Here is a 134159-nt window from a genome sequence, read left to right as displayed (position 1 = left end):
ATTTCGTGTAGTTTTTCCTTTTTCTTCCAAAAGTTCTCATTCTTTCAGACTGTTAAGCTAATCTTTCTTCAGTCCGTTCTCTGTCGAGTTTTTTCTTTTCACCTACAGGAACCTTCAATTCAATTTTTTTTTGTATTCTTTACGATCTAGACAGTCTTTTTCTGTAGTGTTAAACTTTTTGATGTTTTCTTTCTTTCATCTATTTAATCTTTGTAGTTACAGAGTTTATTGAAAATTTGTTTATTTAGTTTTCATTGGTTCATTCAGACTATGTGTCCATGAATTTATCATTGTCATTTTGTTATTGTTACTTATGGCTCATTTATGATGAAAAAAAAAAAAAATTTGATAAGAGATCTTTCTGTTTTTGTTCATTATGAATTTTTTTACTGAAATTGAATTATAAATTAATTAATTTTCACACAAATACATTCTTGAACCTTTGTAAACTCTTTTTAATTATGTAATATCTGAATCATTAATATGATAATTTTTTTATAAATCCAGTGTTCAGCCATAATAGAATAAGACTTATAATAAAAAAAAAAAAAAAAAAAAACATTTTTATGTTTGTATCTCGGCCGTTTTATTAACAATATAAAAGATAATACTCTTATGTTGATTATGACTAACCATTGAAATAAATTTCAGTAGCTACTAGTCAGTGAAATGGACTAAAAAAAATGTTAGTTATGAAAATGTTTCTATTACACTTCAGATCAGCTTAAGTAATAAATTTTTAATAATTTCACTTTTAACATAATTTAAGTACACTTTTCTGTTGTCAGAACTTGCTTCTATTAACTATATTGTTTTAGTTTATTATTTAAACAGATGTCAGTTAAATTGAATTTATCGATACCCTCTTATTATTTTTGAATTTAATGTGAGAACTTAATTGTATTTTCAGGTATGTAATACAATTTTTATTTACATTGTAGAAATAAGTCTTGTATACAGAATTTTTTTGAACATAGTCTCAAGATGGTGACCATTACAGTCAATATATTGTAGCAATCACTTACAGAAGGCCTTAAACACATATTCCAATAGAACTTAATATGTGGCCACAACCTCTTAAAGAAATGACTTTTTCCAGTTTGTGCAAAGTCCTCGGAAATCAACTGTGTACTGTATCTTTTAATTATACTGCAGAAACAAATTGGGAATGGAAAGATCAGGTTTACAGAAGAAACACTACACTACATCACCACCTGTGTATAACAAACAAGTTTTTATCTGATGATCGTGCTTTTAAGAGCTTTTTTTTTAATTACAGAGACATTCTCTCTCTGAAAATAAATATTCTTTTGGTTCGACCCCCAAGCTTTCTTATTAAATTCTTGAATTTGCTGTCCCAATACTGCTTAGTTTATAACTTATTAAAAAATAGCAAGTATTAGATTACAGAGTTAAAAAAAAATTAAATTGTATTATAGAAATTTTGGTTTTTAGTTATTCAGTACATCATTCTGTTTTCTAAACTGTGCATTTTAAAAAATGCTTTGTTATTCATAATCTTCTAGCGTCATCTAACCAGAGTTAATGTTTGTTTATCTGAAAGGAAACATTTAAGACAATCTTAGAGGAGAATTAATTTCGGTTTAAGATAAAAGAGTATAATGCTGCTAAAGTCAGTGCTTAATTGTTGATCTGAAGGAAAAGATTTTTTGAATCCTTCATTTGTTTGTGGATATAACTCTGTTCCACAAGTATCTAAGAAATTTTAAGAGTCTTACTTTATATCTTGTTTTAGAGCCAGCTGATACAGACTATTCAAGTGCTTGTTAAATTCAAGAGATAATTTCTTGAGTGTTTCAGGAGCTCTATGTTAAACTAATTTTAGAATGATTTACATTGTGCCCAGATATGTGGAAGCGATGATGTAGTTAACCGTTTCTTTACAATATACTTAGTTTCATTGAAAGAACATTGCAACCCTGGAGTATTGCTATCAGTGTTCTGTTGCTACTGAGGATAACATAATGATGAGATATTTCTGTCCTTAGTCAATCGTTGCCAACTATGTAGCTTCAATTTTCTACTTATAAATGGCTTGTAAGGATGGAATTGAACAAGTATTTTGTATAATCTATACAAAGCTTTTAAGTACGTGCTAAATTTAAAATGAATTTTCTTCTTCATTCATACTATGATACTCCATGTCCTATGTTCAGTAGGTTTTATTGAATCTTGTTAACATTTTTTTCTCATAAATACTTATATTCCGTGTATGCAAATTGATAAAATGTAGAACTATTTTTAGATATTATAATTTCTTTAAGTAAGAAAAATTGTTTTTATCAAATTGCCACTGACTATGACCGGTTAAAAATGTGGTGGTGATGAATTGGTAAATATTCTGTATATTTGGAGGTAATATCTATTACATCTGTTGTTAAGTAAGTTCAGGATTTTTTTGATCACTGTACCTAGTAGTTAACCAGAATTTTATTGTTGATTTAATTGGTAAGGATTATTCAGTTTGTAATTCACTAGAAAAGTTGATTTTAATCCTTAAGTATCTATTTTTTCGGTCCCTCAATCTTAAGATGTACCAATGTTCTCTTACGTAACAGATCAAGTGCACCTCTTTCTGTTAACTCTGGTATTTTCAACTCATAATAATCAACGACTCAGGAGTATTTTGTCCTTATCGACAGATATAGTAGAATGCAATGATTAAATTATTGGTTGGACTTATCTATAATTGTTTTAACCTTGATTAGGAATAAATCTAATAAATCTTGACAATTTAATTAAAATCTGAAACGTAAGTAACTTTTTTTAATGAAAATTTAATACTTTTTTTTAGAAAAAAAAGTGGAATTAAAATAATATTTTTAGCAAAAGTTAACATTTTCATAATAATTGTTTTCTTTATAATGTTCAGTTTTTACCGATATTTTGTTGTGTATATAAATAAACTGCCTAAGAAGTGTTAATATTGTTAGTTAGACTAGTAATAATGATGTCAGTAATATAGACATCATTCTACAGGTAGTAGCTAGGACAATTAATTATTGTTGTTTATAAATAATTAAATAAATATATATAACAAAATATATAAAAAAGGAAAGTTTGTTATTTATAGAAGTTGGTAATCTAAATTTTATTAGTAAAATTGATCATTTTTAAATTATTTTTTATTGTCTGGGGAGAAAGGTATATTAAAATAGAATTACATTGTTTAAAAATAATAATAAAAGAGAGGTTTCCGATTTTTAATTATTTATTATGTTTTTTTCCTTAATAATGCTATTATTATTCTTTGTGAAGGTGGATTGAATTTTTGAAAGACTGCTGTTAATATTATTATTATGTAGTTAAATATTATTATGTAAGTGATTTTTGCTGCTTTCTTTTTCAGAATATTATATGTTTGTTTGTATTCAGTTACATAATAAATGATTCTGTAGGCATTACATAATTTTTCTCCTAAAAATTATTAAGCATATATGTATATGTAAATTGCTATTTAATGAAAGCAGAATAATAATTATTATAGTTATAATTATTTTTTAATTATCATAATGTTATTTACTATTATAATATAAAATTATTGTAAAGTTTAGTTGTAATGATTATTGACTTAAAAAAATTATAGTATATTAAAAAAAAATTAAATCATCTTAAGTTATAAATATGATGAATTATGATTGTTTTTCTTTGTATTTTTGTTTTATTTGTTGTAATAAAATTAAAAAAAGTAAAAAAAAAATAAATATATTATAAAACATTGTTTTTATATATGTGAAAAGAAAAGTATGAATGTGTGTTATTAATTAATATTATTACATTGTTGTATATGAAATGTATGAATGTGTAATATTTTAGCTTAACATAATTACGTATACGTACATTTAATAGATTATTAGCTGACTTTTTTTTTTAATTACTATTATTCATTTTTTTAAGAAACTGTTTGGTGATGTGTATGTCGATTGAAGATGTGATTGATTATATGTATATTGTTTCCGATAAGAGAATTCTATTACTGAAGTTAGTTAATTAAATTAATGGTTATTTTTTTATTTTTATTCCAGTGGAATTTTATTTCTTTTATCAATTGTTTTCATGAATTTTGAATAATTTTTTTATGTTAAATTTATTAAAATTTTGTTCTTTTTACTCATTTTTATATTCTGTTGTCCATGTATGGAATAGAATTCTTATTTACATATATATGGTTCTCTCCAGTGAGTATTGTATTTTCATATTTATGGAATATAAAAATAAATTTAATGACATGCTTTTATTTTGTATGAGTGAATATTCTTAAGAAATATTTATGGCTCTCCGTAATTGTATGTATTTGAAAATGAGTGGGGAGTCTTCATTATTTTATTATATATTAACTATTATTATTGATTACATAATTACTGAAGGTCATTTTTTAATTCATTTCAGTGATAACATTTTTCTTGAATCATAGTGTCTATTTTTTTTTACTTTCTTCCTTTTTTTTGCGTAATGTATTTAAACTTTATGATAATTGTTCATTTTTTGTTAACATCTATCCTTTTACTAATAGAAACTGGTTACTTTCACATCCACTTTGCAAATTTATAGTGAAGCGAAATCTATGTTTAGTTGTCACATCATGTGCTTACTGATATCTAAGAAGACATATGGAGTATTTATTCTGTGCACTGCTACTATTCACATGTTTATTACTAGAAGGAAAGAATATATACATTCTTTAAATGTTTTTTAAATGTCATAAATGCTATTCATAACTGAATTATTTGTTGTTTCAAAGAAATAAAATGAATTATAGTTCTGTTGATAATTTTTTTTTTTTTAGTAAACAAAAATTTCTCTTTTTTTACGGAGTATTTTAATTAGCATTTATTGATAAAGCAATCATTACTCCTCTTGTTTGCCTCTTTACTAAAAGTTTTAATTTTACTGAGGACATACTGGAGATGAAATACTTTACAAGTTTATAAAATTGACCTATTATGATTTATATTAAAAAAATAATCATAATAAGCTAAAATAGATTGTTGAAAAATAAAAGCAGCAATCTAATAATTAACTTATTGCCAGTTTACTTTTCTCCTGATAACTTGATTGTAGTGTTTTTTATGCTGATTTTATTATTTCAGTCAAATTTGTTATGAGGGTAGAGCTCAAAAGTTCTGCCCTTTTTAAAACATTTTGTCATTATTATGACAGAAGTTTTGAGTCCTATCCTCATAACAAATATGATTTGTCAAATTTTAATTTAGTAATATTTATTTGAATTTATGTAATATTTTTCAGTTAACTCACCTGAAACATCCTTTCAGTTGATTTAATGCTCCACTTAGTATCAAGAAATAACATCTCTAAATAAATCGATAATCCTCTAACTACCAACAATAATTGGCAATCGTTGTTGGATTCTGTTTTTCATGTTAGTAACTTTTGTTGTTGATATATATTCTCATAGAACCATTCACTATATTTATTACTTAAAATATAAGGTTTTTAAGTAAATGTATAATTTTTAAAGACATTTTATAACCTGTCGCCTTGTAGCTCCTAATCAATTCATCATAGCTCTACATCTTGTATCTCAGGAAATGTTTTGTACTATATTAAATGACACTCATGTGGCTGTTGTAAACACATTTGACCTCTCAAATTTTATCCCTCATGAAATTTCCATTTCTTGAAGAAAAATCTGTGATGATATGCTTTTTGTTAGTTTATGAGAGGCAGAAAAATTATATTTCTTCCAAAGAATAAATCTCTGGTTAATATTTCTTTTATCTTCCTGCTCCTGTTGCTTTAGTCACATTAAAAGCAAGTAGCTAGTAAATAATGATAATATATCAGTAATGATAATATAGCATGCATTTAGTGTCAAAATTACAATAAGGTATCATATATGTTGTATACAAATTTTTTTCTAGCTTGGGTTTTTCTTTGACATGAATTAATTATTGGGAAATTACTCAAAATGTTTAAAACTAGGAACTGTTCATTGAAAAGACTTAAAAATAATTCACTTTAAAAACTTTACAACTGGTTCTTCTTAGATAAGATATGTTTTTAAAATTGAAGCGATTGGTTAAAAAAAGAACCCTTTGAAGAAAAGATTCTGAGCTCATATTAAGTTCAGCAATAAAAAATAATAAATTAAGATTTATCAGTGCTAGTTGTAATTAACTTGAATTTATTTCATTTGTAAGACCGATATGCTAAATCCATTAAAAGTGCGGACTTGAAACCATTATATGCATCTACATTCACTAACAACTTGAACTCATCCAAGAAAATAACTGGTCTTTAGCCAGAGTGTCATAAAAGTAATTTTTTATTATACGCAATATTAACATTCATTCAAATTACCTAAGTATTTTATATTGTTCAGACTATTATTCTCATGCATCTAGTGTTTAGTTTTTACTTTAAAAATAGGAATGCAGAACGCAGTTCATAAAATTTAAGTATGTGTTTAAATTTTTTTTTGTAATTTAAAACATTTTTAAATAAATTAAAGACTTAATTCTTTTTGCTTTCGACAATTATTTTTTAATAACCTTATAGACCTTGTTTTATAATTTTCTTGGAAATAAAATTGCTTGTTAGTTTCTGAAAATAATCTGAATTTGGAGACATTTTGAGAGATCATTTTTTTACCTCCAAATCCTTGTAAGAATTATGAAAAATGGGAGTTAATTTATCTTAAAAACAAATCATTTGTAATATTTTCCTTCAAAAATCTTAGTTTCGATTGACATTATTTACTTCATTAGAAAATGTTAATACCTCCACTGATTATTTTATTTTTTTAATTTGTTGGGTATACATCTAGGTTTCTTGTGTTAAGAAAATTTTTCCAAATTTATTATCAAGATGTGTGATATAATGTTTTTTAATTTATAAAACTTAAAATGGTTACAGATTTTTTTATTTATATGACCATAAACAGTCCTTAGTGGTACTGATATATTAAATCTGAAGTATTATTATTGTAATAATAATAGATTGATAAATGTTTTTGTGAACAGTTTCATGAGTTTAGTAAAGTATATGTACAACATAAAAGTAATACTCTCTTTCTAATTCAGAGTGTAAAAATAAACTTAAAATAAACAACGCTGGTAAAAGGGTTCATTTTATTAATATATTTTAAAAAAGTAATTTTTTAAGATAAAATCTAATGTGTTGTTAAATATTTCCTATTGATTAATAGGAAGTGTTTAATCTTTTTATTTGATTATTAAACATGCCACTGTTTTTTTAAACGTGTTTGTATAAAATATTTATAATAAAAATATTAAATATTAAAGCAAAGTTTTTTTTAAAAATCATTTTATCTGTTGATTTTTAGTAATTATTTATTTATTAAAGTAAATGTATAAGTTCTCAAGGTTATTTGTCAGTGAGAGAATGTATTTTTTTAATATGCCAAGTAATATTATGTAATCTTTTTATTATAATTATACATTATATCTTCATTAAATTTATAAATTAAATATAATTAATTATGTATTGTAAATTATAATTTAATTATTTATAGTTAATTAATATTAAGAATTTTATGACTGATATATTAAATTTACATTTATTGTGTATTTTTACTATTTTACAATATAACTTATTAATTTATAGTAATTTTGCATCTTAATCGATAAAAAAATATAACTTGCATAGATTGTAACACCCTACCTTTCCTTCTAATTTAATGGATACTATGACCTATTATTATAATTAGTATTATTACTTAAATGCAATATGTTTACCTGCTGTAAATAGTTTGCTTTGTTTTGTATGGTTGAAATATATGCATTCTGGGTTGAAAATGTTCATTATTATATTGAAGATGTAATACTATTTAATATGAAATTTCAAAGTTCCTTTTCATATTTTCATTGTTGTAATTAATTTATTTATTTTAAGAATATGATTTATATTCAAGATTGTTAGTTGTTTTTATTTTACTTTTTTTTTTATAAGGTTCATAAAACTTGTACATTTATAATATTTTAGTAATAATTATTTATGATTATCGTTATTATTGTAAATGTTAGAAATTTAAATTTCACAATTTAAATTAAATATACATATTTTTAAGATATATATTGGTTTAGATTTCTTGTATTCTTGGTTTTACAGGATAATTTTAATAAAAATAAATAAATAATTTGGCAGTTATGAAAATAAATAATTTTACTAAAATGGTCTTTAACCCTTTGAGCTTTGGAAAGTTCTAGTTTGTAATAATTTAGAAAAAGAAAAAGAATCTTTTTGTACTTTCATAATCATTTTTACAAAGTATTTCTGGCTTTCTATAAACTGGAAGATTTCAGTAAGATTTTGTATTTAGATTCCTTTTCTAATGCCAGCTTATTTGATGATTGCATCGATTCGTGATAAATGTTACTTAACTAATTTATGTAACTATATAGGATAAAATGTATTCATGCTTTGACGTAAAAACAAAAAAGTTAAAGTAATAAACAGTTATGCGTTTTGTTTTTTCCATTATTAGTTTTATCAAAATCTGTCTTAAATTATATAGTTTTATACTAAGTTGAAATTTACAGGATTCAGTAATATTTTAAAAATCAATTTTTAAATGCTATCAACTGCTTCGGTTATTAGCCATTTAATTACATGAAAAACAGACTCATTTGTTTTTTAATTTCAGTGATATATGTGAACCAGTTTATTTAAAGTAGCTTTGGTTGGTGGCATTACCTTTTAATTTTCATAATGCTACTCCCTGATAATATTTCAGATATTCAGAACCATCAAATTGTAAAAGATGAAAGTTGTAAAGATCCAACCATCAGATTGTAATTACATGAGATTTATGTTTTATGAGTTCTTATAAGTAAGCCTTTTCTAATAAGTGAGAACTGAAGTTAGGTGAAGGGAGTCAGCTCTGTCTATTATATTAGAAGTATGGTGAATATACTATGTTAGTTGATCTACCAGTAGGAGTTGATTTTTAATATTATGAAAAATGTGAGCACTTAAAATTGAAAATTCAGTGTTGAGCTGTTATTTATTTTAGGTGCTATGATTTGACCAGTTATTATTAAAAGCCAGCAGGATATAGTTATCAGTTCAAAGGAAAGGTACATTAATTTTATGGAAATTGGTTTATTAAATTTGGTTTTGAATGTTGACATTTTAAACCAAATTATTTCAAAACATTAATCTGCTGCTGCACTATTCCCCCTCCCCAAGATATTTTATGGAACTATTGCTTGTAATGGAATCAATTCAAAATCTTGTGTAAGATTCATGAAACAGAAATACAGATACTTTAAAGTAAACTATTAATTGTATTATATTTTTAACTGCGATTCCATGTTTTCTTCATAAAAAATGTCTTATAAATTTATATGATTAAAATTTTCTCTTTTACTGTGATATCTTCACACTTTCTATCGTACAGTTAGAAAATAATTCGTTTGATTGAAATTAAATCTTAATTAATTGTCTTTAGTTGAAATATTCTAAGTACATATTTTATCACAAAATTATATACTTTGGTTTGTGATTAAAAGCAATGATGATTCAGTTTTTATTCATCTTCTATCTACAACTCAGAGATAATGGATATAAAGATGCCCACTGTAGGGAATAAGTTCAAACTATATGCCTGGCTACTTATATTTATATATATATATATATATATATATATATATATATATATGTGTGTATATTTGGCCAACTATGATCAGCAATGATTAACATTAATTATAGTCTCAGTGGGAGTCAACTTTATTTGCAATGTTAAGTTACATAGGCTAATTATAGATAAATTTGTCAGTCTGTAACCAGATACTCATTGAAATTCATTGTCAAAAGAGAGGAAGAACAGCTGTGGATCCAGTAAGGATGTAGTTAGAATTTTCAGTTCATATCTGTAGTTGTAGAAATAAACAGTAAATTCATTATTTACTGACAATTATTATTATTATTATGGCTCTATTCATCTACCAAATGATTTTTATTTTAATTTAACTACTAAGTATTAGAATTTTCATGACAAAGCTAATTAAAACAAAATTAATTATTTAGCCAAAGGGTTAATTAATTTATTTTCTGTATATTGTTTTTATGTATTTTGTTATGTAACTGGTTATAAAGGTAAGGAAATGAAAAATTAGGCTAAGCCCAAGTTGGAATTAAAATCTGGCCTTTCAGTTTTTCAGTTGGTTGCTCTATCAACTGCTCTTCCAGGTCAAATATTAAAAACAAAGATTATTTTGATCATTTTATTTTACTTGTCTAATTTTTTTTTATACTTAGTCTCTGCATTTATTTTTATTGAGATCTATTTATGTTTTGATATTTACAGTTGTAAAGAATATTTAATATTTTTTTTATTTAATGCCAAAAAAATTTATTTTTATCTTTATAATTATATTTACAAATGGAATTATTTCAAAATTATGTTATTTTGGAATAATATTTGCTTTTTTTGTAATTATTAATCATCATCATTATCATTATTATTATTATTATTATAAAAAAATTATGAACCAGACACATTATTGCTCAAATAAAACATTGATTACAAACACTTCACTTAATGTTATACAGTTTTTATTTTGCTGTTATATCTGCAGGTGTACGTTATATATAAATAATTTATATTTTTAATTATTTTTGTGTATTATAATTTCAATATTGTATTCTTTTTGTTACTTTTTACTAATTATTCTTACATTTTCAGATAAATATTTTTGTTAAAATTGGATATAAAGTCGTTTCTAAATTAAAATTATTTTATAGTGAAATTTATATTTGTATATTTTATTAATGTTATGTAGTAGTTATTCAGTTTTAGTTATAAATAATAGTTTTTATTTTTATTTCTTTGTTTTTATAATTATTTATTACTAGAGTGATTGGTATTAAAAGTGGAGAGATGTAGGTAGGCCTATGTTACATTCTTCATTGTTTTATTTATTTTTTTTATACATAACAAAATTACTTTGATGTTTAATAATTTTAATGTAAATTATATTTTTCTCTGGCCTGTGTAATTATTAAAACATTAAATATGTAATTCATATATCAATTGATATCCCTGATAAATAAAAAGTATGGTTGAGTGTATCGGTAACATAAATTGTACACTACTTAAAAAAAAGAAAAGACTTTGAATAAATCTGATCATTCATGTATAATTATATGTAAAGGTTTTTTAACTCCTTGTTCATCTTCTTTCCACAGATTTTAGACTCTTTAGTTCTTTTTCTTTAGACATGTCTTCTTTTTGACCTTTTTATAGTTTCCTTAATTCATATATACTTCTGTATTGTTTTGTTTATTATAATCCAGTTTAAATATCATCCACCTTAAATTTATCTTTTACTAATTTGACCAACATTTTATTCTCCATGACACATTCATATGTCATAATTTCTCATTCTGTTTCTTTTTATCTTCTTAAACTCTTGAAAAAATCTAATTTCTGTAGTTTAAATTTTTGTTTGTATTTCATAATCATTAATAAAGAAATAGTCTAATCTTTCAGAGATCAAGAATAAATAAGGACAATTTATTAGATATGTATCTAATATGTTTTATAGAAGATATGTATTTTTTGTCTCAGTCATTTTACTGGTTTGATGCAGCTCTCCAAGATTCTCTATACAGTGCCAGTCATTTTAGCCTCTACATCCTACATCTCTAACAATTTGTTTTACATATTCCAAACACTGCCTGCCTGCACAATTTTTCCCATTTACCTGCCCCTCCAATATCAAAGCGACTATTCCAGGATGCCCCATAATATGTGGCCTATCAGTCTGTCTCTTCTTTTAACTATATTTTTCCAAATGCTTGTTTCATCATCAATTTATCGCAACGTCTCTTCATTTGTTACTTTATCCACCCATCTGATTTTTAAAATTCTCCTGTAGCACCACATTTCAAACGCTTCTAATCTTTTCTTCTCAGGTACTGCGATCATCCAAGTTTCACTTTGCATATAAAGCTATGCTCCAAACATATAGTTTCAAAAATATTTTCCTGACATTTAAATTAATTTTTGATGTAATAAAATTATTCTTCTGACTGAAACTCGTTTTGTTTGTGCTATTTGGCATTTTATATCGCTCCTGCTTCATCCATCTTTAGTAATTATTCTACTTCCTAAATAACAAAATTCTTCTACCTCCATAATCTATTTTCTTCCTATTTTTACATTCAGTGGTCCATCTACATTATTTGTACTACATTTCATTACTTTCATTTTATTCTTGTTTATTTTCATGTGGTAGTTCTCTTGAAGGACTTCATCCATGCCATTCATTGTTTCTTCCAAATCTTTTTATTCTCAGCTTGAATTACTATATCATCAGCAAACTGCAGCATCATTATCTTTTCACCTTGCACTGTTATGATTCTAAATTGTTCTTTAACATCATTAACTGCTAGTTCTATGTAAAAATTAAAAAGTAATGGAGATAGGGAACATCCATGTCAGACTCCGTTTTTTATTACGGCTTCTTTCATACGTTCTTCAATTATTATTGTTGCAGTTTGGTTCCAGTAAATGTTAACAATTGTTCCTCTATCTCTATACTTGAACTCCAAATTTTTTAAAATGCTGAACATTTTATTCCAGTCTGCATTATCAAATGCCTTTTCTAAGTCTATAAATGTATGTTGGTTTGTTTTTCTTTAATCTTCCTTTTACTATTAATCTGAGCGCTAAAATTTCTTCCCTTGTCCCTATACTTTTCCTGAAACTAAATTGGTCTTCTCCTAACACTTCTTCCACTTCCTCTCAATTCTTCTGTACAGAATTCTAGTTAAGATTTTTGATGCATGAGTAATTAAGCGTATGTATTCTTTCTCTTCTTTGTAGTTGCTCAGTATTCTTCAAATTTATCTGCTCCTGCTTTCTTTGGTATCATGGCAATAACACTCTTTTTGAATTCTGATGGAACTTCCCCGTTTTCGTAAATATCACACTCCAATTGGTATAATCTATCTATCGCTTCCTCACCTGCACTGCCCAGTAATTCTGGAGGTATCCCCTTTATTCCAGGAGCCTTTCTGCCCTTCAAATCTTTTAATGCTCTATTAAATTCAGATTTGTCTCCCTTTTCATCCTCTTTGACTTTCTCTTCTTCCTCTATAACACCAGTTTCTAATTCATTTCCTCCATATAACTCTTCAGTGTATTTCACCCACTTTTCGACCTTTTCTTCCATATTATAAATTGGTGTACCTCTTTGTTTAACACATTATTAGATTTTAATTTAAGTCTTATCTTTCCTATATGCTTCGTCTATTTTACCAATGATTATTTCTCTTTCCACTTCTGAACATTTTTCTTTAATCCACTCTTCTTTCGCTAATTTGCACTTCCTGTTTATAGTATTTCTTAATTGTCGATAGTTTGTTTTACCTTTGTCATCAGTAGCATTCTTATACTTTTCGTTCATCCATCAGTTGCAATATATCCTCTGATATCCAAGGTTTGCTACCAGTTCTCTTTGTTCTGCCTAAGTTTGCTGATTTAAGAATTTTCTTTTTACCATTCTCCTATTCTTCTATATTTTCTACCTTATTGTTTTTACTCAGGCCTCTTGCAATGTCTTAATCAAAAATCTTCTTTACCTCCTCTTCCTCAAGCTTCTCTTAATTCCACTGATTCATCTGACACCTTTTTTTCAGGTTTTTAAACCCCAGTCCACATTTCATTATCACAAATTATTGTCACTATCAATGTCTACTCCAGGATGTGCTTTGCAGTCAAGTTGATTTCTAAATCTTTGTTTAATCATTATATAATCTATCTTATACGTTGCATTATCACCAGGCTTTTTCCCTGTGTGTATTCTTCTATTATGATTTTTAAACTGGGTGTTGGCAATTACTAAATTATACTTTGTGCAAAACTCAGTAAGTTGGTCATCTCTTTTATTCCTTTTGCTAAGCCCTTTATTCACCCACAATATTTACTTCCTTGTCTTTTCCAATGCTTGTATTCCAATATCCAACTATTATTAAATTTTCATCCCCTTATATGTGTTTAATTGCTTTGTCAATTTCTTTGTGTACACACTCTACCTCTTCATCATCATGGCCACTTGTAGGCATATAGATGTTAACAATCGTTGTCAGCTTAGGTTTTGATTTTATCCTTATTACAATGATTCTATCACTAAGCTTTTTAAAATACTCTACTCTTTTCCCTATCTTGTTCATTATGAAATCTACTCCTGCCTGCCATTTATTTGACGTTAATTATTCTAAAATCACCTGACCAAAAGTCGTTTTCCTCTTTCCACTAAACCTCATTAATTCCTACTATATTACATTTAACCTATCCGTTTCCCTCTTTAAATTTTCTAACCTACCAACTGTTTTTAGACTAACATTCCACGCTCTAACTCGTAGAATGTTATTTTTTATTTTCTGGTGACCCCGTCTTTAGTTGTCCCCACCTGGAGATCCAAATGGGGGGACTAGTTTATCTCCGAAATATTTTACCAAGGAAGGTGCCTCCATCTTTACATGAAAATGCAGAGCTACATTTTTTTGGAAAAAAACAGCGTAGTTTCCCATTGCTTTCAGCTCTTCATTAGTCATAAGATTGAGTGATATTAATATGGCCGTTTAAGTCTTCATGACCTACGCCCTTAACAACTACTGAAAGCTGCTGCCCTGTTTCAGGGATCATTCCTTAGTCTGGCTCTCAGCAGATACCTCTCTGATATGGTTGCACATTTGGTCCAGCTACCCTATTACTATACAGTAATAGTAGGTAACAAAAACTGTAAAACAGTGTACAAAATTTATTATGGAAAATAAAATTATAACATCCAAACCCAAACACAACATTGTTATAAGGAATTTATAACTATATGATTTCACAGCAGACAATGCAGTGAAATTTTTTCAATATTGTTTAAATTTTGTGAACTGCAGAAACTGCCTAACTGGTTTTAAGTCATAATAATAGTATTTTATTCTTATTTTCCACATTAAAATGCACAAGGTGCATCTTGTGCACCTTCACGAGACATTCCAGGTACTGCAGAACTATCAGGTTGTTAAGAACTTTAAATTACTGCTAAAGATGAGGCAGGCAGTATGTCATTTTTATTTTCTATAAAGAGGGGAAGTAGTACCTTTTTACCCCCATCTGTCAACTTTTACAATCTCCAAAAAAATGTCATTTAAAGTTCCAACGGTGCTACATTGGAACTTTAAAGTCCTAAAGCTCCAATGAAGCTTCTAGACTTTGAAGTTAATTCTATGTGTTAGTTTAAGTTTTTAAAAGTTAGTAAACGTTTAAACTCAAATTTAATATTAGGATAATTAAGATCCAAATAAAAACTTGATACAAATTTTAGAAAAATATTACCTGAACCAAACCACGTAATAAAATCATCATCTGTAGTTTCAGCAAGCAGAGGACTAGCACGTGTATGGAAAAATGTTTGGACAGCTAAATAAGGAGAAGACAGGTGGTAAACAATAACAAGTGCTAACCACTTACAATGAACACTGCATGCAGTCAATCTTAAACACTTAGCTCTGAATTTTATCAGTATAAACCAAACTTTATTATCATGATTTCCATATTGCATATATATACATAAAAAGAGATATCAAAACTGATTAGTTCTTAGATAAAATTAAGCAGGAAGGGATCTATTTGCAAAATAATTGTGGAGAATGTTAAAGAACCGTAGAAAAGATTGCATAGGCTATACTTAAAAAAAACTTTATAGAGGAAATGATTGCTTTGAGTGAATAGTTTTATCACCTTAAGTTTATTTATTTCAAATAAATGCTAGTATTTGATGAAAAATATATTTTATATGTTACATATCCTTTCTTTCGTACAACATGATAATTTTATGTTTTTAAAACTTTTAGTACTCTGTACAAGTAAATAAATTAATTCACTGTTGTATAGGAGTGTTGTTCTGACCAAGCCATCAAGTCTAGTTTTGACTTCTACTTATCAACATTATCCTTTCTTTTAAGTACAGACTTCTAGAATGAATAGTAAAATAATTTATTAATTGAAAAATGATGCAAATACGGTTACATGTTCAAATATATGTAATTATTAGGTAATTTATTATCTACCAGGAAAAAAAATTAAATATTTTGTATAATACATACAAATATAACAAATGAAATTTTATATAATAGTTTCTATAAAGTTATTAGGTTATAGTTTAGAAGAAATTATTTGTTATAAGTGACCTATGAAGGATGAAAAATCTATTGAAAAGTAAACTATATGACAGGAAATAAAAAAATATTTAGTGTGTCCTACCATTTTGCAACTGCAGAACAGAAAATTGGACTCAATATTGTAGTGGATCAAGTGTTAATACCACTGGTATACAACATTTTGTCCCAGAGCAGGTAGAGGTGTTTTCTATATGCATTTTCCCCTCTGAATTCAAAAATGTTAACAAAATATTTCTATTACCCTTAGTTTTCAAGTTACGCCCTGTTTAGTGTTATATACGTTACAGAAATTATATTATGGTATTATACATTTATAAGTCATAACTCCTGGATGATGAAATTCTAAAATGAGTCAGAAGATGGCTTTTTTATAGACTGTCATTGTTATTTGTCAAAGTGATGTCACAAGCAACATCTGTTTTGATTTTATTGTCTGAGTTACGGTTAAATACAGTTCAGTGTAAACGTTTCTCAGTTACAACGTATTCTAAATTTACAATTCATCTTTTGAATTCAAAACACGCAGTGAATATTTTTTGTAATGTTTATAAATTGAGTGATTTTACAAAATGCCTAGAAACTATATAAACTTCGCAGACAGCTTTTACTGCATTTGTGGTGAGGTAACATTTAAATTTCAGAAACAGTTTTATACTCCTCTCATCAAAAAATATAATGAGCCTTATTTTGGCTGCAAAATTGGTGACCAAGACAAATATTGGGCCCTTCACATTTGTTGTGTTACTTGTGTCAGGCACCTTACAAGCTGGTCAAAGGGTTCTCAGCACAAAGTTTGCTGTTCCAATGATTTGGTGGAGACTAAAAATCATGCCATTGATACTTTTGTCTGACTAATACTGCAGTCATTAGTTCAAAATCAAAGCATACTATTTCATACCATAATTTACCATCTGTCATGAGGCCTGTGGCTCACAATGAAGAACTGCCTGTGCCTAAACCGCCAGAAAATATCATACTTAGTGATGGTCAACCACACCAAGATTTAGCAGAGGATAATGATGATATAAGGGTTGATTCAAACTATGAAGCTTTGTGCCCCTCTGGTGAACCACATTTACTAACACAAGAGGACCTCAATGACCTTGAATGAGATCTGAATCTATCAAAAAAAGGAGGGAGAACTCTTAGGCTTATGATTAAAAAGTTGGAACCTCCTCCACGAAACAAAAGTATGTGTTTTTAGAAGTAGGCATAATGACTTCAAGAATTTCTTTGTATTTGAAAATGGACTTGTTTTATGTAATAATATTTTGTCTGTATTGGAATCACTTGGTTATGAGTACAAAACAGAGTGGTGTTTATCTAAAACTACTCTGAAAGCCATGCTTCTGCACATTGGGAATGAGTTTCCAGAGTGCCACTAGTTTACACTATGGATCTGAAAGAAACTTCTGCTAGATAAAATAAAGTATGAAAAATTTAATTGGAATATTTTGGTGACTTGAAAGTAATTGCTCCGTTGGTAGGTCTTCAACTTGGTTTAACAAATACTATTGATTTCTTTGCAAGTGGGAAAGCAGAAACTGAAAAAAATCATTATGTACAGAAAGAGTGGCCAAACCAAACAGCATTAACTCCAGAAAAGAATAATGTTATTAATGCATTAATTGATTAAAAAAATGTACCTCCAATGCATGTAAAGCTGGGGCTTACGAAAAACTTTGTGAAAGCAATGGATCGAAGTGGGCTTGGATTCGCTTACTTAAAAAATAAGTTTCCAAAGATCAAAGAAGGAATCTTTGTAGGACCTCAAATTATAGATTTATTTAAAAATGACAACTTCAATATTACATCAAATGAGGTGAAGAAAACTGCGGAGCTCTTTTAAGAGCATTTACCAGAACTTCTTAGGAAACCATAAATCCGAAAATTACCAAGAAATAGAGGATGATCTTTTAAAATGTTATAATCATGGAACGCAACATGTCACTGAAAATTCACTTCTTGGACTCACACTTGGAGTTCTTTCCACCAAATCCAGGAGGAGTCAGCGATGAACGGTTCCATTAGGATATTTTGGATATGGAAAAGCAGTACCAGAGCAAGTGGGGTCCGAGCATGATAGCTGACTATTGTTGAACCCTAAAGAGAGATGTTCATGACACAAAATATCATAGAAAATCAAACATTACTACTTTTTAGGTAAATTATGTTATGCTAAGAATGCATTTTACGTTCATAATGTAAATTTAAAATGGTTGTCTCTGAAAATCCTCATGATAGACTTATTCTGAAACCATATTTGAATTCGGCACAAAAAAATGCTATTAGATCACCCATTTTCACTTCTGGGATAAAATATAAATCAAATTTTGTATACCAGTGATAATTAACAGGTAGGTACCTGAAATGTGAATTTACAAAGTTATATTTGCTAAAAAAAAGTCATTCATAAAAAATATACTTCCTCTGTGAAACCATACAACACAACTACAAGTATTTTTACGTGACAGAACAATTCAGATTTCAAGAAAGAGAAATCTGCTTCCATTATCATTCTTTTTTAATAGGGACTACAAAGATTACATAAAATAAAGTGGAATGTTCCACTCAAAGAAGGCTAAATTACTTAATGTCCTAATCAAAGAAAAGATTGATATTTTTATAATGACTGTAGCTTTATAATAATTCTGGAGAAACTTTCATTTCAAGAACTATCAAGTACACCTTCTTAATTGCTAGTGATGTACTAATGCTCATTTGGAAGGACATGGTCAACAAATTCACAAGTTTGTATAAAATAGACCTGGCTAAACTAGTGAGAGCTGATTTGCCTACCTAGGAACAGCATTTCAGTATCTTTGGTCTTCAGAATGTAGTGAATACAGATTTTCTTAATACTTGAAACAAGACTAATTGTTGGTGACTTGAAACTAATTTTTAGAAAACTGGATACATTGAAGAAACAGCTGTACACGATTTGGAAATGAGATTGTGCTAATTTATTCCCCATCAAATTTACCATCATATCTGCATCACAGCAGAACGAACACTGATCCAGATCTAATCATATCTTTCATTATATATGAAGAACCAAAAGAAAGATTATTTATAGCACATCTGCTGGAAACTTGTGATTGTTGGTAAGTAAAACTGAATCACAATACACTTAGTATGTTATGGAACACAGTAAAAGACAGATGAAATTGAAAAAAAAACCAATATGGGTTTCAAAAAAAAGTACAAGAAAAATCTGTGTCAAATAACTTCTGGTTTGAAGAATTATACAGTAAAAGTTCTAAGAAACTTTGGAAAGTAATAAAAGTGCTCAATATGATATTCCCAGGGAAAATATACACACGAACCCTTTTTTTTTGTTTTTGGACAAAACACTCAGAAAAATGGAGGATACAAGAACAAAAATGAATTTGGATTTATTGAATGGACATAGAGGCAAAAAATTATTGTTTTATACAATTTTTAGGTTATCTTTGAGCAGAAAAGTTTTTAAATGTATATCTGCTCTAGATATACCTTAATCCTACAAAGATCAATTAGGATGAAGGGGCAGAATATATACTAAGTAATATCTTAAGCTATTCACTGATGAAAAGTAAAAGAAAATTATATTTAAAAAAAGTTAATTAAAGCCTATAACCAAAATATGGAAATTTTCAATTTGAATTTCTATAGGACTTCCAATTAATTAAAAAACTAAACCCCTGGTTGTGATATGGTTGGCAGAATTAATCAAAATTTTAGATTGGTTGCCCAAGAGATATTGTTTCTATTTTTTAACAAAAAAATGGAATTGTATATGAGTGCAAGAAACGTATCATAGTGCAGATTTTAGAATTAGAAACTTCGGGATATTTTGTTAAAGCTCAGATCTATTTTTGATTTGGCAAAGACCATTCACTAATGGGTTAATAATTGACATCTTCAGTACCAGGGTATTATCTTTCCATAGGCTTTCTTTCATAAGCAACAGTTATGCTTTAGAGAAGAAGTTAATGATATGAAGAGTAAAAGCGAGATAAAGTTGGTGGCAGTTTTAATCAATTCTAAGGGTGATACATTCTGTCTGTTGACTAGAACTATCAGATAAATTACACATCTGTAGCATTATAGAAATGTTAAAACAATTGCTTTAATTTATTCATAAATAGTATTTTGCATTTAAGAATTAACAATATGATGTTCAGCAACAAGCAACTGAAAACTGAGAGTACGTACCCCAAGGTGTTGTTGTTAGTCCAACTTTATTTAACGGCAAAATAAATGTGAATTACAAAAAAATAGACTTTATGTCTGCAATTCTGTCATATGAATCGTACACAAAAAAGGAAAAAGCCAATTTTAAGAAAAAATGAGGCCCTATTTTGGAATTTGTCCAAAGAATATCTAATTATAATCATTGCAGCAAAAGATTTTTATCAATTCTTCTCTTTTGATTCACATAAGTTTCAACACAGAACTATAATATGAAATACTGTGCAATACAAAAAGTAAAAATATTTTAATATCTAATAGAATGTAAAATGATGAAGACAGATGATATTATAAAATGCTGCCATTGCTTTTTCTCTTTATTCTTTCAATAAAAATGTTGGGCAGTTACACTGTTAACCATGGAGTAGGATACTTACTATTCCTGACATGATCAATACAATGAATGCATAATTGTCTGATCTGTATAACGTGGAATATCAGTGCTATACCTATCTTTGTTTATAATTTATTTAATTCTTTGTTTATAATTATACTGCTGTTTTATTTACTTAAAATGCAAAATATTATGCATTGTATAAGTGTGTACGTACATAGGACTTTTGTTGTAAATAGCAGATTTTTTGTCAGAAATATAAAAACACACTTTTGCATAACAGTATTGGAATGCGTGTAATATAGAATATTTCGCCTATGTCAGATAAATCCTTTTGTCGTTTAGTATGAAATTTTGAATTTGTAAAAGTTATTTAAAGCAGGAGAATGAACAAGGTATAAGTCAGCTGTGAAAGTATTAACACAAGAATAAAACAAAAATTGTTGTTCATGGTACAAAATTGAGATCAGTCAGTTTAAGGTTACAAATCTAAAAACATACTTGGATAATTGGATAGATAGATTAAAAACCAACAAAAGATTCCAATGTTAGACAGCTGAGCTGATTATGAGGCAGTCTATTGAAAGAAACAAGATAAAAGTTGAAGACAAATGTCATGAAGTGACAATCAAGAAGGATGTGTTAATAAAGGTAGAAGGACATATGTATTCAAACCAAAAACTTAATTTCATAACTGTTAAATTAGTTTCAACAAACATGACCCAAACTGGATAAAATTATTGTCTTTGTATTCAATGTTTTAAATCAAAGTATTTTTTTATTCTGAAATTAGTTTAATGTACTTTTTAATAGAATCTCTTTGTTGTGAAGAATTTGTGCACAAGAATGGGGTAAAGCAATTTATACTCAGAATAAGTTGAGATACGGTCAGCATTAAAGGGGCAGTTTATACGAATTTCACTTAAAAAGGGATTTCTGAATGTAAAACTGAAAAACCAGAATACATTAAAAAAAGTTTGATAAATCTAGTACAAGTGAGAAAACTGAACCTTTTTTGTTACTAATGAACTGTCTTCCAAAAATGCTGAGAAAATTAACCTTTAGGCTTTTAATGCTTCCTACTACTATAAAAATTGTGAAAAATTAATTTTGTACTTAATGAGTCGTTAATCCAGACAAATTAATTTATTACTATTATTAAAATCTAACAAGGAAATTATTTTGTAAACTTTTTTTATATCAGAGATGGAGTTCAGGCTGCCTAGTATATACGAGGTGCGACAATAAAGTAATGAGACTGATTTTTCTTTGCAAGATGTGGCAACCCTGCAGCTTGCGTCGGCACACCATCTTTGACCTTGGTCTATAAACTACTTCTAGTCCAAGTGGCACATTGATGCAACTGCTCAGTCGTGAGTTGTGCTGTAATAAGTGAACACATGTTTGTGTCTCTCATCACAGAAATAAAACCGCAAAATATTGTGCAAAGTTTCTTTTTCCGTTAAATTGGGTGAAAACACGACAACTTATGGTAAGCTTCAGAAGGCTTTTGGAGAGGAGGTTATGTCAAGAGCTCAAGTTTTTCGGTGGCATAAAATTTTTAGTGAAGGCAGAACAAATGTTGAAGATGAAGACCGCAGTGGACGACCATCAACCTCACGGACAGATGTCAACTTGACCAGGGTGCGTGAAATCGTAGGATCTGATCGAAGATTATCCGTGAAAATGATTGCAGAAGAACTCAACATCAATCGAGAAACGGTTCGTCTAATATTAACTGAAGATCTTGGTACGAGAAAGATTTGTGCAAAAATGGTCCCCAAAAATCTCACACAACAGCGAGAAACACGGAAAAATATGGCAGCCGATCTGTTAGAGCAAATGGAAATCAATCCAGATTTGTGGAGCCGTGTTATCACTGGTGATGAAGGTTGGTTTTTTCAATACGATCCAGACAAAACGCCAAAGTTCGCAATGGTGCTCAAAGGGATCACCCAGACCAAAAAAAGCTCGCATGTCAAAGTCAAAAGTGAAATGCATGCTTGTGTGCTTCTTCGATTCCAAGGGAATTGTTCATAAAGAGTGGGTGCCTCCTGGACAAACAGTTAACCAATATTTCTACAAAGAAATTTTAGAAAGACTTCGTAAACAAGTTCTTCATGTCTGTGCCAACATTGCTGATAATTGGATTCTGCATCACGATAATGCACCATCCCATACTCCTCTGTCAGTACAGCAATTTTTAACCTCAAAACAAATTTCAGTACTACCACAGACACCTTATTCACCAGATATCGCTCCGTGCGACTTTTTTCTATTTCCAAGAGTCAAAATGGCGATCAAGGGACACCATTTTCAAACAACACAAGATGTCCAAAAAGCTGTGACGAGAGTCTTGGAGGATGTTACAGAAGATAAGTTCCAGAAATATTACAATCAATGGTAGAAGCGCTGGAATAAGTGTGTGCAATCAAGAGGGGAACTACTTTGAAGGAGACAACACTAAACATGACTAAAACGGTAAGCAACATTTTTTTTCACATCAGTCTCATTACTTTATTGTCACACCTCGTATATCAGCCACTACTTGGGATTTTTATAAGAAATAGAATCTTTTGAACAAAAAACTGCCACCACTATCTAATAGTGTGGATAAACTAGTGCAGCAGCTTACCTAGAACCAATAATATCTATCTGGAGAAGAAAAGATCAAGGATAATTAAAAAGGAAAGCATGAAGGGAGGAGATAAACAAAGTAGGACTGCAAGCTTCTTAGGTATACCTTGGATTTTCTGTTAAAACTATTGTAGTACAAATTCATAAGTTGTAGATGCAATAATAATTGTATTATTAAACTTTATAAACTTTTTAGAAAGTCTGTGAATAAAATTTCTAAAAACATATTAGTAAATTACCAAGTGATTGATTATATTAGGTGCTTTCTTCGTAAGTACAAAAAAATCCTAGAGATAAAAAACAAGAAAAGACAGTAAACAAATGATAATGCTTACATTTGATAAATCTTCAATCATTTAAAATACTTAAAAATCATGATTATGCAAAAAAAAAAAATCATTAAGTAATTGCTTAGCTTTTTTTTGATGTTACGATAGAACTTTATGAGTAAGATTACTTTTCAAATAAGATAACAAGAGGCACACTACATATTGTTTTAAAATAAATTTGCTAATGTTGCATGCTACATAAGTGATGTAGTGGTTAGCCTAACTCTTTATGACTGTTTCAACTTAGATATATTATTTACAAGTGATTTAATATATTTTAATTGGAATAATTAGCTTCAAGCAGTCAAATAAATTAAAGATATAGTATTCTACTGTTTGAGAATAAGATTTTTAAATTCAAAAATTAAATCACTCAGTTTGAAAATTTTTTCAGATGATTTAAGGATGATTTTTGTGATCATATAGTCATTCTGTAATTTTTGGAAGATTAAAGGCTTCCCTGGCTCTTTGAATTAACCTAGTGGTTTAATTAAAGCACTGAAGGTACGGAAATGTGAAATGAAGAAGGAAAAATGTTAAATAGAATAATGAAAAAGGATATCTAAACAAAAGAGGGGCAAGTGAGAATTGTGGGAGACATGGATACATCACGATTAGTATTGGAACTAGGTTAATAAGGGGTAGATGTAAACAGAGATTCAAATCCTAGTAAAGGCAGTTACTACTTTTATACGGATTTCAATACTAGATTGTTGATACCGGTGTTTTTTGGTGGTTGAGTTTCAATTAACCACACATCTCAGAAATGGTCGACCTGGGACTGTATAAGACTACGCCTCATTTCCATTCATACACATTACCCTCTGAAGTAATGGTTCCAGAGGCTAAACAGAAAAAGAAACAAAAGATGTAAATAGAGAAGCCTGATTTTTATACTGACCAAGTAGATAAATTAAGGCTGAAAACACAAGTTAAATCCTACCTCTGGATTCATAAAGATCACATATATGTGGGAATATTACAATACCCAAATAAGCTTTTACTATTCATTTTATAAATAATAACATCAAGAATAAAAATCAAAGATTTATTTCATCAAAATTAAAATACAATTATTTATAATACAAGAACTCACACTTTTTTGTATTGTCTTCCATAAATATAGAGAAAAAGAGAACAGAATAATATCAGAAAACAGATCACAATACATAATATATTATTATTTTTTTTTTTAAAGTTTCTTCATTAGTTTCTCTTTTGCTCAAAGACAATGGTTTTTTTGTTACAGTACCACAAAACTAATCAACTTAGTTAGTACATAGTTATTTTTAAAATATTGAATAATTACAATCTATGCATCTAAATAAGAATATAATAATTTTATTAAGTGAATTAATTAATAATATTATACAATAATAATTTATTTGAAGGTAGTGCACATACATAACATACGTAAAATGTACGAGGAGATATGTGCAAAGGGAGGTCACGTAAACAGTGAAGCATTTATCTTAAATATTGTTAACAAGTATTCAGTTTTTTGATCCCCAAAATAATATAACTTTATACAAATCAAATAATTACTTTATTATCGTGTAATCTTGGTTTATTACACATATAATGTACATACTATTTAAAGAAATAATATCTCATTTTAACATTTGTTTAAAAGAAAGTTACTTTCTGATCATTATTGCAATGTAATAGTAAATATTATTATTAACAAACAGTTTCTTTACAATTTTATGAATTTCAAAATATTATTACTTAAGCAAATTATTAACTAAGCATTTAAAACATATGAAAATGTTATATTTGAAGAGACAGAACTGCAATGCATCAGTGTTTAAGCATTTAGTCCAAAACAAAAATCTGTAAAAATTAATTAAATTTGTTATAACTAAATTAGTTTAATTAAAATGTACTGCACTACCTAAGCTGTTCATCACATCAGTAATTTAAAAAATATATATATAATTAAACAGTTCAATTTTAAAATGCTTCAAGACACTATTCAAAAGCAAAACTGACACTAGAAAACATAACCAAAGATTTATTTTTATCTAAATACAATTATTATGCTGAGTGCCTACCAACTTTTTTTTTTTTTTTATATGTAGAAGGCATTTGAGACAGACAGGACCAGACCCATTAGAAATTAAGGCCAAGTTCATATTTATTAATATGCTACTGCTGATGTAATGCTTTATTTAACCTTACCCTGCATCATTCAATTTTAGTCCAAAAATAATATTAAAATATTTGTTTTCAGTAGTACTATTCAATTAAATTACATTTTTTGATTAAGTATGAGATCATGTTTGGATCCGGTATAAACTTAATGTAAAAGAGGATATAATAGATTTTAACGATCAGGCTGCTATAAAACATTTCTTTTTTATAAAATACAAGTAACATTTTTAATACTAACTGTATATGAATTTGTGTACTTATATGATTTATCAAAATAAAAAAGTTTTGCTTTTTAATAACATTTAACAGCATTTATTTAATTCTTTAAGTCTTATAGTTTCACTTTTATTTCAAAATTATACTCTCCCATAACAGCTGTAAGCTCTATTTCCGAAGATTGTTATTACTGAACTCTCCATTTAACTAAATTCTGAACCTGGCTCCAGCAGCAACAAAGAAAAGTTTCATATAATGAAGAAATCACTAACCTAATCAATTACATTTAATAGTTCTTAATGTAGACAAGAGCTGCATCAAACCAGTCAAATGGCTGAAGACAAAAAAAAAGAAAGTAGACTAATTAAAAATATTAGTTCATATTTTGAGTATTATAATAAATCTTATAACGCAAACAAATGGGATGTTACTTAAATGGGAAATATATAATTTTTTTTTTATCATAAAAGAAAATTCACGAACAAAAATAATTGAAAAATTTTTTTACGAAGAAACTTAGAACCTTACAAAAAAATTAAATGTCTGTGCCTTCTAATAAATTTGTTAAGATATTTTCAAATAATATCAGTTCTATTTAAACAAAGTTATTAAAGATATTTACACAACTTTCAAAATACAAACGGCAAATAAATTTGGACACTAGCAGTAATAGTCCAGAATAAAATTTAACTTTATCCACAACACTTGACAAGTTACACGATACTAAACTACAATAAAATATATTGCACTGTCAAAAAAAAATCAATTTTAAAATAAAGAGAAAACTTGCAAATAAATATAACATAGAAAAATACACTGTTAATGCTAGATTTCTAGTGAAATATAATTAGTTGTTATTCTACTTGTTTCTTTTTTTAATGTTTTAAAGATTTAAGATAATTTTATCATAACTCCCAAATAATTTTATAAATAAATAATAAAAATAAGGTGGTGAGAAGTAAAAAAATAAAAATAAAACTTATACACAAAAGAAGATAACATTAACTTTAATACAGTAACTAATAATAAAACAAATATATATATATGTTTATATATATAAAATAATTACAAAAAACACTTAATTATATTTTCCATTTATGAAAGAAATAGTATATTTACAAAATTAAAGAAAAGACATTATTTTAATATACAAATAAGTAGTATAAGAAATAAAATAATAAATAAAGATAATTCAAGAAAAAAAGAATATTAAATTATGTTTTTTATTCACACTTTTTTTAACACTAAATATTCCTGGTGATCAAATAAATGAACTAAAAAATATAAAAGATAATAAAAATTAGATTATTGTAATTAGATGCCATGCTATTACACATAATTTCAAATTCACAAAAATACCTATTTTATTCACTATTTAAACTAAAAATTATTATAACTACATAATCTAAGTAATTAAAAGTACAGTATTTTAGAAGTATGTTTTTGAATTAGTTTTTATTTTATAAAAATAGCTTTTCCTTACTGAAATATGAATAGGTGTACAAACACTTCGATTATTATGGGTATACAGTTAATTTTTAAACAACTAATGTGAATTGTAAGAAAATATATTTTTTGGAACTCAACTGAAAATTTTTCATATATTACACATTTGAGTAAATGACTGATTATTTTGATTTTTTTAAGATATCAGGTACTGTAAACTTGCAGTTTTTACAAAAAAAAATTCTACATGTTATCTTCAAAAATTCTTTTCACAAAAAAATATGAGTTCATTGATTTCAGATAAAATTTAGATTTAGACTTCAGATTTCACACTTATAATTAATTAGATTAAGATAAAATAAGCAACGATTTAGATATGTACATAAAATTAATTGAATTATTTATGCACTAACTTTCTATTACACAACAAATACTGTTTCTATTTAATACAGACATGAATCTGATCCTTACAGCTGACAAATAACTGATTACTGTTATAACAAAAAATTGTTCTGGGTTCGTTAAATACAAGCTACTTTATCTTTCTGCAACCTGTTTCTGTACCTTCCTACTCTTTAACTGCTTTAAAATTCTTCTACTAATGTAAAGTATACCTAATTTTATTCAGAAAAGTATGAGATATTCTTATAAAAAGATTACATCACTGCTGGCTTTAGGATAGTTGTTTGTTACGTACTGATTTGTTAAATGTAGTAATATATAAAAGAGATTGTGCATCCATTTTTATCAACAATAAGTATTATCTTTAGGATATACCTTTTTAACCACAAATCTATATTAATGTATTATAGATTAACAAAAAAAAATTAATAACAGTAAGTGTTCAGCAGTTTTAATGTAGTGTTTCTAAGGATTCACTGATATGTGAATCTATATTAAATAGAATTATTCACTAAAATGTCCTTTCTGTACACACATAAAACAATTTTACTCATATTTTATACCAGAGAAGTTTTTATATAAAATATGGTAAGGATGTAAATCAAGAAACCTTACTAAATTTATTATAAAAAATTATGTTAGCTTTCAATCATTATTTTAGTTTTTGAGATCTAATATTATATAATCTGTTTCTAAGTTATTAATTTATAGGAATGAAAATGGTAAAGAAGTGTCCCTGTTAATGAATTAATTTTAATAGATAAGCATTGACTGAATTATTTATTAGAACAGACAGGGGTATAGATATTTAATTAACTGGTTACAGAGTGAATAATAATATACCTTTTACAAGATTACTACAATAGTACGTCAACAGTGAATGCATTTAAAAAATATACTGGTAAATTTTACATGACATCATTTAATTACTTTAATATGAATGTATAAAAAATGAATTACACATAAATCCAGGAAATGTTTAAGCATTAAAAAAAGAAGAAAATATAAAAGAATTAAATATTCATTTACTGCATTAAAACAATGAATGAATACGAAGGACCTAATATGGAAAAAAATTAACTAAATTTTAAATAAATTTAATTAACTATTTAATTAATTAATTGGTCCCCCATGTTTAATTTTATTTATTAAAAATTTGATAATTAGTTACATAATATGTATTCGGAAAATAAAATAATAAAGTCAGCAGTCTGAAGCAATAATTAGCACTTTTATACAATTTCTAACATAAATAAAATAAAAAAGTAACAAAAATAAAAATTTAATCATAAAAATTCTAGTATTTTTTACTCCAATACTGAAAAATTTAATTTGCAAGTTATCTTTTTACAAAATGGGAATAAAAATGTTACAAGTGAAAAAAATTGGAAATTACCATCATAAGCAAAAATTGTTACATGATCAATTAATAAAAATAATAATGTTAACAACTGCAATGTTTTAAACAAATAATAATAAATTTAAGTTGCAAATAAATAAAAAAAAACTGAAAATTAAATCTTATTTTCTTTCCATTGTTCATTTAATTAATTACAGTACATTATACAGATTACATACATATATAATATAATATTTATTACACATTAAAAACAAAGCGGTAATAACATACAGACAAAAAATATCTCTAGAAAATATAAGTATGAGTAAGGCCACATTAATGTTTTTATATTTCTTTAATGTCTTTCTTTACATAATGTTCACTTTCAAATTTTTCTAAAACACGAAGCTGTGAAAAAAGATGTTAATGCATGATTACAACAAAGTATATAGTAAACCTTAAAAAATTAAATGACAGCCAATCATGCAAGATAGCTATAGGCATCTTTTTCCCCTTCTGTCCGTTCTAGATATTCTTTTTCTATCAATATATCGATGCACTTCTTGATAATATGAACGCGCGGTTTAAATCGTGATGATAACTGGTTTAACACTTCTGCAACTAATTGCTGATGCTTTAATACTTTGCGCATTTTCATTATCCGTACAATTGCTGCTTGTATCAATAATTTTCTATCTTCTTCAATATGTTTATGAGTAGTTTCTTGTTCCATTTTTAATTCGGCTTTCATAGGCATATTTATATTTACTCTAAGCTTTTTATTTTTATAGCCGGTGAAAAGAGAGAGTATTGAATTGGAATGTATTTCATTTTCCTCTTCATTACAGTATAAAAGTTTAGATTTTATTAGTATTTGTAAAACTTGTAAAAGGAAGTCTGACTTAATCTGTGTAGATTCCCCGAGTTGCTGAACACTCCAGCTTTCACTAAGATTAAAGTGTAATAAAACAGCCATTTGAAAAGTTGATGCTTGTAAAGTGTATCTATTTCTGAAACAATTTGTAAGGAGTTCACCCTTAGACATATTATATAACCAGTTCAGTTTTCTACCAGAATGACGACCACTATAAAATCTAGTAAATCTATGTACACTACGTTCCAATTCAGTGGGCAATGAAAAGTTAAATGACTGTTGAAAGGGCCAGGAGCCGGAAGACAAAACTTGTATGCTAAAATCTATATCTAAAGGTTCATTTGAATTGACAAGATGCTTACGAAACTGTTCATTGAGATCTTTCGAAACACCAATATCTTGAAACATTCGCTGTAATTTAGAAGTATATTCGAATCCACACGCTTGTTTTAATTTAGAAATCATAGAAGCTTCAGCATCATCACTAGCCGACATGTGTTGTACTAATCTTTTAGCCAACATCTTTGAATAAAATTTTTGAAATACATCTTTATCTTCGATATACTTAAAGACAACCATTACTTGGTTTAATGTATCTTCAAGTTCTGCCTCTTCAGGATTCTTACTTGATTTTTTCAATAATAGATCACAAAATTTGGCAAGCAGCTCAGGAGACTTTGAACTTGAGCTGACAGATTTAGTCACACTATTATTATTTATAAACTTTCCACAAGCTTTATCTAATGCTGCTACAAATCCACTATCATTGCTAAATGCCATAAGGACCAAGGCGTTATATTTTTTATGCACTTCAAGAATTGTGCTAACATAGACCTTAGGGTCATTACTAGCAGCATCACCACATTTTTCAATAGCATTATTCCCTTGATTAGCAATATGGGATTCAAGTAGATTTTTTAGTTCTCCGAGACCATCAGCTATTCTGGCAACAAGGTTATACATGCGCCCCAAATCCTCTTCTTTATCAGCATCCAAAAGATGCTGAAATTCAGAATGGAACATTTCAAGATGTTTTTCAATCAAAACTTTCTCGCATGTTTTTGCTAATCTTTCACCGGTGGTTTCATGTAAATATACCTGAACTCTTTTTTTTTCTTCAATCAGTCTTTGTTCTGCTTTCTTCATATACTCAGTTACTGGATTCTGTCGAAGAAATTCAGCACTTTCTCTTGTATAAAATCGTTCAGTATCTTCTAAGAAAACATTTTCAAAAGATTCTTTATAAATGGTAAGATTTTGCCCTTTAGCAGAAGGATCATCTTCATTAAGACCCAACTCAACATAACAGTTTATAACGCCACTCACTAATCTTGTATTTATAGTTTCACCGTAACGTTCTCTTTCGATTAACTTAAGTACAGCATTTGTCACTTGTCTGTTAAGTTGCCTAAAAAGATGATCACGCCAAGTTACTAAAGCCAGTTGGTATATTTCATAAATACCTTTCCTCCCTTCTTCACACTCTCTTCGAACCCAATGTCTATTAAGATATGCACAAACTCCATTTAGGACTTTAGAACTGAACTGATATTCTTCCCACTGTTTTGTGTAGAACTTGAGAACATCTTCATCCATAAGATCAATACCATCGTGAAGTAATGTAATAAGATAATTACGAAGAAACTCTCTTAATCTTTTATAAAGCTCTAACCCAACAAGTTGAGCACCACCTGATGCCTGCCCCCTTTTTATCTTACTACCTGTACCCTTATTTACCTGCTGATGTACACTAGTACAATAATTGTAGACATGAGTGTACAATTCCATATAACGTTGTTTCGGCATACACTTACGATTATAGACTTGCTCGATTCCTTCTTTTAAATCACCCCATATTTGGTCCAAATCGATCTGTTTTAGACCACCTGGATTCTGGCTCCTGTGGTTTGACATGTTTATATTTCAATGATACAAGTTTTTTTTTTTTTAGACTTTTGGTCACCAATCTACCTAAAAACAAAAACAAAACAAAACCTTATTAATCACAATATAGAACAATAAAAATTACACTAGGATAGATTTCTTGGTGTAAAAATAAACACTGAAACAAACTTATATCAAAATTTAAAAAAAAAAAATTGAATAATTTAATGTCCTTAAAAAATATTTATGATTTAAAATTTTAAGCCGTTCTTCAAGTTCTAATATTACTTTTCTTTTTTAAGAAATTACAAATCATACAAAAATTGAAAAACTTGTTTAAAAAAATCAATCTGGAAATATTTCCTGTGAATAACCATAAATCTGGACTTTTTTGTAGCTATTAAACTGGCAGTTTTTGTTTTAAGTTTTTATTCATCCAAGTGCATTGTTATTGTCTAAATTTATTATACACAACACCTTTTATAAAATCTTATTTATACATATTTAAATATATTTCACACACTTTTGTTTAATTTTATTTGCGTTGTTTTAAATATTTAACTACATAAAATTTAATATCAATGGGCTACTCATTCTAATATAATCTTTCTTTACCTTATTTTAACACTTATAATTTAACTGTTTCTCTTTAACTAAAACTAATAATAAGAATCCAAGGGAAAAAATATTTAAGAATACTATGTTTGATTGAATTAATTATTGCAAAATGTTTACAAATTTATCACCAGGAACTGTAGAATTTTTTATACTGAATAACAAGATACTAAAACTAAATCAAAATAGATTCTCATTTAAATCAAAGTAGGTTATTTAATCCTTCAACATAACTTCAAAATTCACTTACTGTCATAAACATTACTATTTAATAGTCAATTATAACTTAATAATTAGAAGGCTGAAAAAATAAAAAAAACAGGGCGGAAATTAGCAGATGGCATCACAGAAGTATACAAAAACTGGATATTTTCCAAACAAGGAAATGAAGTTAAATTTCATCATATTAAATTTTATGATGAAAAGATCTACTTTTTCGGGGCAGCCCACGAAAAATTCCTACTAACTGAAGGTCAAATTCTGTTCCTAATAAAACAACAAAAAGAAGGAATTATAGATTAACCTAACCTTAAGTAGAAATCAATAGTTTGTAGTTAATTGCATAATGACGTTTGCAAATAGGATATATCTACAAAATTCAGCCTGGTTTCATTTACATATAAAACTAACAAACTTTCCCACCTTACTATTACTTAATTAAAATAATACACGTAACAAACTTACAGTCATCATACACCAAAAAAAAACTTATGTCACAGAAAATTATTTGACCTCTTCAGTTTATTTCTGTAATAATTAAGTGTGTTTTCAGTGATATCCAGTTCACTAACAAATACAAATATGATATAAATGCTACAATACACAACTTCACGATTTTTAAACTAGAAATGGCAAGCCATAAATTTTGTCCTTTTAATCTCGATACAATTTACAGGTTATGTCTTATGTCTAGGAAATAGGAGCCATGTCTGGGAAACGATGACTAACAGCCTAACAAGTCTATTTTTCTTATCGCACTTCCAAGCGTAAGCACACTAATCACAGTAAAATAGGAATTAAAATACTGATTAATTTTAAATTGCATAAACCAGATCTAAAGGAGTCAAATATAACTTCTACAAACGTTAGCAGGAAATAAACACTTAAACACTGAATAACAATCTCTTTGTTCGTTTTCAACTTCACTACTTTCATACATAGAGGAAACTTATACTTTCTCTTAGTAGAAAATTGCAACACAATGCACTCGGTGTAATATACGAATAGGATTTTGTATATCAGTTGAACTGTATCGAGGAAATTATAATACGTTCTTTAGATTTAAAACTGTCTTATATTTTGGTAAGCTTCCAACTCGCTCTACGCTGTAATTTTTTTCTTATGTATTCCGTTAATAGCAAGTCATTGCGTGAATTCTGAAAGATAAAAAGTTAAATTCTGGAATTTCTTTTTTGTACCCAGGTTATTTTTGGAAACTAAATGTGCAGTCATGTATTAAAAAAAAATAAAAAATAAAAAGCAGATAACACTAAAATCATCACTGACCGAATTCATCAGTCATAATGTTAGTTTGCATCAATATCATGTTACATTGATGTCATCTCCGAAATTAATTTTGAAGATTTTAATTTGTGTTTTCGAAATATTAAGTATTTAATGATGACTAGTTTTTAAGGTTCTATTGTAGTTCTTGAAAAAAGTTTACTTTATTACCAAACGTAAATGAGATAATTGTCTTAAAGGAGGGAAAATATTTTATTTAGAATCTACAGAAGTATCCTACCTTAATGAACTTATATTTAGTTAAATAGGCATTTTTTACGTTGAATACAAAGTTCATGTCAAATTGTGAATTATAAACGTTCTAGTGAGTTTAACGTTGAATCATGTTAATACAAATTTATAACTTCAATTCTGTCAATAAACATTGCATAAAAAAAATAACACTTTACCTAAGTAATAAATTAAAAGCATTTTTAAAGGAAATGGATGTTTGAAAAAGTATAACGTTCTTTTTCAGAATCAAGACGTTCTTTTTCAATTTTTTGGGTATTTGCAAAGAAATTATAAACAGAAAACATGCTTGCTAACCCTTTTTTTTATTTCTACTTGTCCATTTTATTCAAACATTTCTTCCAAATTTACCAGAGAGGTCCAATATACGCATTATGTTCACAATTATCTTACCAAACTTAACCTGGCTCACTAACCTTGACTGCTACACTCTAGTTAGCTGGATAGTGGTTCACATATTAGTAAAATAATCCAAGGTAATTTTAATAGTTTATAATTCAAAACAATATTGAATCAGTTAAGACTGCTGTTATTCTTGTACACGGGTGAAGTAGAGAGTAATGGATAGGAATATTCTGTTATCAAGCTATTACTATCAAGAGTTGAATATGTGGTCTCACTGTCACTTTTAATGTAATCTTAGTTAAGCTTCCTTGGACATATTGCTACTGTTAATTCTACACTGCTTCCTTTTGCATAGCCCTATTATGTCCTAATGGATATCGAGGAATTCATTTTTAATTTCAGCCCTCACTCTTTATAAATTTATAATATATTATATATTAGATGGCTTGGTAGTGCGTAAGTTTCATAAAGTACATTATATATTACTAAAACATTTGAGTTGGCTATTTCTAATGCTCCTTAAATTTTAATTACTAAAACAGTTAAATCAAGGAAAAACAATTAGGATTCTTTAAATAAATTACTAGCAAGCTTTAAAAATAATGACTTTGTACATAGAATACTCTGGAATCAAGTGATAAAGAAAAAAGTGGTTGTGTAAATGAAGGTGATAAAAGAAGAATCCTCAACTTATAAAAGAAAATTTATAGAACAATTGTAAACATAAAGAGAATGAACTTTTAATTATCATGCTACAACTTTCACAAGTCAAAAATGAATCATTTTAAAAAACTGCAGTCAGCTACTGATGAAGCTAAAGGCACAATAATTTTGAAGGGAGATGCAAATAGAAAAGCTGACAATTCATATCACAGCTAATCATAAGGAAATTTGAAGAGGAGTTAATAATATTGGATCATTTCTTGTTCTTGGGTGTCTACTCAACCAAAAAGAATTATGACATCATCTCAGATTTTGCTGAAACTTTGTACATTGCATCCTTTTATTTGCAATTATAATCATAGCAAATTTTTTTACCTATCTGCTTAGGTAAAAATTAAATTTTTCTTTATCTGGGGGCTTAGATGCAACCTACTTCTTCCTATAAAAAGGGTGTACATCACTCCTGAACATAAGATTTTTTTTTAAATTAATTTTTGCAACAGAAAATATGAATTTTTACCAACTGAAGGAGGTAAAGTAATAATCAAGTAAATCTTTTTCAAAAGTTTTATACTCCATTCTAAAAAAAAAAATCTGATATCACAACACACAACTTCCTTATACACATATTTTTTTAAAATTAAAACTACATAAAAGTTTCATTAAAAACTTCTGATATTTTTTTCATATTTTTTTTTGTTATTGAATTATTCATTTTTACTATGAAAGATTAATAAATCAATATATTTAAATTAAAAAAAAAATGAGATAAGTCTTATTCAAACTGATGTGCCTTTCCCTAAGATCCAAATATTTTGTTAATTAAACTTTTATTTGGCTATAACTCTGAACCAACGAAAATAAATACCACTTATGATATATCGTTGAAAAGTTCTCAACAAACAGTCCATGTTACAACAGCCCTAAATCCAAAATTTCAACATCTGTACATACAGATATCATGCCGAAACTAGTCAAAATGGATTTAGGGATGGTCAGAATGTATATTTACATTGAAATCTGGAAACTGAAATTCTTCACGATCACAATACTTCCCTTACTTCGTACATGGAAGTAAAAAAATATTGACCTTTTACCTACAGTTACAGAATGTAATTAAAATGTTTTTGTGTATATAATGTGATTTAATTCAAATTACACACACATGTATATATATATATATATATATATATATATATATATGTGTGTGTGTGTGTGTGTGTGTGTGTGTGTGTGTGTGTATATATCCACAGTACTGGACAGCAAAATTTACATGAAAGCTCATAATATTCATAATAAAAACTTAATTTTGAATTATGTGACAAACAATCAAAAAAATATGTATTAATAGATATAGAAATTAAAACAAACTGAAGATGCGGGATGATACTGTGAGAACAAGTCAATGGAAATTAATGTGGTAAGTTTAACTTATGTAATTACTGTATTTTGGTGGTTTATATCTCATTTAATATTAAATTTTATTAGCACAGTACAGAGTTATGTCTCTCATAAGTTACACAGTACTTGCACCCAACATTTTCGTTATTTAACATATAATATACATTAACTCCTGATTAAATAATCTGATTTCGGTTAAATTTAGTTAGGAATAAGGTTAGATTTTCTTAAGGTTACATTGGGAAGTCTTGAATTGTGACTAATCAGATAAATGACTAAGTTTTTGGCAATTTTATAAATTACTTATAAAACAATGCAATTATAAATAATAAGTAATTATTTATAAATTAATTAGTTATAGGTTATTAGGTTAATTACATATAACCACGACCTAAAATCATTCAAATTTCACTTAAACAAGTTATTTACTTTATAAATAATGTATATTGCACATTTACCAAAATCCAAACCTTAACCTAACTTATTTTAGTCTTAAGTGTATCTAATCTCACTTAAAACAAATTATTTGGTCCAAAAATAATGCACATTACATTTGTACAGTGCTGAATTATGAAAATTTTGATGAGGTTACTCTGTGTAATTTACAACGGTTGTAACACAGATGTAAGGGATTTCCAATGAATAACTTAGTCCTAAATAAGGTATACACATTTCATCAAAATCAAGTCGAGTCCCTAATTGTATATATTGTACCAAATGTCCCCCAAAAGAAAGCCTGTTGATATAATGCATTTAAGATATATCTTACATATGACATGACCATCTTAACCACCTACCAGAATCAGCAATCATCTCAATTTTAACAAACCTACAACATAAAACATTAAAAAAATAACATTATAGAATACACTGATATACGTAGTCAAAATTTGAAAAAAAAAAATGAAAATGATAGTATTCCCAGAGGATTTCAACCAGTATGAAGTAAAAATATTCGTCTTCACTAAGGGAGTAGTAATTTAACAAAATTAGGCCTGATTATTAATTTAACAGGCACTAAGCATAAAACAAAAAACTCATTCTACACTCTTATGGCAAAATCTCAAGCTCACAGAACTATACTGATCATCAATTAGTCTTGCATTAATTTCAGTAGGGATTTTTTTGTTTGTTTGATAATTTTACGACATACATTTGAAGCTTGTGTGTGGGATATGGAAATGGAATTTTATAGCATATGAAAAATGCCATGACTAACTGGTATTCAAACCTGAAACCTCTGCATGAAAGACCAAGACATATCACTCTGGCACAGAGATTGGCAATTTCATCATAATTTATGATAAGGCTAAGGATTACTACTGAACTTAGAATCATCCTGTAGTAAGGATGCTGAAGGACAAAAATAACAAGCCATCTTAAATGAGAATGTGATGGATTGGAGGGGAGTAGATAATAATTAGCTTGCAAGGACTCTTCAAAGGGCATATTTCATTTCCAGTTTCACTAAAGTCAATTTCTGAAGACTATAGATTTAAGATCTGTTCTTGAAAATGTTCAAACATTTCCAGAAAAAAAAAACAAAAATAATTCATAATTTTAAAGGTGATTTTTCAGAATGTAGAGGCTAGAAGGACTAATGCCGATCACAAACCTGTTTTAACATATAACTTGAGAATTAATATTCTGCATTTATGTAGCTGTGTGACTGTTTGAAATGTTATGGAATGGTGACTAAGATGATAAAGTTTCTTCACCCTAATGGCCCATCATCATTATTTACTGGGCCAAGGCAAGAAGATTCTTTTGTATCAGTTCCTCATGTGCTTGCTATTGTTGATTCACACATGTAGAAGAATGTATCGCTTCACAATTAACTACAAGATATAAATTCAAAAAATAATGGCTCTTCAATAAGAAATAAACTTGTATAAACAAATTACCAAAATTTTTATGTAATGATAATAAATAGTTTTTTATACCAAATTAACTAAGTTAATTTATATGGAATTATTTACTTCTCAGAAATTACCTTTATGATATTATTTTTACTATACTTATTTTCTTAACCTATAATTGTGTATTATGAAAACTGGTAAATCTATATAATATATTAAAATATAAAACTGTACCTTTATAAAAGAGAACCAATCACTCAGTAGTTATATTAAATGCATATATTGCAGTGATATGGATAAAACAATGAGGAAGATGTTGGTATGACTGAAGCTGTAGTGGGGAGGACTGTTTAATTGCCTATGTATGTGACAAGCATTGGACATTGAACAAGGGTTGCATAATTAGATTGCTGATGTTTGCTAAAATGTGTTAAAAAACAGAAACTTATTTAGAGATAAAATCTAATGTGTGTTTGGGAAAGTTAAGGAGAAATTTGAAAAGTGTTATTCAGAAGTTAGTTAAAGAATTTTGTTAAAAAGATATGGTGTTAGACCAGAAACTTGACTGACACAGGCCAGTTTTAATGATGCAGGTCATATAGCACATTACCAGTGGCAGTTACAAGATCTCCTCATAAATCTTTGTGGAAACATTTCACTAAGTTCAGCCCACTTTGCAGTTAGCAGAATGCTGAAATGTTATCTGCATTGAATGCAGGTCTTCCATGAGCTAACTATTACCGATTATGCTAAAATGATTTACTACTGTCAGTGATTTAAGAACCTCATTAGAGGTAATATTGACATTTTACAATGACGAGGCATGGTTTCACCATGGCAAGTATGTTAATAGTCAGAATTATCGGACCTGGGTACTGAAAACCTGCACATTTTCTTTGAATCTTTCCTACACCCACACAAAAAATAGGTATATGGTGTGTGGTTTCAACGTACTGAATAATAAGACCCTTGTTTTTTTAAAAAAAATGTGGAAGCTGCTGTTTGCTAAGAAATTATTTAAGTTTTAGCCTTACTTGAAGAGGATGAGTGTGACTGTTTGCAACAGGACAGTGCCACTTGCCATACAGCTCGCTCTACTATGTACAGTTTTCTTTCGGTGGAAGAATTATTATTTCTAAAGGGTTTTGGCCACCAAGATACCCTGATCAGAGTAGTCCAGACTTCTTTCTGAGGAGTTACTTAAAAAAAAAATATTTATAGGAGCAATCCACACACTTTGCAGGAACTGCAGACAAGCATTACCAATACCATCCAGGAAGTAAGACAGGGTACAAGTAACAAGAGCAGTCAGGAACATGGCCAAATGTTAAATGACAAGTGCATTTCCAGCTTTTGTAAATTATGTGTCTGCCAAAAAATATTATGTGTGTGATGGGATCCCTCTTTCAAGTTGAACGCTGTATAAGAAAACATGTTTTTTATCTGATAACAGTATGTATGGAGTTCACCATAAGTGATTACTAAGGTTTAAAACATTTATTAATTTTGTACACTCGTATATTTATTAAAAATTAATATGAGATGAAAGTCCTAATTAAATTAAAACTTGTATGATGTATATACATTAAGACGTCTATGTGTATAATATAATAATTATGAATATACTTATACATGTAAAATAATTAAATAATATCAAAACCACCAAATATAGTCAAAAAAAAAAATGGTTAAGAACACTTACCTATTGGACTACTTTTGAAGTTAACTATTTCACCTTCAGCAGTTAAAATTACAGTTGCACATAAAATATCAGCATAATGTCATTAAAATAAAATAAATTCTACTTTGTATATAGTATAATAGCGAGTGATAATTCTTCTTGAAATTAGTGGTTATGATAACTGTACCAATTTAAGTAATCATCGTATTCAGTTTGTAATATCTTTTTAGTACATCTGTTTCAATATTTCTATTTATTATGTACAATGGGTTTATTTTTTACAAGATGATCAGCAACATTTGAAAACTAAATATTACCTCTTTTATAATTATTGAAGTACTGTGAAAAACCTCTTGTTGAAAGATCTGGGGATTTTTTACAAGTATATATACGATCACGATCATTACATTTATTATTATTACCTTTGTTTATGAGAAATGTAATAATAACAACCTTAATAGGTTTACCAGATCTATAAGAAATATATTAATTTTTTAATGTAATTATTCTGATATTTAAAATAACACATTCTTTAAGTTAAACTTATCATTTTATTGTTTGTGATATTTTAAGTCTGGTTTTTCAGATATATTTTTGTTATTTATATATTTTCTAAGTAATTTAGTAATAAAATTATTATTTTAATCATTTACTTGCAGCATTTTTAATGTAATCAATGTCTTTATTCATTTTTATTAATATATATATATATATATATATATATATGCATGAGATCTGTAAATAAAGTAAAGAGAATAGTTTTTTTTTTGGCAGCCAAATTAGCAACACTATAATGTTACTAGTAAATATATGATTATATGAACAGCTGATTTATATTAGGTATTAAGTTTTTGTTACGAGTTACAAAAATGAGCGATACCAATTAAGAACAATGTTGTGCAATCAAGTTTTGTGTTACACTCTGTGAGAATGAAACTTTTTCAAAATTGAAAAGGGCATATAAAGATGAGCTAAGATTTTAGGTGGTTTAAAGCATTTTCAGATGGCCAGGAATCCGTTGTGGACAATCTTATGCTCTGTAAGACTTAACGAAAAAAGTGACAACAATGTTAAGCAAATCAGAAACTTGATACAGTAAAATCAAGCAATTATCTGTCAAAATGGTTGCAGAACAACTGAATTTGAACCATACCACAATCCATCAAATTGGATATGAAAAAAGTTTGTGCTTAGTTCCAAAAAACCTCTCTGTTTAGCAGAAAAACTATGTGGTGGAAGCGTGCTGTGATTTGGGGCAAATTGAAACTGATCCTGATTATCTAAAAAAAATGTTATTACTGGTGATGAATCTTTGATATGAGTGCAACCCAGAAACAAAATGCCAGAGCTAAGAGTGGGACACTTCAAACTCACAATGTCTCAAAAAAGCAAATCAATAATCAAAACCATGCTAATTTGTTTTTTCAATAGTAATGGCATTGTCCATAAGGAGTTTTTGCCTACTGAACAGACTGTAAATCAAACAGAAATTCTTGAAAGACTGTGGAAACACAATTACACTGCACTCTCAATTAGTTTTGGCAAAGAAAAACATTCCTGTAGTTCCTCAACCACCTTATTCACCTGACTTTAGTCCGTGTGACTAAAGTGTTTTTTTGAAAACACTTCAAAGGACACAATTTTGGAACAGCAGAAAACAAAAAAAAAATGTAACCAACCATCTAAAGACATTCCGGTTTCCGAGTTCCAACACTGCAATTAAGAGTGGGAAAACCATTTGAAGTGTTGCGTGGCTTCCCAAGGGAACTATTTCAAAGGCGAGTCCATCTATAATTGGGTTGTAAATTTGGGTTACAACCCAATTTGGGTTGTAAGTTTTTCTGAACCAATCTCATTACTTTATTTATAGACCTTGTACATAATGCTCTATGGATCATGTTTTTGTAAGTGTAATTTGTGCAACCAAGGTGTGTTTGATGATTTGTAAATCGTATATAAATTATTATTAGGTTTCCTATATAATCAGTTATAATTTTAACTATTGCAAATTTTTTACTTACTTTTTTTTATCATATTAAATTAATTTGTACCACTAGGAATCGAAATCATGAGAGCTCCCTACATTTTATTCCTTACCTCCGATCCACAGCAGTTCTTCAAACCTCTCTTTCATTTCATCCTGGGTCTATTGCAATTCCCCTTTCACCTCAATCCTACACTCTGATTCTGTCTTTTCTAACTCATTCAAAGGACATATACTGTCCTTACCTGTTATTTCTAAAGGGGCTAACTATTAATGGGCACTTTTACATTCAGATACTATATGCAGTCTTACCAAACACTTGTGAACTAGCGGTTAACTTGAATTTTTCTTAGATGTTGTCCATTTTTCATCCTAGTAGAGCAGCATCGGAATATTATCTAAGACTGCTATTTTCATTTTTACACTTAAATTCAGAAGTTCATTTTAATAAAGTATAATGGCTTGCCTCCCAATGCTAATCTGTTTTAATTCTTTTTGACATCTTGACTTGTACTACTACCCAGAAAAATAAAGTAATCTGTGCGTACCTTAACAGAGTCAGTATCTTAGGTTCTGTGAAACAAAGTATCATTTATGTTTAATTTAGGCTTACCTTTATAATTTTCTTCCCCAGCTCCTCCTTCCAGATGTTAAAATTATATTTCAGATATCTGAAAGTTCACTATTACCATTACGTCATCTGCAAATGCTCTTGAATGTTATGCAGAGTATTTCTAAATTAGTTAAAAGTAACTTTTAATAATGAAAAAAGTAAATAATTTACAGAAATGTTTGATACAAACACTGAATACAGTATATCTTCAAGTATCATTTACAAATTTTCAATATGGCTACCTTTTGTAATAGATTTCCTTTGAAATCCTATGAAGCATGTCTTGATTGATGGTGGCAACTGTTGGTGTTACCCAGTGGTGCATCTCAATATTTCCTGGAAGCAGAGGAACAAAAACCGTCTTTAACCCTTTACATAGAAGTCCATTGGAGTTAAATCAGGTGATTATAGAGGCCAGGAAATTGTTCCTCCAAGTTGGCACTTTGCTATTGAGATAAGAGACAATTGCACAATGATAATGTGGGGGCGCACTATCTTGCTAAAAAATGAATTCTGTGCCCATATCCTGTTGCAAAGATAGCATTAGAAAATGTTCACAGTTCTGGAAGTTATATACTTTTTCATTATTAAAGGCTAGTTTTGTATAACTAATTAGAAATATTCTACACTGTAATCTCTAGTTTTCTACCTTGAATTTCTTTTCTAAAGCACTACACAGTTTTATTATTTATAAGAATTATGTAAAAATAAGGCAAGTGAATATGTCCTTGTTTTATCCCAGACTTTGTTTTAAACTGCCCAAAGGCTGCTTCCCTATTTTGATATAATTACCACATTCTACATATTTTTGTGGGCTGAAGCCATTCTGGCTTTTTCAGGAACAAAACCTTTTCAGTTTTGTTCCTCACTTGTTGGACCAATTGTGCCAAGTCAATGCACAATCAACAGGGAAATCTTTCTATGGTTTTAACTAACTTATCTTTCTTCAAAGTAGATACAGTACCAATATTTATTAACCTTTTGGATTAACTTTTCTATGGGCTCTACTTACTTTAATATTTCATATTAGAAGTACTGTTGTGTACTAGAGGCTTCCCAGCTTTTTTCTTTTAGAGCTACAATCATCTCTTCTTTCATGATGTCCTGCTGTCATTATCACTTCTGAATGTTACTCCACAAAATTCCTAGACAATAAGTCATAAAAGCACTCAAACTTTGTCTTTCATTTTTTTATTCTCCTTTACATAGTTTCCCATATTTATTCTAATAAATTTTCAAGAACAATTCTTGTCATTAACAGCTTTCTTCAGAATCCTGTAGCAAAGCTTCTGATTTTCAACATAAATTCTCTCTCTGAGTTTCTAGTGTGCAACTTTCATTTTGTTCTTTATATTGAGCATAATCATCAGGGTTTCTAGTAAGGGACCACTTTTTCTTTTCTACAACAAACTTCTTCTGGTGAGCTTATCATGTCATTTTGAAAAGCTTTCCTTCAAATCATTTGACTGCTATCTCAAGCAGCTTTCTAGTTAAAGCTTCCTTTATTAAGGTTCTTCAAGTTATTGATTTTATATTCAGTTTTATCTGTTAAAATTTTTCCTATAACTGTTATTAATGTTCTTTGTTTTTGTATTGTTCATGCAATTATGATGTGATAATCCTAAGCAGCTCTCCTGAGCCCAGCGGGCTGGTCTAGTAGTTAATTTATTGCAAATCAGCTGATTTCAAAGTCGAGAGTTCTAAGGTTCAAATCCTAGTAAAGGCTTTACTTTTATATGGATTTGAATACTAGATCGTGGATACTTATGTTTTTTGGTGGTTGGGTTTCAATTAACCACACTTCACAGGAGTAAAGTGTGGTTAATTGTATGTTATCACCAGAGTATCAATCAAAATACACATTCTGTGACAGGTGCTTAAAAAAATGTAAATAGCATTTGGTATTGACTACTTGTAAAGTATGCCAGTAATCATGATAAAATTAATAATATGCATGCAATTTTATTTTAATATTATATTGTGAATGAGTGTAATGTCAGGATTTGACTTCAGCAACATTGAAAACTAATTTGACTGACCTCAGTGCTGTGATAGTATCTTTGCCTTTCATCTTTAACCCTTTACAGTCCTTTTATAGTAAATGACCAACTAGCCTAGAGTTAATTTTTTTCACTTGATTTCATTGATTTTTATATCTGATATTTCTGTCTTGCCTGAAATTTAATTTCTCTGCAATTCCCAACATTTATTTTATTACATTATAACACTTGGAAGTTTCTTTTTAAATTAATAGATTTTACTAGGTAAAATTTAAAAAATAGTAAAATAATGCAAATCACCATCAATTACATCATATTTTTCCCATAACGCATTATAACAAGTACCACTGAATGGTCCATTTCCTGAAGCTAAGTCAATATTATCAGAATTATTGGTATAACTCACAGAAATATCTTCAATATTGTCACAAAGTGGCAGACCAGTAAGCTCAAATTCACTATCACTTTCTGATTCTGAAGGCAAATCAGGAGTATTTTCATTAACTGCTGGATCTCAGTCACTATCATCACTAAACAGACTTTCAGAATCGTTACTAGAAAACTCATTCATATTTTCCAATTTGAAATTACGAATCTGATTACGAGAATTTCCAGCCATCTTTTGTACATTAACTTGTTTATTTACAAGATGTCACAACACAGCCTACTGTTATGTTATTGTATGTGCGTTCATTTACTGATAACAGATTCAGATTAAACAGCTGATGCTAAAAGAAATAGAATATGACATTGAGTGAGAACTGTCTAAATGTCAAGCGATGCTCAGTTCAAGATTTACTGACATCTAAAAATCATGTTGAACGTTGCGTGATATTGGACTGCTACATGAATTATATAATGTTGAGTGGTTTACGCCACTGAACTTGACGTGAATTTCCGAATATGAGTATCTTACGACAAAAGATTGCAAAGGGTTAAATATTGTGGGTTTGAATTACAGTCGCTAGTCATGTTTCACAGATTGCAAAATTCATATCTCACAAGAAAAAAGTAAGCATAATTGAGTGTAAGCCTGTGATTGCTAGCATAAACTCTGGTGTGGTAAACGTGTATTATTTATTTTGAATAATTAACCAATGCTCATTATTGAGCATTACAATAATGCTCATTATTTTTTTAATTAAAAAATTAAATAACAAAACTAAACTTTTCTTAGTAATCTCTGATATTACCAAAATTTTATGGCGTTGGAATATTATTTAATATACAAACTGTCAAATTCTGGGACTGATTTCAAGGATTTAAGAAGGCTGTTTTATTTATATCATTACAAACTACCTATCTTTTTGTTTTAATTTTCAATGCCCAAAATCTATAATGATAATTCAAATTAATTTAGTAATATTTTAACGAGGATCAACATTTTTATTCTTATACGAGGGTCATTTAAATATAAACTGGAATTTGTTTACATAGGTTTATTGATATTAGATAAAATTACAAATAAATTACCTCCTTATTGTTCTTAGTTTCTTTCAACAGAGGTACATTTTATCTTCTGGAAGGTAGCTTCCGATCACCTCATCAAAAAAACAAGATGACTGCCTCACACTCTTGCACACATAATGCTCTACTGCAGCATTGTCTTTGAATCTTTCCCCTACTAAAGCTTCTTTCAGCAAACCAAACATGTAGAAATCACAGGGTGACAAGTCTGGACTGTACAGTGGGTGTTCAAGAGGTGTCCAATGAACTTTAGCGAGTTGCCAGTGTCAATTTGATGTGATAAGCAGTCCTAACACATTATCTAACTGTGACAGTATTATGTTACATTTACCATCCTTCAATCAGCAGTGCACTTTTTGAGTCCCAAAACACAGCTGCCAGAACTTTTCCAGCTGACAAGTGTTTCTTGGCCTTGATAGGTGTCCCCTCCCCAATTCTTACTTGTTCTCTTGAGTGTGGTAGACCCTTGTTTTGTCACATGTCACAATATGGTCCAAAAATATCTCTCCTTCTTCGTCAAAGCAATTCAGAAGCTGCTGACAGATGTCTTTCTGGATATTTCTCTTTGCCTGGGTGTGGCGGTCACCTTCCACAAGTTCACAAATTGTCTGAATGTTGTCACCTAGAGTAAAGTCAAAATTTCAGAGGATTTGAAGACCTATGTTTGTGAGAAATCAGATTATAATTTGTAACACGATTTGTAATTTATAACTGAGGATGGTACCTTCTACTCAGACATTCTGCTGCTGACATGGAAACATAATGCTCAGGTGTGGCTGATTGGTTGCTCCCCTCCAGAGATATCCAGCTAACTACCTACCTACCCCACCCCACCAAATTTACTGCTCTTACTCAGTCCACATGGCAAAATTCTAGTTTATATTTGAATGACCATTGTACTTTAAGAAAATTCACATAACCTTATGAAAAGTTAACTGAGACAGTTAGATTTTGTTTCACAAATGAAAAACTATTTCAAGATGTGAAAATACTCATCTTTTGTTTTAATGATATTTTTATTCAGAGGTTAATGAAAGAGATTTCACAGTGGTTGTAGCAATTCTATCTGTATGACCTTAAAAACTGGTAACTAAGAGACATTTCAAAGCTTAATGATTTTTTTCATATTCTAAGCTTAAGAATTTCATATTATAGATTATAATATTGTTTAAATTGTCTAATCTGCTATTTCAATTTTCAGTTATAAATATTAGAGGGGAATGTAAACAACAGATCATAAAAATTAAAAAAAAATTTTATTCATTCATTTAAAAAAAGTGATAATAATTAATGAATAATCATGACTATTAAATATAATGAAGAATTAGAAAAGATAACTGTAAAAACTGGATAATGAAATAAGTGTAACTTATTAAAAAAAAAGAAGTTTACAAAACCCTTTTCTGTGCTATTATTAACACTGCTTGTAGAGATAATTACTAGTAATAATCACAAATTACTCAATTCAAGTTTTTATTGTAAAATTATGTTAACACTTAATTCATCAATCCCGAACCTAATATAAATAGATTGTAAATAGACACATAAAAATTATCAACCACCATCTATAATGTAAGAGGTATATGCTCTTATGTAACAAAACAAATTCAGGTATATTACAATTTAAGAGAAAAAAAAGAAAATTTATCAAACTAGAACATACAGAACCGACAACTACAAGAATATAAACAATAATAAAATTTATGCATATATTATAAATTAACAACAAATTTATAGTACTAATTAAAAATACATCACAGTGTAAATATATTTTTATTTTATCTTTCTATAAATAATAAATAATCGAGTATGGTAACGTAATAACAATTAACCACATCTTTTCTGCATTTACAGTAATTTAATTATCACTATTATAAAACAACACGCATTCTTTTTTCACTGTTATTTTTTACTTATTCATTTATTTACTTAGACAGTAATCACCATTATTATCAACATAATGATTCATTTAAAATAATGAATCCTTTAACAATAACAATTAATTAATTAATCTAACTAAATAAGCTTATAACACAATAAGCAAAATTTACAGATATAATAATCATAATAATAATGGAACGTTTCAATACTGTAATAAGCGATTGGGCCTCACTCTTTTTATTTTTTCCATTCAAACTATATCATTATATTACAATATTTTTATTTTTATTACATATGAAAAAGATCAATCATCTTTCTTATCGGCCATGCCTTTTGGTGCACCATTTATGACAGCCACTTGTTTATTAGCTTCTTCTTCCATTTCTCCTGAGTAACCAAACTCATTTACACGTGTAAGATCAGTTTTATAAATCCATCTCTGATAAAGAAATATGAAGAATACAATATCTGTAAAGAAAAAAATAAGGGTAAATAGACTATTTGACAGTGTGAAAAATATTATCATAATTATTGATAACCACACAAATTATGGATTTAAAAAGGAATTTGCATTAAATCTGACTAAAAAATAATGGATTATTTATCAAAAAAAAAAATCAATTTTTTTTAGCTGTTGCCATGTGATCAAGAATGGTCTGGGGATTGGCTGAATCTGTGACAAAGTCACATCAGTAAATATGTCTGTCATTGATTACTGTTCCTTGGTGTCCTGTGACTTTGAAACTATTAATTAATATAATATCGAGTGATATTGTGCTATTTTAGGATAGAATACATTTTTGTATTCTATCCAATCATGGAAAGGGACTTCGTGAAAGCAAACAGCGGAAACCTGCCTAAAGGTTATGCTATTATGGTGGAGTTTTCTTTAAAAATAACCTCAATTTTTATGCTGCTGAGCTTAGAAATGTGAAAACAGCAATGTAAGTACCTTACCAACTTACATAGTAACCTATTATAAACCTGTTAAGGTGAAAAATGCAACTACAGCATAAATTTGGGTTGTTATGATGATGTAAAATATTGTATATTATGTCATTTATAAGGCAATTTCGTGTTTGTAGAAGTTTATTTTCCAGTCATTTTACATATTTTCCATATAAAATATGATCTTGGGTTAAGCTAAGAGCAGTAATGCACCTAAATAATCAGTTGGGCCTGACTCAGGACTCCCCTTAGGTAAGGCAACATTGAATTCTAACCTCAGACTGGTAAAAAGACCATACATAATCTAAATATTCTGTCTTTACAATGAAATACTCATTAATAATAATATGTTTACTTACATCGAAATGGTCTTTACAGAAGAAAACAGTTGAATTATACACTATATCATCAGCATTTCTGCAAGCAAGCTGTAACCACTTTTTGCACATTTTGGAACATATACAAATAGTTTTTCTGGTGTCTTTATTGATGTATTTGGGCACATTGGCATTACACACTATTTGTAACTTATTTTCTTGGGTAAATCATAGTAAAAAATAACACAAACAGCAGAATGCTAACTCAACTTGTGAATTTTGATGTTTATTTACTGACGCGTGATGTCACTGGAGCCACTGTGATGCTATATTGCTCAAGATCGTGTTTTGGCAGCTTTTTTAAATAGTGCATTTTTATTTATTACTTTTTGAAGAAATAAATAAAAGAATTAAGAGTAACTTCTTTTTGTGGGCTCGATAAACACCACTAAATAATCAGAGATGATTTCCAGAAACCAGTCAAATAGCATATTAGTGAAGTAATCAAATAAAATTAGGTAATTTAAAAAAATAAATATTGAATTATAAACAATAACATTAACATGTTTTCTGCATTTATAGTTATTTAACTTCTATTACAAAACAGTATAAGCCACACATTTTGCACTTTACTAAAGGAAAAAATTGAAGAGGAGAAATCCACACAACCAATTCTTAGTGACAATTTTTCCTGGAACTGATACATTTATTCTTTCTAACATGTTTAAAGTGAATTAAAATGGCCACTTGTATAAATCAAAACTTTTTCTCTATGATAAGGATATATCTAATCTTTAACTTACAAATATTTTTTTAAATAAAAAAGAAAAAATCCAAATTTTTATAACTAATGTGATAAAATTCTAAAAAAATCTTTACCATCTCTGAAACATCCAATTCTATACATTGTAGGCATCTTTATAACAAAAGCAAAAATATCATCAATAAAAGTGTTGAGGCACTTGTATGAAAGCATACGCCACGGCAGATGTGCAACTGATTTCAATTTATAATTAATAAATAACTGTGGTGTCATCATAATGAACCCTGCAAAAACAAAAAATCAAGCCAGTTTATGATTCACACACAAACAAATATGAATATAATTTTATTAAATACAGGTTCACAACTGAAAAGAAAAATAATATTAAATAATCAAACCCAAGTTTTAGGGCAGAGACTTATCTTTTTTTAAATTTTGAATGTCTCTGACAGATTTATTTTAGCAAAGCCCAACAAATCCATTTTTATATCAAATACAGGGCTGCACAATGTATGTTCTGTTTTTACGCGAAGAACAACCATTGATTAGTATCAATGAGCTAATTTCAACTTGATGGCTCAAAATCTTTGTAATATTCTGCATTAAAAATGAACAACCTTCCAGCATTAATTTTTTGTGCACGACTTCTTGGCTAAAATGAACCAACAATTTCTGGAAGAAGAATTTTTTTTTATGAAGAATGCTGACCTATTTTAAACTTTGATACTTGTTTTAAGATTGTTTACACACCTTTCTAGCTAGTAATGATCAATCATATCAAAGTAATTAATTTTTGTCCTTTTGTTTTAATTTGAATCTTTCTGCAAATGTACCTTTTTGTTTTCAGTGTCATTCTGGTCAACTGTAAATCTTTTTTGATCAGTTTCATAATGGCAGTGATGTAGTTGGTGGGCAATCATTTTTTCTTCTCTTAAAATGCACTTACCATTGAAAAAATGTTGGGCAAGTAAAGCCTGCATCTCTGTTATCCTCTGGTATATCTTCTACATAGGCGTCCTATGAATAGATTTCTTCTTTTTAAAGTATCCATATTAATTCTATTATATTTGCATTTAATTAATGAAATTGTCAAAGAGAAGATGAACACAGTTAATCATTAAAGAGAGGAATCAGCATGAGGTGTCTGAAATAAAATTCACAAGGCAAAAAAATATTTATATTCTTTTTGAAATGATTTTAGGTAGGTTTCATACGAAAGCTACCTATTGTAATGGGTACCATGATTTGACTTCCAGAAAATTTTGTCATATCTTTGCATTTCACATCTCCCAGACCTCAAAACCACTGTCAGCTCAACTGTTTATATATATATTTCATTTTCTTGTGGTCATGATAACTGCAGTAATTTTGCACCAATCACTCCTTAAAAATAACTCGTCCCAAAATCTCAGTCGAGTTTGTTAACGGCCAAAATCGGACCATGGGGGTGGAAATAAGGTGGCTTTTTCGATAAAACAAAATATTGCTATAACTTTTTTATTAAGTAAAATATTGAATTCGTTTAAAGTTCCTACGACTATTTGGATAAAGGCCTAAAACTTATCTACATAAATCTTTTTTATATCACCAACCATTGGACTTGGAAGTTGAAAAAGCGTGGTTTCAAAGACAAAAAACAATCAACCTCCCTTAATAGGCACAGTATCGAATTGGTTTAAAGTGGTTATCAGTGCGCTAAACATTATCTAAAAGTTTTGTCTGTAACAATTTTTGATATGACCAACCCTTACGGTAAGGGATGACCAAAATGTTGCTGGAATTGTAAGAAGATGGAGCTTGTTGTATGCTAAACACATGAAACCTTTTTCACATGTAACCATTATCGTATTGAGTAAATTTGAATTTTTTTTTAACTTTAAGGTGGAAATCTTTTTTATTCCCTACTTAGCACCGGTGAAATCTACCTCCGCTTTCTGGCATGCCGAAAGGGATTTTTTTATATTGTATTACGTTTTATCATTTTAATGTGACAGTCTAGAAACTTGTATATAAAATGTAATTTTAAAATTTTATGATTAAAGTATGTTAGCCACATTAACATAAATTTTATTACTTAGTTATCACATTAAGACACAATTAGTGTATTATACTTTGGTCTTAAGATTCCAACAGTCTAACTGTATTTATTCTACTATTTCTTATTACTGAAACATTTCAAACGATAAATCAATTACAAACTAAAATTACAATTTCAAAAATATTTTTAGGTAAAAACTCACCAAATGTAAGTAAGAAACCGTAAAGCATATTTAATACCCATGAGTACCATCCTTTGTGTTCTTGGTATAATAATGAATAAACAGCATATCCAATTAACAATGGATACAAAGCCCATGAGAGATATTTAAATGCCAACTGGTCATATTGTTTGGTACTAGATTCAACATATGATCCTTTATCAGTAAATTTAACACGAGGTAAAAATCCGAGAATCTTATTCTCTCTATCCAAGTTGATATCAACCACCTGAATACAAAAAAATATTACATGAAATAAATATAAAATACCATAACATATACCATATACATACCATAAAATTTTAATAATTTTTATTTCAAACTATTTTAATAGCTGTTTAATATAAAAAGATAAAACTGTACTTTTTAAGTATAGAATATAATTAATTATTATTATCAGCTACACATTATAGACTTATATTTCTGCCAATTCTTAAATCTTTTATCACAGTTTACAAACAATATCACTATTGTAAGTAAATAATTCTGCTATTTTAACAAATGCTAACAAATAGTGTACTGAAATAACAAATTGTATTATTTGCATACATTTTATGTTTAATGAATTTTGATTTGGAAAGTTGGCATTAAATTGATTGGTTAGGAACAGAAATAGGGAGGAGCTTTACCTTAGTAGTCATCTCAGCCACTAGCTTGGCTTTGACAGTTCTACAGGCACACAGGTTCACTGCCTCACTACTATAGAAGGAACCAGAGTGGGACTAGGAAAGCAGCACAATTAACCCATATTCAAACTGAAAATTTGAACTGTTCTGAGTATTTCTATCGGAATAAAACAGATTTTTGTAATTAAAAGAATTTTTTTCAAATGAAAGAAAATAATTTTCATAAATAAAACAATACTTTTTTAAAATTATTTTATTTGTCAACTTAAGATTCTTGTTATAACAGGATACAGGAATTTCAATTAAGTTATAAGAAATTTGTTTTCCTACGTTTAATATAGCACCTTATGTTACATGTTGCAAGAATTTATGACTGTTTAATAGAACACAACCTCTCCAGTCTTTGAAAACCCTAAATACAATTCGATTTGTAAGTTTAAATAGGACCAGGTGATCATGAGTACAACTGAGAACACAGCTATAACTGTTATAACTATAAGTAGAGGAAATCTATTAAAAATAAAATATGGGCACTTTTATAGATTGTACAACTAGAAAACAATCTTATAACAAAAGAGATACTATCATGATATTTTTTCCTAATTTAAATTTAATACATAAATACATACCTTATTGATTTTCCAAAGTTCAATAGCTAAACTAAAGAAACAGCTGATTCTAATGAGCATATTAGCATCATTATCCAACACAAACAGCAATATAACAACAGACTGGAATACGTTGAAAAACACCATTCTGACTGATAATCCTTCTAATGACTTTCTGTTATTCCAAAACTGGATATCTGTAAACAAACATTCAATACAGTGATTATATTAAAATTTACAGCAATTCAAAATTTAACTTATAACTAATATGGGATAGTGATATCAGCATGTATTTATAATACAGGACCTGCATGCTAAGTTTTACATACGCAAAAGAAGAAGTTAATTTTACCTCTACACAAGTAAAATGTACACAAATAAAGTAGTCATTCAATGCATTGTAAGAAATGAATATATAATTGTGGGAAAATAAAATGTTTAGTAAGTCACAGTTATAGATCTCAGATGCAACAATTCAAATGAAGCTACCAGGATACTGAATTATGACATTTGTAATAAACTGTGACATTTTAAACATTTTTTTTTCAATCACAGTTCAGTGAACAGTTATCTATTATTGGTATCTGTTCGGTAAACAGTTTGCTATTTTGAACTATAACTGACTAGAAAAAACTGATATGAGCATAAGTTGATGTAAAACCATTTTACTACATATGTATTACACAGCAACATATGTATTTTCTAGATGATGATGATGCTATACTTTAATAATTTAAACTACTTCTTTAAATAGAAGATCTCAAAAAAACCCTCAATCTTGAAAACCTTAAATGTGGTTACTACTTATTTCAACAAAAAATTAAAACCAAAACTTCAGGATGAGCTGACAATGGAGATATATATCACAAGCAGAACACTAGAATAACTTTTTTTAATTTTCAGAATCAAGAAACTGATGATACCACCTGCATTCTGACCACCTGCACCGAAAGTAGGACTGATGTCTTTATTTTTTATTGTTGACTACACAATCTTATTAGTTCAATTTTATCAAGTACTAGGCATGTTAAGTTCTGTTTTGAATAAAGGTGTTCAACATTTGTAAAGCTGAACTTTATAGTCAATAATTATTACATAAAATTATGAAAAAATAAAAATCACAAAGTATTCGCATTATCAACTCATTTTTGGTCAGAAGTTAGATAAATTAATGTTATACATTAAACTGAGTGGAACATTTGTATGTAAGTAAATTTTGATAAACTGCAATATTTTTAGAAAACTAACTTTTGTGCAAGGTAAAAATAAAATTGCATAAAAGCTCCTTGAATATAATCTTTAACAAAAATTTGAAATCGCCTGTAATTGGTTTAAGGTAGAAAGTTTTGTGACTTATCACTAAACTGGTGTACTTAAAAGACTGAAAAACTAAACGTTATAATATACTGTGATCAAATGATAGGAAGAGAATTATCATTAAATATTACACGAACTATTGCTAAAACAAACACAAAATTAATAAAAGAATATGTAGCAAAAAGTAAACAAAAAGAACAGACCACCTTATAACAGAAAGAAAAAAACAACACCAAACTAAAAAATCAATCGGCAGGGATTAATTGGTTTCATCTGTCTGTAATAAAAAACTTGTGTTTTTGACTGTGGAATAAAATTTCACAAATCAGAAATTTACAACTAAATACTGAATGAAAGCATCAAGTGGAAATACAAACCATTTTTAAACGCTAGAAGTTCAAAAACACTATGTAATATTGAAACTATAACAGTAGCTGCAAGAAGGTATGGTGACGTGTCAAGTAATGCTTCCTTAATAGAATCTTGGTCTTCATCCTCAGTGTCCTCTTGGAATAAACCAGATGTCCACTTACTTCTCATTGTTTGTGCTGAATATATCTGCCAACGGAACAGTGATAAAGGCTGATATGTTAACCGCAAGTCCAGTGTTCTGTAAAATAAATTTATACAGGAACCATTTTAATGATACAGAGAAATATTACAAATTTAAAAAAGCGTGAAAAATTAAGTCTTTTCCAAATCATAATGCCCAATTTGCATTAAGGATTTTCATTCTGGGTAGAAAATAGATCCAGTTTTAAAGAAACACCAGATGGATATCTTATATCTCATGTAATACTTTCTCCTAGTGAACCAGAATATTTTTGATATAATTTACTCCATCTGTATCTACAACTGATCTGTGATTGAGATATAGCTGCAGCATAACTGTCAATTCACAATAAATCTTGACAAAGAACTTTTTAATTACAAGTCATCATGTATGAAAATGATCATCCACTTTCTGTTTAACAATATAGAGAGTTGAATATGACAAAACACAACTATTTAATACTTTTCAAGATAAACTAGTCAGTCTAGCATTCTTTAAGGAACCAGATTTTATATTACCTGCATAATTTGCTTTTATTTATTTTTGAAATTTATAAAAGTTTTGGTCAGTTATACTTTCAATTCTGAAGGAGGAAGGTCAGGACTTTAAGGAGGATGAGGAAGGAGCTCCCAAGCCACTTTTCCAATAGTTTCCAGAGTCAGCTGTACTGTATGAGGTTGAATGTTGTCTTAAGAAGCACGCCTTTCCTCATCATTCCAGACATTTCCTCTTCAATGCGGGCTTGACTTTGTTCTCAACTGTGACTGAGTAGTATGGGCTGTTGATAGTGCATTACTCCTAGTAATCACAGAAATTAAGACATTCCAAAAGATGGTTAACATGACAATTACCAGCCAATGGTTGTGTTTTGAATTTCTTAGAGGCGTTTCAGGGTTTCCACTGTATGCTTTGATGCTTGGACTCCGGTTCAAAATAATATATCCAAGTTTCATCACAGGTTGAAATCCTGTCCAAAAATGTGTCGCCTTCGGTATTGAAATGATTTTTGATGTGAAATCTCGGCTTTGTGATAATGTTAAGCTCTCTGGGAACTCACCTTGCACAAGTCTTACAGTAGTTCAGTTTATTTTGAATGATGGAATGAGTTGTGCCAACAATTACTCGACATTTTCAGCTATTTGTTCAACTGTAAGTTATCGGTCGTCTTGGATAAGTGAATCAATATGGGGATCTAACACCGAGGTTGACAGTGTTACTAGACGCTTGGAACGGTGGCTCGTCGATCACTTTTTTATTTTTACTTTCCCCACAGGTAAAACTCACACAATTCATGCAACTATTACCATATTGTTTGTACATACAAGAAAATATTTCTGACGATTGTACACTTTTCAAAAGTAAAAATCAGATAGAATGCTGTTCTTCAAAAGTACTTTTTTCGAGTTGACATGCCATCGAAACTAAGACCTTTAAAGGCTATGTTTACGTAAATATTAATCGAACAGCTGACTAACACTCTTTGCAAGGTGGCCAAATAACAACTACAAAAGTTTCAATTGCCTGCATTAAGCGTTTCTTTCACTAAAAATGTTTGTTTAATTATTGAACGACCCTTTTATGTAGGAAATTCCAAAACTCTATTTTTAATTAAGAGGTGATATCATTTCTTTGGTAAACAAAAGGTATGTTTTTTTATGTAAATACCATTTTGATATACATGCTGCAGTGTGGCTGTCACCATTTCATGGATTTGCACTAACTACATCTATGGCAAGCTACAGACACCATGTGTTTGTTAGGCTTTGTTTACAGTTTTTTGTGCATGTTTAAAATGTCAATGACTACAGATAGTGCCACCTATTGTGAAATACATGCTGTAATTCATCTCTTAAAAGTAAGAGGTACAAAAGCGACCAAAAATTCATCATCAGCTTAGTGAAGTGTGTGGGGATATCCGATGGAATAGTAGAAGAAATGGGTTGGGCATTTAAAGAGGACGTACAAACATACACAATGTAGCATAGAGTGGGTGATTCATCTGCTATTACTAATAACCTGGTGCAAAGAGTTAGTGGAAAGTCCATAAGAAGAATAAACTGTTTATGATTTTATCACTATGTAATGAATTTCCTTTATTTCACGAAAAGCTCTCTATAAAACTGTATCAGTACGCTTAAATTATCCAAAGTTGTGCTAACGCTGGATAAAAACAAAATCAGACCGAATTGAACAAAAACAAATGTTTGGCCAGTGCTTTATATTTTCTCACTAGACACAGCAATGAAGGTGATCCATTTATAAACCCCAAATAAAAAAAAAACAGTCCATGGAATGGAGACATGCAACATCTCTCAACGAAGTGAAGTTCAAGCAAATAATGTCAGCCCAGAAAATCAAATCATTCTGTAACAAAATGGTACTTACAAAAAAAAAAAAAACATTGCCTTGTACTTCAAATGAAGATACAAACATGGTTAAAATTTCAATTTTGTAGCGCTGTTCAATTAATTTAATAACGATATTTATTTAAGTTCCGATAAAATAGATTACACTATTAACAGTAAAACATACACCAAATTGAAAAATTGTACATAAATTAAAATAAAATTATTAAACCAAAATCCCTTAATAAAGGGCTTTTGTAATTTACAATGGAATAATTAAATTTACTACAATCACAATTTATAGATGCAACATTAATATAAATGATAAATTTAGATGATACTTGTGTGAAAAATTAAGTCATCACCTATCTAAAAAATTGTGGTACAATAAAATTCTCAATTAAAATAAAATTCAGTCTTTTTCTAAATTTCATTCATGAGAATCGTGTAACTATTTCTTATAGAATATGATTTAATAATAAATAACACTGTCCAACAAGGAATTTTTTTTTAATGTTTCATTCACTTCACGAGTCAAATCTTACTAATTTTGGGTTGAGAAAAACGAATATGAGAAATTTTTATTAGCTCTAGTTTCTGTGATATACAATTGGTGGAAGTATTTTATTTTAATGGATTAAGAGAACAATACATTTTAATAATATATACAAACAACATAGAAAGTCCATTTCACATTTTTTTAATGACAGTTACATTCTAAGAGCTCTTAATTGATGGAAGAATACCTAGCAGGTGGTTGGGTCTGAAGAGAATCATGTGGTGGCTTCATGAAATTGTTATCTTTTGGCTTTCCTCTTGTGAGTTTCGAAGCATCTGTACACACAGACCAGCAGTAATCTGCAAGCATTGCTTCATCCTAACGACCCTGATATCTTTGTTCCATTACAGGAACATCCTGATGGAATCTTTCTCAGTGTTCATCACTGACAACTCCACAACTAAGGGACATATTGCATCCACGTTAATGGTATCATTGCGGAAGTACAGTCACTGACTGACTGTAGTTTTCATCTCTTTTGTTGCCTAAAAATCCATTAATGACTCCCTTTAAGACATCCTAAGCTTCTTCTCACCCCTCCAAAATTCGGTCAAACACAGGATCCTTTAAAGTTGTTGAATTTGTGGCCCAACAAAAATATAGGAAATTTGTCTCTTAAGTACTTAAATGCTTGTCCTTCTCGGTTTATACTTTTGACAAAATCTTTCATCAATCCAAGCTTTATATGAAGAGGTGGAGAAAGAACATCTTTTGGGTCCACAAGAGGCTTGGCAACGACATTTTTCTCGCTAGAGTTAAGACTTCTTGCAGGCCAGTCTGCTTGAACATAATGTGATTTCCTATCCCTACTGTTCTATATACATAAAAAGCAGCAGTATTTGTGTACCCCAGTTGCATTCCTAAGAGTACAGCGATGATTTTTAGATCTCCACATTTTTAGTTTCCACTTGTGTTCAGCATATTTGATGTCAGTCTATGAGGATTGGCATGTTTGCATAAGTCTCCTTCATGTGAACTGCATGACTAACCAGAATAGAAGGAACAGACAACTGTCTGTTCCTTCTATTCTGGTCGTTGTGAAGTAATACAGCTTTCAAATAAGCTTGGAGGAGTCTCCAAGCCTCCATCAGTTGGATCATGATTTAAATTCAAACATTTCATCAAGCCATTAATGTTGCAGCAAACAACAAGATTGTTTTTATTTGAAAAAAGAAAGCAGATCCCTATGACGATATTTGTATTGTGAGACCCTGACATCACATTGAAAAAGATTCCATTGCTGTAGTCTTGACCCTAGAAGTTCTGCCTTCTCCTTTGATAAATGAAGGTCTCGAATGAGATCACTCAATTCCACCTGATTCATGTCTGTGTGGTTTATCATCTTTTTTGTCAAAATCAGTCATTGGATGAGGAAGACTTATTATTGGGTTCTTCTTCTTCCACACTGTCTTCATTTTCTACTTCAAGCTCATAATTTTGGAGTGGAGTAGGAACTGATAAAACTATCAGAATGTGGTATAGGTCGAATAGCAGATGGAAGATTAGGGTACTGAACTGTTTTTTTTTCTTCATTGAGAATCCTGCCTTTATAGGTGGAGTCAAACATAAATAGTAGTTATCTGTATGGTTTGTAGGCTCCTACCAAACCATAGGCACAGCCAAAGCCAAAGATCTTTTTTTATTTTTCAGCCATTCTCATAGTATAACTGAACAAGAGTTGGAACATATATATGAAGCCCATGACTTATTTTGGTCTCCTACCTTCATAACAAAATAATGCTGATAGGCAGTCTTCATAAGAGGTGTCAGATTGCATTTCTGTGATGAAAATGTTATTTCATCACAAATGTAACAAAAATTATTCACTGAATTTACACATTTTCGTGGCATTTTGATTTAACATATTTTTCACTTAAAAAGCACTCAAAAACCAGAAATTCTGCACTAATTACCACACAAACAATATGAAACTCACAATCACAGCAACAGTAATAATGTTTATAACAGCTGCGGAACATTGTGTTTTGTCATTTAACAGGTATGACAAAATTACTCCTAAACTAAAAATGTAGATTGGGTAAAAAATGACATGTCATTATCTCCAAATCAAGAGCTAATCGGTCATTTTTATAGTGATTTTTGAATTCAGCAGATAGAAATACGCAAGAATAAACCATTTTTGAGCCCAAAAACATTTTCATTATTGAAACTGGTCACTTGAAAATGCAATTATTAGAATAAATTTATACATAAAACCACCTAAAATTTCAATAAAACATTATTAAATGAATCATCTAGATTTATCCAGTTGTTCTTGAATTTTACGTAAACTTACAGTTTACTGCTGTATATATATGTACTGATAAACAAACATAAATATAAAAACTGGATTTATTTAAAAAGATTTCTTACTTGGTAGTTTCATTAATAGGTTGATAATCGCGTATCATATTCCAGAATTCATTGAAATATACAGGTGGCTTATACTGTTCTCCATTAGAAGTAAACTCAAAATCTGAAAAACAAAATACCATAAATTAATTTTATATTAAACTCATTTCAAACATTTTCAGTTGAAAAATAAAAGTATATTTTTATATTAATATATCCTTATGCAAGAGTTATGTAACATATAGCAAAAAAACAGTAAATAATCTTGTCATTATACCTCTATTAATACTGAACTATGCCTATCTGTTCATAGCTTGACTGGAACTGGTCTACAGAAACAAGAGATGTTATTTTATTATGATTAAGACAGCTTTTTCCAGCGTACAGGCCTTGCAATTCACAGAATAAATTGCACTACCTGATTTAAAGTGCCTCCAAAGATTTTGAAAAAGCTGCAATATGTTTAAGAACCTGTCATAATAACAAATTAAAACATGTACTTGTAAAAAATTACAAGGCGATGATGGATGTATATTCTGTATCTGAATGTTGGCCAGCAGCTGATGCTCTCTCAATGTCAGGAAAAGGATTACAATGAGGTGTATATATATATATATATATATATATATATATATATGATCTCATTGTTATGAAAATGAAACCCTTGTTGGCAAAAACTCAATCATTCTAGGCATTATTTTAAGCAAGTTATAATGCAATAAGTCTTTGTGTAAATGTGTAAAATAATGATATCTGTCTTTTAGCCAAAATGCCTAATGGACATTTTATGAAACATTAAAATAAATAAAAAAGTTTTAAGAAGCATATGTACTAAATTTAACACAACTCATTACATATTTTTTGAAAGGTACTGTAATCTTGATAAAAACTAAATAAGAAAAATACAAACAAACTGTAAGAGCCCATTCTCAAGAATGGTTTGTGTATTTCAGGTACATCTGTATATAAAAGAAATAAAGTTTGTATACTCTTTCGGAATACAGAAAAACCAGGAATTAATTATAAAACCAGTCTGTATTAACATTAGTGAACCTAGAGTATTTTGATAAGTTTGATCTACAAATATCCGCTGTTGAGTATCTTATACCCTCATTACATAAATAATTAAACCCGCAAAGCTTAAACTCAGGTGATTTTAGTGATCTGGTTGTACAAGTATAAAGTAGTGGTCAGTAAACTAACAATCGTACCCAAAATTTTCATAGAGCATCTGAGATAAAAGCCAAAATAAAAGTCTGATCTTTCTAAGCATTTGAAAATTTTATGTTAATTCAATATTCTTGAGGAATAACACAAGTGAAAGTGTCTTCTTGCAAGGTGACCTATCATAATAAACCTTGTGCTTTTTCTTCACTAAAATTTATACATCTAGGTAGTAAACTTGAAACATAAAAAACCTCTGTTTTAGAAAGCTATCTTTGCTTTTTATCACAAAAGTTCTCAGGTTTAAATATCAAAGTCTGACCAGTCTTAGTACTTTGTCACATACTACAGAATCCATTTAACATGAAAAGAGGATAGGGTAATCTATAAATTGGGTATGAAACTAGTTTCCAATGTGAATAACTAAAAAGAAATGTGGGGACAATTAAAAATAAATACTTAGAATATTTAGATTTACTGCAAGGGAAAATTTCATTTGCTATAAATAAAATATTACTGTGAAAACAGTCATTGTGTAGGGTATTATCAAAACACAGCAACCGACAGGGACTAATTCTAGAATATGGGTAAAAGTGTTAAGAATGCAAAGCAATATTATGATTTAAAATATATCTTTTCATTTTTAGAAAAATAGGCTTGTAGATTAGCCAATTGAGAGAGAAATTCAAATTTACCACCATGGCAGGGAGCTGGAAGCATATATTATATGCAGCCATCTCCCAACGGTGTCATGCATATGTTAAAAGCATAACTGCATTTGACTACAGAAATGATTGGTTTTTATCCTATTTGTTCTTCTACTTTTCCATGAACCAACATGCTCTATTTTCAGACTACAGTCTTGTTAAACAAAGTTTATGTATTCTAATTTTATACAGAAAAGGAATTTTTACATTGGACACAACTGCAGCAGTAAAATACTTTGCTTAAATATAATTTTGTATAAAAAAAGTATTGTGCTATTGCAAATGAATGATAAAAATTGTTTAATTATTTATGTATAATTAGGACCCATAAACTAAAGTAATACTATTGCAATCATTTTTATTCTGTTTTTAAATTAAGCTTGAAAATCTCGTTAACTAAAATGATTCCATCTGTTTTACCTACACATATTTTTCCATAATTTTAAATGTCTAGAAGTACTAAATTAAAATTAAAAAAGAAAGAAGAATAAATTAAATATACAAACATTCATTAAGAGGAGGTGGAATTGATCCTTGAACCCAGTTGGTCTGATCTGTTACTAAATTGATGGTTAAGTTTGGGTGCCAATGCGATACAATTTCTGTCTGAAGAGTTTCTGCTTTCTAAAAAGAAAAAGAAAAAACAAATATAAAGAAATTTAATAAGTAAATAACTACAACTGACATGATAATTTACGAAAATTTTACCATATGTATTTACTTCTGCAAATAACAAACTACAATAAAAGAATTTAATAAAAATGTACTTAAACTATATTAAAAGACAAAGTTCAATTTAAGGAGTAATTCCACTGAAAATATATTTATCTATTTTCCTTAATCATTAAAAATATCAAAAAGTTACAAAGAAATTTAACAGACCCTTCACGAAGAGTTCCATCAAATAAGGAGAATAAGAATATTATATTCATTTTATTACAACATAAAAAAAAAATATAGTGTGATATTGCATTTTTTATAGCACAATATATTAACTTAAAGAATAGTTATAATCACAGAATCCCTTTAATAGTTGTAAATCACCACCAATTATTTAAATGGAATTAAACGAAAACAGACTACAAAAAATCTGCTTTTCCTATACAAACACTTTATGGAATTTGCTGATTATATTGCTTCATATCTAATAGGTCTCATGGTTAACAAAACAATATATTTGTTGATTCATTACTGCCAACGAAAAATAAGACTACTTACATCAGGAAAAGATAAAGATTATATGAGCATTTTCAGCTCTACAAAGTAATTTTTCCAAAATAATTATTAGTTTTTGTTAATTTTTTTCTATAAAGTTTCATCAAAAAACTAAAAAAAAAAAAATCTATAATGAGTAACCAACAGAGATTGTGATATGAGTTTTTTACTCTGTACACAGTAGGTATGAAAAAATCCCGAACTAAATTTCTGCAGTTGGTACAGGTAGCAGCGCCATTTCTTGAACAACCAAGGAACTATGTAGAACGATGTCTGATGAGTGTGTGTACAAAATTTCATCATGCTTCATCAATCCAGTCTCAAATTATATTCGGCCATGTACATTGTGTTCATGTGACCTTGTGACATGAACAGAGAAGCATGATAGAATTTTGTGTTCAGACTTCAAAAATCTTTCGTTGAAACTTATTCTGTGACAAAGCAAGCAATCAGTGATGAAGCTGTATCTTGTACTACAACATACACATGGTGGAAGCAATTTAGAGACAGCAGAAAGTCATTGGATGACGACAAACAAAGTGGGAGGCTGTCAACAACTGTTCATGACGAAAACGTTGCGAAAGTGCACGCTTCTGCTTAAACAACCTATCTTATACTTCAGGCCATAGCAGAAGAGCTAAACATCAGTAAAGACGCGATATATACAATTCTAACAGAAAAAAGAACCGCCGAAAGCTGTGCTCTTGTTTCGTTCCACACTTCGTGATTGAAGAACAAAAACAGGTGCGTCTTTCTTGTACTCAAGACTTCATTGAAACTGCCAACAGTGACCCAAATTTTTTGGAAACAATTAAAACTGGGGATGAAAGCTGGTGCTTCAAGTATGATCTGCAAACAAAGTGACAATCTGCTGCTTGGTTGAGTCCTGGAGCACAAAGACTGGCAAAAGTCAGGCGGCAAAAATCAAGAGTGAAAACGATGTTGATTGCATTCTTCGACTCAAAGGGCCTGATTCATCATGAATTTGTCACAACTGGTCAAACCATGAATTCTAAATTCTATTTGGAAGTAACGAAATGCCTGATGCGTCACATTCGTTGAATCTGGCTCGAGTACCGGGATCCGAGCAGTTGAACTCTTGCATGACAATGCCCCGGCATACATGTTAACAGTTTTAACACATTACTACACTGCAAATCAAATTACAATCTCATCCTACCTGCCCTATTCACCCAACTTGGCTTCAGTCTATTTTCTGTTCCTGAAACTCATGTTGAAGATGAAAGGTCGCTTTTTTGATGACATTCCGGCCATCCGAAGAATTTGCACCAAACAGTTGAAGGTGATCCCACAAAGTGATTTCTACAGAATGCTTGACAAACTCTACTGGGGTTGCAATGAGTGTACAACTAGAGAATGGTTCTATGTAGAGGGCTGATGTGAGTAAATTTCTTTATCTTTAAATCAGTAATTTTATTTAATTTAGTTTGGGAACTTTTCAGATATGCTGTATTTTGACTGGCCAGTCAGTGAATAGAAATATTTTTGAATAAACTTTTTTGCCTTGATTTCTTTTAATTTAGGATTTGCAGTATGTTTTTCATGATGTGTGGAAAACAAAAGTGACCAAACTTGAAGGATCCCCGCTTTTTAATCGTACAATACAGACTACTGTTAACTAGACTCGATTGCCATTATTTTGTTTAATGTATTTATAATGCTATTCATAGCAATATTTATATTTACTATTTACAGTAATATTTATAAACAGAATGGGGTTTTTTAACAGTTTTATATAAAATGATGACGCAACTGTTGGTGAGTACAAGATACTGAAGTTTGAATTATATATCATACATCTGCAGCAAATCAGGAATACTTTTATTATGCATCAACATGACAGTGAATAGGTTAGGAAAAAACCAGTGGGGTAATGAAAGAACAAAAGTATCAATGTTTTACAACACAATCTATTCTGATAAATACCTGTCGATTGATATTTTTTTCTAAATTCTGATGATAAAAGTTATTGTTTAATATTTATAATAAACTTGTTCATCCTATACACATAAAATAATTGTTAAAGAATTTAAAAAAAAAATTATATTTAAGAAATATGTTGAAGCACAAAAACTCAATTTTATAAAAAAAAGTTAACATAAATTACCATAACTTCTTCAGGTGTTGCAGCAGTTTCACCAGTTAATAAATTCTGTGTTTTTGTAAACCTTAATTTTTTAAAACGATTCAATTGTTTAGTGGCTTTTGTAACGTACTTTCCTGAAAGTTTTAGTTTTTCTGGCTTTTTAGAATTTCCTTCACGCTTTATTATAAAAACATGTAAATAAAGAGATCCATTGTTCCGAACATTCTGAAATGAAAGAAAAGTATGTAAAAATGAAAAATGAGTGACTTCAAACGTCAAACCATTCAATACATAAATGAGATATTTACTGTTTAATTTCTTAATGATAAGTCTTTTCACTTTTACATTTTACATTCACAGGTAATTGTGGAGAATGTTAAATTTGTTAGTTTTCATTGCCCAAACAACTACACATAGTTGGTGCAATCCGAAAACCATAAATTACATAATTCTTCATTACAATTAAACTAAAAATATATATAATTTTGTAAAAAAGTAAATATATTGAATGTAATAGCATTCAAAGACGAACAAATTTAAAAGAGTCTTAAAGAGACCCCAAAATGTAAAACAAGTTGAGAGTAAAATATCTTAATTTAAAATAAAATCAGTGTTACATCTAATCATCTTGTTTAGATATAAACACTGTAATGATCATGGAATTGTAAAAATACGATAAAATACAATTGGTAACTGCTGGTATAGTAATAAAAACTTGTATTCTTAGTGGATTTGTAGATTTTGGTAGACATGTAGTTTTGTGTAGCTTGCAATTTCTGTACAGTACAGTATGTTTGGGAATTAGACTGTTTACTGTAGTCAAATACTAAACAGTTTAAATTAAATTCTTTTTTTTTCATGTTAGGAAAAATATCTCTTTAAACACAACATTTTACACAGACATTATATAAAATAATGACATTACCCCATGGTAGCACTTTTGCTGTTTACAACATCATCTTCAGTCTTCTTATATGTAAAACATATAAATCTATCTCTTTATTGCTACTGAATACCTCTAAAATTTATGTACTCTGTAAGAATTCTTTTTTATTATTAAATTCTCAGCTACATTAGAAAAATTTCAACTTTTATAAACAATATTTATTAGAAGAATTTAATTTTTTCAATGTATTTTCCTTTTTAGTCATAAATCACCAATATATAAAATGTAAAGCACTGTAATATTGACACCACACTAACATTTTATGGGTAATTTTTTATTCCAAAAACTATTTTTTAACTACAATTCACCTGTAAAACTGAAAATTATGATAAAATTAATGTTTTAGACAATAAAATCTTTAAATGCATACATATATGATAAGATTATACACAAAAATCAAAACTCTTATTGACAGAAAGCTCCAACAAAAATATGATCAGATATTTGAATTACCCTTGGTAACATAAGAAGGAATAACATGTTCCATAATATAATAAAAACAGAACTCACAAATACTCAGGAGGAATGAAAACAAAATAAAGAGAAATTAATTTTTCTACTACATAAAACAGCTAAAAACAGATATGAAGAAAAGTACAGATAAAATACATGACAATTACAATAATACATAAATTTACAACCTAACACTGATAAACATTAATTTTTGTTTCCTAATATGTGACATGAATTTAAACTGCTTTTTTATGGTGAAAATGAATATGAACTCAGAATCTTTCTATCTCCCACCATTTTTGAAATCTTTAAATTTTAATTAAAGAATTGTTTTCATTTTTCAACGTATAGTTAGCAATTTAAGCTCCTATAATGAATGCATTTTGTTAGCTCATTTTTTATTGTTAAAAAATTATATCATAGTCACATATTATGACATATCTAATACTGAAGAGTAAGCCTTCATGGACAAGATTAATCATACCTATGCAGGTCAAAACATATAGCTGAAAACAGCTGTGTTGTTTGTATTAAGCACTAGATTTAAAAATTAATTAATTTTGTTCTGTTTTATTGCTGCGTTGTTTGTTCAGTGTAATAATGCCTAGAAATTGTGAAATGATGTGGATGCGTTCTGTTATGTATCTGGCGAGTTTACAAAATCAAATAGAAAAAACATTACATCTTAATTGAAAAAAGACTTATTTGTACTTTCAGTGCAGAATTGGTGATCAGGATAGAACGTGGGCTCCTCATATAGTATGCACTAACTGTTCTGTATATTTAAGAGGATAGCTGAAAAGTACACGGAAGGCTTTTCCATTTGGTGAACCTATTGTTTGGCGTGAACCAAGGGATAATGTAACAGATTGTTACTTTTGTTTAACAACTGTGTCTAAAATTTCTAAAAAAATCTAAACATACTATATAATATCCTTTATTGCAATCTGCAATCAAGCCTGTACCTCACAGTGAAATTATTCCAGTCCTGAGCCATCTGTGAATCTATGTTTCGAAAGCAGCGATGAAGAATCAGGCAGTACTGAAGACGTCAACACAATGATTTTGATTTTGAATTATCTTCCAATAAGCCACATCTTATATCACAAGGTGAATTAAATGACTTGGTTAGGGATCTAAATATATAAAAAAATTAAGCTTAACTGTTAGGATCAAGACTTTAGGGTTGGAATTTACTTAAAAAAAAAAAAATACAAAAATTTTGGGCTTTCAAAGCTGACAAAAAGAACCTTCTCAGTACTTTACTGCACAAATATTGATGAGCTTATGTTGCACTTATGTTGACAAGTTCATAAACCTGAGGACTGGACTGGTGCCTTTTCATAGATTTGTCCAAGTATAGTTTAAAAGTGGTTCTATTATACAATGGTAACAAATGCCCTTCGATACCAATCACTTATGGTATTAATTTGAAAGAGACATATGATGTGATGAAACATGTTCTTGAAAAAATAAATTATAAAAAAGATAGCTGGAACATATGTGTTGATTTGAAAGTTATAGATATTTCATTAGGTATGCAGTTAGGACTAAGTACATCTGTTTTATTTGCAAATGGGACAGCTGAGCTAGGGATAAACATTATGTTACCAAAGAGTGGAAGAAACGAGACAATTTAACTCCAAATGGTTAAAATATTATTCATGAGCCTTTAGTTGAACCCAAAAAAATATTTTTACCTCTTCTCCATATCAAGCTAGAACTAATGAAAAATTCTGTAAAGCAATGAAGAAGGATAGTCCCGGATTTTTGTACATGAGGCAGAAATTTCCGAATGTAAGTGAAGGAAAAATTAAAGAAGGAATATTTGTTGGTTCTCCAATAAGAGAGTTTGTCAAAGATGATGTATTTAACTCAATGTTAAATAATCTAGAAAGTGCAGCTTGGGCTTCATTTAAAGATGTTTGCAAAAATTTCTCAGCAAACAAAAATCCAAAAATTACCACAATATTGTTAATCAACTTTTTACTTCACACAGAGCTATGGGATGTACGAGAGTAAGTCAATTATTATCCGCAATTTAGTTATATTTTTGTTTATGTTGGTAGTACTATCTTATTGTGTAGATGACGCATGCATGGTTTAATTGTTATGCCTGTCCAGGTTTGATGCTGCTAGGTTAGTTCCATTATTGCTGCCTTGCCATTAACCATGGCTGCTCCGCTTTCTGTTTGTACCAAAGAAGAAAAACGTTCAGTGATCCATTTTTTGTGGTCGGAAGGTGTATGAGGGGCCGAAATTCATCAAAGACTTTCGGTACAGTACGGAATAGTGTGTTGCCGCAACGGAGTGTCTACAAATAGATTGAAAAATTCAAAAATGGTCGCAAAAGTGTTATGCACGACAAACAAGCCAGACAACCGTTACCGCCAGAAATGAGGAAAACATTGAGCGTGCACATGACATGGTTTTCTTAGACAGACGACTAACTATTGATGAAGTGACACATCGTCTGCAGCAAATTGACACATCGTCTGTGCAAGATGCTGATTCCAAAACTTGCACAGTTACATAAACAAATGCGCTTGGACATTTGCCAAAAACATTAATGCTATGGTAATGAAAGGAAGATCTTCTTAGACAGAATCATCACTGGTGAAGAAACATGGATCCATCATTACGAGCCGGAGAATAAACGGCAGAGTATGGAATAAAAACATCCAAAATCGCCCTGGAAAAAAAGTTCAAGACCCAACCATCCACAGGAAAACTGATGCTTATGGTTTTTTGGGACTCACAAGGCCCAGTAATGGAACATTATGAGGAAAGGGGCATGACAATAAACAGTGTGCATTATAGTGAGATGCCTACTGCCAAGTTGAAGCCTGCAATTTGAAGTAAGCACTGAGGACTGCTGTCTAAAGGTGTTGTGTTGTTGCACAACAATGCCTGTCCACATACTGCTGCCCACACTGCTGAAACGCTCTAGAAACTTAACTTGGAAGTACTGGCTCATCCTTCGTATAGTCCTGATCTTGCCCCTTCTGACTTCCACTTATTTGGTTCACTCAAAAAGGCATTAAGGGGCCGTCGATTTACCTCGGACGAAACAGTGAAAGAAGCGGTGCATTCCTGGCTTGCAGCTGAACCGAAAACCTTCTTTTATGAGGGCATCAGGAAGCTTGTGCAACGATGGACCAAGTGTATTGAAATGCAAGGGGGCTATGTTGAAAAATGATGTACATGTAAGTTTCCTATTTGTATTGCAATAAAATGTATAACTACATTGCGGATAATAATTGATTAACCCTTGTAATATGTCTTTGAAAATAGATTTCCTCTACTCACATCTGGATTTTTCCCTGGACAACCTCGGAGATGTAAGTGACAAACATGGTGAACATTTCCACAAAGACATTTCGTGATGTAAAGCTGCTATAAAGGGAAATGGAATATTAACATGCTAGCTGATTACTATTGGACATTAACTAGGGATGTGCCTGAGGAAATTTATAAAAGAAAAACATCTAACACAGGTACGACCATGTAAAATTATAAATTTTACAGATTTTAACTATATTTTCTCTTAATTTTTTTTTTGTTGAAGAACAATTTATTTAAAACTAAGGGTAATAGAAAAATTGTATTTACAAATCTGTAATGGACGCAAAAAACAATTCAAGAAATAGTATCACACTTAGAGAAACATTAAAAAAAAGTTTTTTTGTCTATCAGTGTAATAGTTTTAATGTTACAAACTGAAAAGAAAAAAAATTGTAAGTTTATAAATATCAAAATTAAATTAGTAGATATTTATTTACTTTTCTTTATATTTAAACATAACACAGAAAATGTACAAATAATAAGAAAGTTCTAAAAGTGTTACTGTTAATCTATTTATTTTTAGATAAACACTCTGTAAAAGTTTATGAAATTAAGAATAGAAACAGATAAATAAACCATGAATACTTGAAACTGATGATGTGTATAGACTGTTCAAAATGAAAAGAGAGAAGTAACACTTCTTAATACAGAATTAAATCATTCGGTTTTACCATGATTGAGGACAATTATATATAAACTGATCAGGTTTTTATTAAATTTCTTATTAACAAAAAGTGTTGTAAAGATAATTTTTAAACAGTAAAAGTGTTATCATGATGTGAATGTTATAACTTTATGTCTTGTCAGCACTGCTTGTGGTAAATGTATAAAAATATATTCTGTATAGAATGTATTTCTACAATTATATATATATAAAACATTTTTTTCTGTTGAAAATTTAAATAATTCATTAATCATCATATTGATCACTGTGTTAATAAAATGTAATATTAAATGAAATATAAACCACCAAAACACAGCAATTAGCTAAGTTGAACATAGCATTAATTTCCAACAATATATTTTTCCAGGATCCCAGATCTTCAGTTGGTATTGAATTCTATCACTACATTAAAACATATTCATTTTATAATTTGTTAATTTGTGGAATGATCATTCCAATACTGGACAACAGAATTTTACATGTACATTCATAATAAATTTCAAAAATTAAAAAAAAAAACAACAGAAAACAATTTTGACAAATTATAAAATGAATGTTTTAATGTAATACAACTCAATACCAACTGAAGATCTGGGATCCCATAAAAATCAATTATTGGAAATGAATATGGTAAGTTTAACTTGTTTAATTACTGTATTTTGGTGGTTTATATTTCATAGAATATTAAATATATATGTAACAAGATTGGTATAGCGGACCTGAGTAATGGATTCCTACAAATTAAGAAGAAACTAGTAGAAAATATAATAATGAGAGGAATCCAGAGAGGGCCAAAGGAACCCTTTTAGTAAAGCTAACAGCTGTTTAACAATCGTCTTTTGTAACACTGCCCACTGACACACCTAAACAGATGTTCTTCCATGAGAATTACTCAACCCAGGTTAGGAATGCATGGGAACAAAAGGGCTCAGTCGATCGTTCTCACACTCAACACGAGTCTAGTCCTAGTCTGGCAGGTAAAGAAGGCAGGAGTATAAAGACTCCAGGAAAGACCAGTTGAAGTTAATTCTGTGAAATGAGTCTAAGCAAGAAGTTATGATGCGAGTCTGCGAGATGTCTGTCAGCGAGAGTATACAGTGATGAAGTCAAAGAAGAAGTGAATCTCTAGGTGTGCATGTTTAACACGAATAAGGTGACGTCACAGTAATTCCAGCATGGACAGTAAATGTAAACAAGAAATGGTTCAGTGAGTTATTGTACTAAATTTCATTTATAAATTTTTGGGGTAGTTTTATTTGTATACTGAAAGGGTATTTGCAGTGAAAGAAAAGCTTTACTTATCTATTGTTGTTATTACAAGACTGGCGGTCATGCTGATGTCTTGTCAATGGGACTGAATTCTGGATTTATTGTTATTATAGTTTGCTTTTGTTATCATTATTATTCTGATTATTATTGTGGTTGTGATTGCTATTATTATGATTTGTTTTATTATTGTCGTTTACTATTATTATTACTATTGTCAGTATTAGTATTGATTTGATATTTTTAAACTAATAAATTGAAATTACATAAACATTTTCAACTGTCAATCTCTCAATATCCTGACCAAGCCGCAAACATGTGACAATATATATACAGGTGTCCCATGAAAAAATGGAGAAACTTTCAGGGCATGTTCTACTGGTGAAAATAATGAAAAAAGTTCATAAAAACACAGATCTAGAAACGCTTTGTTTTCAAATTATGGCTAGCGAAAGATTTTGCTTGGATTTCAGCTCTTCTAATAAAAAGAAGCCCATTGTAATTTTTGGGACCCAAATTAAGGGGTAAAGGTGGTGTTTCTTATATAATTTGAGCTCAGAAATAGGATAAAACAGGTCCCAGAACTGCAACTCCAGTAATTTTTAAGATATCTAATGTAAAACACATAATTCAGTGTTGAAAAACAAGGTTTTTTTTAGATTTGTAGTACAACGACTAATAAATTCGGAAGATTTAGTAACAAAACAATAAATTCAGTATCAATCAATCTCTTTGAGAAATCATTTTATTTCCAGAAAATACTTTGTCAACTGAATTTATAACTCTTGCAAATGCACCTTCATATTATCCAAATTGTGGTAAATAATAGTGTCTTTTAATCCAAATTTTAATATAATCAGAAGTGACTAGAAATGTATCAAAACTTTTGTTTTGAAGATGAATAATCCAGATAATGAGCTTCTTAATGAAAGCATTAATAAAATATTTTTATCACAAACTTGTTAATTTGCATTCCAGCCGTTTAAATATGAAAATATATCAGCAATATAACAGCAACATATAGTCAATATACTGTAAAAACATTGAGAATGGAGTTTGTTTATCCTGGGAAAATATTATTACTTCATCTTACAATTCCAATAACTGGGTTAACACTTCCTCTTGTGATAACAATCTGACTTCTGTATAGAAAAGAAGAGATTCTTCTCTTTTTGCCCATTTCATCACATAGTTTAGCAACAGTCTGTTCTGTAATAGTCGATTTTTAATAAAATTAACCATTTTTACAGCTTTACAGTGAGTTTGTTTGAGATTTTCCAGCATATTTTTTGTGTTAAGAGCATGTCTGTGAAGGAAACTGTGCATCCATACAGTCCTTTGGAAAGATGATCTTTTAATTTTTTCAGAAATCCACTTCTTCCTGTTACTGCCTTTGCATGATCACTACATACTGTAATACATTTTTTCAATCTATGTTATAGTTTTTAGTAAATTCATAAAACATCAAAAAGACTGTCCTGTTTTCAGGAACAGATATTGATTTGCAAAACATCATATTTTCTTTGACTGATCTGTCCCTATTGCATTCACATCTTACAAAACATAAGAAGTGAGAAATGTTTGCCACATCTCTTGATTTATCAAAATGAATACTAAAAAATTCAAACTCAATTGCTGAATTATATCTGATTGCAAAACAACAGCAGCCATGTTGTCGATTGACAACATGGCTACTGATGTTTGCAATCTGTATCTTCTACTGTATCATTAGAAAGCGGAATCTTTTTCAGTTTTTTTTTATTTTTCCACTCCTATTAAAACAATGACCATATCAATTACACTAGGCAATGTGAGGTATTCATAGTTGCTCTTAATGCTATGAGATATGTTACTTCAAGTGTACTTTTATGAGTATGACTTGATTTACAAATAGAAGCTTGTTGATTTGTCAAACTATGTAATTTTCTTTCAAAAAATTCTAAAGGATTACTTTTATGATCTGGATGTTTAGTTTCAAAGTGTCAAATTAATTTTGATGACTTCATGCTTTTATCAGAGAGGAGTTGAAAGCAAACAATGCACTGAGGCTTTCAATCCAGTGAGGTAAAATCATAATTTAAATAAGTCATTGTGCAATTTTGTCATATTTTATAAACTGATTCACTGGATGTTGATGGGTCACATTGTTTTTTCACAAATTTATCAATTTTGTGACTGCATATTAAAAAACTGAAACCTCTATTACTTTCTATGAAACTATGCTTTTGAAGATTTAAATAAAGGCATCAAACGCACACTTTGGATTTGAAACTAAACTGACATTCTGCAAAATCCTTATGCCTCTTTCAGACTGTTGAGAGTACGACATATCATAAGCATGTTTGAACATGACACTCTCATAGCAAATATTATGCAAGTAGACCAAATTACAAGGAGCAGGTACACATCAAGTTGCAATCTGTAAATTGGTCATATTTGTATACTTCATACAAGCATGTTCATAATATCGCTATCAGCGCACCTAAATAGTTTTAACTAGGTTTCATTGGGTTGGAATTGGGGGGGGGGGGGGGAGTCGCAACATATTCATATCTTTTTTTGCTTTTTGGGGGTTGTAGAGCTAAGAAGGTTGAGAATCACTGCTCTAAAAGGTACTGATGACCACTGATAAAAAAAAACAACAGATGTCTAATTCAAAAATAATAGATAATGGGAAAAACTTTTAAAAAATTTCAAAAAATACTTAAATTTATTGCTAGAAGTGGCAGAAGAAAATAAACAAAACAAAATTAATAAAAATGAAAAATCTATTAAAATCTCATAACTTATGGATAAGTAAAAAACAGAAATGTATCCGAGTGAGTCAGTTAAGGAACAGATAATCCTGGGCATCAAATATTATCTGATTAAGTAATGTAGTTTTCATAACAGCCACCCAAAGATAAAAGCTCTAAAGATGATATCTAAGAGAATGTGGGACCTAATCTTTCAGATGTAATAACAAAATTCAAAGAAAGTTATTCTCATATTTAGCAGCAAGATGATATTTCCCTTGCAGAGGTGTAAATAAAATGTTTGCAGCTTTGAGATCCAATAGAAAATAAAAACATAAAAGACCTAACAAAAAAAATTCATGATTATTTTGTTTGTTTTACAAAAACAGTACAAGCACATTTAGTAAGTAATTAAACATTTCTATTTGCCTGCTAACTCATTCATGGAGTTGATTCTTAGGATATTCCACTTTAATATCATTATAAATCAATAGATAACTCAACTGTCGCTTTATGTTAACTACTTATTACAGCAATGAATGGTAAAAATTGTCTTAGTAACAATTAAATTTAATTCTTTTCATAATTTGGGCCAAACTAACACAAAAATTCATAAGCAAATGAGAATTAAGAAAACTCAGTATTATATTTTATTAATTACATAATTATTTGTTATTCAGAATGAATATTACAATTAATAAATGAAAATCTAAATAATCTTGATATAAAAATAATAATTAGGAACTAGCAATACTGATAACATTATCACATATGATAATAATAAGCTTTTAAATTGCACTTATAAGTATTTAATTACTATACTTTTAAGACATACACTTAAATATTGTTTTTTGTTATATATATATATATTTATTTTATTTTATTAGATCAACCAAAGTACAGAATAGAAGTAGGACGATTTATCTTATTCCACTATATATGGAGGAGCGCTTTCACGATTTACTCGCATCATCAGTTGCATTATATATTGATCTCAAATTATATTACAAACTTCATAAAATATAATAACTTAACATACATTTATTTAAAACCTTAAATCTTTTTATTTTAAGAATTTCAACCTTTATTCAGTTAAATTAAAAATTAAAACAAAATTAAAAATTAATTAAAATTAACATAAAAATTTAATTGTAAAATTTTTTACATAAGCAAAAATCTGACGTCAAGGCATAAAATTGAATTAAAAGAGGTAAATTGAATATGTGAATATGTAATATGATGCAAGTAAATTGCGAAAGCACTCCTGCATATATAGTGAAATAAGATATCATTCTACTTTATTTATTCTGTACTTCAGTTGATCTAATAACATAAAATAAAATATATATTATATATATATTACAATAAAATATAGATATATATACAGCAGCGAACAAATTAATCTGAACAACTGAAATTTTATCTTTAAAAGAAAAAATGTTAATAGTCAAACTTACTTAAATTTAATAATTTATATGTCCTCCTTTGTTTTGGATTATCTAACTAATCCTCTTTGGCACTGATTCCACTAAGGTAGAACAATGATTTTTGATTTCTTCATGTCGAAACCAAACCTGTATCATTGAACTAATAAGGTCAGTTTTTGTGTTACAATTCATTTTTCAAAGTCTTCTTTTTAGTATGACTCATAAATTTTCAATGGGATTCAGTTTGAGGGAGTCCCCCGGCCATGACAGCAGTCAAAGTTTTAGGTTTTTGAAGAACTCTTTTGCTTTCTTTGACTTGTGACATGGTGCAAGGTCCTGTTGAAAAATGAGTTCTGGGTCCTTCTGCATAAATGGGACTATTTTTCTTTGGCATATGTTAATGTATTAGTCCAATTTCATCATCCCATCCACAGGTGTATGTGATTCCTGGCCCTTCATATGTAAAACATCCCCAAAACATATTTTTGGCTGGGTGTTTGGGAGCTAATTGCAGGTGTGCTGGTGAGTAATCTTCTCATCTGGTGACTTACGAATGTAAGCTACCCCCCCCCCCCTTTGACAAAGAAATGAGTCTCAACAGAAAAAATAAATCTTTTCCACATCTCAATAGTCCATTCTTTATTTTCTTTTGCCCATTGAAGTCTTCTTGTCTTCATAAACTGTGTCAGTAACTGCTTCTTTTCAGGTTTCCGAGCAATCCTTCCCACTGCCAACAATTTATGAACTTGCATATCAGAAACATTAGTTCTGCTGGATCTCAAGTCCCTATTAAGGTCAACAGCTACAATTGTGAATTAATTTTGTTTTTTTCTTATTAGTAATCAATCCTGTGTAGGCGTGGTTTTCTTTTTCCCTTCATGTTTTCCTCTTCTCTTTGGAGAGACTGAACCAGTTTCCCTAAATCTTTTCACGATTTCATTTACAGTACCTAACCCCATACTAAATTTACTGGCAATCTGCCTTTGGAACAAAGCAACAATTTTTAACCGCTTTTGTGGGGGTTATATCCATTGTATTAACTGGAAATGAATAACAAACTTATAACAGAAACTCACAAGCTCACCAAAAACTGATTGACAATGAATTATAAAGCATGGACACCACTAATTCTGTTTGTATATGAACTAACAACATAACCTGAAACACCAAACAGCAAGCAGTCTGCCACACAATGAAAATCCCCTATAACAGAACAAAAATTCCCTTTGTTCAGATTAATTTGTTCGCTACTGTGTGTGTGTGTATTATTTCTTTCTAACATTTAAATTTTACAGTTTAAGAAAAAGGAAAACTTTGCTCATTGTTAAAAAAAGCTCTTTTGAAGTTTCTCGAAAAAACTATTCAGATTAGTTTGTTGAAGAAATATAAAACAGGAAGTAATAAAAAATCAATTGTTAACCTAAAAATTAATTTGTTTATAACTTAAAAGTTTAATAATTTATAAATAAAAAGATATTAAAAATTAACTTACCTTTGACGCTTCAATTTTTGTTTCAAAATCATAAGTACCATCATTGTTAGGCCCACCTGTCCAATCGCCATATATGAGACCATCCTTTTGCCATATTAATGTACTGCGATTATTTTTTGAAAAGTTTTCATCTTCTGATAGATATACATACATGTCCTAACAGAAAGGATAGGGTTGTTAGTAAGGATAAAAATTATGTAAATCACAAATCACACAAAAAAAGGTAAACAAAAATAGATTAATATATTAAAATAAAAAAACAAATAAACCTTAAAAAATTTTCATAATTAGCTGAACCACACATGCATTATTACTGCAAATCTAAATATTAGTACTTCGGCAATATACAAGCAACATTACTGTTATTATACAACTGAGGAAAAAAAAGAAAAGAAAAACGATACAGTACATCTGCATAAAGCGAAAACTTATTAAAATGTAATAATACATTTCAATATGTTTTGTAAATCAAAACAAGTTTTGTATACCTTATATTAGATATATTATTTCACTTCTAATGTAGTTAAAAGGAAAAAATAAAGATCAAGGTATCATTCCATACAACTTCATTGGTAGTATCACTTATTTTAAGAAACAAGTAGGATGTTAAAAAAAATGGATATGGACAAGTCCATCTTAACAAATGATCTTAAAAAAATTACGTCTACATATTACACTAAGAATTAATAAAATATTAAATACGAAAGAAATAGAGGAAACCCTGAACAACAGTAGTAAGGATTTTTATTATTTATGTTAAGCCTTACTTATCACTTGGTGATGAAATAAAACCATAAAAATTTATCTTTGAAACAGATTTCAAAGACTTTTTTAATACTGATCAGGAAGATCTGCTGGTGATCATATTGTAATTTTAAACAAATTAAACGGTCTGAATAGATGGAAAAATTTTTCTTTATTTTTTTCACTGATAGTATAAGATTATTGAAGAGTAATGATATAACCTGATGTTATCCTGTAATTCAAATTAATTTTACATGCAAAATTCAAGAAAACTAAGACCAAATTAGGTAAAACATGGGTTCATCTTTAAGACAAAAAAAATACATTCCTGCATTTTAGAACCATGGCTCATTATCAACAAGAGCATGTATACTATTTTTCTGTACACTATTATTTTTATTCTTGCAAAGATTCCTTGTCTTTGTAAAAAAAAAAGGGGGGGGAAGTCACTCAAGATACTCTTTCAATTTTGACTTTCTGAAGTTTGCACAAAATTACGATTAAGTAACCTGTTAAATTAATATATTCTTGCATTCTTGAAGTTTGAGAAAATAATTAATACTATTTTTAGATTATACAGCATAATGTTTTTTTAATTAATATTTTTTTACCAATACTTACACGATTACTTTTACAAAATGAAAAATATTTCTCATGAATATAATATAAATGCTTTCAAACCCTCTTTTCAAGTACTTTTATTTGATGCCTTTAGGCTTAGAACAATTTTGACACTTGGAAAATTTGATTGTTATCACAAAATTAATAATATTTTATTATTATAAATCATTATATAACTTGTAAACCGAGACAAATTGTTTGAGGCAAGTTGTAAATGCACAAACAAATACAGTAAAAAAACACATTATCTTTTTCCTAGATTACTGGTAAAAATGGAATTATATTTTTAAAATCCAAATAAATGCACTGCATTGTGGAGTGGTAGCACTGCCTTTCATCTTAAGGTTCTGGGTTCGAGTCCCATTCAATCATGACATTTTTTACATGTTACAAAATTTATTACATCAATCACAGATACTATTATTGGGCTTAAGCCTGTTATATTTATTTTATTATTCATTCTAACCAACAAATACAACTAAAAGGGGCAGGTAAGTTAGGAGAAAGCTTATCAAAATTAGGTAATGGTCCATTGATTAATTACATAAATTCAAGGTAATAAATATAATTTACCACATATATGATTTAAATGTTTGTTATATGTAGAAATATATACAAATCTAAAAATATATAATTGAACTTCACTTTTGTATGTATGTATGTAATTATTTTATAGAATTATTATATTATTATCATGAGGTTACATAACATTACATGCATTTATTTTTATAACAAATTATTAAAAAAAGATTCTGTAAAAACTGCTTATTCTGAAAATTGATTATTCTGCAACACTCGGAAAATCTCAAGAAGAAACAGTTTGAATTAAAAGGTATGATGTAAGGATAAAAAAAAAAAATTAAAAAACCAGTATCACATAAAAAAACAAACAATGCTAGCTACAATTTTCATAGGTAAAAATTACAAGTTTTTAAAATTATAAAATGTTTAACAATATAAAATGTTTTCTCTTAAAATTCACCCGACTTCATGTAGAAAAAACTCTTTGGTTAGCAGATCAAATGTGAATTTTAACTGCACATCAAAAGTTACCAAATTCTCTTTGATGGTTTGGGCTGACGTTAATAAAATGCATTCAAGTACAGAACAATTTCAAAAGTTTTGAAATGGAGTAATATGCCATAATTCCTGTTACATTTATATGTTAATTTTTTATCTATTTAGACTAATCTTAAAACAGGCTAATATATGGCTTAAAACAGGCTAATATACATAACTAAAAGCAATATTGTTATTAATAATTTAAAATTACTTTTTTTTCAATATTGCAATTATATATGGAGTATCAGGGAATGTCTTATGTCCAATAAGAAACTTTGAATTACTTTCTCGGGTAAAACTGTGAAAAAAGCTGTAATGATATTAGGATACAACATGGCAGGTTAGCTACGAGAGTAAAACCTATCACAAGTGGGTCAAGTGTTTTTTTAAAGTACCTCTTCTTATTTTTTATATTATTAACTCTTGGAAAATTTATAACTTGTGACCTGATTCTATCAATTTTTTCTAGAATCATCATCATTACTATTGATGACTCTTAATATCAATTCAGGTGCTGTTAATTAGTCAAAATTTAGAGATTGAATAATTTATTAAATATGCTAAAATTTAATTAAATAGCATGATAGAATGAAATGGCACTTTAAATCAATAAACAACTCGCTTTTGAAATACACACTTTTGTTTCCATGGGATCTTCTTCCCATGTAAATTTCTTCAGCTTAATTTATAAGACCCCATTGCTTATAACAAGTCTAATAAATATAGTGCAAATTGATGACTTTGTCCAAGTGCTCTCAACTTTGGTTGAAGTGAATATACTATTTATAATCTTCAAAAAGTCCTATTGAAGTGTTTTGAAAGTTTGTTGTTTAACACTTAATATAATTTTAATGTAGGTTCAATTTTTTCTAATGACCTAAAGTAGTAGGCAAGTGATGGGATTTGTTATGCTTAATGACGATAGAACAGGACCACAAGCCAAGCACAAGAGGTGTATAATGTCTGTACTAGAGTATACTGATTTTTATGTGAAAAACTAGTAAGAGTTTGTTGAGATTGTTCACTGATAACTTCCTCTCGTTTAATTAAACGTCATGATAAATCTTAAGAAGTGTATCACACTGCAACATCAACCTGGTCCAAATGCTCACATCTTTGCTTATGGTAAATCACAAATTGAGAAATTGAAAAATTAAAACATCTAATCCATTTATTAAATAATCGTTCTCATGGTTATCAATCTATACATTTCACATAGGCTTAAAGGTATTATACTGATGATTCAATTTAATAAGATATATTGTAAAACAATTTTTAAGAATAAATCTCTCCTTATTACGGCTATAGGAGTAAAGTGATATAAAATTTACTATATACATTATTTCATGAATCTACAAATTTAAAGTTTCATTAATTAATAATGAAGTGCTCATAAGTTTACATTTTATACTGGTATAAATTTACAATTTTACAAGGTGTTCTAATTCACTGTTGCAAATATACTGTTAATTTTCAAAATTAATTTTGACACATGTTTTAATATAATTTTTAATGTTTATTTGGTATTCAATAAAAAAATGTCACTTTCTGTCTTGGTTTATTGATCTTAACATAAATATATATATTTCTAATCAATTTTTAATATAAAAAAAAAAAATTATTCTTACTTGTGATAGGAAAAATTAATACTTAGTAATAAATGAATTTAATGAAGAAATAAAGAAAAAGCCTAAATTTATAATTAAATTTTAATTACAAGTATTATTAAATAAACAAATATTATACACAAGCTGTTTTAAAGTACTATGTATAACAGATGACAGAAAGAAATTAACAAAGTAATTATAAGTAAAACTGTAATATAAAAAGATTATTCAACAAAAACAACCTTTTACATTAAACACATGAAGAGAAAAAAATATTTATGATGAATATGAAATATAGATTTAGAGTGACCAATTATTTAAGAGAATACAAAGTACTTACAAGTAAATAATAATGGTACACAATATTCTATATAAAAGAAAAACAAATTCCATATATAAATAAAAAATATGTAAAATGATTTAATTAAAAGAATTCACCATTAATGTTCCATTTTCAAATATGTTGAACGCTGGAACGCGAGAAGGAATAGTTCCTCCTTGTTGATCAGGCTGAGTAGCTGGGCGACGGAAGAATGATGATATGAAATAAATTACTAATGCTCTGATAATTAATGATTTGGTTATAGCAAAAAATGATTCTAATTTTGTAGGCTGATATTGTTGCCTAGCTGCATCAACCTAAAAAAAAAACCAGTTTTAAAAAGTAAAAGCTAAAACAAAAACACTACTGATGTAAATATACAGATAGTAAAATACTGTTTCCTCCTTTTAAAAATATCATTACAATTACATATACTTGTGAAATATCTGAAAGGTGATACAAATTAATGGTGGACTCAGATAATCTTAACAAGTAAACTTAAACACCTTCCTTTTTATAAATATTGAATATAAAGTATTACTCACTTAAAATCACGCACAAAACTATTTCTATCAATCTTCCTCGGCAAAAGGGGAGAAGTCATAAACGATAAATTCTTTAAGTGGGGATTATTATTGCATTTTAATAATTAATGTTGTCAGAGAGATTAATTTTTCACAATCTGATGACACAATTATCTTTAACCATAGTCCTTAGTGTGATATTTAGTGTTAAGCTATTTATAATTCATTTTATGGTTTGGTAATTTTATACAACTGATTATACTTCTGTTTTCAAAATTTTTTATTCATAAAAAAAAAAATTTCTTGCACGTTTAGATAGATTCAGACAAATATAATATTAGAAATTAATCTTGGAAGTACTGGTGGACTACCACAAGTTCACAATACTAGAACCTTATGATAAACAGTATTATTATTATGTACTAAAAACTTCACTTACAACAAAATTAAATCAGGCAGATAAATGTAATTAAAGACACTTTAAATAACATTTACTCGACTGATTTGTATGATATTTTGGAAGTCTCCAGATAAGTAGTAACAGCTTTCTCAATTCGGGTCTGTAGGCACAGCTGTATTTCCTTTGTGTAATGAGTAAATCTGTAGACTGTTAGGAAAAAATGGTGGCTGAGGATAGTGTCAGATGCTGATAAGACATTAAAATGCAGTTTGTTAAACTAGGTCTAGTAACATCAATTTTCAGCATGAGAAGGCTAGCAAAACCATTTACATCTGACAGATTATATATCTAATGTTATGTTATATTATGTATTTTTCAATACATAAAAAAACATATATTATAGATATTTATTTCATTCTGACAATTACAGTTGTACGATCTGTGTACTTTCTCTTTTTTTACAGATAAAATATGAAATTTATTGTGAATTAAAAGGCCATGTTTGACCAGGATTCTAATACAGAACCTTCTGGACGAAAGGCAGAATTGCTACTCCTTTCTCTGTGGAGGTAGCAGAGTTATCTATAAACTAAAATCAAAAGTTCACATTTTATACATTTCTGAAATTATCAAAAGTCATGTCTTTATTATATGTAAGTACTACACATCCTCTCTGCAGAAACAGTTTAACATTTTCGTGATTAGAAAGCTGATAAACTTTGTCTACTAGCTCACAGCATCAATATATTACTGCAGCATTTCTCAACCTGGGAGTCGTGATAATATGAAAGGGGGTTGCAAAATTAGCCTACAACTTTACATGTAAACAATAATGAAATCATTTTTATGAAGAAAAAATCATTTATTATAAACATTTTGCTTAGATTTATAAGTACACATGTAAAGAAAATAATAAGATGGTGGTGTTTGTTTTTCATTTAAAACTTTCTTCATATGTGGATCTATGTTAGAAACATAAAAAAAGAAAATTATTTTCAAGTGATAAAAGACTATTCCTATATTTAGTTTTTTGCACAACCATTTTCACAGAGGTAAGATGTGCGAACGGGATAATTATTTTCAGTACTTTTGTCAATAAATTTCTATATTTTCTTTGATGGACAAGCCATCAGGATTTGAGAAATTCTTCAGATTTGAACTGTAGTTTTAACATTTTGTAGGTAGATATTTCAGAGCTGGTCGTGAATCACAACTGATAATTTAGCAGCTGTAACAATATTCTCCCTTAATGGATTCAGTACCAATCTCTTCAAGAAATCATTTTTATCTTCTGGGATAAAATCTTTTTATCTTCTGGGATTAACTCAACTTTTTTATGCTTGAACATGATGCTCTCACAGTGAATATTATGCAAGCAGACCAAATTATAATTAGCACATCAAATTGCTCATATTTGTGTACCTCATACATGTATGTTCATACCTGTCTCTATCAATGCGGCTAACCAGTTTTAACTAGATTTCATTGAGTTGGGGTTGTTACAAAATACTTGCTTCCTGGCTAAAAGAATAGAATCTTCTTCAAAAGAATACAAACATATGTATTTATTGCAATCGTCATTCTGAATTTAAAGATATTTTTCTGAAGAAAATGGCTTAGTGGACACTTTGTAATGAACATAACCCAACAGAATGGTGCTTGTTCATTGATACCTCTAAAGTTAGTTTAAAACCTGTGTTTCTGCATAATGGCAATAAATGCCCATCAGTACCTGTGGCTTAATCTATAAGTATGAAAGAAATATATGAAAACTTTAAATTTATATTGGAAAAGCTTCAAAATGCAGTGTATGAATGGAATATTTGAGGTGATTTGAAGGTAATTGCACTTACTCTTGGTCTGCAGCTTGGTTACACAAAGTACTGTTGGTTTTTGTATGAATGGGATAGTAGGGACAGAAAATACAATTTCATTAGAAAAGAATGGCCTAAATGCAAATCACTCATTTCTGAACGGAAAAATGTGAAACATGACCCATTGTGTAATCCTAAAAAATATGTATCTACTGCAGTTACATATCAAACTACGATTAATGAAGAATTTTTTCAAGGCCATGGACAATACTCCTGGTTTCATGTACTTAAACAAAAGTTTTCTAAAATTAGTGATGCAAAAATTAAAGAAGGAATATTTGTGGGTCCACAAATATGATCACTGATGCATGATTAAAAGTTTGAAGAACTATTGAATCCAGTGGAGAAAGCAGCTTGGCAAGCATTCAAAAATATTACTCAAAGAGTTTTTTGGGAAATCCAAAGGCGGAAAATTACTGTGATATTATTAACAATCTTATAAAAATTTCGGTTGTAATATGTCCTTAAAAGTACACTTCCTGCATTCATACCTAGATTTCTTCCCGGAAAATTTTGGCACAGTGAGTGATGAGCATGGGAACCACTCTCATCAGATTTCAGCTATGGAAAAGAGTTATCAAGGGAAATGGAATCCTAATATGCTGGCAGATTATTGTTAGACCATAAAAAGGGATGCTTCACAGGCAAAATATAGCAGAAAATCATCATTTCTTACTTTCTAGGCGAGTCAAATGTTTGAATATTGTATAGTTAAGAATGCAAAAAAGTATTGAAATGTTTAAAATTATAAATGCCTGTCTTTCGAGAACCTTATGTGATGGGGAAAAACCACTATTCATATTTGAATTCAGGAGAAAAAATACTGTCAGAATCATATATTTTCTTCCCGAGACAAAAAAAAAACCTTTATTGTTCCCCAGTATAATCACTCAATGAAAACATGTTTTTTCATTGTTTTTCTTAGTCAAGTGATTACCACAAAAAAAAAACTGCTTATATTTATGTAATTTGAGTTGTAAATGATTGATTATCAATCATCCATTTCACTTATATTATGATTTTAACTATTTTAAAAATATTAAGAAAAACGTTTCAGAAACCAATCCATCCACGATATCTTTTCTATTTTAAAAAGTGTGCTATGAAATAACTAATAAATACTTATTTTATCGATTTATTATTTTTATATCCACTAAATTGATTGTTTTCATTTATCTCATTTTTTTTTTTAAATAACATTTTACCTTTTCTATTTGCATTAAGTATTTTTCTGCCAAAAAATCTAAGTTTTTTGACTCATAAAAAGAAAAAATACATTAATTTATGAAGATGTTTGTTTATTGCATAATGTAATTTTTATGTTTGAAAAACTCATAATTTTTACAGGTAGAACATATTTCATTTAATAACTAAAAAATAAATAAAACATGTAATGTTAATTTATTAAATTTTTAAGCATTTTAGTTTAACTACAAGTGGGTTGTTAAATTTGCAAGGCTACTTTAAAAGACCTCCTCTATGAGGTCTTTTGGTCTATGAGGTCTTTAAAAGACCTCCTCTATGAATCATGAGACCTTGCCGTTGGTGAGGGGGCTTGAGTGCTCAGGGATACAGAGTAGCTGGACCGAAGGTGCAACCATATCGGAGAGGTATCTGTTGAGAGCCAGACTAAGGAATGATTCCTGAAAGAGGGCAGCAGCTCTTTCAGTAGTTGTTAGGGGCGTGAGTCAGGACGACTTAAACGGCCGTATCAACATCACTCAGTCCTCTGAGTACTGTGCAGCTGAAAGCAATGGAAAACTACAGCTGCTTTTTTTCCAAGAAAATAGCAATAATGGAGGCGCCTTCCTTGGTAAAATATTCCGGAGGTAAAATAGTCCCCCGTTCGGATCTCCGGGTGGGGACTACTAAGGAAGGGGTCACCAGAAAATTAAAAAATAACATTCTACGAGTCGGAGCGTGGAATGTTAGAAGCTTGAAAAAGGTTGGTAGGCTAGAAAATTTAAAAAGGGAAATGGGTAGGACAAATGTGGATATAGTAGGAATTAGTGAGGTTCGGTGGGAAGAGGAAGGTGACTTTTGGTCAGGTGATTTTAGATTTTAGACAAAAAAAAAAAAACTTTAAAAGAAAATAACCAAATTTTTGGTGGTGAAAAATAGTTATATAACTTACTTGGACTGATATTTATGTGGCTACTACTACAAAAACTAATTTGATATCAGAGTTCATTTTATTATAAAGTTTTAAAATTCCTTTATGACATCTATTGATTGGATGAAATATCCTTTTAAGGTTAGCGATGTATACTTGAAATTTATGGTTTTTATTTTTATACTTATTTACTATTTTCATATATAATAATTTTATTACTTTTTACTTGTATTTCTTAGTGATTTTATAAATGAATAAATAAATTAATAGAATTAATTAAAATATTACTTAAATGCTAATAACTTTTGAAGTGAAGCATCTTCTTTTTTGTTTAAATGATTATAATATATTATTACTTTTTACTAACAGCGGCTGTTAAGATCTTTGCCTTACTTACAGAAATACCAGTCTACTGGTAAAACAAAAAAAATCTGCATTTTACTTCTCCTCATTGATTACAGTAGAGGGAAATAAAACATTATTTAAGTATATTGTGTTCTTGACAATGTATTGTAGGAAATTTATTCATATAACACTTTTTCTTTTTATAAATGCATCATGTGCAATGAGATTAATTTGTTTGTTTTAATAAAACATATATAAACATTTAATTTTTTTAACAGATTCTCATTAAATCTGTTACTGAAAACCAAAACAAAAATTCTATTGTAATTATTACAGAATTATAGGACACAGTAACTTTAATACATAAGAAAAGTTGAATGCATACAAAGAATGTTTGGGTATGGCTTTTCAATATTGGTGTTTGTGTTAATTTATATGATTTTAATTATAAATACACATAAAAAAAGAAGCAAATAGCCTGTATATATTTTTTCAGCATTATTCTGATGACAATGGTTACAGGAACTTCTGATTCCAAAAAATGACTTCTACTAAAATGTAAGTTAATAAAAAGTAAAAACAGTTGTTTGATAAAAGATTAATACTAGCAATTTTTCTACCACCTTAACCATTTAAATAGTACTCTTTTATATAATAAATTGATTCAACAATTACTTATAAGTGTTTGTTATAGTGGAACAGTAATGCTTTTTGCCATATTGATCTGTTCATGATTGTTATAATGTAAAATGATAATGATCTAAAGTTAGTGTACAAGTTATTAAAAAAATTATTATAAATATAAATTCTTATTGTAGTGATGAAAACTTTTAAAATAAGAATGATTTATTATACTTACAATAAAATTAATAGCACAAGAGTGAATCTAGTTCATCCATTGAAAATATTTAAACAGCTAAGTAGCACTCAGAAAAAGAAATACTGAATTAAATTTGAACATTAATTGGAGGATTTCTTTTTTTAATTCAATAAACAAAATTTGAGAACAATTTTTTAATTTAAAATGCATTGATGATTCCAATAAATTAGAATGATTTTAAGCAAATACGATTTTGAACATATTGAAGCAAATTGAAAGTAAGTTAATTTATATTATTCACAAAAATTATAACTATGTCCTGCTTTCTAAATTTGGCCAAAGGGAATTGAAAGGTGTTAAGTAAAAATTAAGGATTGTTTCCTTAATTTGATGGATCTCTTTTGATGGTTGTAGTTAATTTAAAGAAAGAAATAACTATAAAAGAGTTTTGAACTAAGTGTAACTGTTTAAATAGTCTTATTTTATAATAACCATGCAGATATGACAAACCGTTTGTTAAAATATGTTGTTTAAACACTCACAGATTTTAACACTATCATTTTTTTACTTTTAAAAAATAACATGTTCAGATATACATTCTTAATCAGCTTTTCTTGTCAGGGGCAATAAAGATTAAATTCATCATTCAATAACAAACATCTACATAAATAACATGTTTTTTCTTTACAAGTTTCAAAAAACCTTAGTTACATTTTTTTTGCAAAAAATACTGGATAATACAGCAGCAGAAGTAATGTGTTCCTTTAAAAAATTATGGAAGTTGTGAAAATAAACAATTTATTAATATAAAAAATAATTAAATTGATCAAATGATAAAAACTGTCAGTTTTCATACACTTTTTTAAAACAGAAAACATAATACTGAAGGACTGATTTAATAAATTAAAAAGGAAAATTAGAAATATTACTCTAGAATAAATTAATATTTAAATGTTAATAGTATATAATAGTGAAAACTAACGAACGTATAATTAATTCAGTTAGATACCTAAAACTATTCACTAAAATTCATTAAGGAAAATTAAAAAAAATTAATAAACATACAAAAAACCGAAAATATTAGTGACATATTTTTGCTAAAAAAAAAATAATAATAATAAATAAATTTTGAAAATAATTTACGCAGTGATAACTATCGATAAAGTTTCCAAAAATATCTGGCCTCAATTATTACTAGGAGCAGCAAGTGTGTTGCCTTAAAGTATAACCTGATTCGATAACCTTGAATAGTATCAACGCTCAAATAAAAATTATTTTTAATCTATCATAAAATAAATTATCACCTCAGCATTAACATCTCTTTCTGCAACAGCTCCGTCACTATTATTTTCTTCAGTTCTGTCGCTCGTAGATTCAAATTCTACGTCAGCCATGATTCTTGGACAAAAAGTCTTGAACCCAGACTTGTGAATTAACTGATAAATAAAGACAAGGAAAAATAAGATACCTACAGTAAGAGTTACGCAATACAAACAAATGTACTAAATTATCACTAAATAATTAAATACCACAACTAATTTCTCATCGTCATCTTCATTACATTAACTACACAGAACACACCGAACCCAAACCAGTCAGCTGACTCTACACAAAGGTGTGCAATACGATCAGGAGCAACAACTTATATTACAATTTCTTTAATGAAGTAAATTTAATTTTATAATTTCTGACCGTGATTTTTTCTTTCTTCAGATTAAATATAATATAATATTTTAATATTATTAAAATATATATTTTGTACGGTATATTAAGTGGAGTGTAAGATGTCGAACTCTAAAACTATATTTAAAAAAACAAAAAACGCTTAAATTAGATTAAAAGATGCCCAACATTTTATTACAATATACTCGTATATTCTACAGTAAAATGGGCGAAGTATGTATATGATCTGTAGTATTTTTCACTTTTTGGAGAGTAGTACAGAACATTGTCCTGTAGATTCACAATGCAAATCATTAATTGCACTTGCCCACTAAAACAATAGGGGGCAGCGAACGTAGGTATTTCGTCTTACCTCTAAAAATTATATGATTGTTTGTTTAGGTAGGGAAGTAGAATTTCATCCATTAATGAAACTGATGGAATTGGTTTGCAATCGTCAACGAATCGACTGTTGTAGTAAAAATTTCTATTATACACTATTGTGCTAATACCGGTAGCATAGTATGTGAAGAATACTGTCTAAAGGTACTTGCAGAATATATTTAGATTTTTTAATTTTTTTTTTGGAAACCTCGACAAAAAAAGTATATATTTTTTATAAATTAAAAAATTTCTTACTTTCTAAATTCTTTAAATTTACTGAGAAAGCAGTTGATCAATAACTGTATAAAGATATTCTGGAATCATTTATATATTATCAGAAAGTGCATCATTTTTATTATTTGTATTACTTTTTAACTTTAACCACATTTTGGCGTTTTAATCTACGAATCTAAAAATGGTTGTTTGCCTACTGGAACTAGTTACTAAGTGATAGTAAGTAGTATGTTGCAATAATTAAGATTTGGAGGTAAAGCAACTTCTCCCTGCGTGGGAAGTCAAAATACGGAGTTAAATAATGCACAATAGAAAAATTAATTATTTCTTGCACATGCAAGAAATAATTTATTTAAAATAGTGATTTTGAATTGTGTGCTCTAGATCATGTAAAAACTGCTATTACGTATTTCAGAAGATACAGATCCAACATTTTTTCTCAATAGTTTAATAAAACTGTTAGGATATTTGACAAATTTTTTAATACAAAATTTGATGTTTAATACATTTTGTAAAATAAATTTTAGGCTTGCATGTTATAAGTCGTGAAGAAATGTGAAATTTTGATAGTTAAACACATCTGTGAAACATTTATATAGTTAACTCTTCACCTTAAACTAATTTCGTAAATTAGGTTTGTATTTAAGAGATTAAATATATGAAAACTTTAACAAACTTGTAAAAGTACAAATAATAACATTTACGCGCTCAAAGCTTGTATTTCGGTTGGGCTAATAATTCTTGATTCTGTTGGACGCGTCAGCTGATTGAAAAAAATAGCAGCTGTTTGGAATTGTTGGTATGTGCGGTTGTGTTATGTTCGTTTTGCCAAGTTTTGCGGCTTCCAGAGCTTGCATTAGAAAAAAATATATTTATTTACCAATACTTGTTTATTTAATTTAATTTGTTGTTGAAAATAAAGTAAAAAAGAATACTTTTGAACGGCGAAATGTAACTTAGAAAACAAGTTTAACGTGTTCAAAGGGAGGTAAAACGACATGGCGGGGTTACGGCAGGTTGATCGGCGTATTTTCCCGCTTCAAGATATTTCATCAGTTGTACGAATATTTAGAAAGGAATTGGAAGGAAAATCAGAACCAGATTTAGCTCTGCTTTCAATTATTGCAGGGGCAGTCGAAAATTCAATGACATGCAATAGAACTTTTACAACATCTGATGAAAATGATGTGTTTGGGGAACCGAAAATACCTACAGTGGAGTACAACATAGTGGATGCTTTATATTCTAAATTCCATGCTGTCATTAAAGGAGCAGTTGATTTAACTCTTTATGGTGAAATTAAATATGCAACGAGGGAGTTAGTTAAAAGAGTGTCTGACGTAATATGGAATTCTTTGACAAGAAGTTACTACAAAGACAGAGCCCATTTACAGAGCTTGTATAGCTACCTGACAGGTATGTATTTGTACGTTCACTAGCTATTCCTGTAGTTAATATAAGTTTATATTAAGCACATATTAAATCAGTTTTTTTTGGAATTATTAATTATTAAAATAGTATTATGGTACTGTTTCTGTGTTTTGTTGACCAAGTCTTAGATAAATATTTGAACATAATAAGTTTGTGCTATTGAAGGATATTGCACTTCACAAATATAAATGTATAATTTTTGATTGTGAAAAAATTTAATTTTTGTGTAAAGATTATTTTTTTTATTACAGCTGCTCTACCTCCAGTGTTTTGATATTGATTTTTAGGTTATTTATTAATTATAAAAACCTATTTAAGATTTTGAGAATAATTGTTTAATAAACCAAGTTACATCTAGACTTTTCTCCAAGAAAGCTTGTTTTACCAATAGTTGGGGTAAAAAAATTATACTTGTGAATAATATTGCATTTGTTTTGAGTACTACTCATTCCCATCCATCCAACACAGTTAGGTATTATGCTTGTTATTTATCTATCAATTAATATAATATTTTTGCCAACTATTATCCAGGACTATTATTTAATTCTGAAGTATTAATTGAGAGACGTTATTTGTCTAATTTTAACTTAAATGTTTATCTGGTTGTTATTTAATATTATAAAAAATAGATGGGGAACTGGAAATTCTCTGATTTTTGGATAATATATACAAGAATATGAGTTCTTAATTAACAGTTTATCTGTAAATAAATTCATTATGATGACTTACAATCTGGATAGCTGTAGCTGTATCCTAATCTCCTTTACTGAATCTAGTATACTTGACTTAAGATTAGTCATCTTTCTTGAAACCAAAATTTTTTCTTTATAATGTAAATTCATGCATGCATTTAAGCTCCACTGGCATGTAACCAGGTTATAATTGTTGGAATTATGTTCTTTGAAATCTGTATAACATTCAGATATTTAAAATAGAATAACAACTTGTATACAGACATTTTTGAGCGATTTGTGTATTGAACATGTAGAGAAAAAAATTGTACATTTTTTGTTTCTTAGTCCTTTTGTTGAGGTATTTGTATCTTATAACATGTATGTAGTACGACATGGTGGAAATATTTTATCTAGAAAGCAGCTCCATGCTGTTTTTGTACTTTACAAGTACTTGAATCTGATGTTATTGTGTGCTATTTGTCTGAATACGTTTTTTATTTCTATTACATTGCTTGAAGTAAATCTTTGTAATGATGCCCAAAGACAATGTGGAACAGCCGTCCCATCTGCTTGTAAAATTCAGTAAGTCATGTTCTGTGAGATCTGCCTTTTAATTTTCATGATGGGGTCCCCAAGAACTAGTTAGTTATATTGTCTAATTAGAAACTGGAGAATATTCTTAGTGATTTAGGAGTTGAATTATTTCCTTAAAAAAAGTGTTTCAGCTTATTAGTATAATAATTTATCTATGGCAGAGATTTTTGCATGTCTACTTTTCAGATTGTGGTCAAAATCTTGACCAGTTTTAAAACTGAATGGCATCAGTCTGAAGTTTTTCACTAAATTTAAGAAATCTCAAATGGATTATTTTCTAATGTTGAAATGTATGTAGTTAATTCTCAATCATGTTCAGTTTTTGTGAATGTGAAAGATATATGGAAGCCAAGAAGTGGTCAAAGACTACTCATAAATATATCGGTAGTAAGTGTTATGGTAGTGCTTCTGTGTTTTATTGACCAAGTCAGTTATATTCATGTAAGGAAGTGAAAACTTACCAGACAGATTTTTAAATAAAATCTTTGAAGTTTTTTTTTTGTTGTAATTTTGTTTAGGTCATTGCTTGTTTCACCAAATGAAGTTAACAAATCTCCTAAATGGTATTTAATTTGATGTCTGAAATTGTCAACACTAATGTATACGTAACTGAGATAACAATTGAACATTGTAATAACAATGCCTGATTAGTTCAAAAATGGATGAAATGTCAACAGAATTAATGAAAATGTTTGAACTGATGATGTGTAGAAGTTAGAATGATAGGAGGCACTAGGTAAATTAATAGTGGTTGGTGAGAGTAATAGAAGTTTTATGTAATAAAGAAAATAGTATGAATGGTATTATAATATAATATTTGAAAATAATTTGGTTTTTTCAGTATCTTAGTACAAGTAAAACTTAACTGTGGTTTGTAGTCTTAATTATTTGGGTGTTCCTTAGTATTCTTGATATTATTTTTTATTACTGCATACTGTAATTTTTTGTATTAATAATTGATTAAAATTTGTTTTATTACTTTTTCAGGAAACAAATTAGATTGTTTTGGTGTGGCTTTGGCAGTAGTTGCTGGTTGTCAGGTTTTAGGGTTTTCGGATGTACATCTAGCATTATCAGAAGATCATGCTTGGGTTATATTTGGTGAACATGGTGAACACACTGCTGAAGTAACATGGCATGGTCAGTTTGATTTATGTAATTTCCATTTGTTTACTATTCTATTGAGGCTTAATTTAATTTACATTAATGTTTGATTTCTCTCCTGTAAAGATCATGAAGGGAGTAAGTTGTATGTGTGTATCAAGAGGAAGCAGGATCTTTACACAGTGATTATATCAGCTCAAGTTTGGATGTTTGACATTTTACAGCTTTTTAAGGTAGGAAGGTGTTCTTTGATAGGTCCATAGGCAGGCTATCCTCTACTAAAGCCACTTGCAGATCAAGGTCACAGTAATTCAAACGGATCTCCACATTCTTATTAGCCTAGTTTGAGTTAGCATTGAATATCACCAAAGAGGAAGAACTGAATAAGTAATACTAATAGATTGTGAAAAAGATATGTTATACTTATATCAGGACAACATAAGATATAAAAAAGAGCTTTCTCTATTATAGATGAAACGTTTCAAGGCCTCATGGTAGCAGATGTTGATTCTTCAAAGTCATTTTGGTTTTGCCTCAATTGACATGTATGCTACAAAAGTGACTATCTATTATGTACAGTAAGCTATCCCTCCTCATAAAATGATAAATATTTCTTGTTAAAATTATATTCATGTAAAAAATATTTTACAGATTTGTAGATAAAATCTTTAAAGTTTTTCCTGTGTATTGTAGTATTGCTTAGGTCATGCTTGCTCCACCAAATGAAGATAATGGATCTCTTAAATGGTGTTTAATTGAAGTCTGAAATTGTCGATACTTTTGTTTACATAACTGATACAGAAAACACTTTGAAATAAATAGCTTATAAAAGATCTATCAGCCTTATTTCCTTTAGCGATTGCTAATTGAAATTGGTAATCCAAACAAAAAAAATTTAATATTAGTTAAATTTACTTATATTTAAACTAAACTGAAATGAAAAGACTCCAGTTTTATTATTTAAGTGATTAAACATGGATGTATAATATTTCTTAAATACACAATAATATGTTTTATTATCTAATGTCTGTTATTATTAGATGTTACCTATACAGCATCTATTAGTTAATGATGGAGTAACATAAAAGATTGTTGTCAGAACTCCATTGAATAAGGAAGAAAGTAAATCTTATTTATTGTTGATAATGTGTTTGAAATTTTACTTGAGGAACTTTGTTTTTATTTTTGTTAGTCCTTTTTTTTATTTAATTACCTAAAACTTTGCTAGTGTATTGTCAAAATTTATTTTTAATATATATGTATGAGTAGGCCTTTGATCCTGAAACAAGGAGTCTTTTTGTAGTTAACTGTCCAAATAGAAGTGGTGATATAAAATCATGTATTGGTAGCTACGTGATCAGTGAAAAACAGGTGTTCATCCAATATTTTTAGAAACATTACTCTTTAACAATGGCAAGCTCTCTTAAAAAACTCAGGCTTTGAAAGAATACTCAGTGATATTTGGGCTTCCGGGTAGAGCCATCAGAAATTTACTTTTATTTGTTCCATCATTATGTTAATAGTTGTATTGATTTTCTAGAATTTTATGATTGAGTAAATCATTTAAAACATCCTAAATATTACTGATGTACAGTGTGTGCAATGTCTCTTCAGTTCCTGACTTTAGATTTTGAATCTGCTTTATGGAACAAGATTGTTGAAAGTTATAATGTAAGAATTGTTTTATTTCTCGCTCTTTGTATCAGAACAATCTTAAAACTTGCTGTAGGTGGATTCTAAGACCCTTTGCGGACAAGTACAAAAAAGTGGACTTTAGTTACATGGAGAGAAATGTAATTTGAATTATAGAGATTCATTTTTAAAGAATAGTGTCTTTTGGTTGCTGGAATCTTAGTGTAGTATTGATTGGGAACATTCCAGCTATTCAAGAAAGAAAATACTTCATGATCCAACTGTTAACTGGTAAATTGAAGTTTACAGATTTTTTGGGCCTTAAATACCCAATTTCTTTTGTAATCTATATTAGATTATTAGTTTAACTTAATACATCACATTTTACATAATATTTGGTTGTTGCTGGTAATTATTAGTATAATGTAGTTATAATTGTTATACAATAAATTGCTTGATAATGAGGAAAAGATAAGTAAATGTTAAGAAATACAAATTTTGTAATAAAAAACAAATGGTTGCTAATATTTAGCAAAAAAACTCATGAAATCAAAGAAAAAATTTAATTGGAAGTTTGTCACCTCTGTGGTCAACAGAGCTAGACTAGATTGTCTACTTCATTAAGGATTGGATGGAATTTAGTTTACTTACAAGGAAGAGAGAAAAATTATGTTTGTGCAGTCCAGGCTGAGATTTCAAAACGATTTCTCTGCTGCCAAAAAAAAAAAAAAGCTTATATAACACCAATTGTAATAAATTTTTGTGTAATGATTATGCTGGAAAATATTGTAATTAATTGTTATACTAATTGAATAACCATTTAAAATTTTTGTACATCCATTCTTGTTGATCATGAATTTAACCTTATATGCAAGAACACGATGAATTTTTTTTATTAAAGAAATTAGTTTTGTTTTTAATAGTTAACAACATATTTAAAAATTCTAAGATTCATATTCTAGAAATTTGTGAAATAATTGAGTAGCACTCTGTTCTGCATTCCACTTATATTACCGTACCCTGCAGTTTAAATTTCCAACATGTAATAGTAAAAGTTATTTTTAAATCTTTCATTATGTAAAAATTACTGTACATTTATCAAAGGATGAACAGTTTCTCTTATTTATGTCTATGAAATATCAAAGAAATTATGCATGATATTCATTCAATATTCTTTTAAAAAAACATGAAAGTACTGCTTACTGAAATTTTATGTTGTACATGTGAAACAATCTCCCCTGCTTTAGCAATAGTTAACTGTCTGGATAGGATTAGAAATATGGTATTGTATATTCATAATATACTATTGTTCTTTTATATGGAAGTGAACATAACATTCATATATTGTGAGTATTGTTACATGTTCATTATCTAACAATAAAATTGAAGTTCTTTCCCAGTGTTTCTAGGAAAATAATTTTTGTCATTTTTATGTTAATAAATGATTTAAAAAGTGAGTGTTTGTTTTTTCGTTATAAAATCACTGTATTTAACAATTTAAACTACATATTATAGTTATTTATTAGATTAAAAAAGCTATAAAAAATGCTTAAATTTATTACAAGAAAATAACACTATTGTCGTTATTTAAAAAAAAAAGAAAATAAATTGAAGTGGCGATGAACAAGAATTTGGAAGGTAGCAACTAAAATAAAGCACTTTTATGAGAGAATATTTTGTAGAGGTTTGGAAGGAAACCAATGCTGTTGAATTCAGATGGAAAAAATCCACTATATTACAAAATTACACGATGCTCCTCTTGCATGTGTTAGTTATTTTAATGTTTGTAATTTGTCTCACTTAATTAGGTAAAGGTAATGAAGACAAAAGAGGTCAGGAGATCAATCCTGGTGTGAATTCTAGATCGTGGTTGTATGTTAATGGATATCCAGTAATCTGCTCAAGACATATGGAAGTTGCAGCTCTTGTATCTGCTATTAATCCTTCACTTAACATGACTAATGATGCTATAGAAGTAGCATTATTGCAACAGGAACTTCTTTGGTTGTTGTATGACTTAGGTCACCTCTCTAGGTACCCGATGGCTATAGGTGAGTTTTGAAAATATTGTCTGTTTCTCTTATTGACGTACATGTAATGACTGTAGTAATGTCCACTTTTATATTATAATTTTCAAAATATTTAGTTAATTGTTAGTGATTTTTTTTTTATTGTTCATGGTTATTTTATGGGCTGTAGAGTAATTGAAGGTTGCAGTTGAATAAAAAAAATTAGTGATTAGCTCAATGATTATACTTTTCTTTACTGCTATTTATACATTTCTTTGCTAATAAACTGAGTACTTCGAGAGAATGATGAAGTCTTGTGCTTAGGGTGAAGTCGGACTTAATTGTTATCTCAGTTGCTATGTTCATTTTAGAAGCATGACTCAAACTGGTTGTGCTTGGTGGTACTTTGTAACTGCTGAAGATGATGTAATAAAAAAAATTTATAGATTACCAAAAATATAAAGGTTATTAGGGGGAAAAAGAAAAGAAAAAAGCTGTTTTTGATATCAGAAACTGCCTCATTTTGTACTTGTTGTGCTTCAGTTTCCTTCAGTGTTTGAAATATGCCATTTTTTATTTGATATAAATCTTCTGTTGCAGAGTGCTTTAAATAAATTCACAATGACAACCAGCAGTTTACTTTTAAATATAATTTAATAGAACCAAAAATAACTCTCATACAGGATGTAGTACTCTCATTGCTTTCTTTCTCTTTATTTTTATGTTGTGCTTACTATTGATTGATATACCAAAATGATGGTTTAGTAATCAACATTTCAATTGTATCACAACAGCCTCTTTCAATCGAAATGTTTACAACAAAAGTAATACATACAATATAATGACAACCTTACAAACATAACATTATCACATTATATATGTACCTTAACATAACATGCTAAGAACAGAACACAAAGAACTTTAAAAATATCAACAAAAATAAAAAGAAACATAATTCTTAGATTTCATTTAACATTAATTTTCTTAATTTTTCAAATGACACTTTACAAAGAGGTTTGATGAGTGTGTCAGCTACTTGAACATCTGATTTACACGACATACTTTTGTCAGTGTGTTTTAACCGTTTAGACTGCTTGCAAGATTTACTAATTTGTGTAGCAGATAAATCTTCCTCAAATAAAAGTACATCTAAATCACTTGAATTTCCCATGTAATTCAATTAAAATATTTTGAAACCAACAAGCCTCACTGACACATTGATTTAAGGGCTACATATTCTGCTTCAGTGGAAGACAAGAACTACACAAGATTGTTTCTTTGAACACCAAGACACAGTACAATTAAAAATTTTAAAACAATATCCACTGGTGGACTTTCTGTCAGTGGTGTCACCAGCCCAATAAGCATTTACAAAACCTTTGATAATATCAGTAGTAAAATTTTTACTGTAAACTAATTTCATATCTAGTTCCTTTAATGTAATAATCACAACTTTGGTATCTGCTTGCTATTAATACTTGCACACAAATCTGGTCTGCTGCCTAACATCACATATATACAACGTATTATTCTTCATTACTTATTTTTTATCACAATATTTCATGATTTTTCTATTGGTAAATAATTATAATCAAAATTATTATCCATTGGAGGAGAGACAGTTTTACAATCAAACATATTAAAAGGTTTTACTACGTTTTCTAGATAATTACTGTGATTCAAAGTCATCACATCATCTTTTAAACTTTGTTCTACAGTAATACCTAAATAGTATGAAATTTGACACAGATCTTTCGTTTTAAATTTGCTCGTCAATTCATTCTTAAAAATATTAATATCTTTCTTATTTGAGCCCATGATAATTAAGTCATCAATATAAATTAGTACATAAATTTTCAAAACATTAGATAATCTGAAATAGTAAATGTAATCGTTCTTTGACCTTATCAAATTTTGAGATATGTATTCACAAAATTTTTCATACCAGTATTTGAGAGAATTTTTTTAAAAAACATAAATTGCTTTCTTAAGTTTGCACACTATATTATTTAGTAAATTGCAATTCTCAGGTAAACACATAAATACATTTTCTTTCAGTTTGCCATGCAAAAAGGGATTACAGACATCCATTTGCATAGATCTGTCAAAATTTACACTAATAACTAAATTAATCTAACCATATTTTATTTGGCAACAGTAGAATAAACATCATATATATTGACCCATTTTACATGAGCCCTCTGCCAACTAACCTAGATTTAAATTGAATTATCTTACCTTGATTATCTCATCTAATTCTATACCCATTTGCTGTCAGTTTCACATATTTCTGGCTTATCAATAACATCCCATGTGTCATTTTCAACTGACTTCAACTCAACCTCCATAGTGTCCTGCCTTAGCAAAACTTGACTATTTAGCTTTTTCATATGATGTTCTTCAGTATTAGTCATACTAGCAAAGACAGTTTTTCATAATCATTCTATATAATTGGAAGCTGCAGCTTATCTCCAGGATGAAGCTGTCTTCTATCAGAAGGACTATGTATGTTCATGTTGGGGGAACTTCTTTCTAAACTTTCATCTGCAGCCACATCCTTAATTAGTTTTCAACTTCAGATGTAGGTTCTTCTTCATGTTGACATTACAGTCAAAAAACGAGAAATTATTCAGTTTAGATGGAACAAAAATAACATCTCTTCTTAATGTTACTGCATTCTTATCTGGAAAATAAACTCAGTCCTTTTGTATTTTCACCATAACCTACAAAGATTCCCTTTCTACTTTTAAGATCAAGCGTCTTTCTCTTCTCCTTGGTATATGCTTCCATACTTCTGTACCAAATGGTGGTTTTATTTTTTTTTTAAATCCAAACTTTGCCTATTATTCCATAATTCATTAGGTATTTTACCTTTTACTGTACTTGTCCCAGTTCTAATAATCACATATACTGCCAAAGTTGGTGCTTCAGTTCAAAACAGCTTGCTTAAATGTTTTGCTGCCATCATCATTTTAGCCATCTCAATGATTATATATATTTCTCGTTCAAAATGACCATTCTGTTCAGGATTTTAAGGAGCAGTAGTTTAATGTTCTATTCCTTGCTGAGTTAGATTTTTCTCACATTGTTAGTAACAAAGTTGTTTCCATTATCTGTTCTTAAGATTTTAATTTTCTGATCCATTTGATTTTCACACAGTTCACAAAAAGTTCAAGCTTACCATAAACTTCATGTTTTTGTTTTAAAAAATACACTTGTCTGATGTAATGTGAATAGTCACCTTTCAATAAAAACATGTAATGAGAGCCACCTACTGAGTTAACTTCCATAAGACCACAGACATCAGCTTGGATTATGTCTCCAACTTTAGTTGACTGTGAATTATACTTTCTTCCATACAGGCTTTGTAGAACAAAGTTTCAATTTTATTGTTACACATAACACAATCTTGATTCAAAAACTTTTCACTTGATTAAAATTTTTGTGCCATATTTTCATGCCATCAGATTAAAAATTTTTATTTGAGTTCTCTATAGCATCATTAGCCATACAATAATCATATTGGTCTACAAAATACTGGTTATTCAAGCAAAACATGCAAAACAATTTATTTGACCGTCTAGCCAATGCATAAACTTGATTTGTTTGTAAATTGATCATGCTTCATAGGCATCTGACTTCAAACAAAAATCATTATCCAGAGCTTTTTCCTGTGAAAAAAGATTGATCTTTAAATCAGGTACATATAGCACATTTTTCATCTTCATATTTATGAACTTTTGTCCATCATACAATTTAATAAAAACTACAACACCAATTGCAGTGATTACTAAACCATTACTTATTGCTACTTGTTTCAGTACATTAAGCTGTAGATACTTTCCAAACATCTTTAGATCGTGACACATATACTCCTGATGCTTCACTAACAATATACCATTCTGTGTCCAAATTCACCTCAGAAACTCCAATTTAGGCCATTCTTTCATTTGAATCATTTACATTTTGTTCATTTGCCTTTGACAATTTCTTTGCCTATGAAAACAACAATATTTTAATATATGGTCCTTCTTAAGAAAAAAATGACAAATATGAGTTCTTTCATTTCTATTTTTCATAAAACTTGTATAATTCTTGCATTGATTCTTTTTATTTCCAACCTTTCCATAGGAAAAACATTTGAGACTAAACTTATTTACACGTTCAGCAGTTAACGCCGCAGTATCTTCACTAGATTTCAAACACTCTTCTTCAATCAATAATCTAGCTATTAAATCGCTTTGTTGGTTTTCAGCCACCAGTTCCCAAGCAGACAAATGTTTATACTGGTTTGGCAAAGGTATAATTGTTTTTGTAATAACAATTTTTTCAGGTATTTCTTCCTTCTGCTGTTTAATAGTTAGAAATTAAATTTTTAATTTTTGTTACTAAGTCCATAACACTGTTTTTAAACTCCAAATTAAGAAATTGCTGCTGTATAAATGAATACTCTCACTTGATTGATGCTCATATTTTGTTTTCAGTTTAGTCCGTTTTTATTTGCAGTCTTTCATATTAAAACATGCGACAAAGGTCCAGTTTCCATGTGCTTTACTATCACTTACTGTGCATGTGCGTCATAAATTTCATACTTTTTCAAGCTTTTGAAGCATCTGGATTCTGTATATCTCTGTTGGTAATATCGAAGAGATCTTTAGCTATTAATACTACTACTTTCATCTGGAATTTCCAAATGTTGTAGTTATTTTCATTCTACTTTGTAAACTGCTATGATTCCATATTGAGGTTATCCATACGGCCACAATTCAGACAACAACCCAAAAAAATTCTCACGATCTTCATTCAGTTATATTCCTGGTCCTATAACCTGCAGCAGAGTGGTTTAAATTAATACACAATGACGACCAGCAATTTACTTTTAAATATAATTTAATAAAACAAAAAAGAACTCTCATAATTATCATGTACTCTTCATTGTTGTTTTTCACTTTTTTTTTTTTTTACGCTATGCACACTATCGATGCTTGTTCACTGTTGACACTTTACTAGCAATCGGTATAAACCAAAACTATCAGTAACCTACATTTCAATTCTATCACATCATTACAATTTGTGATTTCTCTGTCTTTCATTCACTTGAGATGTTTTTGCTGCACTTCATTTACTTAAATTTTTTTTTTTTTTTTTGGTGGTAATGACAGCTATGGTCAACTATTATCTTCTGTTTATTTTCAGCCGGAGGAAGTTTCAATGTTGTCCATTCTTTGTTGATCCATATAAATAATGGAAGACATTGCTAACTGTTGAAGGATAAGAAAGATGCATGCATTGGGTTCTTGTTACTTTCTGTCTCCATATTTGGGAGCTGGTGTTCAGAGCTGTCCTTAAGTTATAAATAATCTTGCTTCATAACTTTTGATATGGAAGTTACATACTACTGCTAAGGAAGTACAAGCTTAATTTTATTTCAGTGTCCTCATACAGTTATATTTCATAGAAATCCAGCTGTTTACTATGACACCTAAACACATGTCTATGTGCTATTGTAGTGCCAGCAATGTTAATGGTAGTTAATCGTTGGTATTCATTCTAACAGCAGTTAATTGCAACCCTTGTTTCTTGATCCACAAGAGGTATATTAATCCTAGATGTTTAAAAAAAATTTGATTACTTGTATTACTTTATTTTAACAGTAATTACTTTTTTATGTATTAGTGAGATGAAATTGTAATTATATCTCTGCAGTCTTATATGGAGAGAAGGTTAAAATTGTGATGACTATGAGTAAAGGTTTTACGGACAAATATAGAAAATATAGCTTATTTAATGTTTTCATAATTGTGTAACTTTGAATACTTCCCCATCAGATTATTTTAAGCCTTTAAAACATGTACTTATAGTGCATGTTTTTTTTATGGAAATAATTATAAAATCTTTCCTTTTAAATTTTTTATTTTGGTTTAAAATGATATATTAGAAGACTTTTGCCTCATTGTGCCTCAGTTTTTTCAACCTTTGTTAATGGGAGCAGGAGGGAATGAGTTGGTCTTTTTAATTAATCACAAACTTTTACATCATATAAAATATCTAACTTTTTGTTTAATTTTAATTGTAAAATAATAGCACAGATTATTGTGTAATATAATTTAATAATTCCACACACCTCATACGAAATACCTCTTATAGACTTACTATGAACAAAACATCAATAAGTATAATATCAATAACTATAATTTCGATAAGTTTCAAATGGTAGACCAGAAAATTTATAAAAAACTGAATTGAAATGAACTGATTTATACAGACTAGAGGGACTACATTATAACAAAATTCATAACGCAACAAAACATTCATGAATGAGCATTAAATCTGAAGTTTATTGAGTGAGCTTGTGCCATATATTCAGTTACTGTTAAAAGATAATGACTGTTCTTATGCATATACTACTTAGGAAGGCTTAATGTGCATTTTGATGTTTTATTGTGCAACAGATCTTTTTATGTGGAGGATTGTGTACAAGGTAAAAGAGTGCATTATCAACCTTACATTGTATTTTTGGTTTGTAAATAATTACTTTGTGGAGCTGGTAAGTTTCTTGAATCTGTTATTTGTTGAACGTTATGTTTTGCTGTGTACTGTACATTTACGATTTAATAATGGTTTGTAGCTTTGTGTAATATTTTATTTTTGTCTTTTTATTATAGGTAACTTGGCGGATCTGGAGGAAATTAGCCCATCACCAGGTAGGCCTCCTTGTTCAACACTGTTTCAAGAAGCAATTCTTTGTGCTCGTAAACATTATAATAATCAACATGTTTATCCTTACACTTATCAGGCCGGTTACTTCTACAGACATAATATGTACAAGGAAGCCTTTGAGAGTTGGGCCAATGCCAGTGATGTTATTAGACAGTTAGTATTTTTTAATTTATTATTTACACTTGTTTATTTTAGTTATGATTGTGTGGTATTTATTGTAAGTTTTTATTGTTAAAATATTTTGATTTTTTTTTTAATTTGTTTAAATTGAATACACTATTATGAAATGCAAATTTTCTACAAGTTCTGGTCCTTAATTTACATCAGTGAAATAAAACATTACCTATTTGTATTTCTTATATAACCATTCTAAATTTTGTTGGTTACGAACAACATATATTATGTCATAAAGAAAAAAAGTTTCAATATTTTAAAAGTAGTTAATATTCATTTGGCTTAGTTAATACTAAAAACAGAAAATAGGCAAGATAGTATTATATTATTTTAATAGTTAAATAAACGTAATTAGTTTGATAAGAAATTGTATTACAAAACTTTGTGTTTTGATGTCTGACATGGTCTGGATAGCCAGACGGTGATGTCATTGTGGGCTGATGAGAGCATATACATTCTCAGAAAAAAGTGTGTATGTATATAAATATGAACGGGCGTCTGGTGGGGGAAGCCAGACTGACATTCTTTGTTTCGGGGCTAGTGTGAATTTAGCAGTCATGGAATGGAGACATGTTTTGAGTTGGATCGCACGGAAGTGGTGATGGGTTCTTTGTTTGATGAGACAGGACAGTTAGACTGCGTATATAGGTGTATTCGATGCGAGGTCATCATTATTTTTATATGTGCAGGAAAGTATCCTTATGTATCTGAAGAGAAAAATTAATGATAAGATATTTTTTTTAAATATGACAGATGAGTAGTGTGGAAATATGTTTTCTATGATTCCATGTATATATGATTCAAAATATATGATTCCATATAATTCTGATATAAATAATATGTTAAAAAAAAATAATGTTAAAAAAAAAAATATTTTCTTGTATTGTTAATGTTAATTATTTTATTTTTTTTAAATATGAAAGACGAGTAGTGTGGAAATGTGTTTTCTATGACTCCATATATACGATTCAAAATATATGATTCCATATAATTTTGATATGCATAATATGTTCAATTAATGTTAAAAAAAAATTATTTTTCGTATTGTAAATGTTAATTATTTTTTTATTTTTAATAATATACATGTAATCAGACTACAAGAAGATAGTGAAGAGGGCATATTTCAAAACACATAGCGATAGAATCATTGTAATAAGGATAAAATCAAAACCTAAACCGACAACGATTGTTAACGTCTATATGCCTACAAGCGCCCATGATGATGATGAGGTAGAGTGTGTATACGAAGAGATTGATGAAGCAATTAAACACGTAAAAGGAGATGAAAATTTAATAATAGTTGGAGATTGGAATGCAAGCATTGGAAAAGGCAAGGAAGGAAATATAGTGGCTGAATACGAGCTGGGCAGAAGGAATGAAAGAGGGGACCGACTTATAGAATTTTGCACGAAGTATAATTTAGTAATTGCCAACACCCAATCTAAAAATCATAATAGAAGAATATACACTTGGAAAAAGCCAGGCGATACTGCAAGGTATCAGATAGATTTTGTCATGGTTAAGCAAAGATTTAGAAATCAACTCGTTGACTGCAAAACTTACCCTGGAGCAAACATTGATAGCGACCATAATTTTGTGATAATGAAATGTAGATTGGGGTTTAAAAACTGAAGAAAAGGTGTCAGATGAATTGGTGGAATTTAGATAAGCTTGAGGAAGAGGAGGTAAAGAAGATTTTTGAGGAGGACATCGCAAGAGGTCTGAGTAAAAAAGATAAGGTAGAAAATGGGAGAATGTTAAAAAGGAAATTCTTAAATCAGCAGAAGCAAACTTAGGCGGAATAAAGAGAACTGGTAGAAAACCTTGGGTTTCAGATGATATATTGCAGCTGATGGATGAACGTAGAAAATATAAGAATGCTAGTGATGAAGAAAGTAAAAGGAACTATCGGCAATTAAGAAATGCTATAAACAGGAAGTGCAAACTGGCGAAAGAAGAGTGGATTAAAGAAAAGTGTTCAGAAGTGGAAAGAGAAATGAACATTGGTAAAATAGACGGAGCACACAGGAAAGTTAAGAAAAATTTTGGGGTACATAAATTAAAATCTAATAATGTGTTAAACAAAGATGGTACACCAATTTAAGAGAGTATTAAAAGATTTAAATGGCAGAAAGACTCCTGGAATAGACGGAATACCTGTAGAATTACTGCGCAGTGCAGGTGAGGAAGCGATTGATAGATTATACAAACTGGTGTTTAATATTTATGAAAAAGGGGAATTTCCGTCAGACTTCAAAAAAAGTGTTATAGTCATGATACCAAAGAAAGCAGGGGCAGATAAATGTTGAGAATACAGAACAATTAGTTTAACTAGTCATGCATCAAAAATCTTAACTAGAATTCTATACAGAAGAATTGAGAGGAGAGTGGAAGAAGTGTTAGGAGAAGAAGACCAATTTGGTTTCAGGAAAAGTATAGGGACAAGGGAAGCAATTTTAGGCCTCAGATTAATAGTAGAAGGAAGAAAAAAATTGTGTAGGCAGGCCACGTTTGGAATATGTAAAACAAATTGTTAGGGATGTAGGATGTAGAGGGTATACTGAAATGAAACGACTAGCACTAGATAGGGAATCTTGGAGAGCTGCATCAAACCAGTCAAATGACTGAAGACAAAAAATAAAACAGACTACATAGCCCTAGTACATTTTTTCGTTGTTCCCCCCTTAATTTGAATTGTTTTGTGATAGAGCTTTTATTTTATATTGATTCACTTGAGCTATCCAAATTTAAATTTTTTTTCTTTTTTCATTGGTAGTAAGCTCGCACTTAAAACCAGTTTTAATATTTTTCAATTCTTCTACTCCGATGCCTTTTTATATCCGAATTTTTATATTTGGTAAGGTAGAATGGGTGTTTGGTATTTGTTTTAACTTATTCTTTGTAAAATTCATTTTATCTTTTGCTGTCCATGACTATTCATTCACTTTGCTTTAGGGTTTAGTGTTCTGTTAAAATGTGCAATGCTTTGTCAGCGATGTGAAAAAACTTCATTTTTTCTTCCATGAGATTTTTCTTCCTTGGAAAATAAGTCCTCATTTTTTAATTTCTAGGTATAAAAACGTGAAATATCTTTAGTTTTTATAGTAGTTAAATTTGAAATTGTCTATGTAACTAAAAAAATCAACAAAAAAAAATCACCACTATAACTTTTGTTAATTACTGTATCCTATTAAAGCCATAAACCTTAAATTCTAATTTTAAATATTTTGCTTTAATTTGACCATGTTTTTGTGTTAAAAAATTTTTTACGCCTTCAAAATTTTAACATTTAAATTTTTAAAGAAAAAAGAAAAGCATTAAGAAATAGTAAAATATTTAAAATATTCACCCCAATTCTTATTCATTTACTAAACCAGATCTAAATATAACAATATTTCCTGCATAAATATTAGATATCTCAATATCAATTCTTTCCATTATCATTGTGGTGTTTGTGTGACTTCTTTTTTGTTTATTTTACTTATTTTTTTTTTTTACAAATGTGTCATTACTAAACTGAAGGAAACTGATTTCAATTTTTAATAAATTTGAAGGCTTATTCTAGCTGCAATAAGGACCCTTTCTTCTTTTAATGATGAACTTATACTTGGTGTGTTTATTATACTATATTATTAATATTTAAAAATGAAAAATGTATATAAGCTTGTGCATGCATAACACACATACATACATACATACATACACACACACACACACACACACACACACACACACATATTTTATGTGTATGTATATATATATATATATATATATATATATATATATGCATGCACACATAAACACACCCATACATGCACACACACACACACACACACAAATTGGTTCAGTTTATATATATATATATATATACATATAAAACAGTTAGAATGTTTGTTTCATTATCAGCTTATACTCTTTTTTAAATTGTATCCTGTAAATGTTAATGAAATCTGTTTGTACTTTTATCAGATTGCATTTACACATATTTAATCAGATCATAGTTTGTGACAAATTTTAAGTTTGTGATTTGTATTATTTATTTATTTATAAACAAGCAGGTGAGTATTCAGATCAGCTTTTTTATGATATAAAACATGATAAAAAAAGTCAGAACTTATAAGGAGTGGAGTCTTAATTATGAAACTGGGTTGAGTGCAAAACTAATATTATTCAAACTGACCAACTTGATTATGAGCCATCCATAAATCAAGATGATTTATGATTTGAAATTTTTTGCTATTTTTTTGCAATTAATTAATTGCAAAATTAATAAATAAATAAATTAAGTACTACTTAATTCTTAAGTAGTATTTATTATTATCTTTAAGTATATAAACTTTCTTCATTTCTGTGGAATTTTGCTTGATAGTAGATAGTTTATAAACAAAATTGTTTTTCTTTTTAGGTATAACTATTCAAGAGATGATGAAGAAATATATAAAGAACTTATGGAGATAGCTAATGAGCTAATCCCACATATAATGAAGGTTGTTAGTTCAGGCCACAGTGCTAGATCTATACTAAAAGATCCTGAATGTTTTGCCCATTTACTGAGATTTTACGATGGTATCTGTCAGTGGGAAGAAGGTAGTCAAACTCCTGTTCTTCATATTGGTTGGGCTAAGCCGCTTGTCAACACTATATCAAAATTTGATGCTGAGGTATAATTGCTCTTTTTATGATGTTTTTATTTAATTTGTATGTATTCTGCTATGTTGTTATATATTAAAAGCAGTTACTAGTAATATTTTTTGTAATTATGTATACATTAATTTAAAGATTGCTTTGGTTTGGTTCCATTGATCACAGTTGTCATTGTATAGATATATTGTAAATGTAAAAACTGCATTGTGCATGGAGCGCTTATCATTGTCAGTAGTTTTCTTAACAGTGGTTTGTTAGAGTATTTTTTTAATAATTTTTTTTAATGTAAAAATTGTGTATACGAGGTCTGTTCAGAAAATAACATTTTTAATTATGCACCAACAATCAAAAATGTTCAGTTTATTTTCTTAACAGACCCTGTATATACAGTTTTTTACATTTACATTTTTCAACATTTACATCTTTTTCAAAGTAGTTTGCCTTAAGGTGCAACATAACATCTTCCAGCACTTGTTGACCCTCGGATTTGAAATCCAGGCCATCTTTTGAAAGTACTTGACATTTTAAGAAGTGCCATGTCTTTTATTACTTCTAGATTCATCTCAAATTTTCTTTCACCCTTTCAGGAGCTTGTTCGCCTCAAACAGCCAGAGTTGCATGGACCTAGACCTGGGCTGTATGGTAGGTCAAGAACCGTTTAATTATTTTTCCCAATCAAAGAATTGCAGACTATCTGAGCAATGTGGGGCCTGCATTATCAAGATGCAGCAGAAGTTCTGTCATTTTTTCCTGGGGTATTTTTTTTTTTTTTTTAAGGAAAAATACATGAATGTCCAACATGATGGTAAATAAATCCTTCATGATCACAATAGATGTTTATCATGGCTTTAGCTGTGCAGCATGCAGCTTTTACTTTTTTCAGAGTTTGTGAAGAAGTTAATTTTCATGGAGAGCTTTGTTGTTTCATCTCAGGGTCATAATGGAATATCCAAGATTCATAGTAATGGTTGTCACATTATGCAAAAAGTGTGTTTCTTCCTTCCTGTAGCAAGCCAACAGTTCTCTTCATAAACGAATGTGCATTACTCTATTTGGTGGTGTTAACAGCTGCGGAACCCAATGACATACAACGTATTTCATATGCATCCATTTGGTCAGAAAATTGTGTGCACTGCTTTTTGAGATGAGCTTTTTCCCCCCTGACTGCCATATACCAATACAATGGTTTTCTGAAATTATAATGTTCACTGTGTTTCCCATAATGTCATTAACGACATGTTCAGTCAACCTCCTCTGGCTACGTCTTCTGCATTATTCACTAAATACATTTTTCAGCATTTTGTACGCTTTGGAAGCTGATTTTTTTCAAACGGATATAAGATTGAATCTTGTAATATCAATATTTTTCAATATTTTTTCTCATAGTAGGCGATTATGCAACACACTGGGTGCCAATGGTCACTGACATTCGGTGGCTACAATAATCTACTTGAAATTGACGTGGGAAGTAGACAACTTGTTTGAGTATTTATATTCTTGCAGGACTGCCACTTTGTGCCTTTCAAATTTCCCTGTGAAAATCAGTTTCATTACTTTTTTTGACCACCCTTATATATAAAAATTTGTTACATTTAGCTTTTTCTCTTAAAAATATCATAAATTTTCTATTACTTCAGTGATAATAAGCTTTTTGATTTCATTGCTGTGAGAAAAAAGTTGTATTGTAAAATAAATTCTGAAAATCTTATATTATGTTAAGGATTTCTCTTATTTTTATATCTATTATGCAGCTTTTTTATGTATGTGTAGTTGTAATGATGTATTTCTGTTTCAGGTGAGGACACAGGTAGTAATATTAGGGAGAGGACTGATAGAAAGTGAAGATAATAAAGATGATATGAAAGAGGTAGGTGGTGATCTACTAAATAATAACAATGATTGTTGTAAAACTCGTGAAGGTGATTTAATATCAAGTCTTGAATCAAAAGTTAAAGACTGTAAACAAGTAGGATTACATCCGAGTATTGAAGCATTAACTGCTGCTTGCAGTGAACGAATCCTTAATAGAGATTTCCTCCTTCAAGGTGGTGGTGAACCATTTGTTGGTGGATCCGAGTTTGCTGGTACATCATCTGGTGCTGAAGTATTGAAAATAGAAACGGCTTTACAGCCGAAACTGATTTTACACAGTCAGAAAATGAGAGGTCTTAAAGATCTTTTGTTGGCTGAAAAATTAAATACCCATGCTATATCGTTGCAACTTACTGCACAATCTCAAGTTCAAGTCGGTAAAAAAACTAGAGAAGATCAAGGTTTAGGTACCAGACCAAAACGTACACGTAGAGAATAATCATGAAATAAATGTAAAAATTGTATTAATAGCTTATATTGATAAAGTTATGTATAAAATGGCTAATGAATTGATGGTTTTAATTTGTAATGTAAATAGGGTATATCAAATACCTATCTACAGTTTACATAAAAATTTTAACTGAAATTATCTCATGTTTGCATAAATTTTTGCAGAATTTTGTCATATAATTATTACTAAAAAAAAACAACTATGTATTGATTTCTTATGGAAAAGATTGTTTTCTTATAAGTGTACTGTAAAAAACATTTTTATTCAAAACAGTTTTATTTCTTTTTGAATTACTATTTTAATTCTGTTTAAAATTTGTTTGATAATTTAAAAGATTATGAGTGCAAAGAGTTCTGGTACTTCAAACTATTACGATAAATATCAGTTTAAAGTTTTAGAAATTGTCATATTTTGATCAGTAATAGAGCCTGGATGTATAAAAAAGGAGAAAGGTCTGCTTTTTTGTTCTTTCTCTGACAAAGTTAGGTGTTAGTGTGCTGTGGTCTCAAGAAGTAAACTTTATATTATTTGTTTCCTCAAACATTTTGCTGAGTAATATTTTTTGACTGTCTTTCAGAAAATAGCTTCTTATCACATTTTCCCCATGTTTACAGCACTTTTACCTTTCTTTGGTTGGTTCATTAGTAGATTGGCATTTAAGTCGCTTGTTAATATAGAATTCCTCAATCGATCTCCCAAGTTATACCTTGATAACAGCTTTAAAAAATGTAATCTATTTGTCTTGAGATGTGTCTTTTTCATTGGCTGACTCTAAAAAAAAATTGTAGATGTGGTCATAGTATGATTAGTTTAATTTATATGTTTTTTGATAAAGCTATAACGTACAGTACTGATATGGTTAAAACTGGTTAAATGTAATTTCAATATTAATCATACTTATAGCTTATATCCTGGTAGCTGAAGGACCTAATCTATTCTAAATCAGTCGATAATTTTTTTAAGTGAATAAATATTTTTCATTTTTAGTGTCATATTTTTTGGTTAAAAGGTGTAGTTAATGAAAATATTTCTGCATGTGATCTTAAGAAGTATATATTATTTTTTTATTTGTATGTGAGTACAAATAATAATGTATTTAGAGAAATTGTCAAGATTCATTGTGTGTCTTGTTTCAACCTGTTTTTCCACTACTTTATTTCTTTCAAGTTTATGTCAAATAATATAACAATATACTACATCTTTGTAACATACTCTGATTGACAGATATTTCCTGTGACATCTTTTTTATTTTTATGTTTTGTAAATATTTCTCAGTTACTTAAAAGTTCTATTTCTCAGGATATTGTCTTATCCTTTTTAATGAATATTATAAATCTTAAACGTTAAATTATTGAGTTCGTCTGTTATCAAAAGATTGTATTTTCAAGTGTATTTATTTGGCTTAACAGTATAAGAACATCCTCCTTTTGTATATTTTTTGAAATTACATTATTTAAGTCTCTGATTTTGTTTGAGCTTAATATCTGTGGTCCAGTCGGTTAATATAATTAACCGACTATAGTTTATGATGTTGAAGATTATCAGGTTGTTGGAGCGTTTAAAATATTTTACTACATCCTTGCATTATTAAAAATAGCACTAATGTGTACACCTCTCAGTGTATTTACCCTCGCTCCCCCGGATTGGACCGAACTGGAGGTTATAACTCAATCCAGGGCAGTGTCTTATAACTCAATCAATGGAGGCTCGTTAGAGCCTCCCCACCTACTGGCTGTATGTCCAGCATGGCAGGTTGGTTCGCTTATCAGCTCATTTGAGGGTGTTATTTGCCCATTCAAATGAGGGATGCCGAGATGCCCTCATCGGTTTGGGTCTTTTCAAAGTACACTAACCTTCTGGAGTTCCCAATTGTTCATTGAGACTGACACATCGGAGCATGCCAGCTCTCATGGTTGGGGCTATCCACTCTGATTAATAACCCCTCAACCTCCCCTCTTTGTCCTTTTGTTTAATCATGTTTGCTGCAAAAAGTTCAACTGCCTTCAACAGTTGACCAAGTTCGACTGTTCGACAGAATTCAACATATAGTCTATGAGGGTTTCTGGTGTTAGCCTTGATATACCGGCCCAGCGAATCTTTTAATCTCCCACCTTGGTAATATGAAAATGGTATGTTTGATTGTATCTGGTTGTTCATGGAACATACATCTCGAGGATTCCCTTCTCCTGAACCTCCTCAAATACTCTTCTAAATTACTGTTAATTGTAAGGATTTGTGTCAAATAGTAATTGGTGTCATCATAGATTCTTCCAAGCCAAGTGTGCAAGTCATATATTAGTCTCTTGGTCCATGCGGCAACACCTTCACCTGCTTTCCACTTCTCCTTCCAGTCATCTAGTGTTCTATTTCTTGCCTTTCCTTTGGAAACACCATTATAGATATCTATTCTTTCCCGAACTTGAAGCTTAATTGGTGGTACAGAGGCAAATCACGCATAGCGGCTTGTATGATATAGTACAGTAAGAAGATGCCACTCTAAACAACAATCTTCTGTGAACCTTCCGCATTCTATTTAAATTCTGCTTTATGGCTGTCGATGCACTCCATACTAGTGCAGCATATAGCATTGAGGTAATCACTCTAACCTTTGCTTTGACATTTTGGACACTCTTTGTATTGACAGGAGGATATTCAATTTCTTAATTGTACTTTCGGCCTTCATGCAGCTCTGCAAGATATGTTCTGTGAATTTACAATTCTTATCCAATTGACACCCAGATAATTTATGTGTGGCCTGTATTGAATTGGCTATCATCAAGCTTCAGCTCAATAGGAGCAATCACTCTCCTGCCGGTCATCAAAGTATATACGCTCTTATCTGGCGCAAGCTTTAAATCATGTGTCTTTAACCAGTCATTGTCCATCACTAATGAAGCATTTCCCCTCACTGCAACCTTTTTTTCAATCTTGCCTTGAATTAAAAGAGCAAGGTCATCAGCATAGGCTATTGCAGCTGAACCTTCTGGAAGCCTCAAACAGGGAACACTATCGTAAGCTAGGAGCTAAAGCAGGGGCCCAAATGACTGAAATTTGATCCTGCCCTCCTGAGGCTCGATGATATTCCATCGCTTAGATAAATAATCTGTGATTTGACAACAGAAATATTGACTTGTGCCTTTCTCCCATGTGGCAGCCATAATTACCTGCCATGACACTGAGCCAAACGCTTTCTTAATATCTAAGGATATAAACAGAGTGTTGTATATATTGAAAGGTAAGATAAGACTCATGTGATAAGTTTAGTTTAAGATAATAATTACGCATGTAAGTTTAATAAAGATTTAATAAACATAACAGACGCATTAAAATCATTATATAAAAGTTTAGTATATGAAGTCTGGTTTAATAACATTTATATTACAGAAACACCTACAAGCTTGACCTGCTGGGAAGTGACTTTCCATTTATCGTCAATCGTCGCTCTCCCCTCCACTGTCTGGGATAATCTCCAACACAGAGGAATAATATGTGTATGCCAAGTACCATCTCTTACCTGTGTGGCCCAACTCATAACTTTCACAACCGCCTGTATGGCCGAATGGCCCTTCCAAAACCCAAATTGCCTTTCGCTAATGCCTTCACCATCGTTGAGCTCTCTAATGATGTGTACTGCTAAAATCTTCTCTACCACCTTGCCCATGGTGTTTATTAGACCCAAGGGTCTATGGCTACTCTGTCTTCATTTAACATGTTTTTTTGGAAGAAAAACAACTCTAGATTGTTTCCAGCATCATGGGAAACACCTACTCTCAATGCTATAACTATCTACTTTGACTAGCTTCCATGGTATCTTCTCTACTAATCCTTTCAGGATGGCAGCTGGTATGACATATGGTCGTGGGCTCATCTTATTCCTTAGTATTTTTATTTTATTATCCATACATTTTATTCTCTGCTGCCTAGTCAGCACTGGTAACTACCTACCGAAACGTGTAATCGTAATTTTGTAGGCCTGGCCCCATGGATCATTATTTAGTTCCTCACGCAACTGGTATCAGCATTCATGCTTTGATCATTTGATCTCAATGTGTAAATGCCTTCTACTTACGACATAATTTTGCACCTCCTCCTCATAAGGATTACCACCAGTTCGTCGCACCCATTGCTTGTGCCGCCTACTAGCATGCATTTCATCATGTAGCCCAGCAATCTGTGGTGACTACCAGTACACAGTACATCTTATGAGATTCTCCTATTGTCATGACCAGAGTAATCGCTTGCTGTATGACTGTCTGCATCGTCTCTGGAGTCAGTGGCACACCTGCCTCGATTCTGTTGATAAATTTAGTCGCAATTCCCTCTAATTGCTGCCAACCACTACCATTTATTTGGGAGATGTTGTTTTATCCCGTATAGCATGACCATGAATGCCTTGAATGTAGCAAACTTGGTATTTGGTGAAACATATGCTCTGATGACAACTGCATTTGCCAGTTCCAATACCATGAGTCCTTTGTCGTGACAGAAGGATCCACGCCAACCTGCCACTGACTTAGAAGATAGCGACATCTCCTTCGCTATCAGTGCACCAACCAGCCCTTGCTAAAACATATTTGTTTGGTTCGGTAGCTACTATTAGGTTAGGTTAGGTTAGGTTTGTAGGTAAAATGTATGGTTACAAAAATACAATAAAAAAAATTATGGGGGGCGGGGATGGGTAGTCTGGTATATGTATCCCCCCAAAATTGAAGTCAAATATTGGAGTGGAGGGTGTTAGGGTATAGGGAAGACCTCAGTTCGGATAGAACTGAGTGGGTTTGGGTCTGGGATGTAAGGATGAGGAGTTATAGGAAATTTGCTTATCAATGAATAGCAGAAAAAATTTCAAAGTCCATGTTACATGTTTACATGTAAAACTAACTTGTACTGTCTTACAAAGCAAATAAACAATAGTAGACCTTATTGTCTATGGCAATAAGGTTGATGTAACAAAAACACTTATAAAAAATGAGTCTGATGTCCAATATTCAAATCAATCACTTTATATCATACACCACCAATATTTCATCCATCAAAGCCAATTGTCCAATCCAAAAAATCACCAAAAATACAACGAAAACTAGCAATAACACAGAGCAGATCGGCAACACGTCTTCCCTGAACCAGAGTTCTTATTCAAAACTAATTCTATGATGTGATATATGTATAATATTTACCATATTGACAATCTTTGTGGGTGTGCTAATGAAATTGTTTTTTTTTTTCAAAAGTGGGTATATATTGCTAGTATATATATATATATTTTTTTTTTTTGCCAAACCAATATGAATTGAAAAAATACAAATTTTTGTCAAATGTGATTTGAGTATTTTGATACAGACTCAACTTTACTGTGCTCATAATTTTTCATTGATAAATATGCTGTTTTTTTTTTTTTTATAAATATGGTTAATTTTTTGTATGTTGATCAATATAAGCTATTAAAAATTCACGTACATTTTGTGAAATTATGTTTTGATGTATTTTTCTTGGTGGTAGTGGTTAAAAAATTTTTGACACTAGTCTTTATTTTTATAAAAAAGTGTATTTATTTTTCAATTTTATTATTTAAAACAAAAAAAAATAAAAGATAATATATATTTTTATAATATAATACTGTAAGAAATCAGTCTTATCATTTAATTATTTATTAAAATTTTTTTCTTTTGTTAATTTTTGTTGTTCTCTGTAAGAGATTAATGTTTAATTATAATATCTATGAAGTTGGTACTTCTTCAATGCAATCTTTTTTTTTTTTTTTTAAAATGGGTAGGAATTTTTAATGTTTATTTAATTCTCACTTAATATGCTGGCATATTATTTGTAAATTACCCATTGAAGCATTTTTATCAGCTATTTAAAAATCATAATTTGCTGATTTGAAATGTGTTTATCTTAACCGTAAAGTGCTAGTCATTTTTTTTTTATTGTTGATATTAATTTTCAAAATTATTTCACACATTTGTTATATTTAATTTATAAACTTTTTTCTTTATATCAGACGAATTAGAAATAAATTTGTTATTGTTACTATAAGAATAATATTTACAATAACAATATTGTCGTATTATGAGAGTAGATCTTTTATGAAAGGGTTTTTTTTGGAGGATTGTTGAGAAAGCAAGGTCTGATGAACTATTAGAAGGAAATCGATGTTGTATTTGTTTTAGTTAGATTAAATTATAAGAGAAGTAGAAAATCTACTACCTGACAGGACCTAATTGGCTAATTGGGTATTTGTTTACCTGCCCAGGGCAGAAGGTGCCAGCATGATAAGAGATTGAACTAGCTGCCTCAAGCTCCATTGTCACAAGCTGCATTGTCAGTTGACCAATGGTTTTGGTAATTTGTCAACTATAATAAATCATTTAAGGTTAAGGAATGTGCTGTCAGATTTTGTTTGCATAGTATATTGTAAATTTTATCACAATACCTGTACAGAAGTTAAGTGTGAGAGGTATCTTGTTTTACCTTGCTTTCTGGGTAATCATTGTATTGTTACTTTTTATTTTTAATTAATTAGATTTTTAATGAATGTACTAATATTTTTATGATAATGGTTTCATTATTTTAACCCATTCAATGCATACTTAATAATTATGAATCTATCCCAGTGAATTTATTTTTATTTTTTTACTTGTAGTATTTTTAGCCCTGTTATTGTATCTTAAGTACTCGTATTGTTATTGTTATTTTTTTTAATTTTAATTATTAAATAGTTTTCATTGGTAATGGTTTAATAATGCATAATATTTTTGTTATTTAAAATTTTAATAATATTAAAATTAAACTTTAAATATTTAAAATTAAGTTTTTAATTAAAATTGAAACAACTTTTAATACATAACTGTAAAGCATAATTCATCAAATCATTCAAAATGTTTTTATTTAGGTTTTCTTTGATATTGGGAATCTTGATTATCTAAAAATTACTTTTGAAACAGTTAATCTGATAATATTGTGGAAGTAAGTTTTGTTACAAAATTGGGGTTTTTATATTAAAATGTAACTCATATATATCACTCTTAAACTTGCATATAGAATCAGTTCATAGTGATTGGACAAGATGCATACAGAATCTGTTTGTAATGATTGGACAAGAGATGTTGAACATTTACTTAGAACTTATTAAAATTACATCAGATCTAATGTTTGTTGTGGGATTATATGTAAATATTGTTGCTTTCTTGAATTTACCTCTTAACTGGTTAATTTTTGCTTGTAATTTTTTTAATATATTTTTGAAAAATTTTTTTAAATTTAAAAATAAATACATAACCCCCATTTTATTATGATTACAGACAACCTTTAAAACTATTTTAGCAAATTCAATATTTTGTTCCACAATCTATATAATGCAAAAAAAAAAAACAATGTATAACTTAATGACTCGCTTACTTTACAACAATGGCTCATAAATACAGTATCAAGTAATCATTGACAGTAATAGATATGTTTTGTATTGAAAACTAGTTGAGCTTTCTGGTTATTTATGAGTGCGTTTTTTTGACTTTTTAACTTTGTGTACATAGTTATATAATAAATTCATTATAAGATCCCTGTGTTTTAGTTTTGTAATGTTTAATATTATCTAGGGTTTTACAAAAAATATATATTTTATGAAATTCAGAAATTAATTAAAATGTAAGTTAAAAAAAGCCAACATATGTGATTCAGTATAGCTGTATTTCAGATAATTATTCCTGCAGTGAGATGGGTTTTGTTTCAGTCTGCTTTGAAGAATTAAAAATAAAGAAAATATTAAATTTTTAAACTGAAAAATTTTGAAGTTTTTGTATCAAAAAATGAGATGTAAAAATAAATATAGATTGTATTACTTATTATGTCAAAAACTATTAGCTATGGCTTAGATCATTAAATTATTCTAAACAACTAACAGGTGTAAATTCATTCTTAAATGTCAGTGAATTAAAAATATAAAATGCTGTTCAGATTGCGTGGGATGTTCCGTGACATTCTGTAGTGTTGAATGGGTTAACTCGTTATTGATTTATTAACTATTTATTGTTATAATTATCCATTTATTACTTTTCTTGCTTATAATTGTTTACACTATAGTTGTTAAATGAAATTTTATTGTTTTTTTTTGTACTGTTAATCATTTTAAATCACTTCGAAAAGAAAACAAATATTTTCTTGTTATTGTAAGTTACTTATTTAAGTAGTTGTTGTTAATATTAGCACAGTAGTTATAAAAACAAAATTGGTAGAAATCTGTTAACAAAAAATTTTTCTTTTTTCTGTTTTGAATTATAACTTGTGTATTTGGAGTTGTTAAGTTTTTTTGTTTAATTATATTTCATGTTACAATAGTGAGAAAGCTATTTCATCTAAATTTTGCTGATTGATCTGTGGAAATTGACAAACTTTGTAAAAATGATGCATTGTGATTTAATTAATATTGTTTGTTTAAGTAAAGTATATTTTTGATCATTTTAAGGGGTATATCTGTTTTATCATATTTGTTAGTTTTACACTTGTAACTTGTGATTTTGTCACTTCTGAGATCATTTTAAAACTACATTTTTTCTACTGTTGTTTACTTTCTACTGTTTGAAGATTAGTTCTAGAAAAAAGAAATTTATTTCTTAGTATGAACTCATCAATTTTTGTATTTATGTCTTAATAGAGTTTATTAATTTTTTTCTTATTACCTTTGAATTGATATTAATAGTATATTTTTATTAATTTTTCAAAATATATGGATTTATTTTAACAGTACAGTTTTGGTAAAAGTACAGCAGAAACTCATATGTTATGTCACATTTACAAGGAAGGAAAAGTGGGGATCACTTAATTAAGATTCATATTACTGTTAGTAAAATATGGTCAAATTTTTTTTTCTTGTATGAAATAATGATATTTTTCTGACATTTTTAGTACCTTAGTTATCACATGCACACGCGCGTGCGCACACAAACACATGCACACACACTTATGTACGTATTGTCTTAGTTTTTATGTACTTACTTAACTGTTATGAAGTTCTTTATTGGCAGATATTTATATGCATGAATTCTGTTAACTGAAGAGTGATAAAATTAATATATTTTTGATTTTTATTATGATATATTGCTAATCCATGTCTATGATACAGACATCTGTTGTGTGATGTTTGTTTGGGATCTTAAAAAAAATAGCCAAAAAAATGTGTCTAAATTGGAAAAACTTAGTGGCCAAAACCAAAACAAATGGTAATAAAGTGGTTTCAGAAATTAGAACATAGATATGTTGTAAGTTGATCAGTGTTCTGAATACGCACTTCAGGTGGGAGTGTCAAAACCAATAGAAAAGTTTTGGGAGAGGCACTACTTTAGCGACTTGGATACATTTTCTTATAAGTTTTAAGACATCTAAGCTCCAATCATTAAATTGATTTTTACTCTGTTATGATTTTTCTGTTTTGTTTCTTCTGATAGTTTTGTGTATATGATACATTATTTAGAAATTTTCATATTTTTATCCTGCAGTATTTTTTTTTAACTGATTAAATTAAACCGATACTTAAGTTTGATAGGTTTTTTTATTTTGTCTTAATACTTAATAACATGTCATTTTTCTTTGTTATCATTTGTGATGAGTTGAGGTTTCTTGAACACTTTTGCAATATTAATAAATTCTGTGAGCTTGGTAAGTTTCTAATAACATCTTTATATTCATCAGACCTTGATTAAAATACATTATATGTGCTGTATAATAATTCAGTTATTATATAATTGGTTTATATTAAATTACAATGAAGCTTACCTTACTTTATAAATTGTAGGTTGAGGTACATTATCAGATTTTATATTTTTTTTATCATGTGTAGCTTTTGTGAGAAAATTTTTGATGAATACAGGAATCCCTTGGTAGTGCAGATAATCGATTCTTCAAAATCACCATGATAAATTATAGAAAATAATTTACTTTATATATATTAAGGAAACGTAGACGTATGTACAGTTCAAGATATTTGTTTACTAATATTTACATTTGAAATCCTTATAAATAAATAAATCTTTATTCTGATCGGAACATGAAAGTACATTATACTTGTGTGTAGATTATGTTAATGTAAGATAAAAGGAAAATATAAGAAAGAATTAGATAAAAAAATAGATTTGTTTTAAATTCATATTAATTATTTAAATACAAACATATGAAATAATTTATAATAAAATATTATTTCATGCGGTATAATAATAATTTTAAATAATATACCGTAATTATTTCATGTGCATAATAATAGATTATTTCATCAAGGTAAAAGCAGTAAGTATAAAAGATTGCCGTAAAATAATTCACAATTCAGAAGCGGTTATTGAAATTATTTTGAGCATTCATTTTTTTATGTGCATGATGAACGGGATGTAGATAAATTGTGATTTTTTATTTTTAATTAGTATTATTTAAAAATTCATCAACAGAGTAATATTGTTAACATGAAAGAAATTTTTTTAATTTTATTTTTAATAAATTGGCGGGAAGATTTTTAAGATTAACAATTTATTAAAAATGACAATGGAAGCATAATAAGGCTGTTTATCATAAGCTGAAGTATTGTGTTGAGTTGTACAAAAACAAGTCGTGTTGTCCAATTTAGTAAAGGAGATACTGCTATTTTTATAAGAATAAAATGACCTTTCATTTTAGCAAAGTTTGCACGATCATAAATATAAACACAAACATAAGTTAACATATTTAATCTTATAAATAAATATAGGTCTACATGATTTGGATGCCTGATAATTGATAGCCCATTTTTATATTTTAAAAATACGTTTTGACTTTTAATGGAGCCCCAAGAGATGATGTTAAACTTTATACAAGAATATATGTATAAATACTACTTATAATTTCTGATTACAAAAAAAAAACAAATTAAATTTCTTTTGAGTTAAAGAAACTTTTAAATAATATGAAAAAACACCTGCTCATTATACAGTTCATGTTTCCCCTGGGGCGTCTATTACTCATGAGTTTATTTAAGAGTGGTATTTGGTCATTTTTACAGAAATATAGAGCCGAATTAATTATTTTACAAACAGATTTTGCATTCAGTTTTGGTTCATGACGTCACCATTATCTTTCAGTAAATTATTTAATTTCATTTATTCTAATATTCTTTGTATTATTTTTATCATCATTGTAAATGTATTGAACTGTTTTTCATATCTGTAGTTGTTGTGGGGTTTCTACTGTTGTTGAATTCGCAATACTGGACTGTGACCTTGAAATAATAACTATCCATTTAGTAGCAGTAACGAAAAACATGCCTGTGAGCACATGTAGGGAAGGGCAGCTTAAAAAAAGTTCAAAAAATTTATAATTTATTCTAATAATCATTTCATTTACAGTTTGCATTCTGAGCAATTCTGGAATACTGGTATTATTATATGGTAAATTTTCTTGGTATTTAGGATAATTTTGATAATTTAAGATAATTTTTTTCATCGAACAGTTGTCACCATTGGTCCTTGCTGAGTATAATCCAAATCTAAACTTAAATGAACTGCACAGTTAAGAAGGATTTCTGTAATTTCAAAAAGAAATGAAAGCTAACTAAATGAATACAGCACATTATAAACAATTTAAAGTCTCCATCAGATTGCATGAATATTTTCTAAAAAATTATTTAAAAATATATAAATATTTGTATTTAACAAAAAAAATAAAATTCTTATGAGTAGTTATTTTATAATATTTTTAATTTTCTTAGTTAAACTTTTTCAGGGGATAGTAAGCTCTCTAATTTGTTAATTTATATATGGTATTTATTTATTAATTCTAAATTAGTGTTGTATAAAATTGACATTTATTTTAGAATTGTAAATAATTTTTTTAATTGCTTTTTTTTAGAGTTATAGTTATTTTAGTTAAGTTATTTTTAAGTTAGATTAGTTTTGTATTAAATATTTATTTACTTTTTAGTATATTTATTTATGGTTTTGCTTTATTATATTGTTATTATATCATTATTGGAATAAGTTATTTTACTACATTGATTTAAATTTAAGTTTTTATTTTATAATTTTCTGGCTTTAATCACTTCTGAGTTAAAGTATCTCTTAATTTATTTAAATATTTTTATGTTTATTATTTTCATGTGTCTTGTTTCAGTTTCATAAAATCATATGACGTTTACACTATTAAAAGTAGTCCATTCTCTGATATGGTTTAAGCATTTATTGTACTTGATAAATTCTTCATTTTTAATACCAGTTTTTCTTTTACAGTTTAAGATACTATAATGGTGAACAAAACATCTTGTTCATGTCAGGTGTTTGACCAAGATAGTAGTTTTACAGATCAGATGTATATCCCACATATATTTTTTCTACTCACTGGACTGGACGTTCATTATTTTATGTTTATTAAAATCATAATTATTATATTTTCCTCTTTATAAATATATTTTTTTTTAATTGTGTATTTTTTTAGGGTTAATTCTTATAATATTATTGAAATCTCATTCTTGTTTAATCCGGCATATGACTTTCAGGTTAAAAATATTCAATGATGATAGCAATTAGATTGTAATTGATATTTACACTTGTAATTGATATTTACACTCACAGATAATCTTGGTTTCCTGTGATTTATGTATTAAGAACTTTGTAGGGTATATAATAATTTTGGCTGTTTTGTTGAAGAAATTAATACCATTACATTTTATGTTAAAACCATTCTTTTCATTACACCTAACATTTAACTGCCTTTAAATTCGTGTGTTTTTATGAAAAGGGTCATAATTATTTATATCAAACTGCTGCCTGTCTCCCTGTTTTATTTGCTTTTTTGAGTGTCATGTATAAAATGAAATATTTCAGAATTATAAGAATTTTATTGAAATATATCATTATAAAAATATACTGTAATTAATATTAGTCTGTTAGAAGTTTGAAAAATTTTACATTTTACCCATTATTTCTTGAGTACTGAATCTTGAAAATTTGATTGGACGGTGTTTTATTCAAAGAAATATCATCTGACCTATTGGAAAATTATATATATTTATTTTCACATTAGTTTGTCAAAGGCTATTTTTGGGCAAGAGAGAAATTAGAATAATTCAAGAAGTTAAGACATATCAAATTGAATAATATAATATTGAAGTAAGTCAAGGTATTCTCTTCTAGGTTTTTTAATCGCTAACTATTTTATAGTTTTGAGTGGTTAGAAACCATGGTATTGCTTAGAAATCCTGTTTAATTATTAAGTATACATTTTTATACCTATTTTTGTATTTCATTATTTAATTTTAAATCTAGTCTTTCTAAAGATACACCTTTGTTTTGGTTGCACCAATGACATTAAAAATATTGCTGGAATATTGTGTTAAGAGATTTTTCTTACACAAAATTTTCTAATGTTTTGTTATTTGTTATTAAAAAATAATAAAACTACACATAATGCTAAAAACAAATAGTCACAGGAAAAATATCTTAATTATGGTAATTTATATTATTAGTTTGATTTTTATTTAGTTAAATATTTAAGATCAGGTATTATTCAGTTTTTATTTTTTTTTTAATAGGTTTTTTGTTATATTTCGTATTTTTAATCTCTCTTTGCACTGATGAGTTATAACACCAAAGCGTCTGAGTACAACTATTTAAATTGTTAAATTTATTCTGTGTAATTTCTACAAAAAGATGGTTTTCTAATTATTATAGTACTTAAAGTCTATATATTTATCAACTCAGTATGTTATATGCAACTAGAGCCTGTTTAAATATTCATCTTATGCATATTTGGTAAATTTGATTAATAATAATTGCAATTTATTAAAAACCATTGTATGTGCATCATCATTCTAGTAACCATCATTTTTGGTTTTGATGTTAACATAAAAATTTATTAGCTTTTTTAAGTTAAATATAAACTCTATTTTGTATCTTAATAATAATTATTTTATTGTATAATAATTTTTTTAATATTTTATAGTATTTCTATATTTTGCATAATTATTATTCTAATTCGCCATTAGTACAAATTACACCATTTCATTTATATTTTCAGGTGACATGTTTTTTATAATATTATTAGCTTCATTGAATGACAAAATAGCTGTTAAAAAGATTTATGTTATTGTACTTAGTGAATTATTGTAACAGGCTATGTTATCAATGATAACATATTTGTTGTGAGTGTTTTTGTGTTTTTTTTTTTTAAATGAATTATTTGTTATTATTATGACTTTATTATTCTAATTATTTTTCTTTTAGTGTGGTTGTTCAATATTATTAGAAATATTTTATAAATTAATTATATATTATAAAATTATGGATTACGTAGAATTGTGGAAATTTTCGTATTTGTTATTCTATTGCTTAATGTTGGCCACATTTAAAAAAAATGTAGTTAGTGCATTAGTTTTTATATTTATATATATATATATATATGTATGTGTGTGCGCGCGCACACTTTTATAGAATTTATAGTATTAATTGTAAGAAAATAGTATGTATGTATTTTAGCACATTTCATTCTTCATGTAAGTATTACTTTTATTTATTATTGTTAATTACTTATTATATTTACAGTTACTTTGGTATTTATTCAATTTTTTGTATATATAGTGTGGTATTTTTTGGATTTATTATTCATACAAACAATTTTTAAAAGTCTGTTTAATTTTGTTATATTTTTTGAAGAGAAAAATTATGATTTACAAAGGTAACCTTTAAATTTTTTTTATTAAGTAACTATGTTCCTGTACGTTACATCTTTTTAGCCACTGACTGATGCTATCAGTATATGTCTAGGTGCATTAACTGATGTTATTGCACTGATTTTTCTGTTCTTAGAAAACCTTTATGTTTAGTACAAAAGTAATCATAGTAAACAATTGATTTGAATATTGTGTTTCCCATTTACATGTTATAAATCTATAATGCTGGTTAAGGAAGTATATTCAATTATGTCTAAAAAAAATTGAATCCCTTGTCATTAATATCAGTGATGGTATTTCAATCTTAGTTTAGCTTTCTGGGAAAATTTTTTAATTCCCAATAAGCAGTTAATCAAGTGAATGTTATCATATTTTATTTTAAAGGTATTGATTACAAGCTGTTTTGTTTTATTAATCTAAAATAGAATGTGTCAGTTGTAAACTAAAATGATTTAATGACTAAAACTAAAATTAATTTAATGAATTAAATTATATTACTAAAAAATTATAAAATTATATTACAATATTAAAAAAATATTAATATTTTTTTATATTATAAAAAATTATTATATAAAAATTATAATTTTTACATTCTTTATTATAATTTTTCACTACAACTTAGCAAATAATTTTTTTATTGTTTAGATATTTTACTGTTAGATTGTAATAGTGTACGTCTTAATAAAATAAAATGTAATTAAATATTTTCAGTGTTAGAATGTATGTGTAATGGTTATAACAATAATTTATCAGTAATAGTTAATAATATATTAAGTGTAATATGTATTTAATTATAATAATATTCTGTGTAACAATAATTTAATTATCATAATTAATATTACTATTACTCAATGAAAACTATGAGACTGGGAATATTTACTTAACGATCTGAAATGATTACATTATAAGAAATAAAGTATCTTTTAATGTAAGTTGTTCATGATTATATTTATTCAATATTTATTATATTATTATAAATTTAAATATTTATACGTGTTTTATGTTGTTTTATTATAATTATTATTATTAGTACTATTATGAATGTTGTTATTATTGTAAGAGGCTGTTTAAATCAGTATTATATTTAAATTTGGGTAACACCAAAAGAGATTAATTTTTTAAATTATTTCTACAATTTCCTTATTATGGATTTTTATGTAAATTTAAGTCAGGTTTTAAAAATCAGTTTGATTTCTTAATACCATAACATATTACAGAAAATTTTAATTACAGTAGTGTCAGTGTTTGGGTTATATATAAAATTACTACATTTTGTTAAATTTAAGATTTGTTCAGAGTAGGTTAAATATGGCAGTTTAATTTAGGAACTGTACAGTGCCGCCAGTGTGTGGTTGAATGGCATGTATATGGGTGTGTGTGTGTGTTGTATTTGTTTATACACATCTGCACATTTAGTTATGCACATACAATCCCATATGTGTGCAAAACTACTGTTTGTTGCTTTCTTTTGTAATTCTTAACTTCTTTAGTCGCTTAAATTTGTTAAATGTTATCATATAGTAATCATATGATTAAATATTAAAATTAATTGATAGAATTTTTAAAAACTATGAGTAAATAATTTTTTGTTATTTTATTTTTCTATTTTATTAAAGGGAAAAAGAAAATTGAATTATATGATCTGTTATGTTGTGAATACCAATTCATTAACATATGAGTATTTTTGTGTCTTTTGGTGTACTCCATTAATTCTGTGATTATTCCTACATATGTTTACAAACTGTATTGCATTAATAGATTACAATATTTATTACTATTTTTAAAGTTAATTTATAACCTGATCAGGAAATATTGTATAGTTATATATTAAAATTGTCATAACATTATATATCATTATTATTTGTTATGTAAAATGTATCTAACAAAAGAAAATTGTGCTTTATTATTACACAGTAATTTTAATTGAAATTATATAAACTGGAAAGAATATTTGAAAAAAATCCTTGATGTAATATTTTAATTAGGTTTCCTTTACTAATAATTAAAGTATTGCATATTTTGTTTAAATTATTCTAAAATCTATACAATGTATGTACAAATCTGTTGTCTGTTTTACTGTTTTTAAGATGCTGCAATCAATTCTCATGACTAAAAACATTGATTTAGTATGATTAAATATTGAATGGTAAAATAAAATTCTCTTTAAGTTTTATTTAAAAAAATGTGACTTGTGTACATATGTATTTGTAAATAAACTAAAAAATACGCTTTAGATATCAATATTTATTGGTTTTAGATTTATATATGTTTGCTTAATTGACATGAAGCATTATTAATGTGGCAGAGGTTTTGGCACAAATTATTTTATGAAATAGTTGGAATAAATTTTCATTCTTTCTTTAAGTAATAATTGACTGAACACTAGTTTATACCAGTAGTTTTGAGGTAATCTTTTGTCTTTCATTATTAAAAATTATCATAAAGAATTTTTTCTTTTCTGTTGGTAGTATTTACAGTTTCAGTTATTGGGTAGTATTACAATTTTTCTATAGTTCTCTGTTCATGATTTTGAACTTTATTAGTTTTTCTATAAATATCTTTTACAATCTATTGTATTGTTATTTTTCATTATTCCAGTGATTACATTCATTAATTAGGTGATGTGACAGATGTCTAATGTAGTTAAAGATTTTTTTTTATTAAAATGGCATAATATTCTTTGTCATTCAGAGTAATTAGTACTAAAGTAGGAAAGTATTATAACTATATAAGTAAATGATTATTATGTATTATAGAAAAAATATTTTATTTGTAATCATATTAGGTTAGGTGAAACATTGGTGCTGGTTCGCTAATTAGGCTAGTATAATTTTTAATACTATTACTTGTACAAGTATGTAGGACATTTTCTAAAATTTTTTAATCAAAATTAAATTATTCAAACTTTTTAGTAAGTAATTTGTTTGCTTGTAATCTTTGGAATTCTGTATATTAGTTTATTATTTAAAACAAATCTTATATGAGTTTAATCTTTTTAAAAATATTTATCTAGTTAGATATGTTTGTATTCTGTATAAACCAGCAAAACTGGTTTTTCTAGTTTATACATTATAATTACTTGATATTCTTTTATATTAATGATTTCCTACTCCATGAGTTAGTAGAGTGTACATCTGGTTGTTAGAAGATTGTAGTGTTTTGTTTTGGTTAGAGCTGTATCATTGATTGTTGATATTTGTAATAAATATTTTGAAAATGAGTAATTTTTCTTTAGCTTTCACATTAGCTTGATATTTTTTTATAACAGAACTGATTACTATGGCTGTTTGCAGATATTTGTGCCAAGAATATAGTGACTACACTATATTCTAAGGGAAACTGTGACTACATAGCTAGGGCAGCTTTAAATAAATATTGTTATAATGATTGAATATGGCAGAAAGTAATTGTGCTATGCTGGGACAGCTAGTGTTGACAAACAACTTAACTGTTTCATTTCTTCTAATGCATGGCTCAATTGTAAATAATTTATTTACTGACATGATCCTAAAGAAAGTAGTTATCCTTTCTGTTTTCTTATGGAAGCTACATTTTTTCTATTTACCAGTGGAGTGTTTACTTTTTTTATATTTGTAGTAGTAAATGAAATTACAAGAAATTGTATTAGAATGCATCTATTATTATTTTTTTAAAAATAGAAACATTTATTATATATCTGGTGGCTGAAAACTAACTTGCACCTCTCTCTAACTTTTTTTATAATTGAGATAACTAGATGCAGTTCTTCCTTATAATCAGTGTTTGTGAATGTATATTTCACTGTTCTTGATTTTTGTGATGCGGGGGGGGGGGCAACTCAAAGATTTGGAACGGGACCATTGGTCATTTAATATATAATTTTAAATAGCTCAAGGAGATGAGAAAAATTATACAATTAAAACTAAATTCTGATTACGCAATTTAAAATGGCAGCTAACAATGTGTTTGTTTTAGTTAGCTACAATTATGGTTGCATACTCTAATTTTTCTGTTATTTGAGGCATCCAGATTCTGTCTTTGGAAATATTCTCCGATGAGAGAGGCTAACTAAGTAAGTCCCAAGTTTGAGTATTCAGCCTTTGAGAAAGGCAGGGGCACCTCAAAAATTTTAAATGGAACATTTGGTTATGTGATAGTTTGTTTTAAAGGTGTTTGTGAGAAAAAGCAAAACTGTATCAAAAAAATTAAATTCTGATTTTTAAACCGAATGATGATCATAAATGTCATTAAATTAATTAGAAATTGAAAAAACTAATTATTATAAATTTTCAAATACTTTTAAAACTTACTATCAGAAGAATTTTATTTAAGTAAATAACAGTTTGCAATTAATTCTTATTGTTTATTTAAAAAAAAGGAATATAATCTTATAAATTAAAAATTACCACCAAATAAAATTATTTCAATTAAAAAATGTTATTGCTTCTCACTTCATATTGAATGTTCAAACTGCCCTCCCTGTTCTTCCACTCAGTAATACAGACACTGCTTGAAAGCTTCTTTCACCTTGTGCAAAGTTTCTGGTGAAATCTTCCTACATTCTATTTCAATACATGTTTTTAATTCTTCAAGAGAGGTTGGCTGTGAGGTAAACACATCTTCTCTCATGAATAAAGGTTGTTCGTTTGGTCTACGAACTAATCACTCAAATTGCTGAGAGCTAGAATTATCTGATTGTAAAGTAAAGCATAGTACATATCAACATATAAGTTGCCATTAATGACAGATGATTCAAGAAGTGTGACAGCTGTTATTCCAGCCAATACATTTTATTTAACTGCTCTGAATGCTGAGGTTGACGATACCAGTGAGGGTTTTCTTAGGACCATTACATACTATTATGTCTCATAACAGCCCCATATAAAGTAAATGAAGCTTTGTCAGTGAATAATATATGGAAGCAAGAAATAGTTTTTGCTGTTAATCTCTGTACCAAAGTTTCACTGAATTCAACCCTATCAAAATCATCTTCAATAAGTTCTTGTACTAATTGAATCTTGTATGGATGGTATTTATATTTTTTGAATACTTTTTACACCTACCACCTAGATAAATTGTTATTTTGTATAATCAGACTTGCTGATTGTTGATTATTAATAAAAATGTCTTCTCCAGTAACTTCATCTGTACTGGATCGGCTAGGCTTTTTATTATCTAAAACGCTACCAGTGTATTGAAATTTTTCTATTAAATTTCTGTCAGCAATCCTGGAAATTGTACGATTAGAATGCATTAAATGCATTACCTGTTCCTTTGTATGTTTTTATATTCCCAATAAAAATACTATTTCTACACTTTCTTGAATTGAAACAAATATTGTTTTTTGTGCGAGTTTTTTTTTGTATATTATGGTTTTTAGCTAATTTAGAAAACAAAACCAGGTTTCTAAAGGTTAAACTTTTTTAATATAAATTAAGTTTTTTTGTAAATGTTGATTTCTTTAATCCTTTTTTATCTTTCTAATTTAAATTTAAAAAAAAATAATAACACTAATGTAGTTACACTTAAACATATGTTAGCTGCTTATCACAAAATCAACAGTGAATATAAATTTTGCAAAATGTAGCTTACTTTTCGTTAATTGTTGATCAATTGTTAAGGTTGTGAAATTATGAAATAAAAATTACTTTCTTTAAGTCAAATTTTAATGATAAAATGTGTAAATTATTATTTGAAAAATTCTAATAATTTTTTCAGTTTTTGTTTGATCAGGTCACCATTTTTGTTTAATTAGTCAAAATTTAATTTTTTTTGATATCGTTTTGCTGTTTTGATATGTCCCCTTGAAAAAGTTGAGCCTTTCCGCCCTCCCATGTAGGCTGAATAGTGAAACTATGTTCATTGAATGTTGCAAACATTGATCACAAGGAACAGTGCTGCAAACTGCATCAAATTTTCTGAATTAAAAAAAAAAGTTAGAGGAGGGTGTAAGTTACTTTTAAGCCATCCGGTAATATATTTATTAACTATATATATATAAAATTATATAATTATTTTATTATTTAAACCAGTCACTTTTATTGTAGTGAAGGGAAAATATAAAAAAATTGTATGAATTATTATTAAAAGAGAATTTTTTCTATGTAAAACAAAGTTAATTAGTTTTCTAAAAGACTTGAAACTGATCCAGTGTGAAAGATTTTTTTGGGAAAACCAGAAAGATGTGTTATTAATATGTTGCATGGCTGCAGTGTAGCCTTTTCCAGTTGTTACCTGTATATATTTTGGTTTGTTGATATTTTTGATATTTATCAAATTTTGTGAAATTTCTGCTTGTAAGGAGGTTGCAATTCATGTCCTCACTTGGATAGTGCATAGTTTTTTAAATTATTTTCATTAAAATTATTTTAAAATAAATATGATTTGATTTTCTTATAGTATGTATGCGAATTAATAAATAAATATGTGGTATAAATATTTGTTCATTTACTTTCATATAATTTTCAAACTTTATGTACTTTTTTGATTTCATTACTTATTTGCAATATGTTACTAATAATGTGTTATTGTATATAATACAATAATACAGTCATTTAGCTCTGCTTCTTATTTCCTTTATTACAAGTCAAATGTAAAATCAGAGTAAGTTTGAAGAGGTTTGTTTTATTAACAGTTTTGTTTATAAATCTGTTAGATTTTTTATTTTATGAATGAGAGTTAAATGTTTGATTAAAGTATTAATAATGTAAATCGATTAATTTAAGTTGTAGTTTGTTTTCTTTCTTATTTTTTAATTATAGTTATGATTGTAATTGATTTTTATAATTTTTGATAATACTGCCAACTTTTGATTATTTCTAATAATCATATGCCATTGATGAGAGGGATTGTAGAAAACCAGAATATAGCAGAAATTATGGTTAGTACAAAAATAAAACCTTGTTGTGAAAAGTTTTTATTGTTATTTTCCGCCAAACTTTTCAAATATTTATTTAAGTTAATTAAAATACACTTAAATGTTAAGATAAAAAAAAACTGACAGTTTTGTTTGTTGT

The 134159-nt window shown here is 28.7% G+C and overlaps 3 protein-coding genes across 3 annotated transcripts; 1 reads left to right on the top strand and 2 right to left on the bottom strand.

The window, feature by feature from the left end:
- Positions 1-24758: 24758 nt before the first annotated feature.
- On the bottom strand, positions 24759-33987 carry Cul1 (cullin 1). The gene is made up of 2 exons (XM_075368663.1): positions 33339-33987; positions 24759-32126 (listed from the first exon to the last, which is right to left on the bottom strand). The coding sequence occupies exon 2, from the start codon at positions 32067-32069 to the stop codon at positions 29763-29765; it is 2307 nt and encodes a 768-aa protein (XP_075224778.1). The 5' UTR covers positions 32070-32126; positions 33339-33987; the 3' UTR covers positions 24759-29762.
- A 13672-nt stretch (positions 33988-47659) lies between these two features.
- Positions 47660-90527, bottom strand: LOC142326294 (putative lipid scramblase CLPTM1). The gene is made up of 11 exons (XM_075368662.1): positions 90207-90527; positions 82943-83143; positions 78471-78626; positions 66164-66367; positions 63327-63444; positions 60971-61073; positions 55518-55750; positions 53845-54020; positions 52572-52818; positions 50448-50615; positions 47660-48771 (listed from the first exon to the last, which is right to left on the bottom strand). Exons 1-11 carry the CDS (start codon positions 90294-90296, stop codon positions 48608-48610), a joined length of 1860 nt encoding a protein of 619 aa, XP_075224777.1. The 5' UTR covers positions 90297-90527; the 3' UTR covers positions 47660-48607.
- A 1456-nt stretch (positions 90528-91983) lies between these two features.
- On the top strand, positions 91984-112532 carry Mnn1 (menin 1). Its single transcript, XM_075369742.1, has 6 exons — positions 91984-92598; positions 94869-95021; positions 98426-98668; positions 105292-105499; positions 109926-110181; positions 111960-112532. The coding sequence occupies exons 1-6, from the start codon at positions 92181-92183 to the stop codon at positions 112473-112475; spliced, it is 1794 nt and encodes a 597-aa protein (XP_075225857.1). The 5' UTR covers positions 91984-92180; the 3' UTR covers positions 112476-112532.
- Positions 112533-134159: the final 21627 nt, after the last annotated feature.

The sequence above is a fragment of the Lycorma delicatula genome, chromosome 6 (genome assembly GCF_047948215.1).
Source record: "Lycorma delicatula isolate Av1 chromosome 6, ASM4794821v1, whole genome shotgun sequence".
In the NCBI taxonomy this organism is placed as follows: Eukaryota; Metazoa; Arthropoda; class Insecta; order Hemiptera; family Fulgoridae; genus Lycorma; species Lycorma delicatula.
This window is presented reverse-complemented; position numbering and strand designations above follow the sequence as displayed.

What these genes read in the sequence shown, in the direction of transcription:
- LOC142326294 (XM_075368662.1), bottom strand. Translation starts at nt 90,296, where the DNA reads ATGGCTGACGTAGAATTTGAATCTACGAGCGACAGAACTGAAGAAAAT. An exon ending in CAAAAATTGAAGCGTCAAAG is followed by an intron (nt 66,368 to 78,470) that starts GTAAGTTAATTT and finishes CTTTCATTTCAG; the next exon opens with AATGTTCGGAACAATGGATC. An exon ending in AACTTTGGAAAATCAATAAG is followed by an intron (nt 52,819 to 53,844) that starts GTATGTATTTAT and finishes TTTTGTATTCAG; the next exon opens with GTGGTTGATATCAACTTGGA.
- Mnn1 (XM_075369742.1), top strand. Translation starts at nt 92,181, where the DNA reads ATGGCGGGGTTACGGCAGGTTGATCGGCGTATTTTCCCGCTTCAAGAT. An exon ending in TAGGTACCCGATGGCTATAG is followed by an intron (nt 98,669 to 105,291) that starts GTGAGTTTTGAA and finishes TTTTTATTATAG; the next exon opens with GTAACTTGGCGGATCTGGAG. An exon ending in GCCAGTGATGTTATTAGACA is followed by an intron (nt 105,500 to 109,925) that starts GTTAGTATTTTT and finishes TTTTCTTTTTAG; the next exon opens with GTATAACTATTCAAGAGATG.
- Cul1 (XM_075368663.1), bottom strand. Translation starts at nt 32,069, where the DNA reads ATGTCAAACCACAGGAGCCAGAATCCAGGTGGTCTAAAACAGATCGAT.